Consider the following 135,320-nt stretch of genomic DNA (forward strand, 5'->3'; position numbering starts at 1 on the left):
AAATTTAATAGCTCATAAAACAATGGTTTTTAAAAACTTTAAATATTTTTTATTTTATTTTGACCAACAGTCAGTATTCCCCCTGGTTAAACATAATATATAGTCTATATTATTCTAGAACTAATTTAATCTTACAAGTTGTAAAATAAATTTCCAAATAAATGCCCCAGTTCCTGGCCTCTTATATTCACTCTTAATTACTCTCTCTCTTAAGTACTGGTAAGTAATAAAAACAATAAAAACAATTACGAGCACAATAGATCTATGTAGGTCGCAGTGCTACAGGTGCTACAAACATCTGACAATAGCCCAAACAACCCAATTAAAAAATAAAAAAAGTAATAAAAAAACATTTTAGGTTAAAATATTTTCTGGATCATTTGGTGGCACAACACTGTGGGAAAATCCGAAGTATGTAAGCCCAGCAAAGCTCAGACAGGCATATTCTAAGAAAGCTGCCAATAAGTATGAGTTGCGAGTAGAGAAAAAGGCAGTCTATGCAGCAACAAAGCCTGAAACAGGTTATCCAGATATTGAAGGTGCTGATTTCTTCAAAGGCGACCCAATGAAAAAAGCAGAAGTCTTAGTTCAAGGTAATCAATTTGATAAATATATCAAATTGATAGAAGGTAATAACCTTCTATCAAATTCAATGTTAACTTCCATACCATTCAAATTGTATAAAAAAACTTGCTGAAAGCTTAACTTAGATAATAAATTTTAATATAATATTATTGGAAATTGTTTTCAGAAGAAATAAAAGAAGAAATAGAGGATGAAGAACTAGATGAGTATAAAGTAAATAAACCAACATTTACTATAAAAAAATCAAAGAGCAGACCAGATATGGCTATACGTCGTAAACAACTCAAGGCCAAAAGCAAAGCAATCTCTGATCAAATAAAAAAGAGAAAACAATTCAAAAAGAGAAAGCCCTGATATAAAATTCAGGTTTATGTTTAAGTTAAATAAAATACATTTTTACTTATCTCAAAAAAAGTTTTATTTTGCAATACAATCATTTTGGTTTACATAAAAGTAATCGAAGCTTACTGTGAAAATATTTAAGCGATAGGTAATCTGTCCGGTATATTGTAACTATAAAACACACTTTAAATAGCAAGATATAATTAATCAGAATTCTGATTAATTATATTTTTATAAGTAATAGATGTGACAACTGACATTTTATTATATAAAAATGTTGTAGTAATTAAATAAAAATACGTACAACGTAATATCTTAATCTTATAATTACACTAAATAAAAAATATTCGAGAACTAATACAAGGATTTGTTATGTAATTACATATAGAGTAATAAAGTATACGACAAACATGTCTTTTATCTTAACATCTAAAATATAATATGTTGATGAGTGGAAGAGTTTGAACAAAAAGAGGTAGAAACGTTACGAATTCAACTCATACAACTACTTGACAATTAAAATATTCGAAAATAAACTAATAGCTATATATAATAAAAGTAATAGCTGTGAAATTTATTGAAGAAAGTCTGGTATGGTCAGTGACCTAAATTGGATATATGGTTTCTATTCTTGTATAAAAATATTTCTTAATATGTTCTCTTATATTCCTTCGTGTCAGCTTAATAGAATTATATATATTTTTGTAATGTTACATTCTTACTTTCTACTTTGACTGATTCAAGAAAATAATATCGTTTAACTGTTCATTTCATAATACTAGTTAAAAATTAAATTAAATTTTGTTTGGCAACTTATGTCACAGGTATACCCTGGAAAGGTACTGCAAATTTGGTACGATACGAAGCCATAGCTGTAGTAGTATACCCAACTTCTTAAATATTTTTACTGACACATTCTATTGTATATTATAAAATGTAGCCTTTATACACCAAAGATGAAGTAAGTTTTAATCTATACATATAAATAAAATTGTAGTGTCTGTTTATAATATGGAAATAACAATTTTTTATTACATATGATGAAAATAAATACGGTACATACACCAATTAATATTAAAAAAAATGGCTGCCTGTCTATTTGTTCTGGCTAATCTTTGAAATGGCTGGACCAATTTTGACGGGACTATTTTTGGCAGATAGCTGATGTAATGAGTAACTTAGGCTACTTTTATTTTAGAAAAATAAAGTTAAAAATACGCGGACGAAGTCGCGGGAACAGCTAGTGTATTTAAAAAAGTATACGTGAATCAGTCGCTATTTATAATTTTTTACATGGGACACATTCAAAAAAGCCAAAATTTTTTTTTGTCTTTTTAAATTCTATAATATCTCTAGAATATTGTCCTAAATTTTCAAGTTGATCCGACTAATAGTTTCGGAGATACATGAAAAGGTGGACGGTCGAGGTCAGGTATAGGCTGAGGGCGCAGATAAAACGCAGCTGCAGCTCATCTATTGTTAGCTGTAATTCTTGTCCCTTTTTTTCTTTATATAAGGTAAACTACTGGAAAATATTTCATTTGGTGATTTCTCGTTAAACTACGAAGTTCATTTTGAGGTTATAAGTGTTTGTTGTGAATTTTATTCGATAAAAAATGCCGTATAAAGTGTCTAGAACCCAGATAACGGAAGGTGTTCGTATCAGCATTATTATAATTATACGGTATGGACTAAAACTTGGCCCAAATTGCCATGAATATGCCCGAAATATGGATTGACCGCAGCCGAAAAGAAATCTAAAAATAGACTGCCCTGGACAATGCAGGTGCAGCAGGTTCTCTACTTTATGGCCCAGGAATCGACGAATCAATGTAAGTTAAAAAAAAAAAAAAATACTATCTTTTATTGTCTCTTAAAACTTTAAACGCGTTTTTCTCAAAACTATGTTTTCAAAGACGGTTGTCAAGATTTCTCGCGAACTACACAACCGCTCTTGATGAAAGTTTACACAGGACTTCGAGATATCATTTACAAGGTCTTGAACGAAGGGCTTTTTTTTTATTTTAATTACAACTATTTAAAAAAAAAAAAATGTCGAGAAATTTTCATCGAAATTTGCATTTTTTTTTTATAAAAACGTCTGCCAAAAATCCAATTTTCATTTATTTTTTTTTTCCTTCGTCCAATACCTAGTTTATTGTATTTACTAAAACACGTATTTTTTATTTTTATTTCAGATGATCCTGAAAGAAGTTCTGCTGACAACGCGGAGGCACCTTTTTTCCGAGGGACTGCCGGAAATGGCGTCGTAATGACCGCCATTTTGATATTTTTTTTTGACAATTTTGCAAAATGTTTATTAAATATGTATCTTTTAAATAAAAAAAAATTCATGAAAATATTTCATTTTTTAGATGTAAAAAAAATTATTGAAAAAAGGCCGTTTTTTGCCCGAGGAAACCCATGTTTAAACTCTTCTTTTGCGATAGCAGTTCATAGCCCAACATCCTTTAATGTATGTTCCAGAGCTTGCGTAGCAGTAAATTGATTTGAAAAGTGGACGATATATGTTAATGAAGTACAAATAAAAATGAATCATCTATGAATAATGTAACTCTGTGCTTTAAAAATTTGAATTATGCGAAATTGTCAAATATCGCACAAGTTAATTTCACCGCAATGGCAGTAGATAGCAAATAACAACAATATAACAGATTAGACCAATCGTCTTCGTGAAATTGTGAATTTTATATCATTTAATTTATTTTTCAATACAATAGGTATATTTAAAACACATGTAAAATACTATAAAACACAACGTTATATTACTTAGCATATCTAAGTGTATAATCATGCGAAATTACACTATCCTAATATAGACATATAAAAATTAGACTTGTACTTTTCAAGTAAAAATTAATAAAGTACTTATAAAAATTAATAAAACTAAATATTATGGCGCACAGAGTACGAACTCTTAATGTATAAAAATATCAAAAATTCACAATTATGGACAGATTATTACAAAAAGTACCAGTATTTATAATAATACTTTAAAGTAAAAATTGTTATTTTAATTAAGCGTATTTCTTATAAGCACTGAAGATTACAGCTTATCTCTTGATTTATCTGTAAAACGAATATCATTCCTTACAAAATTTATAAATAATGTGCGTAAGTATTAAAATTTAGAAAATATTCCTTAAAGATTAATAATACAATAGAATGCAGTTCACAACGATACAATAGCAGATCATCAGGCAATAATATATGCAACCAAATAATTAAAAAAAAATTGCATGCGACTTCTAGTACTTACATAATACATAACTAATTATAATAATAAAATAAATTTCTATTGCCATAGAGTCTTAAACCACATCAAAGCCACTGGAATAAATTATGTCTAATAATTAAAAAATAATAAGCCGATCTTATGAAAAAATATTATGAGTATTTCTGGATATCAATTATCCCATTAAAATTAATATATGAACACAGATTTCTTAACTATGAAATTTCAATTTTTTTTTTCAAGGTTCACTGAGAAATGTGTATATCGTATTCATTTCAGATTTAATATCTTAAATTTCCATTTAAAATAAACAATAATCACATCGTACGATATGATAGTTTCTAATATAATAATTATATAAAATCTTGTGTAAAAATAGATCCTTATGACAGATCATGTTTTATATAAATTATAATTCAATTCATTAACAAAATCACGATGCATAAAAAGGTACACGACTCACAGTTACATAAAATTGCTTTCGGCCAATGTCTGAGCAACAAGCACTAAAAATATATTAGTACTTCTCCTGTAAATCCTGCATTTCGGCGCCATCTTGCTCATCGCGCTGCTTGTGACCTCCAAGTTCGGCAAGTCGGGAATGTTTCCACTTTCCATCAGCGCCATTCATATTACGATCTTCGCATACGCATAAGAATAAAGAGTCGACTACCATCTGAAATCATATTAAAGTAATGCTTAGTTATATTATGTTATATCACAATTGCTTGTATTTGACAAATTAATTGATTAACGCTTTTTAACAAGAATCAATATTTAAAAGATTATACGAGAATTATTTACTCATCTTATTTAACTTAGTTATCCTACCACCAGACAATATGCAAATAATGGTTTCTAAACCATTAATACTAATAATTTAGATTTACATTAAAGAAACTAAACAGTAAATAAATCATAATTACATATATGTACGAGTATAAATAATAAGAGAATAACATAACAAACTTGTTATAGAACAATGTTCAATCCAATACCTAACCTAAATAATCTTAGGACGCTTGCCACCTCACATAATCATTGTTTTATGTAACATTTTCTTTTATTTATGTTCTATGTTAAATAATTTATTAACTTAGATATAGGTCTCATTGGATATGAGCAAGTCCAAGAGTTTCTCATACGCACAGTTGTCTCTTTATACTCTTAATTCTCAAATAAATCTAATTTTTAAATATTCAATCAAAAAACAAACCTCGTAAAGGGAGAGGATGCAGTGAGCGATAAAGAAAGCGAATATGCAGATAACAAGAGTGGGGGCTGCGAAGAAGTGCAGATCCGAGTTGCGTTTGAGAAGTAGTAAGCCGATGATACCAGTCACTGCGGTCACAATGCACTTGCCCAGGAATAGTATGAAGTCTCCCACGCTGTTTATGGTAGCTACTTGTAACGCGTTGTTCACTATCGTACTGAACGCCTACATATTAATTTAAATATATTTCATATTATTAAAAATACATAGTAAAAATATTACTGCTTTAGGAAAAGTTACAAGCGAGATTTCGCACAAATTTCAAAGTCACATAATAATTTGTTGATGATGATGCCGCTACGGATGTATGCTACATCAGCACTTTACTAGCTTAGACCGAATTGTTTCGTTTACTATGAAAAATTTTGCTATGGTTTTACTAATTGTTTAATGTTATGTACATTACGATACGATAAACAATTATTATAATATTAGAAATTTAAAAATTAACCAAATACCATGAAAAATAATGTCTAGATTAAGCGGAGTATTGCTTATATGCCTCTTTTCATTTAGAAACTAGAGGCTACTTGTAAGTCTCACATTTAGACCGTTGTGCAAGGTAGAAATTATATATCTATGAATCTTTCTAGAAATGAATGATTCTCAGGTCTACAAATATTATTAGATCAGTAGTTATAATCAATGATTAAAGCATTACCTTAGCAGCAGCCTTGCAAAAGTGACACCTCTCTATCGTAATAATAGTATAGGCATTGTGATTTAAATAGCGTATGAACTTTTCCAGACAGTAAAAACAACATATTCCACATTTCAATCCACATTTTGCACATTCCGATCCTTTTTCTGCTCTAGCTGATAACCTAAAATTGAATAATTTTAATGAGTTTACATACCTCTAATATTAGGGCTATAAAAGGACTTCGTAAGTAATAATACATAGAGTAACAAGAAGACACTATATTGCTCACTAATCATTAACACAAATAAAACACCCACAACAAACAATTTAATTCGTCGAAACACGGCCCTAAAATTTGTAGATTTGGTTCATGAAGGTAACTTTTTTTTATTACTATATCACCCTGATCATCATACATTATCTAATGATAGTCTTTAAGTATAAATATTTAATTGAAGTTTTTCTTCAAAATTGATCAATGACATCTACAAAATATTTCAAAATTAAATCTATAGTATTCTACATCTTCACTGCCTGATCGATCTTCACGCGGTTCTCCCTAGTAACGATAGTGATTGATCTCTAACGTCATCCAATATACAAACATGGGCAAGTAACTTAAATTCAGCATCATCCTTTCATGGGGGTGGTATATCGGGACTACCGATTGCTGTTGTCAGTGCTGTGACCACAGAGACAATTTTAATGCATTAGTATTAATTCATATGTATGTTAGTCTATACTTAATTCAATTAATATCCCGCTAACGCGTAGGTACTTCTAACACGAGTACACTATTTCAATAACATCCATAAATAAAACATTTTTATACTTACTTAGCATGTAGATAAGTAAGAATTAGTCTTGGTATTTTAAAAAGTGTTATCAGGAAAGATCCCTTAGCTACGGAGCCCAAATGGTACTTTACAAGCTTTCCTACCGAATATAATACTGGTGAATGTGCATTTGGTCCCCTGAAACAAAAATTGCATTGTAATGGAAATAATAAATAGAACATAGTAACTCATTAATTTATGACTAGCTATTGACAAATTGAAATTAATATTGTCTGTGTTCCAAGTAGAGTGTAGTTTTCGAGTAGTAACTATATAAATAGATAGTAAGCAGTTAGTGCCATTCACATCCTGTTTGTCTTCTATAGTGTAGAATATATATAATAATAAGAAGTGTAAATATTGTTGTGATTAAATTGTTTGGTATTTATTTGTGGTTTATATATGAAGATTAACTAAGAATGTAAATAATTAAACACATTTTAAGCCGCGTTATTCCACGACATAATAATTATGTTGTTTTGTATGTTTCTATACAGTATAAGTAAACACTACACACACAAACTATACAGTGTAAGTAAAGTAATTATAAATAGGTTGGTATAGGTTTCAGAAACTGGATGAATAGGCGTTGACCTCGTAACATATGACACAATTACTACTTCGGAGAGTACCTGAGTCATGTGGCAAAGAAAGGACAGACGACCGGCTGCCAGGAATTTGGAGGTGATAAGGACACGACACAAGATACCCTATAAGAATGCCTAGAGTTAGCACATGAGAACCGAGTATGGAATAATGGAGGACGGATATCTCGCTGCTAAAGTTTGTCAAACATGTTCCTTCTGCAAGGCAGTTATCTCGCGGAAGGAAACGGCGGTATTAGAGCAGGATTCAACTCGTCCTGCTTCTGAAATCCGCTGCAAAGGAGTCAGGCCCAAAGGCAAAGGCGTATCCAGCTCCGCCCACTCTATCCCTCAGTGAGGCCTGGCTGGATATCTTTAGGGAGGCAACCCTCCAATCTAAATAATTAATAATAGCCACAGAGGTGTACGCGTATACCCACATATGCGCAATGGAGTAGGGCAAAATAGGACGCCCTAACCACAGCAAGATGGCGACTGCCCTACAACATCTACAGGGCGGGCCATCGCCGTCGAAGTAAGTAGAGGTAGAATGCGTATGCGAACCTCTCCATCCTTCCGGCGGGGTGCCACACTTTGGAATATTTTTCCCATTCGAATTACCAAAATGAGTCGGTCCTTGTCTAATGTATGTCTCGTATCCTTGTATGATCTCGTCAAATTTCATTAAAGCCCATTCAAGATTTTCGTCGCGAAAAGGTAATAAAGAGACAAACAAATTTACGTGTTTCTAAAGTGAGTACTGTAATATAAGTATGTAACATACCTAAAATACCAGTGAGATACAGCGCCCGCAATAGTCATCTGCTGACATCCCAATATAAACTCGCTGGCCCACACTAAACAAATGAGACACATCCACCACATGCTTTTCACCCACATTGGATCAAATTCAACCGGTTCCAGAGGATACGCTAAAATAAAAAAAATATATACCATGGTACATTGATCTTGAATAAATATTCAAAGAGAATAATTTTCTTTAAATAATACATTATTCAAATTTGTACGATGTAAGATATTTACAAACAAATATTTAAGTGACTAGAATTTCTTTTGTTCCAATTCTAGCGGACTTTTTGATGCATTTATATAATATTTAGAAATTTTGTTTCTATTTTGTTGATAATTATTTTAATTCTATTCTATCATATATATCTGTTGTATCAGAGCCATTAATTCTTTCTATATTTTTCCATAAAATTGTCAAAACCTCATTAATCAGGTACATTAGATAGGGATCTGTTGTATAAATATGTAATAAAACTATTAATGACTGAAAATTGTATTTTAATGTTATGGTAGATAGAGAGAGTGACACAATATAATAATTTGTTTTTATATTTTTGATTATAGAATCTTTAAATATATTAATATCAAAATAGTTTTCTCAATATATCCTCCCGTAATCAAAACATATATATATAACAAAATACAACGTAACAAAAACAACAGTATCAAAAATACAACATAGTAAAATATATACACGGTTCCTTTTCAACCTCCGTGTACTCCACTCAAACGGCTAGACCTTTTCTGAGTAAGTCCATACCGAATCGACAATATTTCTTCAGCCATTCACCATGTGTGAAGTCATATATACTGATGTTCCATAAATAAATTATCCATTTGTCACAATTTCTGTTTTCCAATCTAGATACAACTACAGGACAAAGGTAATCCGTTGTATCTTTAATATCCTGTTCTATTTTGGATACATTTCCTTCTTGTCCCTTTTAAGTGGACATTCAGGACTATGTCCATACATTTAAAACATATAATAGGCCTCTACTTTTTCTCTTTTAATTGCGAAGTATGAAATTCAGCACCGTCGTTCTGAGCAACTTTTGACATTTTGCTCAACAACTTGCTTTTCACCATTTCCAAAGTCACTTCAACACTAGAGTTTTCTAAAGCCATTACTAATGGTACAAAACGTGATGTCAAACCTCCCAACAGTATCGCAGCTAGAGAACTGTTATTGATCTTATTGCCTATATTAGCCAAATCTTGAGCATGTCAAGACTGCATTAATGTACGACTCGATATGAGAAAAATCAGATAGAGTACCCCTGTACAGCCGTCTCTCCATTACCAATTTTCAACCTAGACTCAGATCTTCATATGCCTTATTCAAAGGCATACCAGGCCTCTTTTGCTGACGTTGCTGTTCTCACATGCATCATTGCGGTACCGTCCACACAAAGACAAACTTTTGATAATGCCTTCTTACGTTTCCGCACATGCATAGGTGTAACATCACTGGATTCATAACCATCTACTACATTTCACAGCTCTTCGTATTCCAACAAACTCTTCATTTTGAGTTTCCATGCTGTATAATCTTCACGACTCATCAATATTTTAATTCCATTAAAATTATTTCCAGCCATTATAAATGAGCTAAATCGTCTTTTAAATTGATTTATTCTTCGTGCTGATAACGAATGTTGTATAAATATGTAATAAAACTATTAATGACTGAAAATTGTATTTTAATGTTATGGTAGATAGAGAGAGTGACACAATATAATAATTTGTTTTTATATTTTTGATTATAGAATAGAAAAAACCTTTAAATATATTAATATCAAAAGAGTTTTCTCAATAGGATCTTTATGGCTTTACTTTATTAAGTGGTGTATCAAAAATCATCCAAAAACGCTAATTATCTAATTAAATACATACTCTTATAATTAGCACTCTTGTTAACATCCTGGCCATGAACTGCTGCATTATCAATTTGGTACGGCGTTGAGGTGCCATTAATGAAAAAGTTTGTTTTGTAAGGTATTCCAGGATAATTGGCTGTTGCTAAACAAACCTGAAACAAGAAAATTTATTTTAAGACAATATATACAATTCTATTCAAAAGCAGGCAATTAATTGTGTCAAGTATGATTGTAGTAAACGTAACTAACTTTAAATTTGCACATATCTGATTATCTAGGACGGTTGTGAAGAACAATATCACAGCGCATATCGTCGTTAACAGCGTTCATTATAAAAGAATGACAATAAAAAAAAACTTCAGAAAGTTTTAGCTCGCTACAAGAACATTTAAATAGTTCAAGCAGACAGATAAATCTTAATAATAATATTATAAATGCGAAAGTTTGTGAGTATGAATGTTTGTTACTCTTACACTACACGCAAAAATTACTGAACGGATTTTAATGAAACTTTACAATAATATAGCTTATGCATAAGAATAAAACATAGGCTACATTTCATATTAAAATTTAACGCGGATGAAAACGTGGGCACAGCTAGTATATTATAAGACTAAAACATTTACAAAGATGTACTTCACATTAAATTAAAAGACATTCTTCCGTTGTCCGGCCATAACATCAATATTGATATTCTTTTTAATTGGGTCATAGCAACGTCTCACCGTGTCAGCTAGTTACGAAGGTAGATAATTGTTAGAAAAGTTTTCTCCTTACTGGAGACCTATTTGAAATTTATCGATACATACTTTATAAATAATTAAACTGACACAAATTTTAGTATGTATTAAACACACAAATTTTAGTAGGTATGTATTAAACATACTTAAATTTGTGTCGGTTTAATTATTATTATTATTATTTATTAGCACTTATTTAAAATCTATCAGACCCATTGTCAATTTCGATTTGTTTTATTAAAAAATAATTTGTTTACAATAACGACAGTGTGGTTGACACATTACAACCGTCTATTTCTATCTTTGACTAACTAACGATTTATGTGTTTTGTTGAAAATTATCTTTCACATTGCTATTATAGTAAAAATATCGAGTTACCAATTACATTTTATTTTATTGAATAACAGCGGAAATACGTTTTAATATTTTCAATACAATAAAATTTACTTACCACAACAAGAGACCAAAAAGTAAAGAATAATACTAGGAAGAAGAATGTAATAATTGGCTGTAGGAAGAGAGACGGGATTGAGCCGAGGCAATGCGCGGTCTCCTTGAACAAGGCCGCCAGGAAAGATACACGTGAACGCATTACAAATACGAGTAATAACAAAATAATCTGAAAGAAAAGTAGAATTTAATTAATTATAACAACACCATCTAATCCCAAGCTAAACAGAACTATTTAAATCAATAAAAATAGGTATATATTATGAATTATCAATTGCATACGAATTTCTTATATGGAGTGATATAGAGAAAATCACATACAACACATGACTGCTATAATGCTGTTCAATAATACAGAAAACGGTAACCACTTTCGATAGCAATGGTATCGAAAAACGTAGATAAATACTTACGGTTATTATTGTCGCAATTATGGAGTACCACAAAAATGCCTTTTCGTTTTTCAGTGATTCCTAAAATATTTTAAATGGTATTAGACAATATAGCAGAAATATTAGCTGAAAAAACATGGGTTTGCTTCCTTATAATACATACATATCCCGTATGAAACCTATGACAATTAAGTTTTGTTTTTCGTATTCGCTGTCTGAATCCCTAGTAATCTGAGAAATTATAATGTAATGACCGTTGTTATATTAGTAAGTAACTGGGGATTCAATTAAATCGGTACTCTTCTGTTTAAACTATGTTGACAAACATATCTTGGCGATAGAGTTAGGTTCAATAAATATTATACATTCGTTAGCTAAAATTTCACTTTTAAAGCTATCTTTATCTACTCTAATGCTGGCTGCTTGGCCGCAGCTGGCCTTTATAGCTTCACCGGACGATAGGGGGGCGGGTACAGATGGCACTCCAAATCGGCGGAAGGACTTATGGAGCGGCTGAAGGCCTACTCCCGCCTGACGGATACCAAAATTTATTTGACTGATTAAAAAATATTAAATCTGGGTTTCTTTTCAAGTAAAGTAGTTAGCCAAACTGGACAGTACAGATAGCGATAAAAATATTCTAGATGGATTAAACACTTTTATTTTTACTTATTGTTAGCCATAACGCGACAACATAGTATACACTCTTGCTTTGCTTGCTCCATTTGTTGCGTTTCACTACTCATCCCTGCTTACAACCCAAATAAAATGTTAAATATTCGCTATTTTAAGTCGACTGGTCTGACTGTAGGAACAGCGTTTTAACTTTATTTTGTATTGTCAAATACTTTAACTAACTACTCGCCACGGCTTCGTACGGGTGTACATATATTATATATATAAACTTTCCTCTTGAATCACTCTCTATTAAAAAAACCGCTTCAAAATTGCGTAGTTTTAAAGATTTAAGCATACATAGGAACAGACAGCGACAGCGACTTTATTTTATACTATGTAATATAATATATCATTTTCAAGTTTCTTTATATTTCGTTCGAAATATGTATTTATATATATTGCTAATAGTTAAACAAATGTATAGTAAATTATGTAAAACAACTTACAGATAAAAAACTCGTCGCGAATTCCTTTTGTTTGGTTCTTAGCTCATAGTATGTGTACCATAACAAGGCAGTACCGGCCACACTCACAATTGACACTACAATCATGAAAATCCATGATACGAAAGTCGCTAACAGGTGAAGGATTGACACCATAATTAGAGAGCAGACTGTAACAAAAATTACATTAAGTATTCGAGAATATTATAAAAGATTAATTTCGCATATATTACTGGTAGTTATAATTTATTTATATTTATGTCAATGTTCCCAAAACAAGTAAATAAAGTTCTCAACCTAAATTCGAAATGGTAAATAGAAATATATTTGTTTGGCATACATATTTCTATTGTGAAGATCTAACAAGTTCATGCATAATTGTCATGTATTTCGTTGCACATTCAACAAGGATTGTGGGATGGCGGACGTCGTTTTACAATCTCAAAACATATAATTTCAATATTCAGTATAACGCTGAATATTAAAATAAGCTAAATTATATGTTTTTATATAAGTTGAATTAAAAAAAAACACATTTGTTTTTTACGTTAACATAATTAACATATTCGCTTCAGAATCTTCCGTCGACCACGGATCACCTTGGGAATCACTGGTATAGCCTTTACACATGAATACCACCACGTCTATTATTTTCGTTGCTTTTATCGAACTATTCTAATGCTGTATTTACAAGAGTGGGCGAGTGCTGATGACACTCCAAATACGCGGAAGGACTTATAAGCAGCTTAAGAGCAACTTCTGTCTGACGGTTACGACTTTGTTTGGTCTGAGGATAGCCCTTGGGGTTGGAACTTCGGGTCAGGCAGTCGTAATTTCGATCACATTTTGAATTGGACGGGGGTTCAACCTTCACCCGCTCCATAAGTCCTTTCGCGAGTTTGGAGTGCCATCTGCACTCGGCCCTTATCATCCGGTGAAGTTGTAAAAAAAGGGAGGATTTGATTGCATTCCAACTCAGCCTGCTCTATTTAAAAATAGAAAGTATCGGAAATAGTTATAAAATCGAAAATTTTATAGTTATTTTATAATCGTCTACGATATCAAAATTAGGTGACACAGAGGGTCATATACCCTCTGTGTCAATCAATAGATACCTACATACGCATTAGACCCACCCTAGGTCACAAGAGGGAGGCGTACCCATTCCGTGGTGGCATCACATACTCGTACATAATGTGTAGTCAGTGTTACAATATTTACAATGAAAAATGACTCAGTACGACTATAATTACGTCACCTACCTACCCACGTAATTATTATATTGTTGTTACTCGTCGTAACCTCGTACCTGGTATAGATCAAAATTATGGTATAATTATCTGATCATTTTTTTATGTCCGACATGGTCGCTAGAGGGCAAAAAATATCGGAACTGTGGGAATGTTATATTTTTACTTGCCATATCAAGGAGTACATTTATATTTATTAATAAACATAAATATATAAACAGGGTCATTTGTGCTTTGACTTTAGTAACATTTCGTATTTTATTCAATAAAAATGTTGAGTAGGTAGATAAAATAAATTGAACAGATACTTACTGAAAGCTACGATGACGCATATAATCATTTCCTTCCAAGAGGAATAAAGATCCGACAGCATTTGTTCAACAGTATCCCAAGTATTGAGAAGGTCATAAAAATCATTAAATACTCGTGCTGCTAGGTCATGTGCTGACTTGGGGAAACATCTATTTAATAGAGGAAATGAGTCATAAACTGGCAATGTGGGACATGGACCGATAAAATTATGCAAATCCTTAGTAGTAGTAACATTGTTTGGATTAATATCATATCTACAAAGATTGGAACCTGTCTCTTGGTAAAAATTGCGTATATCATTCAGAGAGTCCATATTTCGATTTGGACACTGTTTAACACATATTTTAAGGGACCTTCTCAATTCTTTTATATCCATAAAAAATAGATACTTTTGGTCGATAGTATTTAGTCCAGCTAATGGAAAATTGATAAGTTTCTGGTTGCTCTTTACACCACATGTATTTCCAAAGGAATCATACCCATTGATGAGTCTTTGTGGGTTGCCATATACAAAAGATATTGCAGCAACTATTATCTAAAACAAATATAAAACAATCACAACATACATTGTTCTATTTATTATGTAATGGTAGCTACAGGTGTCATTTTCTAAGTTTCACATAATTTTTGAAAATATTAAGAGTTTATTAGAATTTGAATTTGTGAGTTTAAAGGAAATACAGCTATTCACTAACACTGATATAGCCAGAGCAAAAGCAAGAGCATTGTGAATTTCATCAAAAACAAAAAGGAATATCAACAATTACAATGCAATTACATACATAAATATACACATAAAATACTGTCACGAAAATATCCTCGACAGAGTTACTATGAGGCTTTGTCGACTATAAATGTTGTGGTGAATGCCCATTTCACTCTGTATATTTGAATTTTACATTACATTGCAGTCTACATTCAGATTTTTTTTTGGATCGATATTGGTGCTTCCTTTACCAGAGTCAGTCAGAAATGTGTATAAATTCACACATTTATTTTTATGCCTAAAACTTCAGCCTCATGGGTGTAATTCAGGATAGTAAACTACAAAGCTGTGACACTCTAATATAAATAAATTGGAATTAAATTTTATTCAATCTCTTCTGTCACAAGTATTCAATAATTCTGCAAGTTAAAAAGATTCCATCTCAAGGATTCGCTTATAACTGACTGACAAAAGTCTATCTCCCTCCAGCATATACCCATATGAAGCACCATTCTATATACATTCATTAAAAAATAAACCATAAATACAAGATTTTATTGTTAACTATATTATTATTTTTATTACTATTGTGATGCACAGGAGGTATACCCTCCCAGTGCTATGACTACACTACAACAATAAGTTATCTACCGTTCTAATAGGTTTACCAATGTGTTATTATTCCACAGTAAAAAGCAGAATTATTAAACATCTTAAAACTTACCATTAAAATCCAAAAAATTACATATATAATCAACCATATAACATCGGTACATCCTTTTCTAGGGGTTTCATTTTGCGGCGAAATTTCGCTTTGTGTACAGCCCATGTTAAAATAATATGTAAAAACACTTTTCAGGCAAATAGTGCAACATATATAGAAATTATAAGACGAGATATAACTTTAATTTTACTAATAACTAAAGAAACCGACTTATTACTGTTAAAGGTAAACTCCACAAAACACCAAACACAACAATAAACACTAAACAGAAGATTACAGAGTAGGCTTGTTGAGTTCAGGAATGAACTAGAGCTCGCGCTCTAGAGAGCTCTTTTGTTCGTTTCGATAAATCGGATGAAATCGTATTGATCACGAACGATCAGTTCAGACCAGTCACGAATTATTATGAACAAGACTATAAAGGAGTTAAGCAAGGGCCTTGCATATCTCTGAACTAAGAACCCCACCTTACTCGGAGGCCTTCCGATTTCAATATTTGTAGAAATTATTTATTATTGATTTTTTTCTCAGAACCATTTATAACAGTCGTTGTTTAAAAAAAAAAAGATCAAGTAGCCAAAATTAGGATTGTGGAATAATATAATAAATCGATTTTTATTTAATCGATAATAATGCTAACAAAAAGGATTAATTTATTAATCATAAGGTCAACTAAAGGAAGTTCATTAATTAGTGTACATGTATGTATGAAAGCGAGTCTATTTGGCAAGATAATTTTTGAGAATCATCGGCAATCATCGGTGTATTAACAATTTAACACTGAAGTTTCGGTTTCGATATTATCAATAGATTTGACGTCACTCCTTTGGTATACTTACTTTACCACAGAACACCAATATACTTTACTCTTTGCTAGATATGTTTTGGACTGAACGTCAATATATATTACATACATGACAGAATGTCACATTAAAAATAAAAAGACGATTATATTCATTACGAATTAAGGCATTTTCTGTTCATTATTATTAATTTTTAATTAACGGTGTGTTATTGAGTGTTCTTTGGAAGTTTTATTTATAAATACTATGTATTCCAACTTATTAAATACCTTAAAAACATCGGTTGTAAATTTAAATACGTATAACAGATATTTAAGCAATAATGTTGCGTGTATAACCAAAATGCATCGAGAAGTTTATTCAAGAATGTATCCAACTCGAGTTGTATTACCTGATGGGGCTTCAATTATTGTTAGATATCACGAACCACGCAATATTATTAAGGTATGTAACGAATCCAACAGTAAAATTCAGTCGATGCCACCTAGCTTTAAACTAAGCACAATTTGTATTCATAGGCACCAAATAACCGATAATACTTAGATACAGTTCTTCAATGAATACTTATGTAATATATACATAAAACAACTGAAGCAGTATTTTTATATTTTACCTAATATAATGTTGATAAATATTTAAAGTTAAGTTGATAAGGCATTGATAACAGATAAAAATAAAATTACGTTATAATAATTTTAGGGCAAATCAAGGTTCTTAAGCCGGGGTTACAAGCTGCAGTCAGCTTGTGACCGTGGCTTAGTGTAACCTAGTCGAAACATCAAGATAGGTAAATACCTTTATTACAAGGAATTATTTTTTTAGATATATTTATTTACCTTCTTACATTGTAATCAAAAAGTTCTTATAAATCAAATACAAAATGTTATTTGTATTGTATAATAACATGTATGTATGTATAATAACCTGTAATCATTAAAAGTAAGACTATGTGTTAAACACAGAGATGAGTATTATTTATACCACATGGAATAATTTAATATGAACAGGCTAAGTTTTTGTATTACTGCATTTGCATAAATGTACCTTTTATTTCATTACAGTTGCCACTTAATTTATCACTGTTATCTGAAGAAGACAGACGTATTAGACTAGAAAGAAGAAAACCAAAGAAAAAAGTGAAAATTACAGATGATGTTGAAGACAATTTTAATGCTAATAAATATTTGAAATTCATGAAAAAACAAAAATAGTAATATTAGTAATACTTTTATTTATTCAATTAGTTCAATAGAATGCGGCATAGTTATACAAATAGTTTTAATTAATATCATGTTAGTGGTTGATGACATTGATATATACTTATTTCATTATTCTTTGTGCATTATTTTTTTATGTTATCCTAAAATAATTAAAAAAAGAAGAAAGATGATTTGTCCTGAATTGTTAACAATAGGATAATAGTAGGAAGTATAGTAATAATAGTAGGAGCCTATAAAACATAATAGTAGAGTTATTAGAGGTTAGAGTTCATCTGAATATATCTGGTTCCTTCAGAGTGGCTCCTATTGTGGAGAAAGTAAGAGAAAGTCGCTTATGCTGGTATGGCCATATTCAAAGATGCAAAGATGACTATGTGGTTAAAAGAGTGCTCAAGATATCAAACTCGACCAGAGGTAGGGGCAGGCCACATGTTACTTGGTAGAATAATATTAAGAAGCAGATGGATCAGGACAACCTTAATATACAGACAACCCAGAACAGAGTTCTCTGGTGCGGATTTACAGGGAGACCCGACCCCAGATAAACTGGGAACATGGGTTGGACAAAGAAGAGAGTACATCTGATGATTTCGACTTCAATTCTAAAAACCTTTATTTGCCACCCTACCATTTTAAATGCCAGCCACCAATTTTTATTGGTGTTTGCCAACATCATGGTTTGAGAGACACAGTGTTATTTTGTAGCTCTGGTCTAAAGACTACTTATTTTAGCTAAATAAAACTAATAGTATTTGCATTACTAGGTAAATTCACACCAGAGTTGGCAAACTTAGAAAATTTTGTCTTCATTTTGGTATATTGAGTCTCTAACTGAGAACAACAATTACAGCAATTCAATTTTATTTTTGGTAGGCTTCTACTTTAATAATCTTATCAATATATCTTTTTGTAGTATAATATTACTGAACAAGTAATCACTATGTTACCTCTTATTTAAAATATTAAACCCTTCCCAGCGAACTTCGAGTAGGTAATCTATGATCACAAACAATACCGAGATCCTCTGTGCTTAAAATGGTAAGAACTATATAGAAATGATCGATATCAGAATAACATCGATGTTGATATATATTATGTTATCTGTGATATGAATCAATAAGCTTAGACGTATACGGCGATGTTTCGGCGGTAGTTTTAAATGGATAAACCTATACGTACGTGCTACTACACAATTTCCTGTGCGCAGTCTACATATATGTAGATAACATTAAAGTTTTAATATGGAGGCCGTAACAGAAAGAGTTCGTGATCATGGAATTTTTGCAATACCAGTCGTACAGACTGCAGGAAAAAGCTTTACGATGCTTATTGTTTTTAAATTATGCCACAACTTTATCTTTCTAAAAGTTTGTTGTAATTTATATATGAATTATAGACTTTCTATTTCAAAGCCAGATTTGGACGAGCTCAATGTTATAAAAATAATTCCGAAAACCTGCTATTAATAAATGACATAGCCTGTCTGTCATATATGATGCACAAAAATTTTACTACTTTGCGTAAGTATTTGCCAAAATTCCCTGCTTGTATCTGCTACGGTTGTCTGTGTCCTCGTATATGTGTTCTGTAGATTAAAGTATCGACTATCGAAATACGATAAATATCAAAATAGAAACATGAATGTTGTAGTACTCGTTCGATTTTATTTCGTATTACCTTTTACCAATCGATGTTACCGGTTATTTAACATCGATTTTTCTTTACGATATTATTAAAGACTTGACATTAGACTAATATGTAGTCTGTGTTCCGCCGAAAAAAAAATCATTTTCTGATATTTCCGAATTTTACTTAAAAATTCAAAAACATTAAATTCGTGAACTTTTTGTACGTATCATAATTTAAACTATGTATAAAGAATTAGATTGAACTCTAAAATATGTATTGATCACTTATATTTTATAGTTTGCAGCAAAGTATGAAGTAATATTTGTGTAATTTTAACCTATCCTCTTACGTAAGTAAAAACAGAATGGGGAATACCGTATCTGCAGATGCTAATGTTAACATAAAAACAGCTACAAATGACTCAAATATACCACCGGAGTGTCCTATGCATAATAAGGGAATAAAACAACCACAGGAAACTAAGAAAGCATCGGAATGTCCTGTCCAACATGGATCTGGCAGCGACATTAATCCATATAATATGGTAATTTGCACTTTTATAAACCCATACGTAGAGCTTGTCACTGCATGCTGGACCTGATTGATAAATAACCAAGTGAATTTATTAATGAAGCATTGTGAAACATAACCTTGAAATTTATTAATAAAATCTTGAATATGATATTTTCGTCAATAACCTAGTGTTTAAAATGAGTACTAGTACTACAAGTATAATAGTAAAATTTATTGCCATAACTTATACGCATAAGACCAGTCTGAATCAAGCTGACATTAGAAACTGTGTCAATTTAAATTTCTAACATACAAATACTAATATTTTTGGACACAGGGTCATCAAGTCCCAAGCTAACCAGAGATTGTGTTCTTTTGTTATTATGAGTGATATAAATAAATACTTAGATTTTTTCCGTATATATAATAATATGCATTATATACATTGAAAACATCTGGACGTTTGTATCACTGGAGTGATACAAACAATTATACTCATGAATTCAATAGTTTCTATGCAAGCATTTAATTCTTATGAAATAATGTTATTACTAGTGTTGCAGTCAATAAAATGTTGACCATTGATGTTATATTACTATTATAATTTTAAATTTCTTTCAGATGCCTCCAGCAAACCAACAACCTTCTCCAGACCAACCATTTGCTCTACCAACACAACGGCAAGTGTCTACTATTCCACGAGCAATGCCCGATGGATCTACAGAGTTCTGGGTATATCCGAGTCAGCAAATGTTCTGGAATGCCATGCTTCGCAAGGGATGGCGTTGGAAGGATGAAGATATAAAGCAAAAGGATATGGATGATATAATTAAAATTCATAATGCCAATAATGAACAGGTATTCATAATAATGCCACTATTGATATGATGGGTTAGTCCTAATATTACCAGTGTAGAATTCTTTAAATATTTGGAATATATGTATATTTACTAAGTCTAATATCAGTAGTAGTACTTTATTATTCAAATTTCTTGATTGGAACTGTTCTAATAAAAATCATTTAAAGGTATCTATGTAATATATGACTTGTTTATTTATGTTTACATCATGCCTTATAAAATTAATAATAAACAATAATATAATTTTTAAAATAAAAATATAAACAATTGTGCAACTAATAATAACAATAAAATATATATAATTATTTATGTATGTAAATATATGTAAATTTGTGAATTATATACTAGTTCTTAATTACTTTAAACCCATATCTGTATACATTTGCTGATATCTATTTTATTTACATAAGCATATATAATTTTATATTTCCACTAATACCCTGCCTACTCTATATTTTGAAAATACTCTCTTACAAAAGGTTGTCTGGAAAAAGGCGGCGGTCTTATTGCATTAGCAAGAAGACCGCCTTTTATACACAATTAGTTTTATTTTTTATGTGTATAAAGTGTTATGAAATAAAATCAAATATCAGATAATGATGCATAAGAATAATAATAGAAATAAATGTACTGTATAGTATAACTGGAGTATATAACTCCAACAACCAAAATATTTAACTAAAAAAAACAAGAAATTATTTAAAAACACAGAATAAAGGCTTCCTTATCTTTTATTTACAGGCATGGCAGGAAGTTCTGAAATGGGAAGCTCTTCATGCTAAAGAATGTGGACATCCAAGATTGAAGAGCTTCGGTGGGAAAGCAACACAATACAGCCCTAGAGCTCGTTTGCGCTCTTGGCTAGGGTAGGTTATTAAATTTACCACATGTGATTGAGGTTAAGGTGAAGATTTAGGATAAATACATATAAAGTGAACATAAATTACTTTTTGCAGGTACGAACTTCCGTTTGATCGCCACGATTGGATTGTAGACAGATGTGGTAAAGAAGTACGGTATATTATCGATTATTATGATGGTGGTGAACTTGATAAACAGTATCAATTTGCATTATTGGATGTAAGACCAGCCTTTGATTCTTTCGAGAATGTTTGGGATAGAATGAAAGTTGTGTATATGAGATATCGCTATGAGCTGATTGGAAACAAAGAAGACACCAAATTAACTAATTAATATTTGTATTTAAAAATGATCATTTTTGTTTTCTTAATATTTCTTGTATCAATTCAGAGTTAATTGACACTTTAAATATATTTTTGTGGAGTTCTTGTGTCGGCAATGTTTGTCACTTCATAAACTCTTTGTGATTGTATGTTTTCTAACCTATTTATTAGATATTCATAATAAGCTAACCACGCAAGTATATAATTTTAAAATCTCATTAAATTATAGAGGTTTGTACCCACTTTGCTTCCGACTAGACTTCACTAAACTATTATTATCAGTAGTACTTAATACAAAAACATATAATTATATCATAGAAAAAATGTATAGATAATTTTAATGTTGAAAAGAAATTTCTTTTTGAGTTTGTATTTTATTTAATCCTGTTAACAATTTCAGAGTAAGTTTAATTAAAATATTACCTAATTAAAACACTTAATATGTACAATTATATATGTATTTAAATTCTTAAGGCTTATATAATAATTTTATTCTAAATTTACTAGTTGGTTACTAAAGTTTTGGCCCTTGCATTCATTCTTGAAAATTTCAACCTGCTGCTCTATATAGCCCTCAAAATTATTGTAGGGACAAGAAGGGAGTATTTTAAATTTAGGCTTTCCCTTGATGGAGTGGTATACAGATCTTAAAATCAATATTGGATGCTTTTCTGGGAATTTAATACCTGCAAAGAAAATTATTTTCTTTATTAGATTTAACAATATAAATTGAGTCTACTCCTATTAATTACGTAAAAAGATTTGGCTAGCCTCCCTCGCTTCTCCCTTAATCTCATGTGAGATTTGTCTGTGTATATTTAGTATAAAACAAATAACACCCCCCGTGTTACTAAAGTGCGCATAACTGCAATAAATATTATTGTGTAGGAATCTATGAAAAAAAAGAACCGAGAAACATGGGATTTAGAATAAATAAGTCAAAGTGTTTTACATTTAAAAGGTATCTTCAACGTCGTAGTAAAAGTAGTAGAAATAAATTACTGTCTAAATCACAGAGCTAATTTATATTTATTATACTACATATTAAAGTATCACCTAATATAAAACTCGTATAATTTACCTATGTCGATTTGTAGTATCCAATGAAAATCATTCATTTCGAAAAGAAATGATGCATTGTTTGAATCATGCTCTAAAACGGCACCTTCATATTTAACAATAAGCTGCGCCAACAGTTCTCTTTTCAACCTTTCATTATTCAATACATCTTGGATCTGAAATAATACTTCATCATTATTAAAATATTGCCTTTATATGTATGAATAGGGAGCACTATATGTGCTCCCTATTCAGTTTGTGATCCTGTAGGATAAAAGAATATGCCACCTCTCCGTCTATTGTATTACCATTCATATATATAATAAGTAATGACTAAGTGAAAACAGTCTATTTGTATGTTAAGGATTTACGAAAAAACCGCTAAGGCATTATTAGGATGAAATATTCATCGCTAATATTAAAAAAAAAATGGGACCTCTAAAAAGCAATATAGCAAAATGAAGACACTGTCTATGGTCCATTTTGAGCCAGTTACATTGAATAACATGAACACGGGAAGCATTCTGCATCTGCTGTATTTTATTTTGTACGACGTAATAGACAGTCTCCACAGACTGCGTCAGCATAATTAAGCTTGGATTTAACTAAATAATCACATAGGGCGATACTTTGTAGAGTCGACGTCTATAAACAATTACTTATAAATAATAATCTCTGGACAATTTACACAACGCCATCGAGACCCAAGTTAAACGAGCTAAAGCTTGTGTTAGGGTTACTAGATCACTGATACAAATACATTTTTCGTAAATACATACATCTTATACATAGAAAATACCCAGACCGATGACCGATCTAACAATCGTACGCAGGAATACAAATGTTTATGCCGTGCGAGGAATTAGTACATAGCATTTACATTTTATAGATATATATTGCTACAATAGCTGATATAGAGCCATTTAAGCTGTTAACAAAAATAGAAATACCTACATATGATCGAACTTGCGCAATTTGTTAAAAAGCAAGAGTTGTTAAAAATACGATCCCATTTGTTTAAAAGGTTTACGTTCATGTCAGAACAGCACACGTACATAATCGAGTGTAGGGAGCACAAGGAGAATTTTTGTGCACAGGATTTTCAATCTACATAAGTTCGGTGTAAGTGTAATTTTCCAGTGAACATCTTTAATATGCTTATTCCAACTGACTATACTGTCTATCAATAATTTGAGATTTTTCACTTAAGAACTATAAGCAATATGTTGTTTATTGAAAAGAACTGGAAGTAAAGTCTGCCGGATAATTTTTATTTTTAACTACATATGCTTAGAATAAAAATTAGGTACTTCAAGTGGCCATAGGTAATGTGTAATATGTATTACTTTATGCACATGATACTGTAATTGAATACGGTTACACACAACTATGTGATGTGGTTAGGTGACTGTCGGTCCCCATAATCATCACTTAAAAATCACACTCAAATGTTTGATATATCTATGATCTTACCTTTTTATTTAAAAGTTCTGTAACCATAGGGACATAATCCATTAGAACTCCAGATTGATGCATCCTGCAAATCATGCGAAATATAATATTAAAAGATATATAAGACCCATTCCTGATATACCTAAAGATGATGCAGTGCCCTTTACTACCACCAATATTCCAAGGGCTTATTTTCATTAGTGAATTCTAGAAATGCATTAAATGTTAACTAAAGAGAATTGGCTTCACATTATATTTATTTTAAAGCATGAACAAATGTGTTTTATTACAATTATTTTATGTGATAAATATTTTTTATAAGGTGCTTAAATGAAACCAATGTTAGTGTATTACTTACAAAGGCAAAGTTATGTTTCCCAAAGATTTTGTAAGCAGTGGTGACAATATTAATTCTGCATTTGTCGAGTTTGGATACCTCACGAGAAGTAGTGCTGTGTCAATTCCAGGATTTTCTTCGGTACTGAAAAGGTAAAAAGCATACCAGCTTCACATTTTTAGTACTATGGTCTTCCTTTAAATTGTATAGATTATTACTTTTATTGTACAAAATAGTTATTGTACCAACCCATCATTGTATAATTCAGGAAGTCTAGACGTATCCACATTAAGTTTAATAAGAAATTCAACAACATGGTTTCCGACCCAAACTTCAATATCATTTTCAGTTGTTAAAGCATCACCAAGTAATGCAGTATATTCAAAGTATGCACGAGAACTTTCATCTTCATTAAGTTTTTTTATCTGTAATATAAAAGATGTCAATATATTAATATTACATATATATGTATTAACAAACTGCTGACCAAGCACAAATAGGTAAATTTTTTATTAAAATAAAAAAAAGGTCTTAATGTAAGCCTTAAAGCATAGCATGCCTTAAGCTTTTTGCATTTTCTCACTTTACTTAAAATGTTTGTTGGGTCATTCTTTTTTTTAACCTACATGATGTTAAAATTTTTACTCAAATTTCCAAAAATAAATATAAAGCATTCTAGTCAAATCTTGTATGTTTTGTGATAGCTGAATGTCTATTCTATCTGAAAAAGTTGTTGGCCGCGAAGTTTACAAATTTTTGTACGATTTTCGAGGCCTTAAAGCAGGATTGGGCGAATAATTGTACACCTCCGTCACAATTTCTTTTATTTTTTTGTATCAAATAGTTTAACTAAGATAGCTTGCAAATTACTTTTTACAATAATAATCAAATGGTCCTTTTAGAAAACTTACAAGGCAAGACTTCTGTATATAACAATAAATATATATTTTTAATCTTATACCACTCTTTTAATATATTTTTTCCGAAATTGTACTATTCATAAGAAAATATTAAAATGGCTATATAAATTTTAAAACCAGGAGACATCGTGACAAAGTGGTAGAGTATGTGACAGAGTTGTTATTCTATATAATATCCGGTTATATTTTGGAATAAAACTAGTTTTAAATGAATATTTTATTTAGAATCATTCATTACTTCTTTAGAATAATTAAATATTTGACAGTCTTACATTCTTACAACTGAAATACTCTCATACTAATAAAATCACATTGCAGAACCTTTGGAAGGAGATCCGTATTAGTATAATTAAATTATAAGACTACTGTCTCGAATAAAAAAAATGTCTAACTTGACTGAAAAATTAAAATAAAATAATAATCATCATCAACAAATTACTTTTTTCAGTCATACGTGTCCTAATCAGTCTTACTTTTTGAACACTGGCAAAAGCTCATCAAATTCAAAGAACCTTCTCTTTCCTTTTTTAACTACTTTTGGATTTGATAGAATTTTAATCAAATCCTCATACGGAACATCTGATAAGTCATTCTCCACTAATAAATAATCTTCCACAATCATCGACTGTTTTCAATAACATCGCCTATGTGACGTATGTATATTGATCATTTAATTCACTTTTTACTTTAACGAGTACATGTACACCGTCTTCTATATTCCTATGATGAAAGGCCTTGAGGTGAAGTGTTTCTTAAGAAGTATTAGAAAAGGCCGTTGGATTAGAGGAATCTTTGCTTGCATATATGTGTGCAATGGCTGATCTTCCTCAGATGATTCATACATAATATCATAAAATCTTTTTCGGGGCATCCCAATTTTGTTCGTAATATCGTGAGCGACAAATCCTCCACTTCATGAATTGCAACATCTTTTTTTTCGTTAGGAAACAACTAGTCAGAAACAAAATATTGTCAACATTGGATTCTGTTTCAGGCAGAGGCCAATAAGTTTTAGAAACGACGAACAGAATTGTTCACAAAAATAACTCAGAACCCTAAAGTTTAAGATTCCACGAGTTTCTGAGAACAGTTGGTGGATTTGCAAGGTTCCTTTCAGGGGTAAAATACTGCTTGGAATAGTCGATACTCCATTGTCTATGTCTTCGTCTGCCACCAAAAACCATTTAATTTTGCTGGTATCTTGAATGGAGAAAAAGAATTCTAACACGTCTCCGAAATATTTTCCTATTGCTACAATAGCATCAGTTTGGCGTTTCAAAGTTCCACCAAAACCATTAGCACCCTTTCCATGTCCTGATTAAAAAAAATGCAAGTTTGGTATCGTTCTTTAATGACATTGGAAAGGACACTATATTTAACATTCTTACTGTTCTTTTCATCTTTGCTATTGCTATCTTTTTTGGATTTTTGTGCAAGCTTTTCTTGTATTTTTGAACTTTCCTCTCTAATTCTTCTATTTTATCTTTTAAACTAATATTCTCTCTTTATAACTTCTCTGTGTTCTATCTCTTTTCAATCTCTTCCTCCCTCTTGAGCTAGACACTTCTGAATTAGTTGGTGTTGCAGAATGAGGACGTATTTCTGGATGGCGATGGAGCCAGCGTGTTCAACAGTATGTTTTCAAGCGTCTGTTTTTTTTCTTTTCTTGTCGCTATTTTCTCTTCATCATACGATGTTCTCTCACAGTCATGTCAGCCACAAGCTTCTTACGAGTATGATATCTCTCTAGATGTTTGCGTTTTACTTCAGCTACCTTTTCTGTATAACTTTTTCGTATCTTACGGCAACGCCTCTGTTTTTCTGCTGTTAATGACTTCTTTTTCGTCATAATAATATCTTGAGAAAGAAAATATGTAAATAAATCCGTAAACATTGTTTTATATGATATTTTAAAATAATATGCAGTCTATATTTTATATTTAATATTTATTAGGAAGCTTATAAACTTACACAATGACAGATAATTAACAAGAGAGAAAGTAACATTAATAGATTAATCAACATCACACATTGACATTGACATTGACTTTGACATACTTCACCTTCCCCTTTAGCTTACAATCTAACACCCTTCTAGGCTTAGTAGTTCTACCATATCTAGTAGTTACACTTAGTGGTACTTGATTCCTACAGGTTATTACAGGTCTAGGTGAAATGGGAACATTTAGATTTATATCAGTTCCTGATCAAAATCTTCATTATAATTAGATAAAAAAGGATTGAGTTTATTTGCACTTTTACAATCTGAAAAAGATTTCTTTATATGTTTAATATTCCTTCTTATTTTCCTATCTTCTCCCTCCTTTTGTATCCAATAAGATCTAGGTTCTTTACATTTTCCCACAATAATACCTTTTCTCCAAAATTTGTCTTTATCAGTCTTATGAACTACCTTATCTCATATTTTATATTCCATTTCCTTTTTCTTAACAAAGTTTTCTTTTGACATAGGCAAGTGTACAGTAACAGAGTGTACTATTTGTGACATTTGATTATCATTTTCTGTAATACTTAGACAATTTCTTGATAACATGTCAGCGAAATGTAATAACTTTCCTGGTACATAATATACATTCAAATTATATGTAAATAATTTTAATCTTAACCGTTTCAAACGAGGAGATCCTATTTTACAAACTGGTTTTGACATAATTGATACAATTGGTTTGTGGTCTGTTTGAACATCAACATTACAACCATAAACATATCTATGAAACTTTTTTATACCAAAACATATTGATAATAATTCTTTTTCTGTCTGACTATAATTAAGCTCTGAATCATTCATAGATCTAGATGCACATGCTACTAACTTTAATATATTTTGATCATTATTCTGAAATAGACAACAACCTAATCCACTTTTACTTGCATCACATTGTAAAATAATTTTCTTTTTGGGGTCAAAAGGTGTCAAAGATGGTGCTGAACATATTTTTCTTTTCAGCTCAGTAAAAGTAAGACTATGAGCAGGTAACCATGTAAACTCAGAATTTTTCTTTAATAATTTGAAAAGTGGTGCCATTATATTTGCCATGTCAGGCACATACCTTCGTACATAATTGAAAGATCCTAATATTTGTCTCAACTCATCTCTATTACTTGGTTCTTTTAAATTAACTAATGACTCAACTCTATCCTGATCAAGTGACATTCCATATTCATTAAAAACTTGGCCATCCCATTTGTTTAAAAGGTTTACGTACATATTTAACCTCTCTTTGTTTATATTGAAATTTATTTTTATTGAAAACAATACCTAATTTCTTTGCTTTCTGGATTACACTCTGCAATGCTAAATCATGCTCTTTTTCAGTGTTTCCCATTACTAAAATATCATCAGCCCAAATAATAACATTTGACAACTCTGAAAAATGACTTTCAAGTACATCCTGAAATAATTCTGGTGCATTCATTAAACCATATGGTAAAACAAGATATCTATAAACTCCATAAGGTGTAGCAAAACAACACTTCCAAGATGACTCCTCAGACAAACTTAGATGATGAAAGCCTTCAGTTAAGTCTAAAACAGAGAAAAACTTCTTACCCTGTAATTTAAAACTTAAATCCTCCAATGTGGGTAAACATTTAGGATAATTTTTTTTTTACAATAATTTTATTTAAGTCTAATGGATCGAGACATAACCTAACTTTACGATTTGGCTTCTCTACTATTACCATTCTGTTTATATATGCATTTTCACTAATATTATTAACTTTAACAATTGATTTTCTCTCTACTAATCTATTTAGTTCTGCTTTTAAAGGTTCAAGCAAACAAGATGGTAATCTCGGAGAAGGATGACAAATATATTCTTCTGTAGGTCTGGTAGGAATTTCAACTTTTCCTGGCAACCTTCCTATTCCTTCAAAAACTACTATATTATTATTTACAAATTTATCTTTATCATTATTTGTCACCTGAACACTATGAATTCGTTTCACCAAATTTAATGAGACACATGCCGGCAAACCTAAAAGTATGTTACTTGCTTCAGCTATGACAAAATTCTCATTACATATTTTATTTTTATACTTGCATTTAAGATTTACAATGCCTATTGGCTTAATATTTTCTCCAGTAAAAGATTGTACTGTTAACTCTGTCTTCTGAATTTTACAATTTAACTTATAATTTAATTTATCAAATACACTCTTTGGCAGAATACTCACATCCGCTCCTGTGTCTAGCTTGCACTTAAAAATTTTGTCCTCTATTTGTATATTTTCTTCCCACTCACTTCTAATCTTTTTTATATTTGACAACACTACTCCACTAAATAACTCTTCATTTGATGAATTTGATTTATTACACACAGCTTCACTTATTTTCTTCACTTTACAGCTCACTGCGAAGTGATTTAATATACCACATTTTGCACATTTTTTCCCATATGCAGGACACTCTCTCGGACCATGCTGACTTTTACAACGACGACAATCAAATTTATTATTTATATTTCTTTGAAACTTCTTCTCAGTTCTTTTATTTCCATAACTCTTTACTCTATCTACTTCAATACAGGTTGGATTCATTTCCATTACTTGAGAACGACTAGCTTCTGCTGCTCTGCATCTACTTGTAGCTTTGTCCAACGTCAAGTTCTCGACTCGGAGCAAACTTTCTTGTAATTGTTTATCGAAAATGCCTTGAACGATACGATCTCTTAGTAAATCATCCTCTATAGACTCTATATAATTACAATTTACAATCAGTAACCTTAAATTAGTGTAAAAACTTTCAAAATTTTCACCTTCCAATTGTTTTCTTTCATTAAACTTGTACCTTTCAAAAACGTCGTTAGATTTAGGCTTGACATAATTCTCAATTTCTTGTAACACTTTATTGTAGTTTTCACTATCTTCCTTTGATAACTTAAACGATAATATGATTTTCGTCGACTCAGGACCCATCATGTTCCTCAGCAGAGATAATTTAATTTGGTCTGTAGCCTTGTCACTACCGACAGCCACTAGATAATCTATAAACATGCTTTTCCAAGCTCTCCATTCAGTTGCTGCAGATTGAGCTCGAATGTCGAAGTTTGGGGGCAATTTCACCCAGCTACGCTCCATGTTGTTTGAAATTTTAATCCGTAGTAAGCTTCAGATTTGATATCGTTATAGCCGAAATACACTGTTTAGACTTACAGTAAATACCACTGCGCCATGTTTTATATGATATTTTAAAATAATATGCAGTCTATATTTTATATTTAATATTTATTAGGAAGCTTATAAACTTACACAATGACAGATAATTAACAAGAGAGAAAGTAACATTAATAGATTAATCAACATCACACATTGACATTGACATTGACTTTGACATACTTCAAACATTAGAAAAACACTAGATAAACTTTATATCGAAATAGTTGCCATAATAAGTACTGGCCCTGTTTCAACAGATTCTTATATTTTATGACATAAAATAAATATTATATTCTTTGCAAGTATTTTTTACCCATCCGTCACGTACTTTAACACTCCGTCACAATTTTATTGTGACGAAGTAGTAGCGTGACGGAGGGGTAAATCTTACTTACAAAATTATTAATATTTAAACGTTACGACAAAATACAAACGTAACAGGTTGGCATGAAAGTGTTTCTTATTACGCAAAAGTTAAATAATAAGAAGTAACTGTAATTGATATATTATTGTCCAATACTTACGTGACGAAGTTGTCGCCGAATAAACACACGCACCTCCATACACAGATTCCGGGCGACTTACGCGCAATCTCTAAGTCCTAGAGAGCTTATCTCAGCAAGGGATAGGAAGGACTAAATATCGAATCGACGGCAACAAAAGTGACCCTCGTATACGCGTCGCTCGAATTAAAAAACATGTGACCGAATATATCTATTAAAACAGTCTGTAGTGAAAGACAAGACTTAAAGATTTTTCTATTTTTTTTACTAAAAATGTCAAAAAAATTTAGTCAGTACAACAAAATGAATTAACTATATCTTGTAGAATAAAAAAAATACTTTTATATTTTTTCGTACCATTATGAATTAAACACAGGCTCAGGTAGCGAGAGACAACTATGATTTGTATGAAATACACCTCTGTCACGCGGATTGATGACTCTGTAACGTATTTTTTAATATAAAAATATAAATGTTTATTTATTGTGAATGTGTATAGCCGTTACATTTTTAGTACAGTACATATTGAAACATTTTTTTTTTTTTTTTCTCTCTCTCTCTATCTGCGATCAGCCCTTCCGGCTATAATCAGATTTTTTGAAGTTATTGGCTTTTTGAGATGAGGCCCCTCCAGTAAGGTGCCATCTCATTTACTTTCTTTCTTTAGATGTTGGCAAGGCGAGCTCTTTTTAATCTAGATGGACAGTTATTTATATCCAGTAGGTTTGAAGCTAACTGGTTCGGGGCGGCTAATCTGTGTTTATATCTTCCACAGGCTTTCTGTATCTCTTCTTTTACAGTTGGAATTTCTAGATGTGTATGTAGTTCAATGTTTTTTATGAACCAAGGAGCTCTGGCTATGGTTTTTAATGCCTTGTTTTGGAAGTGCTGAAGAATTTCTATGTTAGAGTGTGAAGCTGATCCCCATAGTTCCATTGCATATGTCCACACTGGTTTTATGATGCTCTTATAGATGAGGAGTTTGTTTTCAGGGGACTTAATTTAGACTGTCTACCTATCAGCCAGTACATGTCTTTAAGTTTTCCACCAAAAACCATTTAATTTTGCTGGTATCTTGAATGGAGAAAAAGAATTCTAACACGTCTCCGAAATATTTTCCTATTATCAGCTTGGTTTTTTTTTGCTTTTATGTGGTCTCTCCAAGTAAGTCTTCTGTCCAGATGCATTCCGAGATATTTTACCACCGTTTGTTGTGGCAAAATAGTTCCATCTAAGGATACTGGTGTGCAATTTCCTCTTTTCAATGAGAATGTGATATGGACCGACTTTGTGGTGCTTTTGAATTCTCCACTTATTCAACCATTCTTTAATTCCATTCAGATGCTTCTCTCTGTAGATGCAATATGTGGGTCTCTATTACATGACAGCACTGCTGTGTCGTCTGCATATGTTGCTGTAACTATACCATTAGTAGTGGGAAGGTCAGCAGTATATATTGTGTACAATACTGGGCCAAGGACAGAACCCTGTGGCACTCCGGCTTTTATTTCAAAATAATCTGATAGGTGATCTTCATACTTAACATGAAATATCCTATGTTGTATATAGGACTTTAAGAGCATATAAATGGTGTTCGGTAATGAGGTTTTTAATTTATAGAACAAGCCTTTGTGCCACACGCGGTCGAATGCCTGTTGTACATCCAAAAATACTCCTGAGCAGTATTCTTTTTTCTCTAGTGCTTGTCTAATTGTATGTGCGACTCGGTGTATCTGTTCCGAAGTTCCATGATGTGCCCGGAAGCCAAATTGGTGTTCTGGTACTATATTTTTCTCCTCAAGCACTGGCAATAATCTTTTCAATAGTATTTTTTCAAATAATTTGGATATTGCTGGTAGTAGGCTTATTGGTCTATATGACGATACTTCAGTGGATGGTTTTCCCAGTTTAAGAACCATATTTATTATAGATACTTTCCACAATTGTGGAAAATAAAAGTCTCAACTGCATTAAAGAGAATTGTTAGTAAAGCTATTCCTGTTTTGGGCAACTGTTTTAGTACTTCAGCTGTTATTAAATCGAAGCCCGGTGCCTTATTATATTTTAGCTGATTTATAGTCATTCTTACTTTTAAACGTAACTGATTTTAGAGGTAAGGACATTTGTTGGTCACTGTCAAGTATTTTATCAATTTCTGCTTCTGTATGCATATCATCTGATTCATTTGGTATAAATACTTCTTTACTTTGCAAATAAATCAGCTTTATCTCTAGGTTTTAGCCCAGCTTCCATTTGTTTTTTTAAGTGGGGGTATATGTTCTTTCGGTCTCTTTATAAATTTAGTTATTTTCCAAAGACTATAGTCATCTGCTTTATGTGGGGATAATGTCATCAATTTATCTTGGATTGTGTTGTTTTCGTTTTCTCTTAACATTATTTTTAATAGTTTTTGAGCTTTATTAAGTGCTCTTTTATCTTGAGGGTTTCTGCTTATATGCCACTGTCTCCTCAGTTTTCTTTTTTCTGATATCATATTTCTTATTTCTAGTGTCGTATCTTGGCTCTTTATTTTAGACTCGGTATAAGGTGTTGATGACCATGCTGCTTTTTGGATCAGGTTTGTGACATACCAGGCTGTTTCTTCTACATCTTCTTCTGTTTTTAGCGGTATATGCAGGTTTGTATTTTCATGGATATAGTCTTTAAAGGATTCCCAATCGGTTTTATAATTATACAACGTTTCTTTCGGTTCCTGCCTGATATATTGAAACATTAATAATAAAATAATATGGATAATTTTCGATTATATTTTTTTAACTGATGAAGACACCTTTTTGTAGGTTAAAAAGAAGAACGACCCTGTTTCAAATGAATAAGCTAAGAGTATTTTCAGTGCTCAAAGGCAAACTAGTATTTGCCTTATGTTAAATATGAGTATAATTATCTTATAATTAGTTGCTAGACATTAACATGGCTAGCTTTTATTTGGTGGAGTTCTTAACAAAGTTTGCTTTTCCACAACTGTATGAAATGGTTTAGTAAAAATTATGTTTGCCAGAATTATAAGTAAAAATTTGTAGCATGAACCACATATAATACTCATGGAGAGCATGTAATTTTATATAAATAAAAAAATATGTGTATTGGTTAGCTAAATATTAGTTAGGAACTCTTGGGATTGTAATATTAAATTGAATTAAAATACAAGAATGCCACTTTCCATACCTGATAGTTTTTATATAAAGAAACTAATTCTGAGAGAACATAACTGAGTGCCTTAGGATTATTTTCATTCCAAGCACATAAACTCGGCAATTTTTCTTCTAAAAATTCCTCATCGACATTGCTTAAAAAACTGTCATCATCAAATCTGAAGTCAGGTGCAAACCAAGGAGTAGTTGGGTCAAATATAATTTCCCATTTTATTTTTTTAGAGCAATAGGGCAATACTAATCGTAATTGGCTGTCTGTTAAATCAGAACCAGCTATTTTTTCCAGATCAACTCTAGTCTTACATAAACCTAGAAACAAATATAACATTATTATTGATTATTATTATGTTTAATTCTGGTTCTAGAATCTATCATAAATTACTTTTTATTACTTAAAATACTAGGATCATGTAATAAAAATGATTTATGGATTTAAAATTTAGGAGCTGCTCCTGTGGAATTGAGATCACTATTTGAAATGGTAAACAAATGGATTAATCATTCACTGAAAACAGTAACCATGTGGCATCAAATGAATTGCCTTTTCAGAGGACCATGGTCTTATCCATTTAACTATACTTATGTTTTAAACCAACAGATTGGCAGTATGGACCCAAGCTAATAAATTTATATAATTATTGCCTTTGGCTTAAAACTAAATTTATGGTGTCCTAATGCTGTAAAACAGCTAAAAGCCTTCAATAAAGGTTATGCATATACTTTATAATTTCACACTTAATTTTTTTGACCACATCTCCATATATGTGGTACAACTACTGGTTGGTATATATCTTTAACCTGAAGAAGCACCAATTCGATTCTACATAGTTATTCATTATTATTATATATTATCAGGCAAATTTCTGAATACTTATATATATAATAATATAATAAATGGTACTTTTATTATTTTAACCATTCTGTCTGAAATTCAAACCTTTAGCAGAAATTTTAATATGTAAAAATACTTACGGTTCTCAATATATTTGTTATAATGTTACTTACCAAGTTTCAATTCTTCATAGACATTTTGTATGTAAGGACGAAAAATAGGAGATACGTCATTTAAAACTCCAATACATTCCGAAGCCATTAGAGATTGGTAAAATGTATTGAATAAATAAAATTACTAAAATTATAGATTAAAGGTATTCAAATTTGTTACTCAAGTTTTATAGTAATTTTGGCTTTGATTTGACTCATTTTGTTTACAAATTACTCTATGCTTTTCGCCCCTATAGTATCTATAGAAAAGTCTCTCTGTGTGAGCCACTGAGCAAGTAACCACTACGAGCCGACACCTTAATGAAACGAACGCTATGAAAAATTATATAGACAATAAAAACAGCTGTTTTATTAGAAGAGTAAGAAAAACCGTAGATACACAGGTTCATACAATTTATTTAAATTTTATTTGTTTTTCTAAAATATCGATTAGTAATAAATCGACTTTTGGAATATTAAAATCAATCAAATAAGTCGAATATTTGTACGATAGTAATCGAATTTTCTATTATCGAATACATTTACACATCCTTACCTGAGTGAGAAACTGCTTGCGGCATAGGTGTTATCAGTTTTCATTCTATTATTAAACAAACAATTACTATTTTTATAAAGGAATCTTAAACCTTTATCATTATTTTACATATTGTTCAATTTGTGCATTGTTATTTAATTTAAAGTTAAATAATTTCGCTACGCGTTGACTTCAGTGTATTCAAAATTAAAATGTTAGAGTAACAAATAAAAAGCAAAGGTAGCTTGCTAAAAGGCGTCTATATTTTGCTAGACACTTATTATTTTATAATACACCTACATATGTGGAACAAAATATGAAAGATATGAATTCGTCTATACAAAACACCGCTTCTGACTTAATAAAATTAGCAAGAAAATTCAACTGTTTCTATTTAGGAGGTATGTTGAGTAAAAGAATATATGTTTCGGAAAATAGTAATAAAGTTAATATAGTATTTATAAAAGTGTTTATGTTGTAGGTTTGCATCGAGGAACATGTAAACCATTTCTAGTGGCTGGTCACCAAGTGGGTCTAATTAGACCAAACGTGATGAAATATCTACAGAGATTTCCTGAGGTAAATAATTAAATATGATAATAATTAAGATCTAATTAACATTATGCTTTGTTTTACATAATAATGTAAACAAGCCTTTATCTAGATAAAGTTCAAAGTGCTACTTAAAAAACAACAAATAGGTATAAATAAAGAAGTAATTATTTTGTCTACACTGTCCATATTTAACTTTAGATCTATATTAATTTGTTTTAGTTAAATATCTCAGTTATTATATGTCTTGTATTGTCTATATTACTGTAGATATCTAAATATTTAAATGTGGGGGGATTGTTATAATGTGCACTAATGACCCCATTGAACGCCTGATCTTGTCAGGTTGACCTCCATGTGCTTCTCGATTTTCTTCTACTGTAACTTACCTCATGCCTATCTTATCATCTTTAACTGAAATTGGTTATCAATTTAAAAAATATGTGTATTTATTGATAACCATAATGATGAATGAATTTCAGGTATTTAATATAACTGATAAACATGTGGAATTGAATCCAGCCTTCCGAGACTATAAACAAAGGACAATGAGAGTTGCAGAGGTATTGCAAAATTTAAGAGTGGAAAATGAAATTTGTGCCCTCAAAGGTTGGCGTGATGAGGTTTGTAGATTAATAAATTTAATGTATTTTATATCAGAAGTTCATATGATACATATGTCTTAATGAAAGTGCTTTTAAAACAGAATATTAATAATAATAATAATCTAAAGCTTGTGTTATGAGTACTAGACAACTGATACAGATACATAGATATTTATTTTATGTGAATACATACATATCATACATAGAAAACACCCAGACTAATACAAACAATCATACTCATATATTGACTGTAATGTTACATTAAATATTACATCTTTGCACTATATGTTTTTAAAACATTTGTTTTTATATAACAATTTCCTCTTTTGTTGAGTAAAGTATTAGTTATAGATTATTATTTTATTTGTGGAAAGATGTTTCATCTATACATCTATACATATAAATAAAATTAGAGTGTCTGTTTGTAATATAAATATGGTACAAAAACCAATAGTTTTTTTTACAATTTTTGTTGGGACTTGATGGGACTTGACGGGACTGTTTGACGGGATTTTCATTGGCAGGTAGCTGATGTAAAAAGGAGAAACTTAGGCTACTTTTATTGTAGAAAATAAAGTTAAATTCCACGCACACGAAGTTGCGTGTAGAGGTAGTTGGATAATATATTTAAATCAAAGTATCCAAAAGAAACTATATTTTAAAACTATATATACATTGAGCTTTTCTATTTGAATACTAATATCTACTGAAATATTACATCATAAAATCCAGTACATATTAGGGCCCCTGCCTCTCCAAACTCTTTGTTAATATATATCATTGTCACTCTTTGTCGACCCTCCACTTCTCTTGGAATGGATGCATGGATGGTTTGTCTCTATCAGCATTGTGTTTAGAAATTTAGGCCTGTTCCAGAATAAGCACTTATATTTTCAAATATTTTTTGGTTAACAGGAATGCCGTGGTTTGATGGCACTCGCGCATGATAAGTCTCGGGATGTTAAATGATAACCGTCTCTTATATACATGAACAGTACTATGGTCATCATGTTGTCATGTGATACCAATGAGGCGTTGCCACTTACAATGCCAGATTGTTACGTATTTTTTCAATTAGATGTATTTAAAATATGAAAATATAAAAATGTAGAAGCGCATATATGTATAGTGTATAGTACTTATGGAAAATAATTTATTTATTAAATAAATAATGGTATTAAATTAAAATCTTTTTTACCTATACTGCAGTGTTTCGAAGTAAGTACGCCATTCTATCACGAAAGCTTATTGGAAATGGACCGGAGTGCTATTTGTTTATTTGGAATTAGAAATTATGGCGTTAGTGTTACTGGCTATCTATATCATCCTACCAAAGGTTTATGCATTTGGTTGCAACAACGAAGCTTCACAAAACAAACTTGGCCTGGTGAGTATACTCATATATTCTATTTAGTGTAATTCTTTTATTTTTGGCAGTAATTGGAATAATGGATGATCAAATATGAGATGATGTCTTACTTTCCCCGTTTATACATAATTTATCATTGTAGATCCGCTCCTATTACCGGAGTCAATTTATCCATTTTTTAATTTTCCTAAGTCTCATCTATAGTTATAACAAAATTAATCAAAATTGGTTCTATGGTATAATCGTGAAGACGTAACACAGATACACAGTTAAATAACTCGTTCTATATGGTGTAATGTGTATTGATTGATTGAAACTAAGCATTTTTGATGATGATTCCACTAATATATATAATAAACGCTATAGTTTGTAAGGATAGTATTTTAGTATCTCGCACTCGGTTTGTCGTCGTCATAGTTATTATATTTGTCAAAATGATATAGTGTGAAAGACAAAGTTTTATCAATCTTAGACACCTTTTATCTGCTTTAGATACCAGAAGCGTTAAAAGTAATTATTTTGATAAGGATCAATATGTTACGACCAAATGTGCATTAGAAATAATGTATAAATTTTTATTGTATTTATGATTCACGATTTTGGCGATAATGGCTTACACATAAAAGATAGATAGATGTTGTCGCGTATCTATTCGTAGATCTATTTAACAGATACATTTTCGCCATACATCATATTTCTGTGTTACGGTTTTTGTAGCCTGAATGCCGCGCAGATGAAAGTTTTTTTTTCCAACTCACTTCACATTTCATAATTACATTTCGCCCAAATTATATAGTATCTTTCTAAATTCTAGTCTATGTCCCTTCTCACTTCCGAGACTACCTCTGTACTAAATTTCATTTAAATCGGTTCAATACATAGTTGTAGTGAAATAGTAATAGACCGACAAATAGACAGAGTTACTATCGCATTTATAATATTAGTAGGGATATCACTACATAGTATAAAACAAAGTTGCTGTCGTTGTCTGTCCGCGTATGTATGCTTGAAGCTTTAATACTACCCAACGGATTTGAAACGGTTTTTTTAATAGATAGAGTGATTCAGGAGGAAGGTTTATATATATAATACAAGCATAAAATTGTTAGAGAAACACTGATAAATTTAGGGGTTTCTAATGTCAGGTCGTAAATAAACATATTTTTTGCGTTTACATTGCAAACGCTGGCCGAACCCTAAGAGATAGATCAAAATAATATAACGAACGTAAATTTACTTTCATCATCATTACCTATATTAATTACAAGATCTGTTTCCATTGAAGGGAATTGAAGGGAAACAGTTCTTACAAAGCTAGCTGCAGCTGCTTGGCGGCTGAAATAAGTAAAATAAGAGTTCCACCCACATTGACGCAATTGAAAATTCTTATTATTCTCTGTGATGATTTAGTATCAGTATACATACATTATACATATATATATATGTATCTATTTTTACTGTAATAGGCAAATGGGATTGTTTTGTGAGTGGAGGACTTGCTGTAGGCTATGGAATACTGGAAACCACAATCAAAGAAGCTGCAGAGGAAGCGTCTGTAGAAGGAGAATTAGTAAAAAAATTGGTTCCAGCTGGATGTGTTAGGTAAGAAACTATGACACGTTATGTTATAAAGAGATGGATTATGATTTAGATTTATTTAATTAGAGCCTTTTTTAGTAGATGATAATGAAATGTTGCATACGCCTGTACGACCCGTCTTTGCTCGCGTGGTATCAATATAAGATGATAGCCTAAAATCAGATAACAGCTCATTGTGGGAAATTCATAGGGGATTAATCACTAGTCTTTGTAGAGGGGAACGTGTAAACGCGCGATCTGACTATCAATGATAGCCATAACGGCAATAGTCTCCATTATTAATAATCCGGTACATTAATGTTATAACCACGGATATTTATAACTAACCCTATCATAACATCCAATTGAATTGACCATTGTGTTACGAAATAGAAATGATTAATTGACGTGCATATTGTTAAAAATATCCCATGAATAAATTAGTTCAATGTCCTGTGAATTATTGCAAAAATATAACTTTGTTGAAAAATTAAACGTAGCTCACTACTATACAGATAACTATTTTAACAGTGTGTAAGCGACTGTACAATAGTTCTCTGTAGTTTATTATAATTTTAAAATTGGATAAATTTTAATTTATCCATTACAAAGAAAACAAATCAAATCTTTTCTATATGTAATTATATTAATTAGTAGCTATTTTATGATAACAATAATTGTGTTGGTTGATTCATTGCAGTACAGAAAAAAAACGAATGTGTTTACGACAGCGATAATAATTATGAGAACATGAATAAATAATAAACTAGCACACGATTCCAACCGTTATAAGTTATATAAATTGAATAGTTATTATCTTTATAGATAATATAATATTCCGCAATAAGGGCGTTAATATATCCAATATGTACTTGTTACAATATTACTTTTCAGTTGAAATGAAATTAATTTAATAAAATTGTACAAATATTAAAAAGATGGTATCATTACTAAAATACTAGTATTTCGATATTTTTTTTTATATAATTTTACCTGTTTTAGGTATTAGAAAGTATACATACAATTTTGTATAAAAATATCAAATCGTTACCTGAAACAGAAATTCTATGTTACTTATTTCCTAACCGCCTGAGTCATTCTCAACTCAACTTAATTTATATGTATAGTATCTGCGATTTTTTTTTTGGTATAGACATTAAATGTCGGGCTTATGTTGTTTCCGAATTTCAAGCATATCTTTAGTATTACCACAGATAATATAATATTACATACAGATACCCCATCCCATACAAGAAAATGGTTCCTTCCTAACTCGGGCTATTCTTCGGGCTATTTTATTTCGCCGCCGTAGGCGCTAGATGTCGCTATATCTGAAGCAGTTCGGATTACTAGTGGGTGATTAGTAATAAAGCATGAAAATAGATGGCAGAGAATTCGGTCTACATGACATCTGTTTTGCAAAGATACGTACATAATAGATATATAACTGTATCGAACTCCTGATTGGGTACAATCGAAAATTCAATGTAGGTATAATATTGTTCGCTGACAGTCTACAGACACGGCTAATGTACCTATGTATCTATGTACTATGTTACAGTTACTTTTTTACATGCCTACTTTTTTCTCCCGACGAAGATATGTCGTAACGCGTCTGCACTAAAATCGGGCTATCGGTTAAGGAGCAATAGCTCCTTAACGAATAGCCCGATTTTAATACGGTTTTTTTTATTTAAATTGTTATGTGATAGTGATAGATTTTAGCTATAATCAATTGATGTGCATATGGGTACCTCATATAATTTTCAGTATATAATTATTTCTCAATATGTAGTTAATTATGGTAAACTGGCAATTTGTAAAACTGAAAATAATACCTGCACACCATCAATCTGTTATATGTAGGTTCTTTCAGGGATACTACATCGGTGCTAATGACATGTAGGTACTTATTTTGATGTTATACCTATTTGTAGAACCTTCGATATCTACAAACTACGCCTTTACTGCTAGTTTTTTGGTATTTATGTAAGTTGTTATTCAGTTGAAATTAAGCTGCGAGATTACAGGATATTTGGACATAACATCTATGTTCTCCGGAATGATAACGTATGCGGGATATAGCGGGCACGACATAATGACGTAATGCTGTTTAATAATATATGTGTATGTATGTACGTCGGATAGCGTCGTGGTTGGATGGATCGTCAGCTTATTTACCATTTCAGTTCATAATAGTAGGTAGTAACTTTTGACAATATGGATGAAGGAGGGTAACGGTGATGACGATGAGATCAATAATGACTGTTGACGAGTGACGGTGGTATTTATTTATGACCACCATAAAATTCATCATTGGCAGTATTCTCAACATTATCATCATGATGATTGAGATCAAATTAATTAATTGATTAAAAAAGTAGCAAGTATTAGGTAGGTACTAAGTCCTTACATGACTTAAATACAAGGTTCTGGGATGCTGTGATATACTAGAGTCTCTAGATTTTGTTTCTTATTAGTATTCCACAAACAAAGTCTATAGACAGAGAAATATAGATTGACACAAAGTTTTTTGATGTAAATGGGAATTATTATACACATTGCATTAAAAAATATATATGATTACTATCTAATACAAAATCATTATGTAGTAAATAATTCCTGACATTTTAAATCGAATGAGGTGAAACTAACATTGCATGAACACAACACTTGAAGATCATAATTTTTATTTCAGGTAATAAAACACTTTTAAATAATTTATTAATCACAGAATAAACAATTGTTAATAATTTACAATAATATTTCTTTCACTGCTTGACTGTTATACCACTAAAACTTCAAACACTTCTGTTATTTTTATATTATATTCCAAATAAATCAATATCAAGACATAATATTTCATCAAAATCATTTCATAATTAATTCCTGGTACACAAAATATTCCTGGATTTGTTGATGAAGCAATATAATAATAATCATGAGCTTAAATCATAAACTTATTTGCAGTCGGTTACACATAATATAATTACTTGGAATTTCTTCTCATCACTAGTCCGTTGCTTTCTTACTTATTTAATTATATAATTAATTGCATTGTGATTAATAATTTACAGATTTTTCTTCTGCTTTTTTCTCTTATTTTTACTTGCATTATTATTTTATACAGTAAAATGTTCATATATATATATATATTTCTTATTCTTTTGAACTCCTGTTCTTTACAGTAAAAATGTTATTTTTCTTCATCTGAATGACTAGGAGATTTAGAATATCATCTCTTATTTGTTTAAACTTTGTTCAGTATTAAGTTGTTGATGTCAGGAAAATCTGAAAACAATATCATATACCATGTTACATTTTCATGAACTTACATGAATGAATTTACATGAAAGTAACTAAACTGTAACCTTATTAGCACAATAAACATATTATTCATACATCATATTCATTCAGTTCTAATAAAATATAAAAATAATACTACTGTTTAGTACTTTATTTTGATTAATAATTTTCAGTATTTTCTCAATCAATCAAAAATTATAAAATCAGTGTTAGTTTTTTGAAGTTACATTCATAACAATAATAAAAACATAATAATACCACATTAAAGCGGTCACCAAGTACCTATGTTTATTATATTTTAATATGAAAGATACACACGCATACATATGCAAGTTTTTAACAACTTATAGTTATACCTGGTATGAGATAATCCTCAAAGACACGATAGTTTACTAAATATTTGTAGTAGTCCTTAGACACATTTAAATTATTGAGTTTGACAAAAAAAATAAGAAGTTCAATGAACTCTGAACAGGAACAATTCAAAAGTTGAAGTACCTACTTAACTTAAATGATGAAAAAAGTGAAAAAATCCAATGCTAGTGAAAATGTGTTTTAAGCATTTGACTTAAAGTCCTATTCTTTTATTCCTATATTTTATATTTTTAACATTTCATTTATGTTGCCAGTACTCGTTGTCATTTCGATATAATAAAAAAATATGGACCAACCTACGATTTTAAATCGATATTTTTATTTGTGATGAAATCTAATAATATAAATTATGAATAACCTACCCTCGAATGGAGATATTAAAAAACTAATTATCATGAATAGTAGGTACTAGGATCAGTAATATATCATAGTATTATGAATGATTATCGTTTCAAAACCTTGTACAATTTAGTAAGGTTGAAAATATCCTTCTACAAAAATTCGAGTATTTGTAAAGTTTCTTATGAGTATTTTTAAAAATTCTAGGATCCTCATATTTAGCTATCAATGTCAGTAATTTAGATACCATATAACACTTGTTTATTGAGGTTTCATAAAGGTATAGCTGACCTTATATACTCTATACCACATTCAATTCTCATTCATTAAATTACAATAAGTAGGTATTTATTTTTTTTAATAGAAGAACTATGTCACTAATGTCATTAATTGCTATAATTACCAGGGTGACCGCGTGGAGGTTGATATAATAGAGTACACTTGTATCAGATCAATCTAATTAATATTTCCCTCTTCAAGTTTCGAAGTTATGAGCGAACAGATAAATATATAGTACTTGCATACCTGTCAAAATCTCTCTATTTTGCCGTCGTCGAGTAAAAATTATGCATTGCAATTCGTTCCAAATAAGAGTATAATACAAAATGATGAAATTTTACTGTTTGCAAAGACTAATTAAAAGCACCATCGAATAATGCGTTGTAATATCTTGTTATCGATTATTCGAAAAAATCGATAAATCTATGCATTTATTTTTAATATGGCAACACTTTCTAAATAAGTATTACTGGAATAATATGGTTTTCTTGTTTAGCTGTTTTATATTTATTTAAACTTTTTTTATGTTTAATTTATCATAATAATATAGTAAGTACTTATTATTTGAAAATATAAAATAAACATTTAAAATACGGTGATACAAATGAAAACAGCGCCATCTATGAAAGTATTTTGGAAACAATAAGCCCCAATTAGCAATGATTAAATTGTAAACAAATACAGGGCAACAACAAAATGAGTAAATATATGAAAATTACTTTTCAAAACGCATTATTTCATTTTAACATCTATATATGACTTTTTAAAAATAGATTAAACCTTTTTAAAAACATAGTTTTGGGTTTTAAACGATTACAAAACAATGTTGAATTCCATTCGATACCAATGACGCCATCTAAATCCGTTTTTCGAACTAAAAATGGCTACTATGCCATTGATCCCCACTGGTATTACCATTCCATTTTTTTTTCAGCTTTTATTTTGAAAGTGAAAGGGGATTATTTCCAAATACCGAATATGTGTACGACCTTGAATTGCCATTGGATTTTGCACCTCGCAATGCTGACGGGGAAGTGGAATGTTTTGAATTGCTAACTGCAGAAGAATGTATACAACGGGCACTGTCACCTCAATTTAAAACTACTAGCGCTCCAGTATTACTTGACTTCTTGATACGAAGGGGATACATAAATCCTGAGAATGGTAAGATTAACTATAATTAAAGCAAAATTTTATTTATCTTAAATTTAAATTTATTCTGTCTACACTCGGCACCCTTCCAATAGTTTACGTATCCACATAACATAGATTTAAGGTCAGTATAAAGTCAGTAAAGCAATACGACTCAGCGTTGGGTGTACGGCTGTACGCTTTACTAATGAGCCATGTATCGCACTATCAAAAAACTTGCTAATGTAGTACAATCATTCCACCTGTATAATCACTACCTAGATATACAACAGGAAATAAATAAATTAAGTAGCGACACCTTATCACATCCTATATAATGCTTGCTATAGTGGTGATGTGATAACTATCGCGTTACAGTACAAAGTTTAATTTCAATAAAATATGTAGAGGTTAAATAATTAAAATAAAAAACCAAGACATAGTCTAGAAAAAGTCGACTGTCGACCTTAGTCTCACTTATTACAGACGCCAAGTAGTTTGTTTTGAAAGCTGTTTTCAATGAAGGGTCACTTAGGATAGGACTTAGGATAATGCAGTGAAATTACAGGATAAGAAGCATGACATTTTAGTCTTCCAGAATGGCAACACACGAGTGAGTGGTGTCACGAGCGTTACATGATCATGTGTTGTAATGCTGCTCATGTATACTGTGTGACGGTTACCACTTACCATCCGGTGGGCCGTTTGCCCGTTTACAGCAGCAACGTCTAATTGTATAAATTTATAATCAGGAGTATCACTGTTTGAATTCTATTCTATTTGTTTGAGTTAAATTGAAAATATATGTATTTATAGTTGCTGAAACTAGGGAGCGTTGTGTGAAACGTCTAGGAATGGTATTCTTAAATTTAAATTCATAGATAATGCAATGATATAAGTATAAAGAAGTACAATGATTGTATTATTAGTAATCTAATAACAATTAATGTTAGTTTCATTGCAATTTGTTAACAAACAAAAAAATTATGACCTTTGTACTTCCTAATACGTAGTATGTCGCGAACATAGCTTGTTAAAAATAACTATACACAATATATATGCCAATGCACCAAACTGTTTGCCGACGTAATAATAGTATGTTAATTTCTCTTATAAGGAGACATCCGTGCCCAGGAGTGGCAGTTGCCGTGATGCAATGCTTTTATTTATGATTAAAATAATATATTTTAATCATAAATAAAAGTTGGTTGTTATTTTAATCCTCAGAGCCGAACTACCGCTACCTGGTGGAGTTGCTTCATGTTCCCCTGCAGTCCATCTATAATTGGCCATATACAGCAGTAGCGACATTAAATGGGGAAGCCGACGATATACGTACAGTGAATTAGTCCCTTCTGTTGTATGTTATTTAAAATATTATATACTCCATAAATACAACGAATTTTTGACAAAAAAAATGACAAAATAATCCAGTCGGTTTAGATTACTCATTACTATAAGCAATGAATTCAAAATATATATTTGTAATAGTACTAATTGTATGATTTCGAATTATTTATTAATATGGTCTTATTTCCAGCGTGATCACATAGGTAATGTAAGTTACCAAATCTAGTTTTTTCGAGGTCGTACTCACTGTCAACACTGACCAAAACCTAATATTTGAAAAGTTCATGATAGTTTTAGGTAGGTACGGTTAATTTCTGTGATACTTTACCAGTGTGGTATAAGACATTGTATAATATTATTTAATTGAAGAATGTCACGATGAATACTTAACTTCCTGAAGGAATCTTTATTGTATTTTTTAATTTTTAAATAGAATATATAATGGAATTATGTACTCATTTTATGTTAATTTCACACAAGCCTTCAGGATAATTGTGTACCAGTTCGTATTACAAATATGTTTATGTCTAAGTTCTACTTTCATACAGATTATGTAGTACCCTGTATTTTTATATTATGGCAATACTTAATGAAACTTATAAGGTTAACCCAAATTTAATATTGCTTCATTTGTTGGTAGCATCATATTTAGCGATTTAATGTATTTTACTTACATCCTAATATATACTTTGACACTTAAACTTCCCGTTTGGATAAAAATATTCAATATTATTAATATTAATGAATCACTCAATAAATTATTCATAAATCACATGTGTGTATATGGTATGTTGATATTTATAAATATACTGTAATCTGTTTTAGGTTAAATGCTTAAACTGTTGTTTATGGATCTTATAATTTAATACTAAAATAATTATACGTATGCACTCATTCAAAAGTGTGAGGGAAAGTGTCACCGTAATAGTCATAAATTCAGTAATGGTATTTCTGAAACTGAGCTGAACAATTTTATACGACGTATAATATTTTATATTTAGACACATATCTGATATAGTCTAATTATAACAATTATTCTGAACCTTCCATCTGTGCAAATGTCAAAATATAAAAAATTAATTTGGGAGAAGTTAAAATCCTCGCTTTATATAAAATGACCTCCTTTTGCATGTAGATTAACAATACATTGTTATATATATATATCCATACTTATCTCTATTATACGTCTCTTGTGCTGAGGGAGTGATGTTCATCATGGGTTGTACAATATGAGTCCTGAGATAAAATGTAAAAAGCACGTTACTAGTAAAGCATTATATATTCTATTACAAGTGTATTCCTAATCTTAAATAGCAATAACGATACTAAACACTGTAGGTTGACTTACGATGGGATCAAAATTAAATCGAAATAATTACTATATTTAAAAATACTCGAAACGTTTTGGGATGATTTATTATTTATTTGAAACACTTATGCTTAGTATCAATAAAAATCTGTTTGTTTATTCATTGAGACAAGTAATATTACATTGTTACATTGTTGTTGTCAGCAGATACACCCACAAAACAACATGTATACATTATATGTTGTTTTGTAGGTCCTGGAATAACTCAACTAGACTAATTTATACTAAATAGTTGATGAGGCTTGTTTATTACAAGTTTCCTAACTATTGAATACCTTCAAAATCAAATGTTTGTAAATGAAAATAGTGTTTATTTCGATTTAATCTTGATTCGGTTGTTAAACATTCATTTTCCTGTTTTAAAAACAAGGGAATAAGCACAAAATTTATTGCCACAATAAATGAATGGCAAATCAAGTCTAGTCATTCTATACAAATTTCAGTTTAAATTAATATATAATCAAACAACAGTGTTTAATTTCTATTATGTAATGTTTTTAAAGCATAATTATTATTGTCAATATCTTTATATAAGTATATATTTTAGACCGAAGTTCAAATAAATATTCATTAAAATGTTAGACTGTCGGGAGGCCTATTTCATGTTAAATAGTTATTTCTCTTTTTAAAATAAAAACAATGTATTAATCCAAGAATAGGTACTTAAAAATATTACACAATTTTCAAGTAAGTAGTTAGTATTAGTAGTCGTAATTGGTAGGGCATATAAATACAAGTTATATGAATTATGTAACGCTAGCTGCATAGTATTGTGTTATATTATTCCTAGCTTAAAGTTATTTGGCAACTGGAAAAACGTGTGGCTTATAAGATACCAAGTATAAACCAAACGACGACGACATACTGTGTTAACAGCAGGACGTGTTCCAATTTGGGATAAGAAATAATTTAAAATCCATGTTATAAACGTAGACATTTCTATTGCACAGAATTTAAAAACCTTTGCACTAAAAGCCATATTCATGCTTCAAAGTTTGTTAAATCGAAATCAAATATTTTTTACGCAAATATGTTAACAGAAATAATTTTTGAAAAATCATCTAATCATGAAATAGATGTCTCAGAAAAAAGAACAATGAACTAATTGAAACATTATAAGTCCTTATTTTTAATTGCATCTCAATATTTGATTTCATAATATTGCTATCCCATTATCATGTAATGGGAAATGTACATGTAAAAGTACTGTCTCCTGATAAAAATATGAAGATAAAGTCCATCAGTCAGTAAGGATAGTTACTCTATGCTGACTTCCACGAGGATTTGATTTTAATTGGGTCCGCACGGAGACTGACTATCATGGTACAAAGCTCGTAATAAATTTATTATTATTATGAGTCATCATGAAATGTATCCACATGTAGTATATAGTAATAAACATAATAATAATAATAATATAATAATAACCGTACCATATAACAATTAATTATCGTTGTAAGTAGTGTTCCGTTTTGTAGTTAGTTAATCTGGATATTTTTAAAGTTTTACATAACCTAACGCGAATATGTTTTTGTTTCCAACTCTACTTTGCATTATTCATTCTAAAATACAGATATATAATATACGATTAATTCCACAAAGCAAGCATGCCCCATAACATAGTTTGGTAACGTGTAGTTTAGTTTAAAAACAGTATGTTTGAAAGGATTACCTTGTTATGCTTTTGCATCGTTTGGTGTCTGCCAATTACACGTAAACTATTGAACATCGGGTGTTAATATAACAAAACTAATGATTTTTTCAGGTTGCTAAATAATAGGTTTAAGCCCAAGAATGTTGGCTGTTTTATACATTTTTATGAGCCCATGTTATTGGTAAGAATTTTTGTACCGATATTATTAGTGTAATAAACATGAATGTACTCGTTTATAATGTACTATTTGCGATAGAAATAATTATAGAGTATTTTACTGAAAATTAAAGGTTAAAGTTTAAAATCTAAAATTCTTTTCTTTTTCAATAATGATTACTATTATATTTTGTCATTTTATAAACAGTCATGCTCTATAGCCGCCAGAAATGTTATAGTACGGCTATAAACTTCTAGGCCACGAGTGGTTTTTTTCATTGCTCATCGGAAGGTTAACCATTATTACCGAAGTCTCCCGGGCGACCCGGGAGGATTGGGAACCCTAGATACTATAGTTAGCTGAAGGTATTTTATTACAGTAGTGACAATTTGGTCTTTGATAATAATAGATCTTATACACCATAGGTAATTAAATTATTAGACTTTATCACTTAATTATCAGATGATATACACAATCCATATTTGCGGTTTTCTTTATTTGACTACAATTATTCTATCTGAATCGAGTAAAAACTAAAATATTCATTCCTTATGATGAAAATAATTATACCAGATTATAGTTTAAATTTCAATTTTATTTTTAAAGCGTTAGTAATTGTTTTTATAAAATTATTGACATTAATTAAAGAAAAAAAACTAAATACAAGTTCGAGTTGAATTTATAATTGCTTAATATCAAAACAAGTGAATTAGGTACACATATACGATAATCTATTTTTTAATCTCGGAGACTAAATTGACAGATGTTAATGTCAAATTTACGAATAATGTTAACAGCTGTAGTGCGATACCGATTTGTGAAACACATTTTTTTATTTTAGGCGATTACTTTCGAACTTTTCTACATAGGTTCGGCAACATATTTTTAAATTTATGCATACACTAGTATACTAGTTATTGTCTTTTGTATTAAACATTCCAAAAGTAAATTTTTGTGGGAGTGGCCCCACACAGAAATGGTGTAAGGGACAGGTTGGCAAAAACTAAAACTGTGAATTCAATTATTCTGAAGTGAAAACCAGGGGTGATTCTTTCTGAACTTTTTTTTCCTTTTAAAATCATGTGAACTATGATATTATGTCATAATATAAAGAAATAATATTATTTTATTGCTAAATATTATAAAATACCAAAAAGCATCAATGTAATTCGTTTTAAAATCCTTCCCCTACACCGCGCCGATTACCTGTCTTCAATGACACGAAAGCGTACGAAAACGCCGTCGCTTGTAAAACTATTCTCACATTTATGTATACTTTTTCAGTTCAGTGGCTTTCATGATTTCTTAGATTGTATACATTCATCAGTATAGCTCATACCGGATAAAATACACATAATCATTATGAGTAGGGATTACTGATGAGTTATACTGTGTTAATGCTTGTTTGTTAACCCTTTCGATCACAAACAAAAGGTTTTACAAATCGAAATTTAGAAAAGGCGGAGGTTTAACAGACATTAATAAAATAAAAACCAACATTGACCTCCTTAATTTTATTTTGAAGTAGGTTAAAAAAGAATTTTTAAAATCGGTCAAAACCTACGTAATTAATTTCTAATCACCCCCTAACGCCGCGCCGCGCCGCTCGCCTAATCCTGCGGCTTCTTATGAGTTTATTTCGTTATATCAGTTACTTATATGCATTTCCATTATTTAAAAATGTTTGTTTGTTAATTTCAGCATATGTTTTAATTTAGTAGATTGTTATTTTTTGTTATGATTTTATGAGTATTTATGACACAAACACGCCTCTCGTGTTAGTACTGTAATTTATTTTATATTACGTTTCTATCCGTGAAAACCTATAAGTGGCCGTTCTCATTTAATTATGTTTATTACTATGTTTGTAAATAGCCTTGGTTTTCCGAAAATAAATAAATATCTGTTGTAAAACGCTCGCGATACCCCGCGTCGTAAACCATATTGCGCGCAATACATTGCGTGGCGTCGAAACTAAGAATAGTTAATTATATGACTGTAAAAATTGTTATCTGATTCAGCCGTTTTGGCCAACCTGTCCCTTACAGCCTGTATATAGTAATTTTTACGGTATTTTATTTTTCAAACTGTTAAATATTTTAAATAGGTATATCATATGACATCATGAAGAAGCAGTTGGTCTTTGGTTCTATGGAAATGTCAATTAAAAAAATAGATACAATGACCTTATATTTATTAATAATTTATTTTGTGTTAATGCGTTTCAAACACCGACGTATTAATATTAATTTCCGATAGTACGACTATTTAAGAATTGCAAAAAGCTGGCAAATTAGGTAACGTTATACTTGTCTCTGAGATAAAAAAACAGTTAAATACCATTTTAAATATATACAATGGTATGAATATACACAACTGCACAGTTGATAATGTTGAAAGTATATAATAAATTTTGTGATATTTCCCAATAAGTAAAAAATACCTATTATATTCGAAACAATTTATTTACACGTCTAAAAACTTGCAGGAGAGTATATTTTGACATTATTGAATATAAGTGTTCAACACAATTATAAAGAAATGTAGCAACGCTATCGACGTTGCTCATTGTACGCTAGTAGTCATCACCGCGAGATATCACCTCCTTACAAGTAGGTCTCAGAAGGATAGTGTGTTCGAACTGAGCTGTATAGCACCCTTTGATGTCGCACAAAGGTGGGTATGGGTCGACCACTCCTTTATCGCATAGATCTTTAAGTGCCATGGCATATCTTGAGGCGCCAGCGCGCTCTAACCATCGCTTGCAAAATGCGAGTGTACCGAAATTTTTGTTAATTAAATTTAATAACTGTTTAGATGATTGCAGTCTGTAAAAGAAAAAAAGTGATATAAATTCAGCCTTATATATCTCTATTAATCTTTGAATACATTATTTAATCTTCTATTACCTCAATGGAACAAACTGTTGGTCGAAATTTTTCATGTAATGTGAACAATCCATGTCATCATGAACTTGTCCGCGTCCTGTAGACCCAAATGTTTCAATAGCATAGAATTCATTTTCTTCCATGCGTGTTGTTTCGCCGCCTTTTACAATTGGTACCGTTTTGCCAGCATGAATTCCTATAAACATTAATAAAATTACTAACATGTTTTAGTGTAATAATATAAATATTAAAATAATATTACTTACTATAAGGCCCAATAGAATGCCCGTTCAGATTTCGGATAGGTTTCACTTGATAAATTTGGCCATCCAATTCAACTTCATGGGATTCCATTACCTACAATTATAGTGTTTCATATAAATATTATATTAGTATTGTGTCTATAAATATATCTTGCGTTTTATTCAATGAACATCATTGTCCAATAATACTTACAGTATGGACACCAAGGAGTTATGTGTAGCCTGGTTGATAAGCTGATATTAAGATATGAAATATATTTGGTACAGTTAATAGGCGAAGACTTACTTCTTGCACCGCAGCACCGACGTCACACAACCTCACATCGACACCAGATGCTTTGATGCCAGCTTCGGTAGCCTCTTGCACACCTTTAACGAGGGGGTCGTATCGGTTGTTGAAGTGCAGCGTGAATGCACAGTCTATAATACGGCCGTTGATGTGTGTGCCAAAATCTATCTTCACTACGTCATCATATTCAAGAACGGTTGTGTCACCTATGGTTTTGAAGTTAATGTCAGTAATAAAGGCAACGCGTAAAGTCTATTCACATAAATAAATTTAGAATTAATAGGAGTACTTTCATCAGAAAATTTTAATGTATCTTTATCGGAACATTAAAGTAATTTTAACAATAAAGATTTTTTTATGTAAACATTTTGTTGTCAGTCCAAACAAAGTATTTTTTTAGTTAATTGTAATCTATGGTGGTAAATACTTTTGGCCAAGAATGTATCCTTGGCCAAAAGTATTTATATATTATGAAATACAAAAGTATGTGTATATATTATGAAAACTGGTGGAGGTGAATACCTCCGAGATAAAATAATTGATAAAAGTTTACATTAATTTTTTATAGTAAATACCAATGCGAGGTGCATTGGTATTTACTTTAATTATTGTACATAAAAAAACTAGAAGGTATAGGAACATCATACAAATCCTAATTATATATTGAAAGGAGCCTGTTAGGTTCACAAACAAAGACCTCATTAACATAAGACACAATTATCCATAACTCTCCTGAATTTAAGCTGACAGATTTATAACTGGCATTAATCTAAAAATATACACAATTAATTAAGTTAATTAAGTGCAATAAATACCAATAAAGGGGACCATATCACTGGAATTTTATTTTTCCTCAAAAGGACTTATTAGGTTGTACACAAATGACATAAAATAGATGACGACTATTAAGTGAATCATTTATGGGAAAACTTATAGGAAAGCATTTTCCTATAAGTTTTATATAATATATCTATAGGTTCTTTCATTAAATGTACCTGTATTTGGAGTGTAGTGAGCAGCACAATGGTTACGACTGCACCCCGTAGGGAAAGCTAATCCAGCCTTGAGCCCATCTTCACCAATGAGGCGTCGTGCAGTTGACTCCAGTTCCTCACAAATTTGGATCATGGTCATGCCAGGTTTAATCCATTTACGAATATGGTCACGGGTCTTTAACAATAATTGTTATTATGGAAAAATGTATTTAAGATAAGTTCACATTTCAAGACTTTCCAGAGGTTCAGGCATGGTGAGCCAGGTCTTGGTTCTTCCTAGAATATGGTTGAACATAATGATTTACGGTTTAGGTCATATTTGTAAACTTAAGTTACTGTAACTGTAAACTAAAGTTTACTTAAATATAGAGATTGACATAAGGTACATATTAGGTTTATATAGACTGCTAGACTACTGATGTCATCTAAAAATATTTTTATTGACTATCTGTAGTCTTTCAGGTTAGTACACCACTATACGTCCAATGGTTGCAGGGTCCATTCCTTGCACAATTTCAAACATTAGTAGTCATGAGTATGATTCTTTGTATTAGTTGTTTTGTTTGTACAGTGGACCCCCGGTTATTCGACAAACGTTTTGCAGGGCAGTGTCGGAGCTCGATGCTCTGATACGTTTTCCCGGGGTCCACTGTGTTTTTTTGAATTATCGGAGTGCCTAAGTCCCGATTATTTTATAAAAGAGTAATCTTGTAATCCGACAAATTACAGATCCAGTGATAAGATTCTATGTTATATATGTATGTATGTATATGCACTTTGAAGTATAAATCATACTTCATTATATATGTCAACTACTAAAAGATTCGTTATGATTTATGCAGTCTAAAATATCACATTTTTCTTTAATTGTCAGTGTTTTGTGCTTTCCCGTCTGAGCTGATAGGTATACGTGTGAATAAACAGTAAACAATGAACACATGCTATACTGCAGCGCTATCTTCATCACATGTAAGTAGTCAAATTCAAACTAAGCAATCATAATCAAAACAATAGCCTAGCATTGAGTACAACATTGGTGATGCAATGTTGTACTCAACGCATAGTGAAGTTCAAACTTGTTCAATCATGTATTAGCTAAGATTGTAAAAAAACTATTCAATAATAAATAATGAACCATGTCGGATTACAAGGGGGGCCGGATTAGACAGAGGCCGGATTACCGCAGGTCCACTGTATATATTTAGGTATTTCTATATGTAGTCTAGCACAACACACCAGTTATGCTTAGGTTGGGACTTGGTAACATGATGCTGTGTTATTTTAATACATTAAGTTTAGATTTTCATTCCATAGTATCATGAAAAAATATACATTTATAATTTCTTTATTACAATGTGTTTTTTAATTAAGTTATCTGAATTTTAGTCTAGTATTTATGAAGCTAAAAGATGAGATAGAGGATATCTTCCCAAAGTTCTTGACTTATGAATCTCCTCATTTTTTTAAATCAAATCAAATGAGTTGTTGATTATACACGGAAAATAGCAATTATTATATTTGTATCAGTTTTACAAGTAATTATATATTGATACCTGTCTATGAGCTTCTGCTGCATGCCTAATTTCTTGATAGATGTCTTGTTGCATTCTATCCAAAGCTCTTTTTTCTTCACTTGTAAAACGATCTTTGGCAGTTTGTTCACTAATGCCTTCAGCTGGGCCATGCTCCATGATTTGGCCCTCTGGGAAATTACCTGAAGATATTTTGCACTTTAACATTTATTCCTATTTAATTACAATCTGATGACAAAACAAATTATTTGATATTTTGACCACATACTATATATAGGACAATAATACTAATAAGGTAATTCATGAAATTATGAGTATTTTTACCATCTGGATATAGTTCAGCAATAGGTATAGTAGGTGGATTAGTTTGTTCCTTGCTTGGTCCTTTTCCAGATTTATTTTTGTTCTTTTTTTTCTTCTTCTTTTTTTCATCATCTCCAGCAGTTTCCTCTACAGATAAAGACTGTACTTCTTGTAACACATTATTAACCTCAGGTTTATTTTCAGACCCGGCATCAGCATCAACTGAAATCATAACATATTAACTGAATATGTAGGTATTGCTAATAATATTGCTTTTTTGTTTGTGTATGAATTGCAGAATAAGTTAATTAAAAGAGTACTTCATCTGTGCAACGTGAAAATTGTCACACAATTCTGAAGTGGTATTATCATCATACCATATATTATATTATTTGCTCTTTACATCTACTTCACAGAGATATAAAAGGTATTATATATATGTTAATAACATAGGGAGCGCTGACATCTACAATAAAAAAGTTCTTGTATTAATGCATAATCATCATCATCATCTTAGCCCAAAAAACAAACACTCCTGAAGAAAGGCCTCCCCCAAAGATCTCCATGAGTATCAGTCATGCGCTGCTCACAATGCATAATGAATAGCAGTAATATAGAATTATTTGTCACAGTTTTACATGATGAAAAAAGTAGTTAGTATTAAGTGTACTGAAGGTACTGAAAAACAGATTATACAAAATCTCTAATTCAGTATTGTCATCATAAAACAACATAGTGATCAACAATTAGTGACCATCATCTTTAGGTGAGAAATCTTATAAGTCATGTTAGCCATTTCAGTGCCAAATTTATATTATCAGCTCATCTATGTATCTTGTTATAACATTTTTATATTGTGATAGAAATAGCTATTATTAAGTTTAGTATGCATACTTTTGTGGAATACAATATACAAAAGAAGTATATTAAGCATGAATTAGAAATTGCGGGAATGGAATTTCACTATACCGCGAAATGCTGGAAGGCGAAAGTTCTATTTTGAAACTAACCTGTCTTCTTCTTCTTTTTTTTCTTTTTCTTCTTCTTAGCAGGATCTTTTGTTCCATTCTCTTCCGCTGCCTCTAGATCGTCTTCCTCTTCACCATTTTCAACAATTTCCTCCTTATTTAATTCATCAGTTTTAACTGCAGCCATTTTACTTGAATTAGTAAAATAAAATTAAAACATGTGTCTTCAATTCCTTTACATCAATTGATCATTTCAATCTATGTCAGTCATGTATATTCCTCTAGGAATGACAGTAATAGACTGACTAACTTCTTTGACAGGTCAAGGCCTGAAACCTATATCGACTATAGAAACCACAGAATATCAATCTATACATCTATACATATAAATAAAATTGGAGTGTCTGTTTGTAATATTGACATAACCGTTTTTTACTACATGCATATGAATATAAAACGGTACATACACCAGAATAACATTTTTTAAAATTTTGGCTGTCTGTCTGTCTGTTCCGGCTAATCTCTGAAATGGCTGGACCTATTTTGACGGGACTTTTTTTGGCAGGTAGCTGATGTAATAAGGAGTAACTTAGGCCACTTTAATTTTAGAAAAAAATATTTATTTTAGAAAAATAAAGTTAAATTCCACGTGGACTAAGTCGCGGGAACAGATAGTATTAAATATAAACTAAACAGAACCTGATAGAACCTAACAACGGATTTACGGAGTCGGAGTTTCTTTAATCAATACAATATGTATCTAATAAAATAATCAATTATTAAATTAGAACGAAACATGTATTAAATTTACACTACCTAATGGTAGTGTAAATTTAATACATTAGTGAGGTCGATAAGTACACAGTTATTGCTTAATGATGAAATAGTAAATTTTGTCATTAATACATTTTTTTATGTACCTATCACAGAGGACTCTAAATTACATGGGACCCCATTTTTAAAAATTAGTTAGTAGATTAGCAAACGTAACGACGACTAGACTATAAGTTTATTATATTTTAGTTATTTTCATAGCATTATATTATAGAATAAAGCAGGTATAATCAGAAGCGTAGGGTGTCTTGGCGGGGCTTCGTTTAAAAAATTGTGTGGATGCCCATACGAAGGGTAAAGAATTCTTACAAATGAAAATTTGCATACAAATTAAGAGATAATTATGCTGAATAAATATTTATTCATCAGAATTATATGTCACTTTTTCCAAAATTTTATATTCAATACAAATGAAATATGAGTGTATATTTCCTTTGCATTGCCTTTTTTTCGGCAAACTGGTTTATTAAATCATTTATAGCTGATACAGAAAGAAAATAAATAGCTTTTTTTTACTTTTATCATTTGTTAAATAAAAGAAAAATTGGGAAGTTAATTTTTGCTTACGCACGTTGGGGGCCCCCGTGACCCGGAGGACCCAATAAATGATATGGTAGATACTGCGGTAGCTATAGCTATATATATATATATATATATATATATATAGCCCCTGGGTATAATAAAAAAATCTTTATTCAAATTTCCATTTAAGTTCTTTTGAATACTCATGCTTATTTTTTTAATCTATCGCTCATTGGAAAGCTGTCTCATCACAAGAAGAATGAGTAATAAACTGGCGTTGCTCTATTAAATAATTTAGTTGAAATATGTGAATACAAACTACCAACTAGCACTAATTCAGTAGAGTCATAATATCAAATAAACAAATAACTGGTTTAGTAACAAGCAAGAGAAAATCAGTCGTAGTGATTACAGCAGATCAGTTTATACAAGCAGTACTTGTTCAGAGTATAACGCACGAGGCAGGCATCATTGCGCTCGTCCTTATTTTAGGGAGCTCTGCTTACCACGCCGCGCCGTTGAGTATGGACATTTTAGTGAACATGACTACTCAATCGACCAAGTCATGTTTATTAGAATTACCACGTGGTTGTTATAGTATTCGCACTTTATATTCATATGTATGTATGCATCCCGATACTAAAACAAATATCACTACGGTTTCATATTTTACAATGTTTTAAATAAAAGAAGTAATATGAGAAAAAATATGGCGTTATTATATTATTTTGTCCGCAAATATGTAAACTTATTTTACCTACTTAGGTTGGTGCTACTTACTACTTAATAGATATTGTTGTTTTATGAATTCGTCTAGGCAAAATTTGAATTGCCTTTCTGTCAAATTCTAGTTTATTATAAAATCTAAGGCATATATCATACAATGAATGAAAACTGAAATAAAAACCAACTTCGTTTAGACGGCATTAAATAAAATTTGCTTATTTTGATTATGTAAGTTTTGACTTATCTTAATGTCTAGTATATGTACATATATACTATATGAAATTTCAAACACGAGTTTATACGAGTATAGACAAGGAGTACAGAATAGTAATATATTTTTTAAATTAGTAGGCATAAAATACATTAATCAATAAAAAAATACACATAATGTATTTGACACATATACAATATATATAGGATATGTATATATAATATACCTAATGTTCAAACTTATGGTTGAAAATAATTAGGTATATTCGAATTTCGACCATTGGGCGATCACTATGCGTTTATAAATATATAGGTATAACGTAATACATAACACATGTAAGCTTTCCCCAAAAGGGGACCTCGCAGAAGGATCCCCAGTTTTATTACGGAAAGATCGCGGTATTTATGTGTTGTTTAATCGCAACCCAAAGGGACGCCCACGTCCCACAGGGAAGGCGAAAGGAAATTGCTAACAGCCCACATATTAGCAATGTATCAGAGCCAACATTGTCCAGGTCAACTTACATCATGTAAATGGCAGTTAACAGCGGTCATAAGAAAACCTCTTCCGCAAAACGACCTGGACCTTGCTCTGATACAAGAGCCATGGCTCAACAAAGCCACGCCTTTAGGCCTCAATGCCTCAGGTAATATTCTTTTTAATACCACTGGCACTAAACCTAGAGCATGCATTCTTTTTAAAAGAAACTAGATTTTCTGACTGTTCCAGAACTATGTACAGATGACCTAGTGACAGCCTTCGTCAATTTCCCTGGATGCACAGGGTCAAAAGTACTGTTTGTCTGCATACCTACCTGGAGAATGATGAAAACAACAAAATCATCAAAGACCCGACAACCGGCCTACAGCCTGTGGTGGAATACGCCCGTAAGCACAAGGCCGAACTCCTCGTGGGCTGCGATGATATCACACAAACTAGATAAGCTCTGACATCAACACCAGAGGTAAGTCACTTGATGATTTTATACTAACCAACTGTCTTCAAATCCTAAATACAGGGTGCACACCGACGTTCGTCACTGCCACAAGACAAGAGGTACTAGATATAACATCGCGACCGACAAACTTTAAATATATCACTCATTGGCATGTCAGCAATGAGAACTCCATGTCTGATCACAAGCACATCAGATTACAATTAAACACGAAAGTTTTTTAAAACCCCATTTCTACAATAAAGAAAGGCTACAGATTGGCCTACAATACAGAGACAATCTTACAAGCCTAATTGCGGACCTTCCGAGAGAGTATCAAATCTCCTCTAGAACTGTTAGAAACGCTTGGACATACTTCTAAGTGGCATAATAAGTGCCTACCAGAACAACTGTCCCATCAAAACCAAAACCGCCAAATGTAAAACACCCTGGTGGAATAAGAGTCTAGAAAAGCTGAGGAAGAAAACTCGCAAATTATCCAACAGGGCTACGTTGTTAGTTTCGAATACATTATACTGAACACAACGGAATACTACTGCGAAATTAGGAAAGCCAAAAGAGCATCATGGCGTGCTTTTTGCGAGGAATAACTCAGACTCCCCAAGGATCCAGATTACACAAAATGCTTGCCAAGGCGCCAAATAACCAAATTGGACTTATGAAAAAAATCAATGGTACCTATACGACATCAGAGGAAGAAACTCTAAGCTGCTATCTACAACCCACTTCCCTGGCTCGGTTCATATCTCAAGAGATAAGGAGAACCCTCCAAGCTCACATCTACAAAAGCCCAACCATGAGGCGTGGAACAGAAACAGTTTTTCGACCAAAACAAATTAATGGGCTATAAAATCTTTCAAGCCATATAAATCATCGGGAGAAGATGGAATTTTCCCGGCCCTGTTACAACAAGGGTTTGACATCCTATCTCCCTATCTGGTAAGAATATTTGAGCCAGCTTTGCCTGGGGTTTTATACCAGAACCATTAACGAAGGTCAAAGTTACCTACGTACCGAAAACCGGTCGAAGAGACTACTCGCAGCCAAAGTCTCACAGACCTATAAGCCTAACCTCTTTCATAATAAAAACCATGGAAAAGGTTCTGGACCAACACATTAGAGCTACAATCCTCGAAAATGCTCCCCTGCACAGGAATCAACATACCGCAAGGGACATTTCTTCAGAGACCGTTTTGCTCGAACTCACCGACAAGGTCGAGAAGGCCTTTGAGGACAAACTTTTTTAAATAGCTCTATGTGCATTTCTCGATATTGAGGGTGCTTTTGATAACACGCCCATAGAGACCATCTCACAGGGACTCATCCGCAAGAAAGTGGATGAAACCACCACTCAATGGATCAAAGCAATGCTCTCAAATCGAACCATTAAAACTACTCTGCAGAACAGTACGTTAGAAATCCGACCTACCCAAGGATGCCCTCAAGGAGGCGATTTATTTATTCTGCTGTGGCTACTAACGGTAGACCAGCTCTTAGATGTTATGACCAAAAACCAATTTGAGGTACAAGGCTACGCAGACGATTTAGTAGTCATGGTCAGAGGGTTCTGTGCAACAACAATATCAGACCGCATCCAAAGAGCATAAACATCATAGTTAAATGGTGTAAGGAAAATGAATTATCAGTAAATCCTGATAAAACAGTAATTGTTCCGTTTACAAAAAGGAAGAAACTTGACAAACTTGTCATGCCTAAAGTAAATGGAAGAATATTAGAGTGCTCCAAAGAAGTCAAGTACCTGGGCGTAACCTTCGACCAAAAACTGACATGGAACACACACATAGACAACATAACTCAAAAGGCGAAAACATCCCTAGGTATAAGCCGACGGGTAGCGGGGCCCAGATGGGTAATACCCCAAAATTGCCCTATGGCTTTATACAGCAGTGGTGAGACCACTTACCACCTATGCCTGCGCAATCTAAATGTGGAGGAAAACCCTCCAATCCACAGCTGCCACCAAGCTAAACAGCCTACAGAGAATTGTATTGTCTGATTATTACAGGTTTATGAGCACCACGCCCATGCTCTAGACGCATTATTGGACTTGACGCCCCTTCCTCTATTCATACAGGAAAAGGCGAAAGCCATTATGCTCAGAATAAGTTCCCAAAGGAGGATATCTTGGCATTCCCTGACCATAAAAACTATACAAGACTCGATTATGAGTGATCCTATTCTGGGAATGCCTGAAGACAATATGGCACCAGAGTGTAACTTTGTACAATATTACAAAATCGCTATATCTGGATATAGACGAATGGCAAAATAACCATACACCGTCTCACTCAGAGCATGACCTAGTCTGGTTTACAGACGGGTCCAAAATAGGAGATGATGTAGGATGTGGAATATGTGGTGTAAAACCCAAAATCTGCAACTATATAGGCTTAGGAAAATAATAATTTTTCAGGCAGAGACTTACGCCTTAATAGATGTCTTGAAGTAATAAGCCTCAACTACATCAATCAGAACATATACATTTTCGGACAGTCAAGCTGCTCTACTAGCACTTAACTCGTACGAAATCCGTTCTAAACTTATTAGAAACTGTATCCTGCTACTAAATGAAGTAGGAAGCAGAAATAATATTATACTGAGATGGGTCCCCGGGCATTCAAATATTGAACAATGAGAATGCCGACCATCTGGCAAAGTTAAGGGGCGAAAAAACCGTCCAACTGGGCCCCGAACCCTTCTGTGGTGTGCCTCGTTTTAAAACTGGGACATCTCAAATTAATAACCAAACGAGAAGCACTGAATCACTGGCAAGAAATGCCAGGATTAATACATTCAAAAGACCTTATATCGGGCTTCTCGACCAAATACTCCAATAGATGCAATTGAGTAAAAACAACATATGCATGATGACTAGGGCCCTCACAGGACACTGCAAATTGAACAAGCATATGGCTAAGCTAGGCCTATGCACGACAAGTATCTGCAGATTCTGCCAAACTGAAGAGGAAACCGCTTCACATCCTATGTGGTTGTAGCGCACTCATGCATAAACGAAATATCTCCTTTGGAAAGTTTACACTCTTTCCCGAGGAGATAAAAACGATCGCTCCTAAGAATATCCTTCAATTCTTGTCCCTGACGGGTCTAGGTAGCGAACTCTGAAAAGGGCGAGCACAATAGATCTAGATAGATCGCAGTGCTACAGGTGATACACATCTGACAATAGCCCAAACAACCCAATAAAAAAAAAAAAAAAAAACGTAATACATATTAATGTAAGTACAAAGAAGTAGGCAGAAATGTACTGTATTTATTATCTATGTGTATTTATGTGTTGTTTATATTATCATAAAAAAATATTATTTCGGGTAAATTATTTTAGTCATCATATTATATTTTTTTTTTTAAGCTTTTTATTTTAGTTCTTAGTTGTACAATTAGGTTATGTAAATACTAGTTATATAATAATAATTATAATGTCTCTTTGCACCTTGAACAGTTATTGTAAAATGCATGAAGTACGTATAATTGAGGCACTGAAACTGATTGGATATACCTAGTATTACATACCTACTAAAAGCCTTAGTTTACTTAGATACTTCAGTCTCACCAATTACAGCCGCCAAGCGGCCTACTATGCAAGATGTTTGTTTCGGTTGAAATGAGAGATAAGCTAGTGAAATGACAGAATGCCTCCTAGCACGATATCCTTCTCCTCCGATGTATTTTCACGGACGCATGACAATGTACTGTTTATCATGATATATAAAACTAGATAAGCCAAGGTTTTATCACTTACCATCACTTGTTATTTTTCCAATTATATAAAGACATTAATTTAGCAATAAGGCCGCATTTTGTTTTTGTAAAGGATTTTTAAATAACTACATTATTTAAATTATTTATTATTATTCGTGTTAAGACCTGGTATAACAACAATAATGTATATTAAACACGAAAGTTTTTTAAAAACTCTTTGCACAATAAAGAGTAGGTATTACTATTACCACAGATAACATAATATTACATACTATTACTATAAGACGAAATTGTGCCGTGGAGGTATAATTTTGCTTGGCCCTGTTTGTAAACATTGATGCAGCACAAGTAGATATTGATAGTTTGAGTAATAATGAAGTCAGTTTGCTGTTAGTTATCGTGATAAATTCACCGGGAATAAATTACAATAATTTCCAAGTCGTTTAGGCTGAACTGACATGTAGGTACGTACCTACGTTGTTAGTTTAATACATTATTACTGAACACAACTGACACAACTCAATAGGTAAGACATACTATAACGAGTATATTTTTTTAAAAAAAAAAGATCTATGCAATTGTAATAAAATTAGTATGGTAACAAAACGAGAACAGACCCTATGTAATAAAAAAATCATGATTCTGTTTAGAATAGGAAAAGCTTTGTTTCTAGACATTTAATACATTACAATAAATATTTATTAGACAATAATGTAATGAAAACTTCCGTTCTTTCTGACAGTACAAAATACAAAGATAGCCCGAATTTGAGAAACAGTTTCTTACACTTGAATGAGTAGGTATTTGCGAAGTCGTCGACAAACTTCGTTAAGTCTCAGGAACACATTTGGCCTCGGCAGCCTTAAAGTATTTTATGGTTTATGTACCTACTCATTCTACATGAATGTTGTGGTTATTACAGTCAACCAGATGCGATTGTATAAAGTCTGCATTTCAGTCGAATAAAAAATTATGCATCAAATAGTCTGTCATATGGAAGAATATTTTCCTTATCATCTGTGATATATTAGGTCCCATCAAGAACAAGCTAAGTCCCGTCACTTTTTTAGTGAAAATGATTTTTATTTCTTCAGTTACCTGTTTATATTCGTTATCTTTTTCCATTTAATATAATGTACCTACCTGTATGTCAACTTTTTTATATAGGTATTGACCATGAAGAAATCGTAATTTACGCTTCTAAAAACACTACGCTGTGGTCTATAGGGATCATTTCGGCAGCTAGTTTATTCCGCTCTCTAAGTGTCTAATCTATCTTCTTTTGTAATCTATTTTGAAAAAATATACTTTGTGATAAGTGGTCAGATTTATTTGATTCTTCAGAAATAAGCATATTTACTTATGTGCATACAATTTAAAATTTTTATGCAAAATTATGTAAAAAGATTAAAATATGTAAATACTTACCTGGTATTAGTCCCTTAGGGTACTCATAAGCACAAAAATATTATTCACATACATCCAATAAAAGTACATATACTCTTATTGAATGTTTGTGAATAATATTTTAATTTTCTGATGTTCATAATCGATAGACAAGCTTTCGTAACTATGGATTTATGTTTAATTTAGACCGTCCTGGCCCAGTGATTGTTACCTCGAATAACACCGAACAGACGTGAGTTCAAATCTGGGCGATGCTAAAAAACTTTAGATTTTCAACTGCTTTTCGGTAATGGTGTAATCATTAATATTGGCCACCATTGTACCATTGGTATAAAAACGAAAGAGAATGTGTGGCAGCGCGAAGTCTAGACTATCTGTGTATTAAATTTCATTTAAATCGGTTCAGTAGAATAACTTTTAAATAATTATTTAAATATTTTACAATTGTGTTCAGTTATACATATAACTGGAGTAGTCGTAATATAATATTTTTATATCTCCTTATCTCCTATCTATCTACTTGTCAAATTTTATTAACATCTGTTTAGCCGTATAGTAGTGAAAAAAGGAGAAACATAAAGCGAACAAACAAACATACTTTTGTATTTATATTCCTATTTTACATATATGAGTGATGCCCATCACTATTATTAAAATGTGATTACTAAAATGTACATCGTTATCAGTAAGCAATTATATTATCAGAAAATTACTATCATGATATTAGTGCATTAGGAGGAGAGCATGGCACGAGCTACGACATGGCTATACGGCGCTACGCCAGGCGGTTGTGTTTACAAACCGAGTCTATAGGTAGCTATGTCATTATGGGCTTTCTGGAAAGCAAGCAATATTCAGTGAAGCCGCCACGCCACGAACGAACCGTAGATTCAGTTCAGTAGCGTTCTGCAAGTCTCTTTGTTGACACGCATTGCTCCCCGTTGGTGTGAACTGGATGCGAATTTCGATACCATAATATTGCTACCCGTAATATCTTAACTTTGATAATAGTTACACAAAATTATCGCTCTTTTATTTTATAAGTTTATAATTAGTGGTGAAACATACTGTACAGATTTCCAAAGATTTTCAGAATGTGTTTCAAGTTTGTGTAAACTGTGAACCTTATGTTTTGACGACGTAATGTGTTATTGTTTAAGTAAATAATAACATTAAGCATATATTTAAGTATATGTGATCCTTGTGAAAAGTACATATTATGCTATATTTACGCGTGGATAGGAACTTAACTGTTTCGTTTCGGTGAGTACCTACAGAACTTGATTAAGTAAATGAACTAATTACAACCTCAGTTGTGTCTGTATATGAAATTGTTAACCATAACCCTTGTCACTTGTTATCCTTCTCCAAAGTATAAATTACCAAAAGTTAGAGGAAGCGTTTTCTGCTTCGTAAAAAACAATATCTACTCCACGTGTACGTGTTTTACGAGATATATATGTATATATTACGCTATATTCAAATAAGAATTTGTAGTTCTAGTAAGTATACCTATTACTGTTTATATCTTTTAATAAACGTTAGCAATGATTGAAATATTAGTAAGTATAAGATAAACCTTATTAAAAACAACACACAACATAACATATTGTTAAAAATAAAGTAAACTACTGTCTATCACCACAGCTGCTATTATTATTATCCATTAAATCTTGTATTTATTAAGTCGGGATCAAATAAGAAATTTATCGACTACGTATCAGTATTGAAACAATTTTTCACCTAGTCTGTATGGCTAGAAACTTTATGAAACAATCTCAATATTATCATCATTGCCATGACTCTATCTTACAGGTTGTTATAATTCTAAAAATTTGATTTAAAGACTACCTACCTAATTGAAATGTCCACAATTATAATCAAATATTCAGTGCCTACGTACATTTTATAAGTTACTATAACAGATTATTTTTTTAGTCATACTTACGAACTTTTTTGGAATATTGTAGGTACCTATTTCATAAATATATTATCTATCAAATAGGTATCTGTCATTTAGACGTTACTCAGAGACGATTCGGTAGAGCGTACCATGCAACTAAACCTGGGACAAAAAATAGCAGAACTTGAGGACAATTTGCATAAATTTGAAATAAAATATCTAAATATTGGTGATGTACAAAAGTTATAATATAATTACTTAAAATGGGAATCTTCGAGGCATTGGATAAAGTAAATGGATATAAAATGACCTAGGTCTTATGAATAAAAACCATCTATATAGAAAAAAATATAGATACAGTAATAGTAGGTAATGATGATAAACAATATATACATAATAATTTATTTCAAATTTACTAACGGACTAATGTCAAGTTGTAAAATTTCATCTGTGTTTAATAAATGAGGGGAAAACTGTTGTAGGTGCAGGAAATTTCTAAAGAAAACACAGTTATAATTTAGAATATGATTACTGAAGAACGAAAGAACTGTGGTATTAAAAATTGCATTTAGTGAACATCAACAAAATAACTGAAATAGGTAGAGTCCTGTTTTAAAAATGAAGAAGTATTGAAGGAATTACATGTTAATAGAATTTCTATTGACTTGTAGTTAACGTTATTATGACTGTCGGGACCATTTTATTCCTACAAATAGTGTGTTACGAAAACTATTTCGTCGTAAAAGCTGCCACTTTATAAAGATACAGTCATAGACATATATTGATATCTTTTTTAGTCCTGTCACGACATAGAAAAACCTTTCCCAGCGAGAGAGGGATAGACACGGATTTACTTTGCTGGATGGTATGTAAGTCCCTGTTGACAAAATATTTCTATATGACGTATTGAATGAGTTAATAAGCGCTCTACGTTTCTTAGGTTTACAATAAATTCGAATGGAAAACAATGTAATTAATTGGAAGTTTTGTGGCTTCACTATTATCTTAATATTATTACACTATTATGTTAATTAAACAATAAGAAAATACATTAAAATTAATATAGATTAAAAACTAATGAGACAGCAAATTCGGGGGCACAAATTTTTGATGAGCTTTCATATCTCATCAAAACTTTTAGACAGTGTCTATTTCTGGGATTCAAATCAGTTTTTCGTTAATCGGAATGAAATATTATATATGAAAACCCACTTGTAACTACTCACTAATAGCCAACCTCGTCTAACATACTGTTATAAAAATACATAATGCTATGATTTTATTACATGTCATATGATTAAGTAACTAGTTATTTGTTTCTGATTAATTTAAATCTACAATATGTGAAATGTAGAGTAAATATTCAATACTTTTATGTTCAACTAATATGTTTCCATATAATTCGTCATGAAATGTATTTCTAAGTGACAGAGAGATATACTTATATATTTATCAAATTACTCCTGTGCATATATCTGTGAACATGCACATTTACGTATAAATTGCGTCATGAAATAACGTCATCCATCACAGATATTTTACTAACGGATTATTCTCGTGATCAGGTATATTGATGGGCATACTTGCACCAAAATCGACTCTGTATAGGTATTCGTTCATAAATTATAAAAATTGCGCGTGAAGGTGACGTTTATTGGATCGATGATTATTTAGTAGTCAAAGAAGTCATATTATACATCTGAATTTTTAATACATACATGTATAAATATCTGTATATGCAGCTAGATTTCGAATTCTTAATATATAGTAGATCTACCGCATCTACAGCACTTAATTTACTATTTCTTCCTTCTGATGAATATGATCGATTTCATAGGAAAATGTGTTAGGAAAAAGAAGCCTCGAGATGAAATCTATGGAGTATATTCTTTACGAATGTGTAGATAATTATTACTTTACACGTATGATGCTTAACACTTCAAAAATACCTTTACGCAAAAGGAAATGACGCTTGAAGGTGATTTGTTTAGATATTGTCTGTATATAATTGGGAAGATTTTGAAAGTCTACTTGAAAAGTTAATGGATTTAGAAAATATTATACATGAGCAGTTTTGCTTCAGCAACAACAACATATATATATATATATATATATACATCGTAGGGTCAGGACTGTTATCTCGAATGGAGTATACTGAGGATAATAATAAATGCCTGCATTGCATACTGCTAGGAATTTCCTGACGCCGTCTCTCGAATTTGTTTTTGGTTTCTTATCGGGTATCCATTTACCGTTTTACCGGAGAGTCAGTCAGTAATATAATCTGACACATAAAGTTTTATTTTTGATATCGGCCAGATTCGAATTCGCCACCTTTCAGGTGTAAGTTAGGGCCCTGCACAACGCTCTCAGTTTCTGTTCAGACATATTACATTTGTATTTGAAACTAAAAAAGTATGAGGTAAATTGCACAAAGTGGACTATAATACAAACTGTAATGCAAATCGTTTTCTGCAAATATAAGTCAGTTGGTACCTGTGCACTTAATCGCACCTTAAAGTCTAAATTATACGCTTAAAATTTGCTTAGATTGCAAATTAATGTACTGATTAATAATTATTAATTTAAAAAAGGTCTATTATAATTTGTGCGGAAGACATTCCGATTGTTAATGTACTTTTTATTAATATTTTTTGTTATGAAATAGGTACCTATTGCTGATTATATACTCGTAAAATATTATACGTCATGCTCTGAAGTTCATGACTAAAATAAAACTACTTTTAACTTGCAAAAACTTATAAACTCTGTTTATGGCTAGACCAGAGCATATTAAAATTATTTTGATATATATTTTTTATGTATATAACGATAAACTTCAAATTTAGCTGTTTGTCAATATACATTTGTATATATAAATTGAAAAATCTGAAAATAATTAAACGATATGAAATAACAACATTGCTAATAACATTTCCATTAACAATGTTTTTTAAAAATAAGCGATTCAGTAAACCAGTATCGAGTCCTGAAATAGAAATAGAAATAGAAATAATCTTTATTCAAATAAACTCATTACAAGTACTTTTGAATAGTCATATTTTGATTCTACCACTCATTCGGAATGCAGATTCATCACAAGAAGAATGAGCAAGAAACTTGTGTGTTGCTCTTTTTAATAGATGTTTTTTTTATATAAATAATTACAGTGTAAAATCCGGGAAAACGATAGACAAATAAATGGATTGAAAAATATGCATATGATAAAGAAAGGTTTTAAAAATAAACTGAAACAAATAAATAGCATGACTTATGTGATTGGAGTAGGTATACATACTTATTATTTCCCAATTGTTTTACCATTTCCGTTACAGCACATAGTGATTGTTGGATAATAATTGACAGAGTGATGATTGTTGTGGTTGAGATTTGTCCTTCATTCTTGGAAGATATAAATAGTATACATATATTTAATTATAAGACTAATTTTTATGTAATTGCAATGAGAAATTTCAATTTGGAATCACACTTACCAATAGGTGGGCCGATAAGCTATCGGTATGATGATAGCACCAGATGGTAAGTGGTAACCACCGCCTATACACATAAATAGCACTACAACATTAAGTTATCCTGAACACCCATGACGTAGACGTAGTACTCATGCGTCGCATGCCATTTTGTAGGACTACTTGGTTAAACCTGTAATTTCACTGCCTTTTGAAATCCTTCACTCAAAAAACAGCTTGGAAGGTGAAATAGACAGACAGGGCTACCCACGAAGACTTTTACAAAGTCTACCTCAGTGTAATTATTATTCAACTCCACTGTCGTAAATACAAGTAGTAGGTATATTATGGTTTAAATCTTTTATCATATTAATAATAAAATACATTAATCACGCGGTTCTCTCTTTATGTAAAGTCATTCAAGTTCTTTTTAAGATTAGCCGAAACAAGCGTACAAAAATAAAGTCTTCTCTTTATAATATTATATATACATGGATTTAGATTATTATATAGTAGTTTCATTTGATATTATATGGTGTTAAATTGTATACATTGACTGGAGATTAATACCTACTTAGGTAATGCTTTTTTCTTTTCAATAGATGGAATTCTTTTTATATCACAGGATATGGTTTCACGGATTTTCAATACAAGCGTAATTGTTCCCGTTTTCAATAAGACGCACCTGTAGAATAATACCTGTAAGTGAATTACAAAAGGTCTAAACGTGATGAAAGGGAATTCGATAAAAGTCTTTGAATAAAAGTATTGTTATCATAAAAGCAACATTTTATCAACAAAATTAAACCTTTTTTGTTTGCTTTTTAAATGAGGAATACCTATTTTGAATTTTATATTTAGGAAAAATACAGCAGTAGGTATACGTATGTCTTACACTAGCTTTTGCCCGCGGCTTCGCTCGCGTTAATTTATCCCCTTAGGGGGGGAATTTATCAAAATCCTTTCTTAGAGGATGCCTACGTCATAGCTTTATGCATGCAAAGTCTCAGCCCGATCGGTTTAAAATCGACAAAGTTTCATACAAATTTTCATCCCGTATTTTATCCCCTTGGGGGTAGATTTAATCAAAATCCTTCCTTAGCGAATGCCTACGGCATAACATCTACCTGCATGCCAAATTTCAGCCCGATCCGTCCAGTGGTTTGAGCTGTGCTATAGATCACTACGTCAGTCAATTTTGAGTTATATATATTTAGATAACATACATTTTAAATAAATATATACACATTTATATTGTTTTCGCATATATAAAACTAGAAACGCTTGCTTGATTTTATTGTATACGACACTATTAAAGAAAAAGCATATACACATTAAAAATAGTACTAAATTATAAATCGCACCCATTCTCTAAGAATGGGTACGATTAATGCTTGTTTTTAATGTTTAAGTTGGAATGAAAAAGATACATTTCATTGTTAATAACAATTTTATTAAAATTGTCTGCGATTAATAAAAAATGATATAAAATAGCGCAATTTTTATATAACGACCTCTCTTTTGCAGACTACTTCATCTTTAATTTAATTTAATGTATTCGCAGGTCATTTGTTGTATAATATTTTTTCTGTTATTCTTTATTAGTACGAGATATAATATTATTACAATAGGTCAATGATACAGTGTACTAATTCACTGATATTTTTTAATGACGTTTCTGGCTGGTATTGGTTAAAAATAAAAAAATTGATGACTTAAACATTGTTTCTATATTGATTATCTGTTCTGTGCTCACTCACCTATAAATAGCCGCAATCGTTTTATTATCTAATGGGTTTTTAATCTGTATTCATAAACTATAATATTATATGTAGCGATATTTGTAGTAAGATATATTGATAACATTGCCTATTTTAATGGTAAGTGATGTATTATGAACACGCGAAACGCACAGGATTTTAAATTTATCAATCGATTTGTTATTATCATCGTTGTAGGTTCTAAACAGTTTCATGGACGATAATGGAAAGGTGCACCCACCTTTATCGTTGATATGCGCCATTCCATTATCGTCCATGAAACTGCCCAGCGCTACCAATAAATGTATACTGGCAATGCACAATTTGAGGATTATAAGATGAGTATGCGCTTAGGCCAGTTTGTCCTCAGTGACATATTCGTTAGGAATTACTTATGATGACTTCCAGAGGAATCTCGATCTCCATGTCGACCTTTTTAGTAATATGCCATACATTGCTAGCAACAGAGTTATACATGCCATTCTTCCCCATTAGCAGGTAGTGTGACCTACATGTGTAGATTGTCTATTTACAGCCGTTCGGATATAAATATGATTTATAATCTCTATTTAGTGTATAGTAAAAATAAATTTTAAGAACCTTTAGCTACCTATGACTACAAATCAAATCTTTGTAATGAAATTATAGGTAGCTGAAGCTTGGAATACGACAACACGACACACTGTTCTGCTAACAAAGGTGACGATCCAGAAAGCCAGCCTGGCTATTGTCAACTGTCACCCATGGGGTTAACGTACCATTTAATATTCCTACATTTTGACGACATATTATATCCAATGTGACAGGGGGTGCGTGGTACCGTATTTCGGATTAATCTTGTTTATGTGTATTATAAAATATATTTACTTTAAAATCCTAACCGTCACACAACTTGCTCTGATGGAATACTAAAAATCCATCTCTCACAAATCCGGATTGCATTTGTTCCCAATTACACTACAGAAGCAATACTCATTTTTTGGGGGAAATCATTGGGACAAGTTGCCTAGTACCTAATATTTTCAACTCAATAATCTATACTTTCAAATTCGAATTCAAAATATCTTTATTCATGTAGGTCTATTACAGACTCTTATCATATGTCAAATCTACCGTCAGTTCGGAATAATTTCGAGATGAGAAGAACTGACAAAAACTCAGCTCGTATTCGTGGTCTTTTAAAAAAAATTTACATGTTAACAATAATACATAGTCATTTAAATTCAGATTTGGGAGAATAGAGTAACCACCAGCATGTGCTATTGCAAAAAACAAAAAATCTAATCAGTATTCGCAACCTGAACAGACCAGTCCTCACAAGAAGCTACATACTAAATCACACACAAACATACTTAGGATGTAGTTGTATCATTTATATATAGTTAGTTGTATGTTTAATAGGAAATTGTAATTAACGCACATAGTTTATGATGTCGGCCAGTTAGGAACTTAAAAATTTTAGTGTCTATATACTCGTATTAAGGTAGTAAACTGGTGCCGTACTAAACTGAATGAGCAGTGCGCACATACAGCTTTTTACTTTCCTCATTATTCAATAGATGTCTAGTGGACACAAATTTCTTGGCATACCATGGATTGGACAACTTTGTGGGTGTCAGATCCAGAGTTCAAGGTGTCACTTACTTTTGCATATCAACACTCACCTTCGTTACTCGTATTGTTTCCCATGTCAAACTAAATCTGATGAACCCACTTGAAGTATGTAATGATCTTCTGTGGTAAAAGCGGAAAACGATTAGCTCTATCAAAGGTCTTTTGCTATTGAAACACTACGAGCCTATAATGTACCTACGACACGGACTCGGATTTATTTGTTTGTTCAAATTAAATAATAAGAAATTTTCTTCTTTCGGCGAATAATTTCCTGATTCAATTGTAGCTTTCTCCAACATCGTATAAAAGTTAAATATTAGTAGGTATCAACTTGCGTAGTAGTAGTGTAGGTAAAAAATAGTACATGTTGAAAATATTTATTCTGGGAAGTATTAATTAAATTAGAATGTAAATGTGGTTAACTATATTCTCAACTCGTAGTTGGCAAACTCTCGTGTAAACACTTTTGTACCTTGTCGCTTTAACCGTTCATTAGATTAATTGATGGACAAAATGTTTGCAGTTCTCATTAAAAGCACTGCACTGATATTGACTATTAATATGTTTACATACTTTAATTAAATTAACAGGACAGTTTAGGTACCATAGTTGCAGTTTAAAATTAATTTTAAGGTATTTCAAATAGACGAACTTATCGATTGGATGCGATGTATGTATATTAAAATATTTATTTATATATATTATATATTTATGCTAAAAATAAAAATACTAACATAATCTAAGGTTGCTAATTACATTTTTTATACTATGTAGGCGGCAAACAGGCATACGGCCTATCGGATGGTAAACGGTTACCGTAGCCTATGAACGCTTGAAATACCAGGGGTGTCATGTCCACGTTGCCGACCCAAAAGAAACCTTAAAATACCTTTCTTGAAAAACCTCATGCTGTAATCTCTCGAGAAAACCTCGGCAGGTAGCTCATTCTTCAATCTAAGTGTATGCGGGAGAAAGGTCCTCTGAAATCGAAGGGTCCGAGACCATTTATGTGGAACATAGCGCGTGGGAATAAATCCACATATTATATACTAGTTGATCCGTGCAACTTCGTCTGCATTACACTTACCTACTTAACATTTATCATTTTATTTTGCCTACATTAAAACTGTGCCCGCGGTTACACTCGCGTGAAATTTATAGCCTATATTTTATTCTGATGTATAAGCTAAGCTATATTGATGTAAAGTTTCATCAAAATCCGTTCTGTAGTTTTTTAATGTCTTTCATAACAACAAACAAACATAACGTAACAAACATCCTTCCATTTATTAATTTTCACAATTTTTGTTTATATTAGTAAGATAATAGGTTCCAGATAAAAAATATTCATGATGCAGAACTCGAGGAACTACAACTATGTTTAATACTGATAGTGTACATGTACGTACATATGTTATGGGAAGGGTTTGCGAAACAGACTCAGGTCTGTATCAAATATCCTCATTAGATAATAATTAATGACCAGGGATGTATTATGTAGATATAAATCTATCATATTTTGGTGCATACCATACCTACGTATATACTTACATATATAGGTGTAATATAAGAATAAATTCCTATATCCCTTGGTTACGCAATAACTTGAGAATGTCTTAATTGAATTCAGTCATCTTTTTATTGTTTTCTAATATTAACTTTGTAGAAGTTTCTTACGTAACAAAAAAAAAAAACAATTGCCTACAAATTTAATGGTTATTTTAATATAGCTCTTTTGAATTTCGCACCTTTGGTAACAGTGCGCACATGCACTAAGAAATATATATGTATCTAGATATAAATACAAATCCTACAGACATTTTCTAGTAGTCGTTTTCTACTGTTTTTATTTTCTAGTTTCTAATAGTCTGTAGGACTATTAGAAATACACTAGATGACGTGTATCTAACCATTGAATACTTAATTTATGGTATTAACTTAAATTAAACGATTTACATTGAAATCTCAAATCACAAACTTTTCAAAGTAATTACTTTAAAATATGCACAAATGATCTCCATAAGTCAAACTTAAATCCGTTTCCCCTGAAATCTTTCACAGACACTCTTGTACATTACTACTGTTCTAAATGTAAAAGTTTGGAAACATATTTGGTTGTTTCAGTTTCTTAATCTATTACCCCGACGTCTGTACGGAATTTAAATAAATGTTGGTATATATGTATGTAGTTGGATATCCTAAATACATAGATATAAGATTTTTTTTATTTATTCCAAATTGATGATACGTAACGAATCTGTTTTGATGATAGTAACTATGTACATTGTAACTGTTTTATGTATAACGTGTGAAAATACTCGTCATTTCACTATCGAGCACCTTAGTTCTTAGGATTGGAAGATACCACGCATAAGAGGTAACACGACCATCACATGCTTTTATTAGCATGGTTATCTAATAATTGTAATAATATTTTATTTATTTTAGGAAGATTAACGGTGTAATTTTATATGTTACTTGTCATATTAAATTGTCCTATGCCAATTAATAAATCTTCGCCAATAGTATTACTAGATAAAATTTTTAATTATCCAATTTTAACAAATCAAAGTAATCACGTTGTTTTAGTTGTAGTTATGCAGTACAAGTAAACAGACTAACATACCCCATAAGTAGCGATGTATTCACAGAACACACAAATAAAGTAAAGTAAAGTAAATATAAATATGATAAAAAAAAGTGTTTTAATAATAAAGTGAACATTTTCTGTCTATTTATGATATGAATAAAGTGTCTGGTTTCAGCTAAGCGTTAAATAATAAACAGACAATATAGAATTACGTTAATAAATTATTTAATTTATATCACATTGACACTAAATAAATCTTAATTTCAACATGAAACAAGAAACATAAAAATGTCATGTTTATTATTTATTTTTCTTTTTTTTATTATGGCTTTATAGAAACACGGATATGTCGTATTGTAAACAATTTTGTACTTTAGTGCTATTTGGTTACTGCTCAGTTGTATAACAGCCTTTTCAAATTTTAATTTTCTAAGATCTTGTAGGTGTAGTTGATTAGGTCATTATTAAAAATATATATTTTTTTCTCATTATGTGAAACTCATTCAAATGATGATAGGGATAATAGTATTAAGTTATACATACACAAAATTATATTACTTATGCCATATATCGGGTAGCGATTTTTGACAAATAGCTTGAACAATACCTTTTTCGGCTGAACTGGAACACGCCTAATGTAATTACGAAGTAACGCAATTAATGTGCCCAATTACATTACCGCATAAATAAACCATGGAGTGTTCCATTTTCGTTACGACATGATAAAAATATTATTTTCAGTTTAAACGTAGGATTACTTTGTTAAGTTATAATTTTATTAAGAACCTTAATATTTTGGAATACATAAGTAAGTTTTTTTTACAATTATAAACTCATGTAGTGAACATGTATTTCTTATGTTGTTATAATGGAAACAGTATTGAAATACAGTATTGGAATGGTAATACATCGGTTATAAAACCTGAATCTTACCCCTCAAGAAGGTTGAGCAGTTTCATTTAGCGTAGCAGTTCAAGCAATAACAATATGAAACTTTGGTTTAATTTATATAATACAATAAACCAAAGGTTCATCTAACAGTAAGGCTGATCGACATTTGGGTATTGTTTTTAAAATGTATCCTAAATATATGTAATATATCTACTGCTCATATATCATTGCGATTTTACTCTGATTCCGTTTCTTGGATATTGAGTAGTATTTGAAAACTAGTTAAAAGAATATTTGACGCTTGACCAGAGTAACGAGTAGAAAAAAGCAAAAAAATATTCCTTCACGGAATTTCGAATCAAATAAACATAAAGGTTCCTTATATATATATATATATATATATATATATATAATAAGGAAAGAATTAGATAATAATGAACAATATACGGCATAAAGTAAATTTTGCCAACAGTACAAATAACGTACTCGAATATAACTTCGCTTTCCCAAGCTGTTAAAACATCGCGTATAACTTTAGAAAGTACAATTTAAGATTTCGTGGAGCGAACGTTAAGTTAATGCTAAATTAAACAACACTAAGAGGTCCCTTAGTCGATACTTGCCTTGCAGTTTTAAATTCTGCTATATCCATGATGTAATTGTAGTTCAAATATTTTCGTGATTGCCTTGTCAGTATAGACGAGTTACTAGCACAGTATATTAGGTACGTCATGACCGAACTGTTTAGACATAGAATACTAATCATATTGTGTTACACTTGAACTTTGTATGAGAAAATAATTAGGTAGAGGATGATAAAACAATTTCTAGACATTTGTAAATTTTACATCATGGATATAAAATTTTAACAAAGAAACCTGAATATAATATAAAAATACACCTTAATCTGAATAAAAACAACAAAGGGATAAAGATAAAATATAGAGAATTATAAACATAAGTATGAGATAATAAAATATTTATTTTCGAACTGATTTATAGATAACTGAAATAAATATTGCTTGTAGGTGGGTGGTAAGGTTAATATTCTGTTTATTATAAATGTGCGGGTTACTATTTTTAGTCTTACGTTTTCATTATCTTAATAACACTAGAGTATAGTGGCCAATAAGTAAAAGCTAAAAAGTCCAGTTATAGAACCATGACTATCATGCTGGCCAGACGGTTTGCTATATACAGATTATTCGTGTCATATTTAATATTTATTATTATCTCATTACACCTATATATTTTTATCTCACCGAAATAAGTACCTACCTGTATAAATTTGCTGTAAATTATTAGATAGGTTTGAAATAGAATTCTGTAAAAAACGATGAATTATTCAATGAATTTTAATGACGCTTTAAAATATATTAGGCACACTTTTCTCACTTCACTCTCTTGGAAATTTCTCTTTTAACGATAGGACGACTATCTAAACAAATGTAATAAACATAGGATTATTTGTTTATATAATAATAATGACAACTACAATTTCCGTGGCTCCGGGTTTATTAATTATTTTTTCGTCTGTATAATCCGTAAGCGAATACTTCACGAAGTAAACTAATAAGTAATAAATATACTAATAACTTTATAACAAAAGTAGTAAATGAAGCCTAGTTTTCTTTTTCTACTTTCTTCTATGCCAATAAGTCGTCATATATCAGAGGCACGCACTGGATATAGAAAGTACATCCAAAATAGAATAATTTTAATCTTTCTGGCGTAGAAACTGGAAAGGATATCACAAATTTGGTTAGTATAATTAATTAGTGAGTAATAATGTGTAAGTAATAACATTTTATTAGTAGACTGTGACACATGTTTAGAGCTTAATATTATTACTTTTACGAAACTTACAATTATCCATAAAATATTAGGATTGTCAAATAATGCGATTTTGAAAATATTAGTTGACAGACTGAGGACTTTTTCTTTTATGAGCTGTGGGTATACTGAAAATATGGTTTACTTCCCCTTGTTCACGTCCGTATTCACTAAGAGTTAGTTATCTCTGATTCTAAGTTTATGTAACAATGCTAGTGAGCAACAATGCTCTATTCGCAATCTAGAATTTATAATATAATTTCAAAGTTTAACTGAGATGTTTTGTTGAATAGAAGGTTAATCGACCCGTAATTTTTAAGGAGCCTCTCCCGCTATTTGTCCAAGTATCACAAAGATCTTTTAAAGGGTTGGCTGCAAGATCACTACAATACTGTACAAATCATGAATACATAACTACAAAATAATATGTTCAGGTGAAACATATCGTAGATTAGAAAGCGAAGCTAAAATAAATACATAATACAAACACGAAACGTTCCTACGTACTTCTGGTTAAAACGGTTTATTTAAAATAAACCTCTTTACACTCACATTATGAGAACATTTTTATAAATGAAAGGAAAAGGTTAATGGGAAATGTTATTCTTATGACTTGACTTATGACATTATGACTTGCAGAATTATTTTGAACTATTGATAAGTGCTAAAACTTATGATGACTGCTGAATTTTTTTCTTATAATGTTTTTCTACGCTACTTGTGTAATGACGTGTGAACTGCTATGAAATACTATTAATCGCAAATTCGACTGCATTATTCTATTTACTCTGAGATAAAATAAAGTATATTATGTATTATTGGTATTGTAATTACATTAATGCATAATATTATAATAAGTAAATGCTTTTACTGTCGATAAAATAGAGTACTTGTCGACATTTGCAATATTTGCAATTTGTATCTACTTAAGTTGGCAGCTGATTTTATATTCCAGAATAAGTTTTGTACGAAGTCACAAAGTAGGTGAAAGTATTTTTTTTTTACACAGTTGTTTTGTATACTCACTGAGAAATATTTTAGTATAGACTGAATCGGTATTTTATTCTAACAATTTCCATTACAGTGTATTATACATATGTGTTGTGATATTTAGAATGTAGATAACTTAATTGTGCACGTAATACTAAAGGAATATCAAGTATTGTTCATATAATTAAGTTCTCTATATTTCGGGGTTGTTGTAACTATCACGAATGAACACGAGTAAATAATGAGCGCGTTAAACTAAAAAGAAGTTTATAAGATTTTGGTTTCAATTTTTGAAGCAATTTTGTTTAAGTAGTAAAGATTATTATGGTTTGCATCAGAGTGTTTTACTGTATATTAAATTATTTGGTACGGCAAACAAGCTAATGCGCAACCGGATGGTGAATGGCAGTTGACGCCTATGTATATATGTATATATGAACAGCACCACGCATATTACAACAGCATGTAACGCCCTTGGTAAGTTGGTACTACACGTGCATTGCCACCTTTTTGAGGACTCAGATGTTACGCCTCCGTACCCTGTAATTTCATTGTGATGTGTTACTGGACTGCTGAATTAAGTGTGCTCTATTAAAGTCTGTGCCACTTGTGTTTGTAAATTTTACACTAGATGTTGCCCGCCGTTTCGTCCGCATGGAATTTCATTAATTTTAATCAAATAAATAAAATTTCTAATATAAATGTAGTCTAAGTAGTAGCAAGGGAAAGTCCCATCGAAACATTCCATATATATATATTTATGTTAGTACCAAATTTAATCCATATGCGTTTCATGAAAAGTTGTTAATTTGGAATTACAGACAAATACTTAAATTTTATTTATTTATGTAGATTATTTAAATTTGTGTTTTTATCAAAATAGGTGCGGAATAAATACCTACATATTACGAACTTGTTTCGCTGTGTGTTGGCTACAGAACCTTAAAAATATAGTGGAGCGGGTGCTAAGTGCCGGTGGGGCTATAAATCAGGAATACACGTCGGAAAATGTCCACGTAGAAGAGATATTAAATTAACTTTGTGGACAACAATGTCATAATGAGAATTTAATTTCTAGATTAATTATGAATAACTTTCCTGTGTGGCATCCGGATGCCCTGGAAAAGTTGTACAGAATTTTTTGAATGAAATAATTTTTTATTTGCATTATAATGATTGTAATGAGTATTGTATGTGTATGTACACACTGCATATGTATATATGTAGTACACATATACCTACATATATTTTGTTTTACATAAAATCTGTTAATGTATGTTATTATTGTCGTGATTTGTTTATCAACTTACGTAGTCTATATATTAATTTGTATTTATTTGATTTTTTTTCATTTTAATTTTCGAAGAAAAAGCCCGATTGTTAATTTGTCTATTTTTTGTGTGTATGTTCAGAATGTTTCTTCAAATTGAAACAGATAAGGCATTATTACGTCATTACGTCAAAACATTTTAAAAATAATTATATTAATTGGTTTCACTTCTAGTCAAATAAAGGTAAGTTAAATAAAATATTGTACACGCGTACAATATTTTATTTAACTTACCTTTATACGTACAATTGTAGTACACGTATAAATAGACCGATAGACAGAATTTTAAGTGTCTTTTATGTAAATTGAAAGATCTGTAAATATGCGTAGGTATCAGAGTTTTGTTTACGAACTTCTTAATTTATCTTTTTGAACATTAAATATTTTTGAATAAAAAATTATGGACCGATTTTCATTTCTTATTTACTGAATAGAATAAGGCAAATAAATATCTCGGTCTAAATAAATGTTTACTTGCAACAGTTTTTGGGCTTATGGTAGCTTGCTCTGAAATCGTCGTCTAAACAATTTTATGAGGCCATAGTAGGGCTGCCTTCTTCATTACTTCTATATTTTAATATTCATCTACAAATATTGTACAGGATTCTATTGATTTTGATGAAGACGACAAGGGACAATGGTAAATAATTTTAACAAATTATGTTGTATAATAAATTATTTATTCATCTAAACAAATACTTGTATTTTATGATATATTATTTTAGGTCGTTATGGAACTATTTTAAGATCTATACAATTTCAGTAATCCTATTGCCTAATTCAAAGAAAAACAAGTACCTACCTACAATTTGTAAGTTATACAACTTTACTTACATTCATTATTGTTTAAATAGTCTATAAATAACGTATTTATAATATTAGTTTACAAAATTCTATTCAGGATTCTTCAATAGATAACCCTATACGCACTTGCCGGCTCCTTATATCCAACATCAAATAATTACATACTGATATCCAGTTCACATTACCATAGATATATCTTATCAACCAAACTTTATAACTCAATGCTTCGAAATATATTTCCTGCGACGCGGAAAACGTCCGTTACTAAAATATTGGACATATTTTCTTAATGGTTTACGCAATTGCTCGATTGTACTATTACAAAACAAGGTTTTCAGATAGGATACTAATGAAATTGATTGTAATATATATTTATTTTGTTGCATTGTAATCGGGCAATAATAGGTGATTGCGTGATGGTAACCCTATTTAAGACAGATGAGAAAGGGTACGTACAATTCCTTCCATCCGAATAAGATTATTTTTAGTTTGTAACAGCGGCGCCGCTGCGCCCCGTGTTATTTGTGCCTATATTTGTGGAGTTATCCAACTGCGACACTTGAGTATTAGACTTTAAAATCTCTTTTTAAGTCTGAATAAAAATTCTTATGTCGAATTTGCGAATAATTTAAATTCCGAAAGGTAAAATATCTTTGCCTCAGACCTGACAACATGTATTTAGCATTTAATTCGAATCTACCGTTAGTTCGTACTTTCCAGCTAAGAAGAACTGACAATGTACTCGGGTCTTATTCTTGCTAACCATACACACCACAGTCCCTACTTACTTCCTATAGTGTAGGTATAGTGCTTTAATATGACAATAATCAGAGTTAAAATTTATGTACCTTACACTTGCAATACTTAATTAATAAATTTCCTGCGTAATAAAATAAAAAATGAAACTACTTACTCAGTTATATCCATATTACCTAAGTATCAAACATTAGAAAATTGTTCATTAATTAGTTTGACTTACGAGTATACTAAGCTCTTTAATCAGCCGCTTTCAGTACTGAAGTCTGCCTACAGTTTGTATCTACATAGAAAAGTTACATTTCTGGATCGATTGGGACGGGACGAGTTATTGACTAACTGAGATTTTGTAAGTAGCCTATGGCTTAGTCCGTTGCAAATTTTGCGAGTATTTTACATTTGATTAACGAATTCTTAAGCTCTTAATTTAAAACGGCAAATTAGTCACATATTTGTATACTAAAATTGAGCTCGTACCTAGAGTACATATTTATATCAGTGGAAGATATATATTTATACTTTTGTGATTGATCTGGAATTCCTGTAAATATCAAATAAAGTAAAATAAATGTATATATTGTCTTTGTAATTTTATTAAACGATGACATCATTTCCTATAATCAGATTGGAAGTCATCGCTTGCTCTAAAACAATCTGCGGTTATGCGGCCTACTTTCGTAAAAGCCTGATAGAATTATAAATATTACCTTAAATTGTATTTAGTGACATTGTTATATTAAATTAACAGTATTACCTAAAAGGAAAAAGATTTCCATCGCACAATTTCTCAAATTAGGTAACGACATCTAGAGTCATTGCATCGTATAGAATAGCTTACAGGAATACTACAATAGGCTCGTTTGGTTGATTGCACGAACCGATTTCATTGTACGCCTGTGACTCAATAGCTTTTACCATTTCGAAGGCTTGTAAATGTCTACTATACTTCAACGCGGTGGTAAATTATATTAAAATATAGCATAAAACGTTTTTAATTATATTTAGGTGCCTAGAATTAAGAAAAATTTTTATCTAGTAAATGTATTGATTCAAGTTAATTTTGCTTGTATAATATACTTTTTCACGTAGGCTATTTAATAATACGCTAGAATTTTTAAGTTGCCAAACTATTCATAAAGTTAAGGCTAGGAATTCAATACCTGCGATTGTATGCAATATTTACGAAAATTGTTTTAATTGTGTTATGCGTAAATTATGTTTTTAGATACTTCATGAACATATCATGTATCACAACATAAATTTATGTATGAAATACCGTAATACAGTGTTTGTAGCAAATAAAGCAAATAAATTATATTATCTGATTGTAGGTAGATACTATTTTTACATTGAAAACATTATGCTTGTAGGTTGTTGTTTGTTGTCTATTTGTTAAAACGAAATAACTCACAGGCAGCACTCAACCCACTCAGATGAAAAAGAGGTGAATTACTCCAAAACATATTGAAATTAAACAACAAAAAAAATTTGGAATAATGTTTTTAAACATGTAATGGGACCATTGAGACAATAACAACAATTTTTAAGGGTACAATTACTGCTTTTACTTGAGGTTAAGTCAAAATGCGTAAATAGCTCTTTCACTGAGAGTGTGGGGGGTACAGGTCGTGTTGGATATGACTTCAGGGACAACACTTCAGAGGTGAGACACCGCCATTAGCATTTATATTAACCCTTAAGAAAACAGGTTTGTGAAAATTAAGGCAAATTAGATTATAGCTCAATTTCCTACCATAATAGGTTTGATAACAACCTGTTTACCTTTTTGAATTTAGTTGTAGTTTTAGTAGTATTGCTAATTAGCTATATTATTAACTTTTATATCGTGTGAAACATTGATTGTATAGACTTAAATTTGATAGTATCTATAATTAATTATTTTTTTTAGTGGGGGACACAAATATATATGTGTTACTACTACTAAATATATTATTGTAATTAGACGTTTTTTGTAAATTCTGAAAGAGTCACTCATCTCCACAGGATTTTTTTTTGTTTTCCGTATATTACAAACATATGTAATGAATATTTGAACGTACATATGAACCCAGTTTGTTTTTATGTAGGTATTTATAAGTACATGTTTGTCCAATTACCCTTAATTTGGAAAAGTACTACGTTATACTTACGTACTTAATTTTCCTTACCTTAAATTATTAGGTACACATGTTACACGTACTCTTTCTAATCAAAAATTATGTAAAGATGTATCCAACGTTCTTCTCGTTATATTGTTTAAAATTAATTACAAATTCGACGTAAATAAAGTAATTTTAATTCGACATTTCTGATCCTCTTATAATTAATTTAAAGACTCTGTGTACGATAGTAGGCAGTTCTATCGATTGGAGGCAACTGACTTAAATTTGTAATTAAAGTACAATATCCTAACACGAACTGAAGTCAAATAAGTATCTATACATATAAAGATAAGTTTTGCACATTGCTATTGATACTGGAATAGATTTCAAATACTTAAGTATGTTCATTTTATTGATATTATTTTCAGCGTGAATATTTCTTTTGACAACATATATAGGTACTTACTATATATAATATATTCATAATATTGAATGCCATTTCAGAGGTTATCTACAAATAACTAACAGTGAACTTATCTAACATGTGTAATAATTTTAATAACAATTTAATTGCTTTTTGAGAGTCAGTTCCAAGTTCTCAGTTCTGCTCATTATAAAGTTTCTGTCTCTATCATTATGATAGACGGATACTTATGTATCTATGTAACATAAGGGGTCCATTTTTCCTTTTTGGTTCGGAACCCTAAAAACAATGTCATGCCGAAATATGATAGAATTTAATTTAAACTTAGTTCAAGTGCTAAGAAGAAAAAGACAAAATGGCATTTAAAACTTATTTGTGAATGGATCACTCAGTGTTTGAATTAATACTTTGGAAAGTTGCGTTTTTTATATTCTAAGGCAGAACATACAAGTACATAAAGATTACAATATTATTTAATTTTAATTAATTAATTAAATTATAGAATAATATAAATAATATAAAGATAAGTTTTGCACATTACTATTGATACTGGAATAGATTTCAAATACTTGGGAATGTTCAATTTTCTTGATGTTGTCTATAGCTGAATATTTATTTTAATGGCCTATATATGTATATATAGATAATAATAAATTGCCAAATATATAATAACAAATTCATTAAGTGTCAGTTTAGAGGTTTTTGGTCTCTTGGATCTTTCATTCCAGATTACAATTATCACAACAATATGCCGCAACAAGAATCATGACACCTCTGTATCGATTTCAATATTAGTAACGTTATTATAATTACTATAGTTTTATTGTCATAATATTTATATATTTATTTAAACACGCTTTCAGAGCGTATTGAAGTTCACGCAACTGCGAATACGGGAGGTGTGGTTCAATACTACATAGATTTGACACAAACTTAAGAAAAAGTTGGTTAAGTTCAGTAAGTTCACTTAGTAGTAAACAAGAGTGGAGATAAGCGTGTGATAACGAGTTTGCTCTTCTAATGTGATCTTGAATGTGACTGCCGGAATAATTATCATTTCCTAATTTTTATAAACAGGGAATTTCGTGTAAAGTATAATTGCTAGGCAACGTAGTTATGTAAACAAGTTACTTTAGTCAGATATTTATATTAGACGACCTTCGTAACGCATGTGGTTAAGAGTAGGTATAGCTTCGTATAGCTGGCCAGTGTGGATGTTCTGGAGCCAAATGCTCCAGAATATCCACACTGGCCAGTTAATTTCTCATTATTGTTAGTGCATCTTAGAAAGTAAGGAGAACGACTCCTGCAATCTTTATAAAGAGACATGTCACCACCATAATGTAATTGGGGAGGAGCGATTGTTAGTAGCATAAGACATTTGCCCATTATTCCAACACTAACATTTTTAAAATTTACTTAAAATTACTCGTTGTCTATCTTCTAATACATACATATTACATGTAACTATGTAATATTATGTTATCTGTGATGTAACCATATAGATGTACTGGCCTTTTTTTTGCTAAATATTAAAAAAATACTCTAATTTATTTTTTAATACGGAAACGGGACTATTGTAATTTTCTACTTAAAAATATCAGTTTCTTAAAGAATAATCAATAATTTAAACCTCTTTTACTTAACGATTTGACGTCCACCTTCATTGTAGTACTTTTAGTTCTTTAAATAAGACAAGGTTACAAATAGATACACTTTCCAGTTTTTAATATTAGTATGGATAAGGTATGTAATTTTTAATAAATGGATTACCTACTATTCTACTGTACTAGATATTTAACTTGAATCTTAAAGACAGTAGACAACATAGTATTAGATTAGAGTAAGTTATACCCGGTGCGGCATACTGCACGCAACCGTTCAAAATCGATAATTCATTGACCTCTGTAATATTATTATCGAAATGTAAGAAACATAAAAACAATACAATTATTTATACAGTTTATGTACATAGGGTAACTTTTGGAACAAGTTATTTGAAATTATTTTATTAATAGCTTTGAAACTTTTAATAATAACAGAAAAGAAATGAAGTAATACAGTTTATGTTCTAATTTTTGATAGAAATGGGTCGATATGTGTGATTGAGTGAATAAGAGATTAACAAAGAGCTAATAATATATTAAATAGATAGGACAAAATAAATTACAAATGTATGTCATACCTATGTTAGGGTTTTATCCAAAGATTTTTTCGTAATTTTTATGGGAGACTTGCGGGAGTGAAATGCCGAGTTTCGTTCATCCAGTCACACAAAACTCTACCTATTAAATGAATCCATTCATAGACACGTAGTTTTCATTAGTGTCTATCCTAATCCTCACTATTTGTAGACACGTGGGATACCGCTTTTTTTATGCAACATAGAGTACTCTTTACATTCCAATTCCACGGTTTTTTATGTGATCCGAGAGAACGAATATTTTATTTTTAATATATAGAATTTATTCTTATGTTGATATACATATGTATAAAGACTGTCCAGACTAGTACGTAGTGGTGTAATGTTTATGGATCAAAATAAACTTTTAAAAATAACGATCTTCTCCGTTGACATTTGAGATATAGATAAAGGTGGTACATAATTATAAATTAATAATGAATTATGTTACATAAATTCTTTTGCTAAACAGTTACATTGAAATATAACGAATCATCAGTGTGAATCTACATCATTTAGCATGAAGGTTTTAAACAAACAAACCTAATTTCTTTACATTCACTTTGTTAGCGTTGTTTTGTTAAATTAAATATTTGCCAAATTTAGTCTCAAGAATTTAGAATTTAATAATGGTAGTTGCTTGTTTGTTTAGGGCTCGATTTAGGGCGTTCTGTCAATTCAGTTACATTTTCGAATCAATTAGTTTGTTGATCAATCTCGGACCCAACTTAACTGTTTAAATTGCTCTGTTCGTAGAGTCCATATAGAAACTCTTGATATCTATAATAATAAATAATAATAGAAAGCGAAATAACTGCTTTCATTTGTCTTGATTCGAAACTACACAACGGATTTTTATACTGTTAATAAATTATTGCGCTCATTCGTAAGCATTGTGTTGTAATGGGAAATTATTGCAGAAATGAAACGCATTGTAACAGTCAATCCAAGATATGGTACTAAATAAGGTAACGCACACTACAATGAACTGCACTATGCAGACTGCTCTTTGACAGACTAATGACTACATCCTCATTCTATCATCCTCGACAGGGTCTTACCAGTTCAAAGTACATCATATATAAGATATATCCCTTAAATTAATACTATATTTTGTAGGTATTAATGAACTTACGAAATTTTTACAAAAGTATTTCTTAAAATATAGTTTAGCATATAGCTTTAAGATATAGTTTGCAACATAAATAATAAATAGTAACAATAATAATTAGTTTATTCTTAGTACCAGAAAAATAAATAGAGCACTACGTTTTAAAGATACACTATGTTTTAAAGATGGACATAAATACATAATTTAAAATATGACTTGATAATCGGTCTTGGTCGGTCGGTTCTAACTCGATTGTAAATATTACACGCCTTTAGTTAATCTGGTGTTCATCATTTCCTCTAGGGATAATTAACAATAAGCTTTCCCATCTATCTTAATTCCGTGATATACATATAAAATCGTTTTGATAGCGTACAATAAAAACGGAACAAATGGAATTACGAAAACCAGAACCAGGATACGATGCCAAGATAGATCGTTAATTTATCCAGCAGATTGATTAATATGTGAAAAATGGAAGTAATTACGTACATTAAGTACATATATAATCGGCTTATTTTGTTCAATAATAATGACAAAATCCAATTGACTATAGTTTGACTTCTAAATAAATGGGTTAATATAGTAATTTTAAAACGTTTCATCTATATTATTTACTTATCATTTATCTGCACAGGCAGTCGTCGGAAGGTAATTACAGTCCATTTTTCCCTTGAAGGTAAGAGAGCCACAACGTGATAAAAACATATAAGATATGCCCACTAATAAATTATGGCCATAAATGTCACATTTAAGGTAATTTGTATTAGTTATCACACTCAACATTTTCAAGAAGGTATTGGCATGTTTGTTTGTTTGAATTTTCTTGTATGAAAACGTAACGAAAAAATAAGTCACAGAAATATGAACACGCTAGAGTCAGCAGCAATTAATTTTCATCATTCCACATGCAGTCACATACATAATAGATATTTTGCTGTCCGCCAGGATGGGTTTGTAATCTTCTTGAGAGCTAGTTGATATCTGACTTAGCTTCCGGCCTGTTTAGTGGCATTGAATATAGTAAAAATTTATATTACGTGACGAACATCATTGAAAATAAATTATATTCTAGTATATACTGTATTCCCATGATGTTAGATGAATGTTTTTGTTTCCTAAATATTGAATGATGGCTGGGTATAATAAACAACATCCCGAACAAAATAAGTGAAAATAAAAGCTAAGAAGAAAGAAATAAAAGCGTAAGTGAATATGATTACCGATCTTTCGAATTTCTGCAGGTGATATGTAATCCAAAAATACAAGTATTTAATTATATCCCGAGAAATTGAATGCGTGTGGTGACTAATCCATAAAATATTATCCTGTCGTAGCCAAGAATACTAATTACTGCTTATGAACCTTGACTATCCATATTACATGTTGCGATAGTGCAATTTGATATCTAGTAGGTATATTAATATTGAATTGTTTATAGGATATTACGTTAATAAGTTTATATTAATAACTTTACATATATATATATATATATATATATATATATATATATATATATATATATATATATATATATATATATATATACCTACTGATATTTTATTGTTAAAATTAAATCGTAGTGAAATCTTTCGCAAATATTCGGGTCAAATGTAATTTCTTCTTGGAGCTGGTTAATATTTATACATTAATAATAATAATAATAATAATCTTAGGACAATTCACACAGCGCCATCTAGACCCAAGTTAAGCTAGCTAAAGCTTGTGTTATGGGTACTAGATAACTGATACAAACACATAGATATTTTTTTTTTGTAAATACATACATATTATATATAGAAAACACCCAGACCGATACAAACAATCATACTCATGAATACAAATGTTTGTGCCGTGCGAGGAATCGAACCCGCGACCATCGGTCGTAAAGCGGTGTACTAGACCGCTGGACCACCGAGGTCGTCATTATACATTATAAATATTGTTGTACTGTTTTTGCTTGTTATATTTATAACAAAAAAATTATGATCGCGTACATATACAAACGGCAATTTATACATAAGTTGCATTTATATATTTTTTAAGTAGTTAATATTATAACTTTTTTGGAGTTCATATTCAAAATACAAAAGTAATTTTTTTATAATGCACCTTTATAACTTATAACATTTAGATAATGTTTGATATTAATGTATAGCCTTACCCGTACATACTCAAAATTTCGTGTGATCTGTAAAAACAAAACAGAATAATACCAAATATCGACTATATATTATCGAGAAAACGTGTACCATAAGCAGGCATTTTCATACAATTATTGTATTGTATACAAATATAAAAGAATTGAATATTTAAATTTGACATGTTATTTCAGGTGGGTTATTTTCTTAATTGCTATATAATTATAGCGGTAGATTTTGCCGCACGCAACCATCGTACTCCATTCCAACGATTTGTGTCTAATCTATAAATGTGAATAAAATATATTTTTATATTTATGTTTTTATTTTTTGTGATACCCCGCCTGTATACATGCACAGCACAATAGACTACGTTATTATAAGACAGCCGCGACACTCATGGGTTACCATTTCATAAATTAAGCTGTCAGGCCTTTCCTTTAATTTCACTGCCTAATCTGTAGCCTACTACTGAAACAGCATACAAAGCAAGCTGCTTGGCACCTGAAATAGGTGAAAATGAGGTATCCACGCAGACGACTTTTAAATTCTACTATTAGAATATGATGGCCTCCGTAGTCTAGCGGTTTAATACACCGCTTTACTTCCGATGATCGGAGATTCGATTCCTCGCACAGTACAATCATTTGTATTCATGAGTATGAGTGTTTGTGTCGGTCTGGGTATTTAATATGTATATATTTAAAAAAAAATGTTAGTATTTATATCAGTTGTCTAGTACCCATAATACAAGTGTGCTTATCGTGGAACTACATGGCGCTTTGTTAATTATCCAGGGTTATTTATTTCTTAATAGTTATAGTTATAGAATAGGGACAACGTCTTCAATCACCAACCTGACGAATTGTTTAATCATAAGATTAGTTGTATTTTGAAGCACTGTCCACGTGGAAATATCCTTACGAATCTTGCTGGTATTGTTTTGTAGTTTTATATAGGTGAAAGAATTTTTAAAACTGTTGGTATTATCGGTATAAAGAAACATACATAAAATATAAACTCTCCTCTTTATAATATCAGTATATAGAAACAGGTTTAATCCATTAAACTCTAACTTTTCAACTCGATGTCTGGACTACATGCTGGGTTAGATAGTTTTAAAGTCAAGAGTAATAAGAGAAAACAGCAGAAATATAAAAAAGGCAACATATAAAGAAATTCCCTTGTATATTCCTAATTTGTTTACATTATTTGCAACAATCGGATTGCACAATAGATTAAATTAAAAATATATTATATAACTATAATTTTTGTCGGTGCTAAATCGGTCTCGGAAAATTCACTTAACTTTAATTTGTATTTTAATAATCAATGGCCGTAGTGGTGTAGCGATTTAGCACACCTCTGGTGTTCTCTCTCACTTACGATGATCGCGAATTCGATTTCTTGCGTGATGCTAACATTCGTTTTCATGAGTATTATTGTTTGTATCGGTTTGATATTTTATGTGTATTATTCATATATTTATATGTTGTAGCACACATAACATAAACTTTGCTTACTAGATGCCGATGTGGAGAATTGTCCAGTATTATTATTATTACAATGAAATTTCTACTAACCCTCAGAGAACTAACCTTCAAATAACTACGGTTTTTGAAGACTGGTAAACTGTAATGTCAATGTCGGAAAGTGTCTGTAGTATTCAACTACCGTTACTAAACTGTCAATCGAAAGTTCGAGATATGTACAATGTTCACAGTTTACCCCAGTTCGTAAACACGGTTAGTGTAAATAGTTAATTTCTGTATTCAAATTCATTATGATCAAAAATCTCACAAACTGTATATTAAGAATGATTAACTACACCTTATTCGTTACTAGATATTACCCGTCTTATATTATTACACACCCGCTTTTGTTTAGATAAAAGATGATACGATCTATCTTCTTATTAACTTTCATTAAGATCTGAGCAGTCGTGTAGCTGTAAAAAGGTAACAAACTGAGAGATTATACATTTTTTAAATTATTGTATTAATTTGGATTGTACTTTATGCAACAATTTTTATAATCGTCACCAATATCTACTGGAAATTCAATTATGAACTGAAAGTTAAGTAATGACTAAAATCGATCTCATAGACTGATAGTATTATAATTGAATGTGAATTGCCGTATATCATATGAAAATATAATACATGATCAATGGATTAGATTAAACCTTAAACCTTTCAATAACGTTCGGGAAAAGCACTTTGTAATATTCTCGACATGAAATCATTTCTTCGTAGTATGAAATCATTTCTTCGTAGTATGAGCGTTTCTTTTAGTAGGATTTTATTACAGTACATATCTATCTACTATCGGACACATAGTACATATCTATCTACACAGGACTAGTACAGTTCGACGATTTGTTTGATGAACTTTAAAGCATCGTACTAATTAATTTTATAAAGTGAATGAATAATAATGTCAGTATCAATAGTCAACATTTATCAATTATCTTAATTACACTTAATGGTTCTTCTTAAGTTTCAAAGTACCGATATGAAAATATTAATGAATTCAGTATTAGAGCTTAAAGGTATAGATAAGTGGGCATAAAAACTGTTCTAACGATTAGACCTGCATTTCGAATGTGTACGTGCTTTTGAAGGTCTAGTGATATAGACAGCAAATAATCCAAAATATCTTCGTCTGTCAATATCAAATTACTGACCTACACTCCGGTGGTGCAAACGTTGATAACAAAGTATTGTAATTTGACAGACGGCCAATGGTTTACCGCTTGCCATGTAGAATTCAAAATATACTCTGGTAGGTAGTCAGGTAATTGACAACATCTATCTGATTACCCTATTTGTCATTATAGTAGTAAAGGTATTTAAAACATCATTGCGAACTATAGGGACCTAGTTTGTAATTATAAGTTAAATGAGAGTAATTTAATATTCATAACATATTGTGGTTATAGAAATTGATTTGTATTGGAACTGTTTCAACTAGTACAATTAGATATACGGATTGCTATTGTTTTGTAAACTTAAAATGAAGTTCAGTTAGTGAATTTACGAACAACTAATAAGACATTCTAAACTGGTGTAAAACAATGTTAAAGACTAGGTCCTATTTTATTAGTCGGTATTAAGTTAGGTAAATATTCGTAGTTAAGGAACTGCAATTAAGGCACTTTATTTAGATGAGATTCTAAGGTTCAAGTTTACTAGAATTTATGTATGTATGGACAAATGTTTGTTTATGTGATAGTGTACCATAAATATTGGTAATATTTTACGTTCACCTAATTATTTCAATAGCTATACAGGTTCTGTTTAGATTAATAGAAAATCTTATTTACCTACATATGAAAATAATTTTATTATAATATTTTCAGTGTACTTCAATAGATATCCGTATCGAAATGATAATCACTATGGGTATCTGCATTGCGACGGACCACTCCGGGTTTTTTTTGTTGACCTGTGTGAAGATACCGCTTTAATACACTTATTATGATTAGATAAGTGGCAATTATTAATTATGAATAATAGCATGAAAAAATTGCCACAAAAACATTGGAAATATCTTTACAATTCGTCACTAGCTGCCTGGTCCATATTCTAGTGTATAATTTGTACACAAAATTTCGCATTTATTTGAATTTGTCTTAACAAAAAAAAATATTTTTTTCTCTTACGAACATGTCAACCTCCATGAGGTCTCCCCTGGTAGTTATCGTCATTGATTTCTCATGACGATAATTGACAATAAACTGTTAGTAATGTGAATTAATAATCCCATTGCTAGCAAGGTACCATGTAAGACTGACTTTCACGTAGTTCATCAAGAAAACATCATGTTAAATTCCTCATGAATTTGCCACTATGGTCTAACAGACCTGATTTCATACTCATATTGTCATCCTCCATTGGTACCCGCCAGCATATACCGTAAGACAGGCGCGTGCTCCATTCCATTATATCATTCATTATAAAAATAGGCCTCGATAGACTAACTGATCTGACTTCATTCTCATTTTATCATCTTCCATTGGTGGACCATCAGCGCAATAATCATCATTTATCCATTAAAAATGGTAGAGAGACGTACCCTAGAAAAAGATTTAGGAACGATTTTTTTTAAAATCTACCTGCTTATTTACTCAGTAGTATTATGTATAGGTAAGAAGCCAGATTAAATTATCATTTGTATTACAAGCTATTGCAAGTTACACATGTTTCGTACAGACTGTACGTCGTATTTCCATAATTCAATACACGAATACGATTTATATACGACGAAGTTATTGGAAATTGGAGACAAATATTTAAGTGATTAATTATAAACAAGTCAGTAAGCGTTTTGTTACAATGGATAGTTAGTTTGTATCAAGTGTTATTAACTTCAAGAAAGGTATATTAAGGTTTCTTAAGGGTCGGCAACGCGCACGTGATACCCCTGGTGCTTCAGGCGTCCACAGGCTACGGTAACCATTTTTACCATCAGATGGGCCGTATGCTTGCTTGCCACCATAGTAGTATAACAAAAAAAAAACTTCAGTTATAAATTCTATTAGCAAATTTATAACTATTACAACTAATATTGTATTTAGATGTTATTATATGAATGGTTTAACAGACTTCTATGAAATAACACATAAATCGATGGATATACTTATTGTCGTACCTTGGCCTATATCTTAGAAGAATAGATAGCTAAAGGCCGGGTAAGCTTTCCTTTGATTTATAATCGCAGTCTACGTACGTGTGGTTGCGAACACAACATACATATGTATTCGAAGTTTGTTTTGTCATTACATTTTTTGACGTTGAACGGGAATAATGGGTACCGCACAACTGATAGAAACACTTTAATACATTTTTTTAATGGTAATATCTACAATCATATTTATGAATATGATAAATTGTTTGTGCCGAGCGAAGAACGAACCTACAACTATCGGGAGTAAGTGAGTATGCTAAACCACTGTACCATTGAGGCCATATAAAAATAATATACATTCATGACATTCGTCACAGATAGGATAGTGTGGGGTATTGTTATTTGTTGTCGTCGTTGTTTTGACATGATTATTCACGTAGCAATGAGCGTTTGTTGTCGATGTTTCCATTGACGGAGGCTAGGACAGAATTTGAAAATAAACATATTTTATTTTTGCCAAATTACCTTACGAACTTAAACTTAACCTTACGAATTTTAGGGCCTCATTCGGGGTCATAACTAAAGCTAAAGCAAAGATACGATGCCCTGTATAAAAATAATAAATCTCAAGTAGTGTTGTAATATAACAACGCAGTAAAATTTATTTAAGAAATTAATTAAGTGTTCATTATTCGCGACGTTGTGCTGATATTATCGCAAGCTCCCATTATCCGTCTGACTTTCAAACGGCCTATTTGTCTTTGTTTAGGAATGGCTAACACGCTGGCGGTCTTCCTGATGGCACGTGATAGATATTAATGGCATCCAAAAATATTATTACCATACTAAATATCTATTATAGAATGTGTCCATAACATGCATGTCATCTCTTATGTAGTTATAATCACTGTAGACATTGAGTATGTATGAGTAAACCTTTTGTGTACTAAAATATGACATATAGGCTTTAATACTGATGCGTAAGTTATATTACTGTAAAAAAGATTATTGTAAAGTTTCATTAAAATACATGCAGTAGTTTTTGCGTCAAAGAGTGTCAAACTTTTATAATAATAGTAATAGTATTCGCGTTTATAATAATAGTAAAATTAATAAGAAACAAGAATTTTACTCACTGTTTGTTGACCCGAATGAAGAGAATATATATGTGTATATGCCTAACAGCTATTATTAAATTCTAACTAAACTCCAGTCCATATGGCTTCCAGCTATGGCATGAGTCAACTTATTATTAGAGAAGTTCTATGGATGCTGTTTTCATTATTTCTCATAACGGCATGATGGTCACGCTCCAAGTACAGAAAACAAACAAAGTTCTATTAGTGCTCCTATGTTGGCACTAATAAATAACTTTTAATTAGTTATACACCGTTATTTATTAAATCTGGTTCGTGAAATACTTTTAATATGTTTATGACACTTATTATAGCTGATTTCCTTTGAAAACGAACTTGACTTCGGTCCGCTTTTTAGTTAAGTTTGAAACTCTGATAATAAATCGGATCTTTTAGAAGTATTCGTATTAAGGCTCTTTTCAACTATAAAAGTCAATTTCGTCTTCTTTCGCAAAATGTCTATTTCTTAAATTGTCCTTTTTTACGAGTTCTAATCCGTTTGAATGTAGTTGTTTATAGAACCACATTGTAGATGTGCATACAGTGCAATGTTGTTATTCTCATAGGAATATAAGACAATTAATAATTATTTCCAATAATATTATTAATTAATGATAATTTTTCGGTCCGTATCTATATAGAGAAATCGGTTGATTGTAAAACTATATTGCATCACGCGAATAATAATATATTAAAAATAAATATATATGTATATATAAATAATATTATAATAATTTTATGTGAAATAAAATTTTGTATAGGTATTGAAATATCTTTCTAGTTAATCTCCAATTAAAAAGTTGAAAGCGAAGGTTAGCTTTGATCAGCGTATTAAAAATTCAATGAACGTTCTATTTACCTTTACGAATGCGAAAACAATGCTGTTTTATGTATAAAGAAGATAGATACACACGTAATCTTTCAATACTGTATAAGGAGAGAAGACATAGACAACTCGCTTCACAATTCAGATGGCAGTCCACAAATTAGGTTATAGATTTTTATTTATAATGATAATTATTAATATATGTATATTACATGACGAAGTGATACAATTAATATATACTACATATAGGCAATGGTTGTTGGCACCATCAAATGAGCGGCAAGATGACATTAAAAATGAACAATTTTCAATGTATATGTCGTCATCGTTCATTCCTTAATCACGTAATGTTTGAGCTTGGTATAAATTGTTGCATACATATATATGTAGGTTTATACAACCTATATATGTATAATCTATTGGTATAAAAACATAGATTTCATTATAATTTATATAAAACGTTAACAATTTAGGGATTGTTTTGTTTTGTTGGTAACACTTTATTCTACAGTAAATAAATTGTGATTTTTTCAGTCAACCTTTGAATTACTAAATTGAATTGTGAAGTTGTAGACAACTCTATTGCTGAATATAAAAATCGACATTTATTATTCCATTCTATGTTTGTTACATCCACACTAATATTATAAATCCATCCTATTTGAACATAGACTTGGCTCAACTTTTTAGATTAGGTATAATTAATTTTCATCAAGTTAATATGTTCACTGTGTTGTCACAACACAGTCATCACTGTTGTCTCCATACATGGATGGTCTGCGTGGAAGGATGATACATGCTTCCTATAGTATACATAGTTAAAAACTTGCTCATCTATACCATATCGTCGCTTAAATTCTAACAGCGTGAATGTAAAAAGTCATAACTTTTCAGAAAATTGAAATATATACAATTACAATAATGATTTATATTTCATTTTGACAACAAAATGTTTTAATCATATAAAATTATTTTTGTTGTATATATACATATATATAAATGTATCTCATTAAAGATACCTTTCTGGATAAAGAAAATTGCTATAGGCGGCCTACCTCTATCACCTACGGATTGAGGGTTGGCACTTACAATGACCGTATGTAGTCTGTACATGAATAAATTATTATTTAAATTTAGACTTTAATTCGTGCGTTTAGTGTATATTTTATACTAACGTACTCATTAATAGCGGACAATGTGGTTATAATGAGTGATGTATTAAATTAGGTTTTTCAATGGAATTTCATATCGCTAGCCATAAATTTAAATTAATACAACTAAATTTTGGTCATATCTGTTATAGGTACAATAAATTGACAACTGGTAATCACTTCATTAATACATTATTTGGAAAAGTGATAATAATACTCTTTGGTAACTTATGAATCAAATCCAATACTTAAGTAGGCTGAGATCCTGAATTCGATATCGAAATCAATGAAAACCGATACCCTTCAATTTAAGAATCTCTTAAGTGAGAAATCGATCTGGTAAATCGTCGCCAGCCCAAGCATTACAGCGTCATATTATTATATAATATAGTCTATATTTAGAAATCGTTATAACTGGAATATATAGCTTTGCCGGGATAAAACTAACCTTGGCTATTAACAAGTTATTACGTGTATGCAAAACTATAATGAATATTTGTTGAGTTAGAATGTACTAAAAAAAATTAAAATCATCTACACATACCATCACGGGTACAGTTACTATTGTAGAAATCATAATGTCTTTGTTTTCAAAATCGAATAAGTAAGATCTATTGTTAAACACTTTATAATATAACAGCTGTGCCCGCGACTTCGTCCGCGTGGAATTACCTTGACAAAATTACAGAAAACAAAAATTAATTATCTAACCCAAAAATCCAAAGAAAAAGTTTCATCGTTCTAGCATCAAAAATGACGAATATTCAAACAAACTATCATCCCCAAATATAATTTAACCCCTTTAAAGGACATAACATTTTTAATTAACATTTTTACAAACTTTGAATGTCATGTTTCTTTATATTAATAGTCATCAATAGTCCAAATCACAAGTTTCAAAGCTCTAGGTTTAAAAATCACGATATTTCCATATAATCACACCTTTCAACCCTTTTACGCTTTAAAAAGTAGCCTATGTCCTTTCTTAGGCTCTAGACTATCTATGTACCAAATTTCATTTAAATAGGTTCAGTATTTTTGGCGTGAAAGCGAGACAGACAGACAGATAGAGTTACTTTCGCATGTATAATATTAGTAAGGATGTAAGGATAAACGAAACAACATAGAAAAATATTAACATATATGTAAAAATATTACATATTAATCCTCTCTTTACGATCCTTTACAAAAGCAGTCAGCAAATTTGATTGAACATTAACATTCCGTTCAAGGTTGGAATAACACTGCTGTAAACTTTGACCTCCGTCGCTCTGCGCCATCTAAAAATGACGTCCTTCATTTTAGCGGTTACGTTTTGTCACTTTTTCCAAGTCCGTGAGAAATGCTTTAAGGCTTTTTATATCCTGCCACGAAACGCCCAAATTCTCAACCTATAAAGTTTAATATAGCGTTCATAGAACACCTATTACAATAAAACCTTTGAATGATTCCTTTGATAAAAGTTTACAAAAAAATAATCTCGTCGAGTAATTAGTTATATAAACATCTGTTGTCCTAAATTCCTTTATACTACTACTTGCTCGTATTATTGTTAAAACATATGTACCTGAGTATTTAACTCATCTTAATATTTACAAACATAAAATATGAAACTTTTTGTTACACGAAAAGGAGTTAGATTATTCGTATTTTATAAGTAAAAACAAAGTCTTTGAGTATATTATGACTTCTGTATTTACGAATTGATATCACCTTGCAATTAGTCTAATGAAGTTTTCATTTTGTTTGTTTGTTGGTATGATGTTAGTAAATATCCAATGAATTTGGCTTTACGTATTTCTCAGTAAATTATCTAAATATTAATATCCAGGCAAATCTAAAGTGGCAATAAAATAAGATTGGGGTGCACGAGATGACTCGAAGGAAGCCCGTAGTCCCTAAACCAGAGGGAGGCCTTAGTTGCTTATTTCGTCACGTAAAGTAGGTCGAGTATCGAGCGAAACCGCGGTCGCGTGCGAGTCAGTCGTCTTATGCGTCGTCGGACGGCACCCCTTGGCAGTACGTTCGACTTTTTCCAATGCAGTTTTACCTGCAATAAAATAGAAAAAAATAAATTTGTTAATTTTATAAACCGCTTTGGAAACACAATTAAGAATTTATTTAGGTAATATGACAACGGTTCATAGAAATTACTAAACACACTCGTGAGTGTGTTTAGTATATGTCTTCTGAGTTGAACAGAAAATTGGTAAACTAAAAGGAAATAGGTATTTACGAAACCTTCAAAATGAAAATACAGAAATAAATCTTGCGTCTAGGGTATAGGTATTTTACTACAATATATTCCATTTGTTAATATTGATGCAGTACTTATGTTTTGTGGGTACATTTATATATGACATATTTCTATAATAACCTTAATGTCTTTTGAAAGTTAAATCTAAAATATATGTTCATATAGTAATTTATTAGCACCTTTGTCCACCATCCATCACCCATACAGCACCCATCCTTTTAACAATTTTAATCTTTGTAAAACCATAATAAAATGATAAGATTATTTGAAGTCGGTTATAGGATTTTACCGTTTAGGATTTTAGTATCCTATACTATAGATATAGGATAACAATACTAAAATCCTATAACCGTTTAGTATAGTTTAATAAAATAATCGTTATATCTAGTTATATGCTGATAGATAGAATGGAAGCTTAATTGGTAATGACAGGATACAGACGAGATGTCCGAAAGTGTCATGCTTCCGGTTCGTAACTGGACTGATTTCTCTGCGTTATAATATACATAAATATATTTCCTCACATATCTTGACCTATCACGGATTATATATAATGTATCTGATATTATTGTAATGTGTAATTAGAATTAAAACTAACGGTGAGAAGTATGAGATAAAACTTGATTGTAAACTGTGTAGTCGTCGACTGCATACATGAACTATACATATATATTATACCCGACGAACTGTAACAGATTAATAAGCAAACTACTCAGTGGCTAAAATAAATGAGGCGGCAATAGAAATATTTATTATTCAAATAAACTTACCTAAATAGATATGCAGTATATGTATATACTTACATATATGAATTTGTACTGTCTAACTCTTAATATATAATCTTAATAAAGTATGACGACTAGCTATCTTTTTTATGTGTTTTATATGTCATTGGGCTTGGAATTTGAGAACTTGTCCGATCAAAGCAATAAACTTCAGTGCGTGTTGTTATAGCCGATCGATACGTACTCGATAGGGTCGGTTGGGGTTAGGTGTGAAAATATTTGACTTTATCCAGGTTAACCTACAACAATCTGCTTTCACTGAACAAATGTTTGCTTATCAGAGCGTCGTTCTGTTGCTGTATCATTTTAGTCTATTTAGAATTCGGATAACAATAATTGGTTACATTATCATAATAAATAATAGTTTATTTCCAATGTTGCCGAAGGCCTTTATGTTAGTTTTTTTATATAGTTTTGTTATATTTTGACATTCTATTAGTTATATTTATTTTTAAACAGCTTATGTGTCAATTTTATATTATTTAAATATACATAATTAAATTGAATTATTATATATATATTTAATTTTCAAAATATTTTATGCATGACTAGACTTTTTCTGTTGTTTATGTATTAAACCATTATCAAGTAATAAAATCTGATTTATTAAAGATTTAATAGAGTTGGTAATTAATAACAAAAAATGGCTACGAAGGATGGGAGATAAAATGAGATTTTAGATGAGGTGCCGAGTAAACGACGGAGCCAGAATAAGGAAATGTATACAGTGAATTATTAAATGATTTTAAGACGCTTGGCAGTGTCTAAGAGTTCCTCTAAGACTACAAGTCGTTAATGACCATTACTTTTCATTAGTTTAATTATTTTCATGATCAGTTGCCAAGTTTATAAGTTTAATTGGATTTACAATATATTATTATTTTACTTAGAGTTACTATCATTGTTGGTATAATAACATAAAATCTTATCAAGACAGGGTTTTATGTTAGTACGTACTTTATGACCTACTTAGTCTATGTAAGAACATCGTCATGAAGTGACCTTGCCGTTATACTGTAGAGGTCGCCGTATTATGTGGTTTGAAGATGTTATAAAGTGGTATGATAAAAAAGAATCCCAGAAATCTATATAAGTACGATGACGCGAGGAGTTTGACAAGCATAGTAGCGAATTTTCAGGTTTAAGCTCGATTGTCTTTTATTAAATACTGGCATACTCAACAGACGTTGTTATGACTGGTGTTTTCAAAATTGCCAGGTATTGATTGAAATGTTATCCACACCAAATTTTAACCAAATCGGTCCAGTTGTGTAGGAGGATTTATTTGTCAAATGCGTATGGTACCGTAGACCTATTTTTAATAAGATTTAGTATTTTTATTATTAGTCTTGGTAATTATTAATAGTTCTAATTATTGGTGACAAAACTCTCCGTGATGACATTTAATTTTGTTTGTTTCAGATTTAACGTTGCTGTTCTGAAATTTACGTACATACTCTAAGGATAATTATAGCTACGCACATAAAATAAGTATAATTGATATATACCAGACATGCTTTACGAGAGCAGTGTAAACATTTGGCAATGCAGTGAATAAACAAATATAAAGTGCTGTGAAGTTTTAAAAAAATGTACACATAATATATTTGAAATTGACGCACCACGGTGGAATATTTTAATACTTGCGTTTACGTAGTTACTGTTACGTTAGTCTTAGTTTAAAGTAGTGATGTCTGAGTGTTTTGTTGAAGAGGGTCGAGATGAAGGCAGTGCAGAAGTGCGTGATGTGGACGCCAGTGACATTGGTGACGGTGTTGTCGAGCGCGCCCGTCGGGACGTGCTTATAAGCGGCCGTGGCCGACGGGCTTGTTCTGAACAGGGACCACATCCTACTGTTCACTTACGTAAGTACAACAATACTTTATAACATTTTTTGTTTGTAAACCGATTGTAATAAAACAAGCACTAAATTTTAAATGAAGTTACTGAAATAATAGTTAATGAAAACTACAACTAAATCGGTTGTTGTTTCTAAGGTTTGCGTGCATAAAAGCTATTCTGGGTTCAGCTATATTCGTTAAGACATGTATAGATGTGTACATATAATAAAAATGAAACTGATCGAGTTTCATTTTTGCTATACACAATACACAGTTCATACGGTGTTGGAAAGAGTATCCAGAAATATATATGATTAATGTACAATATAAATTTAATAGGTCTATTAACATACCTACCGTACCGATTCCGGAAAAACAGACCCAATGGAGACTTCTTAGTACGCTGTACACCAATGGGGAGTAGATATTGAAAATTATGGTTGTATTTCTTGATGTTTCCAAAGCTTTTGATATGGTTTGGTGTGACGGGATTTATTAGTAAAGGAAAAAGGGTAATTTGTGCGATACATCCGCTCAATATCAACTTGATGCCCTAGACTTGATTGACAGTCGAGCTAGGAGACTCATTGGGGATGACTCACTTGTAGCTAAGAGCTTCAAAATATTAGCCACCGACGTAAAGTAAGTTGTCTAACGGTGTTCTATAGACTGCATTTCAGCGAATTTGCTCAGGAATTCAATAATCTCATTTCTCCAGTACTGTTCCACCACAGTACAACAAGACGTAGAGAGCGGCTCCACCCATATGAGAAAGTTGATGCTGCTGCGCGTACCAACTGATTTGCATCATTTTTCTTTATGAGCAGCTAAGGAGTGGATCTCAATCCCAGTGTCGGAAAAAAACCTGATGCTCAAAAAACTTTTAAGACGTTAGGTTATAGACATAAATTAGGTAAATGACATTTGTAAATTAAGGCTATACTTTAATATTTAGATCTATTACATTTGTTCTACACAAATCTTAAGAAACCGTTATACAAATTTTATAGAACAAACACGGCTGTAAACCTGATTAAATAAAGAATCGTTAAAAAGAATTGGTTCAGAATACTGACGATATCGCGTAACATATTTAAAAAAATAGAATCAATTTGAGAACTTTTTTAAGTCTCTAGAAAGTGACGTCTATTTTAATAATAGGTAATGTATGTGCATATTTTCTGTGTCGCAATGTTTATCAAACGTCTGTTGCTGTGGCGTTATGTACGTATAATTAATTGCTTTACTGGAAAATTTATGCGTACTGTGCTATATGGATCAAAAGTAGGTGTTGCTTTGTTCTGCGTTTACATGGTTCATTCTACATATTTATCTAGTAGGTTAAGAACTAACTAGATAAATATGTTTGACGTAGATGGACATAATTTATATCTATTACTACTGCCGGGCAGCTTGCTTTGAGGGAAAATTGTAGACAGTGAAATTGCAAGCTATGGAGGTATTGTCAGTAGAATTTCTACTGACAATACCTCCATAGCTTGCAACTCATGTGGGTAATATAGACATCACATGACGATGTGATGTCCATGTGATTGTTTATGTATGTAGGCAACGGTTACCGTTACGTAGGCCTTCAGTTCACTTGTCACTAAGTTAATTAAAAAAATTTAACAAGCAAGAATGAATATTTATTAGGTGTGTGTTGGTTAAACAATATACGACCAGACTCACATTAATTGTTTCAGTAATTGTATTTTAATTGAAGTGCCTACTTTTTGAATTTTATTATGAACAGAATAGAAAAACCTTTAGTAATTAAAAGCATTGAATACAAATAATTACCAAGTTTATTTAAAAGCACCAACGAAGAGAGAATCATAAGACATTTAAAAAGAACACAAAACTTTTATCAATGATTATTAAGAATTTACAGAGTAAATAAAATTACTAATATTTATATAAAATACTTGCTTTACATAGATAAACTTGTATAGTAACTTTAAATTTAGCTATTAATTAAGTATTCATTCATTAAAATATTATATTATTTCTATTTTTATGCTATAAGTAAATGTTTCTTAAACTCGTGGTAAACTAAAAACTTGTATCGATTGACTAACTCTTATGCTACACAGATAATAAGTTTACAATTTACAATTTTTAAAAAACACTAAACAAATATTATATGTATTTTCGTGTAATTAAAATTATATATAATTAATGATTAAAGATTATAATTATCATAATTATAATTCCTCTGAAACATCAGAGCATTCCAGTTTTGTGTAGTAGATGGTTAGTTCTCCTTAAAGTTATGAAGATGTCACTTTCTGCTTTTTATTGCAAGATTAAACTAAGAGCTGTAGGCCGCTCCCATGATAATCTGGCACGAACGGCGAAACAGAGCATATACTTTAAAAGGATAATGTTGTCTAAACCATTCATACCTAATATTTGCAAGGCCTTGTGTTTTATTACTCTGTCGGCCATTTACTTATTTTATGTTCTCAGTAATGAGATGGGGATAGGTTGACAGTGTATAGATAATCAAGTTGCGGTCTGTTAACGGCTTATTGATCTTTGTGCCGAGCTTTTTATCACCTTTTAACATGTAAATTAGCTTACGTTAACAATAAGACGGAGCAAGGATAAGGAAACTTCAATATCTTACATAATTTTTTGGCACAGTTCCCAGAAGAAACTGCGCCAGTTAAACCTCATTTATTTTATGAAGAATGATACCATAATTAAAAGCAGAACTTAACTATGCCAGAGTTTCTGTAGCAACAAACGATCAATGATCATTAAACGTTGTTCCATATTACCGGATTTATAATGAATTCGAGAATTTGCGCTGTACTACGTTTTGTTAATACGCGAAATAAATTACAATATCCGTTCGATATCGACCCACTAATAATTAAATTTAAAAAAATAATATGAACATAAAATACTCGTTCGTTGAGATACAATGTTACTGGTAGTTAGACGAATGTTACACCTAAACTCAAGTAATACTTATACAATGTTATCTAACTACTCTGTAAAAACTAAATACTTTGTAAAAAGTTTCTGTGCACAGTGTGTATGCCTGAGACGGTGACTGAAGTGACTGAGGTATCCACTTCATTCACCTATTGAAGCCGCCATGCTAGTTGCTTTTTAAGCTATGTTTCCTTTCAAGGATGAGATAAGGAAGTGAAATTACAGTTTAAGAGGAATGACATGGTAGTCCTCCTGAATGGTAACGCATGAATTAGGTGTATAGCATGATAACGTGACGTGGTATATATGTATATGTAATATATGAGTATATTATTAATTATTGGTATAATAATAATCATCATCTTTTTAGCGATTATTATACTAATTTTCATAGCGTAGTCCTCACTCATACATTGAGCTGAGGCATAATCCTGGCCCACCCGCTTCCACTGACACTCTCTAATATACTTAAGTATAGGATCACTCGTGAAATTTTTTTTCTCCATCAAATATTGAATCCTTGAACATTGTAATTCCTTTTTGTGAACCGGCCACTTTGGGTCTTCTGCAAATTTTCCAACAGATTCTATCTTGCATCGAAAGAGGCTAATTGCGGAGACTCGAGTCCAAGATACAATACAAATCTTGCATCGAACTCTTTTCCTTCTATAGAATTTGAACTTACTCCTATATCCAGATATATACAGTCATGTATAGTACATATACGGATCCACAGCCTATACGTAGTATTTTTATTATTGTATTGATAATTGGCAAGTATTGAATTCAACTTCATCAAAAAAATATAATATACAATATCCATACTTCTACTACATTCTCTACAACATATCTATAGTACTATGTACGAATATACTTATCTCCTAAGTGCTCTTGAGCGACGAAGTGTAGGTACCTGTTGAAGTGAAGAATGTGATTTTCGTATATATCTCCTTGCTGTCCCCATTTCACCTTGGCATAACTTTTTAAATAAACGATTCAATTATTTTAAAAACTTTGTCGCTTAGTTTGTGAAATAAAAATGGAGCTAACTTTGCCCTTTTCAGGTTGTGATTACGGGTTAGACTCAAATTAAGTAAGTTTTGGTATATTTTCCAATAGTTAGTTGCTCCCTGTGCCATGACAGAAAAATACTTAAGAAAAAAAGGATATTTAAGGAGTCAGCAAAATGGGAACGAAATGGATTTTGGGCTTAAATTTATTAGTAGGATTTGTGGCAGAAAGTACCTTTAATTAATGTATCTACTCTTATTTTTTGGATGTCTAATCAATGTGTCAAATATTATGGAATTTGATTTTCTCCTAAACCGCTACTGTCAAATCGTCAGGGCCGCCACTTAATTAAAACAATGTTTTGTAACGGATTAGAATAGCGTTATAGTTACTTTGTAATTACAGTGGAGAACCTTAAGTTATAAACTGTTATGGTTTCATTTGATGAGTTAGTGGTTGTGATAGAAGTAAGAGTAACTTTAAAATTAAAATATACATTGTAGATTTTAAGTTATATGAGCGACGGTTTCTAAACTACATGACATTTTGCCTGATGATGGTTAGTGTTTACTGGGAATAACTTACTTGAATGGTATTTTGCACATTTTATTTTTAAATGGAACGCAATAGAAAAATCGTTCAGGATTAAATTTATCAGGCAAGTACAAGTGTTAACGGTAATCAATTAATTAATTGCGTTTCAGCCTTGTTTGGCCTTTTGTAAATTCTGGTATGTTGCCTTCAAGAATAATTTAGTAACTGCCTTTGATGCGGTAAACTGTTCATTACCTTATTTCGTTAAATAAAATTTTACTGTAGATGATAGTAGTTAAAACCAGCCGAGGCACTGTGTTTTGTATTTAGTTTTAATAGTATTTGTAGAGAGAATAAGCTCTAAATGAAGACATTGATTGTACAGACAGGAAGGATTAGATGGTCAATCATGAAATGTAATTCTGTAGTTTCAGGTCCCTTTGTGTGTTACAAATTCATTCATATTGAATTCGGGCCCTTAAATGGAGAGTAAAATATAATCCTATTCTGAGTGGTGCACCATTTGGTTGCACCATTATATGACCGACCAACCTTAAAATCGAAATTATGGTACAGCACTACGAGATAATTTTTCTGCATTTCATGTTTAAATTTACTCCGACTTTCAGATATAATTTGATGGCAATATCATTTGCATTCGAATATACTGGGTGAAATGTGGCCTAGTCGACTGTTGCAGTTGTAGAGACTCAGTAAATATTGTACATATATTAAATTGTAGTTTTATGGTATCAATATGCAAATGCAATTAGTTCCATAACTATTATATAAAAAGACGTATCACACAGAATGTTCAGATTAGAAATTAATAGTTTAAATGTAATTGATTAAATTTTTTTCAAAATATTAACATTTCTAATTTATTAGACCACCCTTTTCTCAACTATTTGTTATTTTTTAAGAATATATTTGCAGTACCATATAAATTGTACGTTCTTCCGTGTCCGGTTGTCTGACAGTTAACATCATAGTTGTATAACTCCTAAATAAATAGTGTTTAAAAATATATATCACCTTTAAGATTGTGAAACCACACAAAGTGATAACTGAAGTGTCTGAAGTGCCCTGGAATATAGTTATCCCGTAAATTCTGGATAAAGAATACATACACATCTCAAATACAACGCTTGATGAAGGTAGATTTCGAAATACAGAAGCCGTTAAGTATTTCTGATCTGTGCACAGAATTCATTGTGACCATAGACAAAACAAGTGACAGTGATATTCAAGGTAGTGTTGCCAACCCAAGAAAATTAAAAATACTTTTTGTTGCGTTCCATATCAAGCATATTTAGTTTGTCAAAAACTGGAAGATCAATTTCAACTGTTATTTGACAGAATAAAAATAGAAATGACAAAACAATCCATGGAACTAAATGCATCAATAACCACCACAATTATGGAGAGAATGGATGAAAAATTAAAACCTATCGTACAAGAAAACGAGAATTTAAAAATAAAATTAGTCATTCTTAAGAAAGAGATAGAAAGCTTGAAAAGAGAAAGGAAACAAAACAATATTATAATTTATGGCATTAAAGAAGAAGAAAAATCTACTCTAGAATTAATGCAGAAAGTGAAGGATATTTTTAAAATAGACTTAGGCATGGACATTCAAGAACACGAGGTTAACAGAATTTACCGTATTGGAAGGGAAAAGTCGGACGGCAAACCAAGACATATCTTACTTTGCTTTGTGAATGTTTGGAAGAAAAACGAAGTTATGAAAGTGAAGAAAAATTTTAAAGCTGGTTATATTACAGACGACTATACTAAGGAGGTTCTAGAAAAAAGAAAAATTTTACAAGCTCAATTACTAGAAGAGAGAAAGAAAGGTAATATCGCATATTTAAAATTCGACAAATTAATAATAAAAGGAAAAGAGAAATGTCGACATCACCGAATAATGATACACAACCAAGGAAACAACAAAACTTAAAGCCAACGCTCAACAACAAGTTAAATAAATACGATATGACGAGGATTAGATCCAACTCTCTTTCATCTATCGCAACAGACAATAAACAATAACAATTAGCAATCGGTAAACGGAAAACACAACACCATTATAACATAGAAGAAAATGAAATAATAAATTACTACACTCCCCCAAGCCGACTGGTCCTCATGGGGGAAAATGACCACAACCCTCTAAAGAAAATAAAAAGAAATAGTACTTGCATGAAAGAAAAATTAAATGATTTTCAAATAGCAACTATCAACTGTCGGTCCCTCAGAACCCCAGAAAAGCTTCAAGAATTAGAACTGGAAATAGAAGAAATAAAATGGGATATTATTGGCATCAGTGAAATGAGAAGATTTGGAGAAAGTATAAAGGAATACAAAAAATATATATTATGCTATAAAGGGGAGACGCTGGACTGTATGGAGTGGGTTTCATGATCAAAAGAAATCTTATAAATTATATAGAAGAACTCAAAGGAATCTCGGAACGCATTACAATGCTTAACATAGAACTACCTGTAAATGGATTAAGGAAGAAGAGTGGTCCATTATACAGGCGTATGCACCAACGGAATCAGAAGACATAATAAAAATCGAGAAATTCTATGAAGACCTCCAAAATACTATTGAGGACCCACATAAAAACATCATTGTGATGGGTGATTTTAATGGACAAATTGGAACACAAAATAACGAAGAGGAATATACTGTAGGAAAGTATTGGTTTGGCACGAGAAGCCAAAATGGCACAAGATTAGTAAACTTCGCATTAGAAAACAGGTTAAGTATCCCTAATAGCTTTTATAAAAAGAAAACATCGAAAAACTGTGAGAACGACAGTGAACTCATAGAAAAAGAAGATATATCAACACAAGAAAAATATAACAAGTTAATAAATCAAATAAAATCTGTAACCAAAAAAACAAACACAAATCATAACGAAAAAGTCTCATTAATAATTAAGCAATTATTACAGCAACGTAAGGAGCTCTTATCAAAAACGAAAAGTAAAGATAATCGCCAAAGAATATCAGAAATAAGTAAAAAGATTAACGAACAGCTTAGGAATGACAGAAAAAAGAAACGTTTAAATTAGTTGAAAAATTGTATAGAAAAAACAGGAGGAATAAAAAAGGCATTGAAAGGACTAAATAATAGAAAAAAATGGATACCAAATTTGAAAAATAAAGACGGTAAAAATACAGGTAAAAGAGAGGAGATCATAAAAATAGCTACCGAGTACTACCGAAATTTATATCAAAGTCAAAAGGGTCTCACGCAATCTACAAATGAGTACAATACATTACCAGATTACGACCCAATCCCTGACATAGTAAAAGAAGAGACAGTAAAAGCTATTAGAACAAAAAAGTTTGATAAAGCACCGGGATCAGATCTTGTTACAAATAAATTACTAAAAATTACATCACCAGTCATTGCTCCAAAGCCTACAAATATATTTAACGAAATTATTAATACAGAATAGATACCTGCGGATTGGACGAAATCTACAATTATATTACTACATAAAAAAGGTGACATAGGAGATATAGCAAATTATAAACCTATTAGCTTAATGTCTAATATTTACAAGATATTTTCAAAAATTATATTATCTCGAATAACTAATACATTGGATGAAAATCAGCCTATTGAGCAAGCCGGATTTCGTAGAAATTTTTCAACTATAGACCACATTCATACCCTGTATTTCTGTAGTATTTGTGTGAATACTACAGAAATATAAAGAAAGTCTTATTATAGACTTACTACCTAGGGTTTGTTGATTTTAACAAGGCATTCGATACACTAGAACACGATTTTATCTGGGAAGCATTGAGAACACAAGCAAAAGCAAGTGTACAAGCAAAATATATACGAATTATTAAAAATATATACACAAAGAGCACTGCCCAAGTGAAATTAGAATCAACAGGTGAAGAATTTACTACTAAAAGGGGTGTACGACAAGGCTATCCTATCTCACCTAAATTATTTTCGGCCGTAATAGAAATGATATTCAGAAACTTAGAATGGACATGGACAAGGGACTAAAAATAAATGGGAAGTATCTCAGCCACCTGCGTTTTGCAAATGACTTAATTCTATTTTCAGACAATCCGGAAAGCTTACAAACAATGCTACAACAGCTAGCGGAGGAAAGTGATAAGGCGGGTCTATCAATGAATTTAACAAAAACAAAAATAATGTCAAATTCCCCACAAAGAAACATCATAAAAATAAATAACGAGAGGATTGAATATGTATCTGAATATGTGTACTTAGGACAGCTAATATCTACTGAAGAATGTATGCAAAAAGAAATTGAAAGAAGAATAGCAAATAGTTGGAAACGTTATTGGTCCCTGAGTGAAATCATGAAGAACAAAGAGATGCCTATGAAGGCAAAGAGAAAAGTATATAACATGTGTATTCTACCATGTTTACTATACGGATGTCAAACCTGGGCGTTGACAGAAAAATTATCAAATAAGATAAAAATTTGTCAAAATAATATGGAGAGAAGTATTGTAACGCTCCCCCCTACCTAATTTAATAAATAATGTAGAAAAGAGAGAAAGACTCTCTCTAATTAATAGAAGGAATTAACTAAGATGTTAACTAAATACATAGATCAAACATGCAGAGATACTTAATCGTTCATCATTTGGCCATATAAATAATTTGTGATCGTCTAGTATTGTGGGACCCGTTGTGTATGTGTAGTAACTATAGATTCTTTTATTGGTATATGATGGAGTAATAACTGCGAGATAGATATATATCTCAATAATTTAATTATGATATAGAGTATATGTTATGAATAATAATTATAAGGTATATAAACGAATCATTGAATCATTATGATTTTAATAAATAAGGTGGGATATGCAAAGTAGAATTGCAATATACACGATTTGAAGATGAGATGGGATGAGTATTCTCAGCACCAAAACAAAATTAGTTTATTTTATTAAATCAACATTACAAGTGGTTTCACCAAGCTTGCGATGCTTAAAGTAGGTAGATAAAGATATAGTTGCCATAGGCAGATCGAGACTGAATTCAGGATCACTCACGACACAGAATCTTACTTATGGATATTGACTCCTTCGGTTCTATGTGGCGATAGAGAGACTGCTCGATCTCGAAACTAAATCCCAGCATCACTCGGTCACGTAGCTTACTTAATGGGGAATACCCTTCGGCTACATATAATGTGACATTAGAGATCAGACTGAAGATACAGTACGAGTCGTAACAGAAACTAGGAGGTCACTCAAACACCAGAACTTACTAATGGATAATCCTTTCGGCCCTATAATGTGACATTGGAGATCACCGGTAATTGCAGTACGATAAGTAATAATAATAAAGTAGTGTGATAGCTCAATGCCATCAACACCTCAATATTGGTCAATCCAATATATAATGTTGATAATTGCTATATTACAAACATAGCATATAAAGTTTATAAATTTACTTAATACCAAGAATACTCGAGGAATTAAGAATTAGATTTTGTGAATAAGAGCTAGGCTCTAATATGATTGTTTATATGTTAATTAGAATTACTTACATGGCGAAGTAATCTTTATTTTAATGAGATATTATAAGTGAGGACTATAAGTCCCAAATCTATATAGATAGCTGGATGATCTACATAAAGAATCAACCAGAGGGTACTGTTTAAAATATATGAAGGACAGAATGTCCTGATATAGTAATCAGTAATATTTGATTAATCACATAGTGAAATAATCAGAATAATATAGATAATAATGTTAGAGGTCTGTGACCTGGATTATTGTGATGTATGGACAACCACTAGGTGGATAGTCAATATGATAGAGGACCGGAGTCCTAAATATAAAAGCCAAGGCTTGATAATTGATAAAATGAGTAACCATAAGATGGATAATCATAAATTATATTTTCATTGAGGACCGAAGCCCATAGATGTGATTATGTGTATGTATTTATATTTATATATGTATGTATATATATATAAATTACAGGACTAAGAGTCCTAATATTATTAATCTAAGCATTCACGCTCAAGTAATTAGTATTTGTTATTACGGCCAAGACCTTAAAATAACTTTATTTTGTTGAATTGACTGGAACTAGGAGAATAACAATATTAATTAATAAAGAACCGAAGTTCCATAAAAATTGATTGTAGAATAAAAATGTAATATTATTATTACCGATATATATATGGTTAGTCAGGTATTTAAATATATTCAAAATTATATATTAATATTGATAATGCATCGCCCACATGAGATTCCTGTTGCCCAATGGGTGACTGTTAGAAATGACTGGAGATATTAAGATCCCATGTCTTATTTATAGTTATTTATATATTATTACATTGAAGTTTTAGTAAATAAGAAAACAATATAATCTTATTATGATACCGGCTTAATTAGTAATTATACTTTTATATGTACATGTTTATTAAACCCACTAGTTATGATGACGATTTAGTCTTCATACCGACCGCTGATGATTCAGGGAGAGAACCACAAGTGGTGCCCGAGACTTGTGACTCGGGTGTAGGTTTAAAGAGCTCTTTTAGAATGCATTAACACTCACCTTCACTACTTCTGGTAAACTCCCAGAATTCATCTAATAAACCCCCCAATGCCTATAATATTCACAATTACATATATATTAATGTAATCCCTTACAACCCTAATTATTAATTTATACTATTCATATAAAATATATTCAACATAAAGGTGGTGATCTAATAAATGCATTCTTATACTTCAATATAATAATTCTATATTATAATTTAACAATTCCTTTATTTATGAAATGCAAGATATATCTATATATCTATAAGGGAGTCATACTGAACCGCATTGCTATTGCTTCTGCTGTTTAATATAATTATTCAGTACAGTTTAATTCATCTATTATATACATTTTTGTGTAGTGTAGTAATTTGTGTTATATAATAAATGTGGCATGCGTCCTAAACCTTTACCCACGTAACGCCATATGTCCAGGGTAGCAACATATCTCTATATTGATACACCACACATACAACGCACATATAGTAAAGTTCAGGGTGTTAGACCTAGATAACCACACAGTTATCAACTAAACAGAAGTCCCTATTGGTTGTAGAAATCTCCACAGGGATCGTGGTCTAAAACCTTCATTACGAGCTTTGACCCATCTCTCCTCAAATGATGGAACATGTGACTTCATCATAGATTCATCGATCAGAGCCTCTCTCTCCTCCTGATGAAAACTTCCACAATTATTACAGAAATTATACATCCTTACTAAAGCCTCCATAGAGATTTACGGATCATAATATATCATCAAAAACTATTGGAAAATGTTACTTCAATAGTTCAATCATCGATACAAGTATTTTCCTCCTTCTAGTGAAGCCTTCAGTAACCAGAACCCCCCAAGCGACATCTTTTGTGCAATGTATATAATCTTCGTATGGATTAATTCATCTATTATACATATTTGTGCAGTGTAATAATTTGTATTATGTAATAAATGTGACATGCGTCCTAAATCTTTACCCACGTAACGCCATATGTCCAGGGTAGCAATATATCTCTATATTGATACACCACACATACAACGCACATATAGTAAAGTTCAGGGTGTTATACCTAGATAACCACATAGTTATCAACTAAACAGAAGTCCCTATCGGTTGTAGAAATCTCCACAGGGATCGTGGTCTAAAACCTTCATTACGAGCTTTGACCCATCTCTCCTCAAATGATGGAACATGTGACTTCATCATAGATTCATCGATCAGAGCCTCTCTCTCCTCCTGATGAAAACTTCCACAATTATTACAGAAATTATACATCCTTACTAAAGCCTCCATAGAGATTTACGGATCATAATATATCATCAAAAACTATTGGAAAATGTTACTTCAATAGTTCAATCATCGATACAAGCATTTTCCTCCTTCTAGTGAAGCCTTCAGTAACCAAGAACCCCCCAAGCGACATCTTTTGTGAAATGCATGTTCGTGGTATGAGTAGGTACTAAACACCAACCAGGCAATATCCATCATTTGAAATAGCAATCTTACATTACTATCACAAACAAAGGAACACTACACAGCTAGTTATTCAGTGTGAGTAATAAAATATTTAAAATAAGTAATTAATAGATGAAGTAAGTAAGAGAAATATTTACCGTCGGCAAGTAAGTAGTTCAATTATCAATAGATACACATGTGCAATAAAGTTCTGTTATAACTCCATTAGATTACTTATATTTCTTTATAATAAGTTTGTTATTATCTGAATCCTCATATTAAGTATAAGAATATCTGTAATCGTTGAAGATTCTAAAATAAATAAAATACTTAACATCTAACAAGAAGTAGGTACTAAACGCTTGTATGAAAGTGTAAACGTATAACGCCTATGAAACAACAAATTAATATAATCCTATACACGAATTCCTGGAGATTATGACTTACGTAAAATGTTAAAAACACAATTTACCTAAATATATATTTTAGCCGTTGTATGGTGTACAATTACCTAATATCTAAGCACATAGTAAAACACACGATTTATAGAAAAAGGAAATAAACACATGTAAAACCTAAAGAAAATAATTTTATAATACTAACATGCACACAACACAATAATAGAAAATAATAAAATTACACAAATTAGAGAAAGGAAGAAAATACAACTAAAACCTAGAGAAAATAATTTTATAATACTAACATACACACAATAACACAATTATAGACGTTGTTGTATCTGCATAGTAACACGAACTTGAACGATTCACACAGCGTCACGTAGCCCATGGCAACCAAAGTCGCGTCCCGGGTGACGGACATTTGATATAAATACCTTTATACTTTTATTTATGTAACCACATACATAACATACATAGAAACCCCTACCTGTTACAAACATACATACTCGCGAACACAAATACATACACCACGCGAGGAATCGAACCCGCGAACACAGAAAAGAAAGCGTGCGCTAAGTCACCAAACCATCGAGGCTCTCAATTCTTATTAGAACTCCAATGTCTAACACTTAGTAATAATAATAAAACTGGACGAATCACATAGCATCACATAGCTCAAGGCAAATAAAGCTGCATTTCGGTTGTCAGGCAACTGATATGAATACCTATATACCTTTATCTATGTAACCACATACATAACATACATAGAAACAAAACATACACATCAATACATACGCCGTGCGAGGAATCGAACCCGCAATAACAGAAAACAAAGCGTGCACTAACCCACTAAACCATTGAGGCTCTAAATTCTTATTATAACTCCAATGCCTCACAATCAAACGAAGTTTGGATTATGGCCATAAGTCAAATTAACATACATGCACTGGGTTTAATAACCCTATATGTACAATTATATATATTTAGCTGAAACAAACACATCCTAAATATTATATTCTCAATATATATATTAGACCATTGCATTTAAAGTAAAAGAATTAAATCACTTACTGCAAAATTGGCGGGAATCACTAATAAAATAATTACATAATCACCTGCACCCTTTGACGAACACTCCGGAACTGAGTCCTGTTACATTTTTGATGTCTATTTATAGACATATTTTTACCAATGTACCTATTTGTGTTAATAAGGTTTACGTTGCTATGCGCATTCACAGCTATCGTTTTGAGGTGACGAATTTCGACTTCTTAAGATTTTATGTAATATTTATTTTGTACTGTTTTGCATAAAATTATATAATATATCTTATTCCTTAAATAATATGATTGTTCTATATATAATTATTATTTTTTCTCATATAATCTACTGTATAGTAATTTATTATATGTTTAGTTAATGAAATATAGTCTCAAAACGAATTGTTTTAAAATCAAATACCTACTACTTTTGAACTAAATATTTTTAATATACATATGGGTATAGGTGAACCGTCACAGTATAATAAGGGGTAAAAAGAAAAGACCGCGTAAAACTAAAAACAATTAAACATAAAACAAATTTCAAAAATGCATATAAAACTTATAAACGGGTAAAGTGGAGATGGATTGGTCACATGATAAGAGAAAAGGAAGAGAAATGGACAAGAATAACAACAGAATGGCATCCACGAGACGGTAAAAGAAATAGAGGTAGACAGAAAGTAAGATGGGAAGATGATATCAGGAAAATAGCCGGTCCAATATGGACTCGTAAAGCAAAGGACAGGACAGAATAGAAATCTTTAGAGGAGGCCTATGTCGGAAGACAAGCTGTACCGTTTATCGATAATAATATTAACCAAATGTAAAAATATTAGTATAGCAATAAAGACTTTTTATTTTTAATTTAATTTAATTTATTTTTATATATTGTACGAATGTGTAAAAGTTATTTTTAAACTTTCGTTTTTAATATACATTATTTATGACATTAACTGGGTCTTAACACGATTAATTTTATGGCAAATAAAGTTACTGACTGACTGACAGTCATCTCGTGACCGTGATCACGGCTAGTGCAACCTAGTCGAAACGTCGAGAGAGGTATAAATAATGAATGTGTAAAAGTTTTGAATTGTGTCCGTCTATCATATTTATCATTAATTAAACTCAATTTCCTTATGCAATCCCTGGAGGTGTAAATCCGTTATTATGAATTTGTAAGGTTTTAATTTACACGTAAGTGCTCGATGTTACGTATTAAGCAAGTACGTATAAATTATATGATTCTATAGTGGTTCCTAGTCTTTAATTTAATTGAATAAAAAAAATATTATACAGACTCTGTGCCCATAGATATAGACGTATATATCTGAGTCAGTTCCATACTGACCGTGTTCTCATTTTAACATCATTACTAAAAATAATACTATAGTATATACTTTAAAATAGTTTTACTTCTATTAATTAATTTATTATTTATAAATTTGTAAACAGAACACGGGACATCCCATTTATGGGGTTCGAACAGCGGACGGCGTGGTTGGAGTCGTAAGCGCACATCGGCACCGCAAATGGGCGGTAACTTGCATGGCTCCATGCCGAGGGTAGCACTCGTGTTGCGCTCCAGGCGTAGCTGGCCGGTCGCACCACAATCATACCGGAGGCAAGTATCTTATAACTTTTTAAATGTTAATGGAATAGCATAAAAGCTGACAGCCTACCTGATATAAAGTGGTTTATCGCTTATACATTAAACATAAACAGCACTATGGCCATATAACGTAATCGTGATACCACTTATGTGTTGCTATTCCGGAAGACTAGAAGGTCATGTCTCTTAATCTATAATTCCGAAACACTTGTTACAAAGCAAACTACTTGGTAGCGGAAGTAGGTGAGACTGTGGTGTGTACGCAAAAGACTTTTAACAAAATGTATGTCGATAACTGAGGTACCAGGGCCTGAGATGAATTATGATCATTTTTATTATGTAAATATAAAATTTTGGCTTCTATTCTATCTATACAACAAACAAAAAATTGTTAATATCTTTTTAAACCGTCCAGAGTTAAAAGCGCGGTAACTACGCAATATGTGTGTAGGGATAAATTCCAAAAAATACAGCTAAAGTAAGCCACATTTATAAAGTTCGTTTTGGTATAGTAGCCACGTAACGCATTCCTCGAATCACACCGTTCTAAATTTACAATGCGCAAACATATATCAGCGACAGATGATGTTAACAATAGCCAGAAATAGTGGAAAGCTTAATTGTTTAGTGTATTTTACATGTTTGTTATCATTAAAGTAGTTAATCTTTTCACGTGTATTCAGTGGATGATATGTAAAAACTAAAAATAGTACGATGATTTTCCTCAAAGTTTTTCATTTGTTGATATTCGTTGCTTCATTTGCTTAATATCACCTACATATGATACTATAATGTAATTATAATTGAATTAGTTACCACTAGAGACGTGAAATTACACATGACAGCAATTTGAAGGCAGTTTAACATCGTTGAGCTGTTGATATAATTAATTTACTTTGAGTACGTCACTCACGGTTCCATCGATCACCATCTAGGTGCGTACCAAATAAACGTGTAGCTAAGTATTTACCAATTATAGGCCTTTAGGGATTATTTTAATTATACTATAGTAGCAACTGTTAAAAAAGAGAAGGTCGTAGGAGTTTTATGTAAATTCTACTCTTTAATATAGTATAAGTTGTCAATAAGTAAGGAAAATGAAATATATCAGGGAATTGCAGGAAACGGGTAGAACTTTACATAAAGGTCTCACCAGCTAATTACAATCAAGTTTCAGAGATTAATAGTATGTATGAATGAATATACTTTTAAGTGTAATTCAATTAAAATTGTACATATAATATAGTGCTACTAATAGCACTGAAATTTATATAATAATAATAATAATAGTAGTAATAAAAGAAAAAAATTAGGTACTTTACACTATATGTATTGGTACGTGATGATGCGGCTCGAATGCTCAGATGGTCGGTGAGGTTGTCTTCAGCAGATTACAGGGTTGTAGAAATGATAGATTTCGCTTGATAGTCTCGAATTTAATGGCAAATATACTATTTATTACAAATTTGGTGGAGTGAACAAAATGTACGTTAGATCGGTCGGTTGATATTTTAAGTCTGTTGCATTACGGTGCGTATTTGAATTGGATGGGTGTGCGCTCCAATCAGAACGCTCCTTTTGTGTTGCGTTTTGTTGCTGCTTGTACGCGACATGTATACTTTTTTGTTTTGAATGCAAATTGTTCTTTTTTCGTGGATGACATAGAAATAGTGCACTAACGGTGTAGGTTGTGGGGGTTACCAGTGATGTAAGATAAGAAGAGCATGAAGTCAAGTCCATTAGTCAATTGAAATTAATGATAATTGACCACAATGTTCTTCAGTTGGAGTTCGCCCTGACGTGATAATTACGTTCATAGCAATGAGTCACTATACCATATTACTAACAATCCTACTCGACCACTTGTAACATGATACTTTACTTTAAGGATTTTAATGATATATATAACACCCTTTTTTTCATAAGCCGCGTGTGGTATTTCAGAGGAAAAATATGGATTAGTTTATTTTTTCTGCTAACAGTCCGGTGGCGGAAAAAAAACAAAGTAATCCTAGACGGTGGTAGATCCTCTCTTCAATGGTCTATTTTGTTATTCAAATAATAATATTCCACAAAATGTGAGTCATTCATATTAATCATAGTGGAAAAACGTGACTAAAAGAGCTATTATTACCTGAATAAAAAACTAACCATAACTACTAATAATTCAGAAATCCAAAGTTACAGTAGTTTATTTGTACATCAAAGAAATTATGTTTTAATTACTTTGTACTATATTGGCAATGAAACGGCATAATTATAAGTGTAATTGCGTTAGATACTATCTATACTACCACGTTATTATCCGTTTAATAAAACGATCTAAGCACGTTCCGGTATGAATTTAAATGCTCCATTCTTATATTTTTCATCATTATAGCGGCATTTAGGAACGGAATAATGCTTACGGAGACAATACAATTTCGGAATCTGGAGAAATTAAGTTTTATGATTGATATCGATTATCAGATTCTACTTTAGAAATACCATATTTTTTCACTATAGCTTGGTTTGGAGAAAAATCTACATTTCAATTGTAAAAGATTTCTTTGAGTGCTAGGAATGAAATAGACCATTTCGGCAAATCGCCCAAAGGTTTTATTATGGGCAATAATGATTGATTGCCAACTGAATAAGTATTTCCATTTGTCCGATATTAAGAATGCAATTATATAGGTAAAAAGAACTCTCCTTTATGTTGATAGGAAAGTAATTGTGTAGCATATATATCTGCTTTCTCAGATACAAGATTTAGATGCTGGGGTCAGATTAAGGAGAAATAAGTGAGTGATAAATACTATTCGATAGTGATGGTTCGCTGATTGTTAATGTATATGATAATGAGAGATACTGATTACTTATCTATTTTTACTTAATAGTAATTATTATTTCAAGTGTTGTAAAGTGCGTTTTTATTGTGTTGAAAATATTCCTAATTAAAAGTTTCTTTTCTCGAAGACTTTCGAGACTTATTTTTAAATTAGTCGACTGACTGTTACTCACCCTCAGTGTCTGCGTGTGATTTATTGTTACGTCACTGGTCGTTATACAAGTCTTGTTCATTTTGGAGTTTCAAATTAATCAAAAAAATACTATTATAAATGCTTTATTTTTTAAATGAAGATTTTGTAATTTTCTAATTTATTGCTTAGTTCTTGATAGTTGAATACATCCCCTTAGTAAAGCTCATCGTAGTAATGATGGCTATTTTTAATTAATGAGACTCGTTGAAAGTGACTTACGTATATCAGGAAATTAGGTTAAAAAAACCTTATTGGGTAGAAGAGGCTATCTTTTTACACATCATTAGAGGGATAATGATGTGTAGTCTTTTAAACATTTTGAAGTGACCTTCCTAACGATTACGAAGTGTCTGACTCTTGGTTGCTGGTCTCTATGATCAAATTTGTATCGACTTTTCGAACTGTTTGTTATCGACACATCAAAATTCTTCCTCTATTTGATCCAAAAGTATAGTTGGGAATTTACTATCATATATCAAATGATGCAATTGCTACCAGATGCATACTTATAGTCAAAACTAATAGTAAGACCTCATAGATCCTGTTTTGTTGAGAATATGTCGTTCGCATCAATTACCGGTTCCTCAAGCTACACCGGTCCATTATTTTCACTTCAGCTAGGTGTATATTTTACATATTTTACATTAAGTATTATCCAGAGAAATGAGAATGAGCGACCGACTTTAAACGTGACTACGGAATCCTATTAATGTACACCCGATGTGCTCTTGTCAGGTTTTTTGAGACTTGAGAAGGTTCACGAATATAAAAGGGTTTTATAATCTCACTATCTGAAAACCCGGCTTCGCTCGGGTAGATATTTTTGTAGTCATCGGTTCTCAAAGAATATTAAAGGTAAGCAAGGCATAGCTACGTAAAGCTTCGTTCATTGTGTTTAATAAATACTATAGTAAATAATAAGTACAAAAGTATTTATACAAATAATTTTTAATTTAAATTAACAAAACATATAACTTTTAAGGTTTATTCTCTGTTAACCTCTTTGTTTTAAGCACTCTCTACTTTGCCAGATATTTAAAACCAATTGATTCATCCAAACATCTTTCCCATTCTTGATCGTCATTTTCATTCTTATTTTTTTATTTAGTCCGCGCATCTCTCCAGGATTTGCCGTGTTCCTAGTTTTGTCGCTCTTTCAGTACGACGACGTGATCCACCACCGTCCTTTTCCCCTTCTTCCTCTTTTTCCTATCCATCTCCTCTTCCTTTCAACCTTCCCTCTCGCCCCGCGTTAGCTATTTGCTATGCTCCCACTATGGGGTCGAGCCCCCATAAACTTGCGGGGTACGGGGCTACAGGGACACCAAGTAGCTTAGTAATTAATTTGTAAGTGCCAGCCATACTTGGTTATAGTATGTTTTTTAATCCGGGAGACTAAATTGGCAGGTTTAAATGTCAAATTTTCTAATAATGTTACCACCTCGACTGTATGGGCGCAGTTCCCTTTGCCTTTACGATTAAGGAAACAGAACCAAAAAAAAATGTTACCACATGTAGCGGAGTAGCCATACTGATTTGTTTAAACGGAAACTTTTATTCTAACAAATTAGTTTAAAGCTTAATATGACGTTTCCATAACAGAATTTTATAATTTACGTACATATACTAATGTTTCCACTATTGTCGTAGTGTTATACAGAATAAAAATATATTTTTGTCGTTTCCGTACAAATAGTAATTTTTACAGTAAGTATTAATCTACAAACCAACGTTTTTTTTCTTACAATCAGCTAAATAATATGACACTATGAAAGGGTCATTTGTTTTATAAACAGTTAGTTTTTATTTTAGTGAAAAATAAGAAAATCTATTTTGATACAATAACCATATATTTATCTATTTATTATTACCTTTAATACCTTTTATTAATTTTATGTTAATGCTTTCTAAATAAGCACCCACACATTATTTCCGTATCACCTATAAAAATGGGTAAATAACATTAATTTCCAATAGTGCCACAACCTTATTTAAAAAATGCAAATACCTGGCATTATGTGTGTAATAATAAAATGTGAAGAAATTATGATTGTTATTAAGTTTTTTTTAATAAGTTCATCAGAACAGAGACACAACATTTGACATTTATTATTGATTTAACTTTAATTTTTGTAATTTATATTGTAAAACTAAAGTTGGGCTAAAAGGGACATGTGTCCAGAGCCGTGAAACAAATTAATAAAAAAAAATATTGTCAAATTTGTTTCGCATTGGCCAATTTAAAGAAAAAACACTTATCATACTCTTTAATCATAAAAAAGTGTCAAAAACTATATTTTCGTGAAACGTCAACGACACATGTTACAGTTCTTTGTGATGGATCTTTGGCGCGAACGTACGCGTAGTGGTGATGGGTTGTTAGCTAATGACATGAAAAGATGACGACTGCAGTTTGTTTGTCAGTGTCATTAGAATTTAACGATATACTCCATAATCAGAATTTTGCAGATATATGTTGTCGACTCGAAATAAATATTTTTTTTATGTTTTGTTATTCACATAAGGTTTCGTTCGAGTCTACCGTACGCCTTGACGAAATTATTAATATAGAAGAAGATAGATATATATAATAGACCTTTCATTTTTATATCTCTGTACAAAATTGATTTTAATTAAATGTTTACATTTTGATAGTAATAATTATATAATTACACAAATAGATTGTCCTATCAACAAAACAACGAGTAGGGCGTACCTGTGCCCCACAGATAGGCTCCATTGTTGTTTAAATGAATTATTTCTGCGTTTAGGGTTACTACATCTTTTTTTAATATTATCTACCAAGATCTTCTGATTACTTGATTATGTTCATGACCACAGCAAAGTGTTAGTGAGACAATGTTAAAGAATTAAAACTTACCTGTGAACCGCCAATGCCTGTTTATGTGGTCGCGGTTTAATTCAAGAGTTTTTTGTTTACCAGACTTTCGCTCATCGAAGTTACTTCATATCTATATTCTCGTTTAAATACTTAATTTTCTTGTTGCTCATGTAAACTTTGAAATGAAATTATAATTATATTAGGACTAAAGTTTAGAACTCATCCTTGTAGTTATAATAGGAGATGCAAATTATATAATGGAAGACTAAAATATTAACTTAAAACTTATTTGCTCCGGAAATCGCGTTACACGTATATAAGGAGCTTTATTAAAAAAGTGGCATAGTCTGGCTTTTAGGATAAAATGTACGCCTATAAATACAGTTTTCTATTTTTGGATCTGACAACCCTAACCTCGATGCCTGAATCAGGTCGGGTAGGAGTAACGTGTTAACGCGTCATAACACTTCCATTATATTTCCAAATTGTTTGCCTCTATTATATTCGGAATGGATGCGAGATTTCTATCTCAATTACTTCAAATGCAATGTGTTTATCTGAGTTACATTTAAATGTAACCCGACGTGAACCGGTAAGAAAATTTACTATTGCCCATTGTTCGAACAAAAACGTTTTACAATAGGCGTCGTTTATAAAGGAGTTAATACATTTTGGGATATCGGAAGTATCATTCATTTGCTAATTTATGATTTACGATATTGGTGGAGCATAGTTCATAATATTATTTAAAAATGGTATTATATACTATGGTAATTAGTTAATGTAACATTAGATTATTTTTTGTCATAAATATAAGTATTATATATAGAAGTGACTTTTCTTGATTATTATATTTCTATATGTGTCGGTTCCGTGAGGTATCTAAAAGAAACAATAGTATCTGATTATTATATTTTCCTCAGCGATGTATTAAGATTCAAAGAAATGGTTTCTAAAGAAGTATGATTACATGTCACATCACAATCAAAGAATAAATCTTATAGAGTATTGGTACCACTCTATAAGACTTTTTCTTCCTAAAAGGTTAAATTTAACTTGTTTATGATTCTTCTTTCCTGTCAATGGTAAACCTAAGTATGTTTATACCAGAACTTGGAAACTTAATGGCACAATCGGTCGCCTTGTTAAGATCTTACTTCGTGCTTGCTTCCTCAGTACTAATATGTGATATCAATATTACTATATAAGCTATTTTCGACAACAACTATAAGTGTGATTGTCATATTACACTTGCATTTAACAGAAATTGGCATTTTCTGTTAAATATAAATTAGTTAAAGTCTTTGTATAATTTACGTTTAATAAATTAGTTGACGTGACATTTAAGCCAGGAAACCATAATGTGCTTTTTATTTCAGGAATAAATAAAGAGATAAATAAACAGTTGATTGGTCACCATTTCACAAATATGATAAAAGTCAATGTTAAATGTAGTAGGTAGTTAATACTAGTGGTGGGAGTTTTCTGTAAAGTTCTTGATTCTTGACTCTATAGGTTAACCTGTATTAATAAAAAATCCGTTTCGCTATTATTTTACGATTTTTTATATGTCTCTCCATTTTCCGACAATATAAATAATTATGAAATATTGGTATAAGTATGTAAACTGGTATTCGTGTAATATTAATTATTACTATATTTGTTTATACTCGTACATACAATAGACCAATCAATAGAAGTAGTCCCACATGTAGTTACTGAAGTAAAAGACATAATATAAATTAATTTATATATAAAAATATACTCAATACTATCGTTTAGAAGGACAAGTATTTATGAAAATATTCATGAAAACAAGAAATAAATGCTGCTCGCGGAGTTTATCCTTACTGTAGAATAAAAGTACGTTATAATTATCAACATTTAGATAATCCCATTAAGTGGAACAAAGATCTCAATAGAATTAATTGGCACAGAGCCTTTTGGTCAGTTTATGCCGCAGGTTTAAGTTCAGCAGATACCTATAAATGACAGAAGTATTGACTATAGCGAATTATTATTAATACGAATATATTATTTCAATAAATAATTTCAAGCATCATATATTGCATAGGGACGGTTATTGGTTATTTTATGATGTCTGTGGCGATACTCATGTATCACACACACTTTCCATCAGTTGGGCTATCAAGTTATTTACCATTCCTGTCATATAAAACATATAATATTCTACGTAAATATGCCACAATAACATGATATCAGACACAGTGGGTTACGCAGCGGGACTTTGATGGACAATGAAATGTTATTACTTATTACTGATATATGAACGATCCTATTACTTTATTTTAGCTTTCATTAACAATATATAATAGCAAGAAGATTTCGTGTTAGCCGTGTATTACGTTGCAATTTATAATATACCGTATTAAGGTCGACAAAGGATAATTTGTGGTGATTAAGTTGATGACAACAACAAAAATAGGATCTACGGCCGGGTTACTTCTTTTAATCATGTGTGTATGTATCCCCTGTAAGACTGGCCCCAGTTTTGTGAACGAAAAATGTTTTATTTTTAGTTTCCCGTCCAAAATTATGTTGATCATCTGTTAGTTAACATTACAATTACTATTACAGACAAACATTAGCATACCTTTTACTTTAGTGAAGACAATTAGGCTTTATTTTTGAGATAATGTTTAGAAAAAATATTAGATAGGATTTTGATAATTTTTTTGAAGATTATCTTTACGTGGGCGCCATATATCGGATGTATCATACGAGTATTTAAACAACGTTCAGTGTGGGTGTAAAATATTTTCACTGTTTTCGTGTCTTGAAGAGATAGCAATATCTACAGAGGTCAACTAAAATATTTTCACTTTATGGGATCATATCTCTACAAAGGTTTATCTGTACCCTTTTAGACTATTTTCCACTGAAATATAATGGCAAAGATTCAATGAAGAGTTTTCCTGTCCGTGTAAAATCGATAGAATTTACCTATACATTTAGTTTATCTTCAGGGTAGGACTACAATTTGAAAGGAATTTATATTTGGAATCCATTTGATGTTGAACACAGTTGGGGCCAAGTGGCAGTTTTAGACGCAACCCTAGTCCCTGGGCGCAAAATGACTTATTTCACAGTTATTTCGTTACAAAATATATGGTATTTCAATTTTTCTATTATTTGTGTGATATAGATACATCGGGGAGTCAGGTGAGCTTGATAGTATGATAATGTAGTCGGTCAGTTTGTTTATCGTGGCGAATTACCTACGAAGATTTTGGAGGGGATCGCGCGGAGATATGACGTGATTCATTGCTAACTATGGAACATCAATTGCTAACAGTCTTCCCTGAATGAACTATATTCCTCAAGATATTCTACTATATTTTGGTCTTCAAGGTCTTACTAGCCTATAACACAATACTTGTCACCAGGTAAGTTGAAATCATAAGCATGAGTAATTGTGTTACACTACACCCGTATTTCTCGTTAAATTAAATTTTCCTTTACGTACGTGACATTGAAAATCCTTCATATCCAATAACTTCAAGAAATATAATAAATAATACGAACACTGCACATTTGCTGAAAGAGTACAGCTTAGCATAGATAACATAATATTACATAGTATTAGGTACAGCCTAAAACTGCGCATCACGACGTTTAACACACCAGACATATAACTAAAATATTATCAATTTTATCACGACTTAGGTTTTATTTTATATTTTTTTATTGACTTTATTAATTATTGCGAAGATCGTGGTCAGTATAGATAATAGAAAATTAGTATTCATGCAGTAAGTTTAATTATGGCCAATCAATGCATCCTGGCCTCGTGGACTAAGTAAGTAAGAATCTACGAGTAAATGTGTCGGGTAACGTGCGAGTATCATCTTCCGAACTCAAATGGAAAAGTTTCGCGCAACTGTTTATCTTGAGAAGACAAATATTTGCCAGTTCTCAAGTGAAAGCTCGCACTATTAGCCTAAATAGTTGTAACACGATTTTATCACTTTAATAAGATTTATTATGAATGCACTATTATGCGCTCTAGATACATGTTTTTAATAATACACATAAAAAAATTAAAAACATGTGAAGTTTTTATGGTCAATGTATATATGCGAGTGGTGAACTACTGGATCGAAATGTGGACGTACCTTGCTGGCTCTATGGAGAGCTTGAAATTATTAAAAAGGTTATGGAGAGAAATATTAGGACCTAGGTACCAAGATTGAACAGCTCAAAACATTTCGAAACTGAATTGACAGTAGACCTACCACATAATTTGAAGTACAAAGTTTTGTTACAAAGGTTACTTTATAGTTTAGTTTAGTACTTATTACGGATATAAAATTATTTATTGAAATGTAATATATTTCGATGTTATTGAATACATTGATTAGTGTTAAAAATACTTTAAAGAAATTATTAATGTCAATACTAAACTATTAACAATTAGCAGATGTATTTAGTGTATTATTAATATATAGTTTACATTTTTTTTTCTACTTCTACTAATACATATATTGAATTGAATTAAAGTAATGCAGTTTCTGCTTAATCATAAGTATATGTTGTGGCTTTACGGGCAAATAAAAATAAACTCAAATACTTCATTATACTTACAAAGAAGCCAAAGCTATAATACCTACTATGTTATAAAAAAAAACTACCATGTAAATAATAATATATGTGAAAGATTTCTATTATTATATAAAAGATTATGTCCTTTATTGTCTCAAATTATTTATAAATCTATAAATGGCGCTATAGATACTGCAAGCATTTTATCTGTGAATGAAGTAATTTAGATAACGAGCTACCGCTAAAACCTTCCACATCATATTCTGGGTCTTTTTATCTCCAATCATCTTCAGTAGATCAAATAAGGCGAAGGGAATAAGTGATCAGCACAATGCTCCACAGCATCGTGTTGTTAATGTAATTTTACTTAATCTTCTTTCTCGAGTTCATCACATTTTGTGCCTTTAAATTACAAGAAACTTGATGGATTCAGTTATGTGAACCAAGGAAAAGTAGTCTATGTTTGGCTAAACCTATAATTGTTTCTTTTTATTATTATTAATGGGTTTGCGCTTGGTCTTACCTCATCTGATGGGAAATGATGGCTAGACCTAGGACGTAGCACGCTTACCCAGAAGATATCTATTCACCATAGACTTGAAGAATCCAGGATTGTGTATTTCTCCGGAAACACGAAATTTGGACGACGCGAACTTATAAGAGTGTTACTTATAAGAGTGCTTTATAATTTATTTTTGGGTCTTGGGTTATACTATTCTCTCTCTTCCTACCTATATATGGTGGTTGTGGGTTAATTTTTCTTATTTTGCATCGCCACTTTAGTACTCTAACTCGGAAATTCTCACACATTCTTGTGTTATATTATTATTGCTATTAATTTAATTAAAATAATAAATATATAAATAAGTATTACAGTAATAAACTTTTCTTTTATTTCTACGATGGTGGCAAACAAGCATATGTTCCATCTGTTGGTAAATGGTTACCATAGCATATGGACGACTGAGACACCAAGGGTGTCACCTGTGCTTTGTCAACCCTTAAGAAACCTAAGATACCCTCTTGAAAAACCCCATGCTCTAGGTTCATAAAAAAACCTCGACTGGTAGTTCATTCCACAATCTAAGTGAACGCAGGAGAAAAATTATATTTACTAATTTACATTTACAAAACAATTAATTATTATTGAAGATGTATCATGTATATGTATATATATATATATATGTATAAATTCTAATGTAATCTATGTAAAATTACTTTACAAAAGAGGGCCATTCGCTCCATTTATGGTATGGGTTCCAGGGAGTCATTGCGAGTGTTTTAAGGAATCAAATATCCTACCCGTTGCTTCTCAATACATTTATGAAAATATCATCAATGCCAGAAGGAATATAGACAGTTTCAAAAGAGTTAGTGATTGCACTAATAAAAGCTTACGTAACAATAACAAACTGATTTTACCTAAATGTCGTTTGGCTAAAGTTAGTAATTCCTTTTATGGCAATTGCGTAAGGTTTTACAATAAAATACCAGAGTCTGTTATAAATCTGCCAGAAAAAAGATTTAAATGTCAAATAAAACAGTTCCTTTGCAAAAAAGCTTACTATAAAATTGAAGAATTCGTTAACGATAATAATGCTTTTATAGAAAAACTTTAAATCCATAGCACTGACAATATTATCTGATTGCACTCATAATGAGTGCATAGCGATTTTTATGTTGATTATCGCATGCCTCATACTTGTTATACTGTAATTATTTATATAAAAATACATCTATTAAAAAGAACAACACACAAGTTTCTTGCTCATTCTTCTTGCGATGAATCTGCATTCCGAATGAGTGGTAGCATCAAAATATGACTATTCAAAAGTGCTTGTAATGAGTTTATTTGAATAAAGATTATTTCTATTTCTGTCCAATATTTGTTACTGTACTCTTGTTAATTAATTTCATATTCTCTGTTAACTTTATGCCTTTATATGTAGTGATGTAATTTTTTAGATTTAGTCTGTTGTTATTAGGGAAGCCTGTCATGACTTAGTATGATGTCTATATTGATTTTATTTAAGATATACTTAAAAAGTTTTGGTTTTCCTTTAATAAATAAATATAATACATATAAACTACCTAACCTAAACAAAATGTAATGTGATTTTAAGAATAGTATCTATAAGATAATCAAATGTATGGTCCACGTAGCACATCCTATTTTGGGACCTGATTATTTCTACATCATGAACACTAAAGCAATTCAACAGAAAATACAGCTTGCTTTGTATACATATTTATTCCTGTAAAATCTATTTGGTAGGCATCAAAGTTACAGTTCTCTTAAAGTCACTACTCTATCTTGTATAAACGCCATCTGACGTTTTGTTCTGAATTTTACAAGATTTTCATTAAAGTAGCGGCGATTTTCTTGTTATTGGAAAATGTCAAAAGATGGCGCTAGTTGCGCTGTACGTTTAATGCTAGCAACTTGTTAAATCGTATATTTGTAACCAGTGTTTATGGAACAGATGGCGTTCGGCTATTCGACTAGTAGAATGATTAAAACGGAATAATTCTGAGTATTATGTATATATGATGACTATTAAACGATCTAGGACATACCGATAATAAAATATTTTTATATATCTCTTATAATATTTTGATAATTTATAATAACTATTATTACTACTGAACTGAAAACTGTTACTAAAGAGGTCGTGTATACTATCGACACATTGAATATTAATGTTAATTGATAAGTATACGAGCGCAAACTCGGGTATGAGACGTATATCAATTTAATGATTCACACAGTATTCTGCGTTTCGTCACAAGAATTCTGATCAGGTAATACTTGTTATATAGTTATATACTACAGCTAATAACAAATTTATTGAAAAGTTGGTTAAAACGTATACAGGCAGCAATTGTATGTTAAAAATTGTATTATATTATTAATTAATAGACCGTCTAATGGGTTCCGTTTTTTAATATTATCTCAAATTTAACTATTAACTTTTGTTAAATATCCAGGTCATGACCAGCTATACCCGTAGAAAACGACCTAAGCTTACTAAATTTAATTAAATATTAAAATTTTTTGAAAATTGTGGTAAGATATGATCTGCTAATGAAGGGCTTGAAAGAAAGAAATCAGGTCATCGTAGTGAACAGTCAGAATTAATCACTATAGTTTTCCGGCGATTGCCTATGACATAACTTTTTAATTATCATTTCTCTATATTTGTGTATTGGTTGGATTTAGCGTTGAATATTTATGTTTTTTTTGTAATAAAAACCTGAACAAAATAATAATTATATTTTCAACCTTTTGGGATGAAATGATGAAGAGATTTTAATGATTTGGTTAAGTAATTTTTGAGTTATTTCGACAAGGGACTTGATTTGGGTTAACAAATATTTAATAGTTGGCCCCAGCTTAAGCAAATCCATTAATCATCGTCAAATCCATTTTCAACTATTCTGGTAGATTTTGTTTTGTGCCTAGTACTAGAAGCCTTATGACTTTGCAGTTTTTGATTTAATTTGCAAAACGAAACACGATGGGAGTACTGATTTGTATTATTTTCTGTATAACTTAGAGGTAACCCATTCCTTTTCCCATGCAAGTCTATAATAAAAGGGAAATAATGCCAAATACTCCATTATGCTTTAATTAATATATATTGGCATTTTGGTCTATGTGAAATTTTAATAAAAGTTGCGATAAAATTATACCTAAGTATATTATTGTGGTGTGGTTTGTTTCCTTCTTCACAGACCGTGATAGCTACGGCTAAAGTTTGAAATGGTTACTTAACGTTTTCTGATTTTAAAGTCTTTAGATAAAGTAGATATTAACGGAATTTGATTAAAATTTATATTGAAAATAGTTAATTAGTTTCGATATGAGAAATTCAACTTTATCCATTAGAAATCTACCAATTAATAATGCTAAAGTTTTTGGTCTGTAAACTATGTACATTATTTATACAGATACTGCTCCAAGAGCAAACTAAATATCGAATAATGTTTATCACGTTTAATGTGTTTCCGGAGTAGTATAGAATTAATTAACAATATAAGTATAGGTTAGACTACCAGAGCCTCTTGTGTTTATTATAAATATATTTATATGTTTGAAAAATATGTTTGCTTATTTTTCTTTATAACTTACTGCTCGACTAAGCAATACAGTTTTACACTCCTTTTTTTTTTAGATAAACACACAGTAAAACGCTACAAAGTATAAATCCTTAGAGCTGATTCCATAAATTAAATATAGAGTAACATTTTTAAAGGTCCTAAAAGGTTGGCACTTACCACCCTTTTCATACTACGATGGTGTCATACAAGCATATAGCCCATCTAATACTAAACGGTTGCCGTTGCCTGGTGGATCGTCAGCTCGTTTGTTATTTTTATACTTTGTAAAAACTAATACTTGCAAGTTGATGTGACAGTGGGTTGGTCATATCTGTCGCAGAACCGATGCTCGCTGGAGTAGGCGTGTTCTAGAGTGGAGACCGGGAATTGGCAAACGTAGTGTAGGACGCCCCGCAGCTAGGTGGGGCGACAACATACGTAGGATTGCGGGTAAAAACTGGAAGGGAAGGACTGAAAATCGTGCCCAGTGGCGTGCCTTAGGAGAGGCCTATGTCCAGTCCACTGACTGCAGTGAGCTGATGACAAGGATGATGACGAAAAAATTGTACTTAAAATAACAATTCAATTTAAATTTCTCGCTAGTTAGTATGTTTTTACAAATAAACATATAGCGAACATTATAGAAGCAGTCTGTTTGATCGAATATATGTGTGCAGAATTGGGTAAATGGATTAAAATCTATGAACACGAGATGCGGTACGTCCTGAAAACGTTTCAAACT

At 31.2% G+C, this 135,320-nt stretch overlaps 7 protein-coding genes across 9 annotated transcripts; 4 read left to right on the forward strand and 3 right to left on the reverse strand.

Moving 5' to 3' along the window:
* Positions 1 to 358: 358 nt before the first annotated feature.
* LOC131854963 (ribosome biogenesis protein BRX1 homolog) lies at positions 359 to 988 on the forward strand (the record flags this gene model as incomplete). The annotated part of the gene is made up of 2 exons (XM_059206152.1): positions 359 to 593; positions 752 to 988. Coding segments are annotated over 2 exons (423 nt in total), but the record flags the coding sequence as incomplete, so codon positions are not given.
* Positions 989 to 3,606: 2,618 nt separating this feature from the next.
* On the reverse strand, positions 3,607 to 16,203 carry LOC131854962 (choline transporter-like 1). 2 transcript variants are annotated; one of them, XR_009358084.1, is made up of 12 exons: positions 15,906 to 16,203; positions 14,476 to 15,010; positions 12,917 to 13,083; positions 11,814 to 11,873; positions 11,402 to 11,569; positions 10,226 to 10,361; positions 8,304 to 8,451; positions 6,936 to 7,073; positions 6,118 to 6,280; positions 5,400 to 5,621; positions 4,647 to 4,859; positions 3,607 to 4,017 (listed from the first exon to the last, which is right to left on the reverse strand). XR_009358084.1 is itself a non-coding variant. In XM_059206151.1 (11 exons), exons 1-11 carry the CDS (start codon positions 16,008 to 16,010, stop codon positions 4,701 to 4,703), a joined length of 2,001 nt encoding a protein of 666 aa, XP_059062134.1. In that variant the 5' UTR covers positions 16,011 to 16,203; the 3' UTR covers positions 3,607 to 4,700. The 2 variants fall into 2 exon arrangements, 1 of the variants encoding a protein (XP_059062134.1); XM_059206151.1 differs by having other exon boundaries at positions 3,607 to 4,859.
* Positions 16,204 to 16,774: 571 nt separating this feature from the next.
* On the forward strand, positions 16,775 to 18,540 carry LOC131854986 (large ribosomal subunit protein mL55). Its single transcript, XM_059206183.1, has 2 exons — positions 16,775 to 17,152; positions 17,770 to 18,540. Exons 1-2 carry the CDS (start codon positions 16,955 to 16,957, stop codon positions 17,917 to 17,919), a joined length of 348 nt encoding a protein of 115 aa, XP_059062166.1. The 5' UTR covers positions 16,775 to 16,954; the 3' UTR covers positions 17,920 to 18,540.
* Positions 18,541 to 19,048: 508 nt separating this feature from the next.
* On the forward strand, positions 19,049 to 22,479 carry LOC131854968 (holocytochrome c-type synthase). 2 transcript variants are annotated; one of them, XM_059206157.1, is made up of 5 exons: positions 19,049 to 19,776; positions 19,855 to 20,101; positions 20,692 to 20,928; positions 21,672 to 21,796; positions 21,887 to 22,479. In XM_059206157.1, the coding sequence occupies exons 2-5, from the start codon at positions 19,922 to 19,924 to the stop codon at positions 22,122 to 22,124; spliced, it is 780 nt and encodes a 259-aa protein (XP_059062140.1). In that variant the 5' UTR covers positions 19,049 to 19,776; positions 19,855 to 19,921; the 3' UTR covers positions 22,125 to 22,479. The 2 variants fall into 2 exon arrangements, with proteins under 2 accessions (XP_059062140.1, XP_059062142.1); XM_059206159.1 differs by having other exon boundaries at positions 19,049 to 20,101.
* Positions 22,480 to 22,501: 22 nt separating this feature from the next.
* LOC131854967 (BRISC and BRCA1-A complex member 2-like) lies at positions 22,502 to 35,951 on the reverse strand. The gene is made up of 7 exons (XM_059206156.1): positions 35,742 to 35,951; positions 34,750 to 35,045; positions 25,212 to 25,387; positions 24,984 to 25,106; positions 24,647 to 24,710; positions 23,196 to 23,349; positions 22,502 to 22,800 (listed from the first exon to the last, which is right to left on the reverse strand). Exons 1-7 carry the CDS (start codon positions 35,827 to 35,829, stop codon positions 22,604 to 22,606), a joined length of 1,098 nt encoding a protein of 365 aa, XP_059062139.1. The 5' UTR covers positions 35,830 to 35,951; the 3' UTR covers positions 22,502 to 22,603.
* Positions 35,952 to 36,287: 336 nt separating this feature from the next.
* On the forward strand, positions 36,288 to 47,982 carry LOC131854955 (uncharacterized). The gene is made up of 7 exons (XM_059206142.1): positions 36,288 to 36,656; positions 36,737 to 36,834; positions 37,290 to 37,430; positions 38,622 to 38,799; positions 40,248 to 40,383; positions 45,593 to 45,822; positions 47,017 to 47,982. Exons 1-7 carry the CDS (start codon positions 36,572 to 36,574, stop codon positions 47,136 to 47,138), a joined length of 990 nt encoding a protein of 329 aa, XP_059062125.1. The 5' UTR covers positions 36,288 to 36,571; the 3' UTR covers positions 47,139 to 47,982.
* A 4,403-nt stretch (positions 47,983 to 52,385) lies between these two features.
* On the reverse strand, positions 52,386 to 57,817 carry LOC131854966 (methionine aminopeptidase 2). The gene is made up of 8 exons (XM_059206155.1): positions 57,600 to 57,817; positions 56,611 to 56,811; positions 56,308 to 56,468; positions 54,755 to 54,929; positions 53,757 to 53,965; positions 53,474 to 53,564; positions 53,229 to 53,403; positions 52,386 to 53,147 (listed from the first exon to the last, which is right to left on the reverse strand). The coding sequence occupies exons 1-8, from the start codon at positions 57,742 to 57,744 to the stop codon at positions 52,895 to 52,897; spliced, it is 1,410 nt and encodes a 469-aa protein (XP_059062138.1). The 5' UTR covers positions 57,745 to 57,817; the 3' UTR covers positions 52,386 to 52,894.
* Between the last annotated feature and the right edge of the window lie 77,503 nt (positions 57,818 to 135,320).

This window comes from Achroia grisella, unplaced genomic scaffold (genome assembly GCF_030625045.1).
Source record: "Achroia grisella isolate CSIRO2021 unplaced genomic scaffold, CSIRO_AGI_Agris_v1 utg126, whole genome shotgun sequence".
Taxonomy (NCBI): Eukaryota; Metazoa; Arthropoda; class Insecta; order Lepidoptera; family Pyralidae; genus Achroia; species Achroia grisella.

Bases quoted from the DNA above. Each gene is read 5' to 3' on its own strand.
- LOC131854967 (XM_059206156.1), bottom strand. From the start codon at position 35,829: ATGGCTTCGGAATGTATTGGAGTTTTAAATGACGTATCTCCTATTTTT. The intron at 25,388-34,749 runs GTATGGAAAGTG...TTTATATTACAG, and splicing joins CTTTATATAAAAACTATCAG to ATAAAAAAACTTAATGAAGA. The intron at 24,711-24,983 runs GTAAGTAATACA...CATGATTTGCAG, and splicing joins GGAAACATAACTTTGCCTTT to GATGCATCAATCTGGAGTTC.
- LOC131854966 (XM_059206155.1), bottom strand. From the start codon at position 57,744: ATGGCTGCAGTTAAAACTGATGAATTAAATAAGGAGGAAATTGTTGAA. The intron at 56,469-56,610 runs GTAAAAATACTC...AAATATCTTCAG, and splicing joins TGCTGAACTATATCCAGATG to GTAATTTCCCAGAGGGCCAA. The intron at 53,565-53,756 runs GTAAGTCTTCGC...CTATAATTGTAG, and splicing joins TCGGTGCTGCGGTGCAAGAA to GTAATGGAATCCCATGAAGT.
- LOC131854955 (XM_059206142.1), top strand. From the start codon at position 36,572: ATGAAAGATATGAATTCGTCTATACAAAACACCGCTTCTGACTTAATA. The intron at 40,384-45,592 runs GTAAGAAACTAT...TTTTTTTTTCAG, and splicing joins GTTCCAGCTGGATGTGTTAG to CTTTTATTTTGAAAGTGAAA. The intron at 45,823-47,016 runs GTAAGATTAACT...TTTAATCCTCAG, and splicing joins ATACATAAATCCTGAGAATG to AGCCGAACTACCGCTACCTG.
- LOC131854968 (XM_059206159.1), top strand. From the start codon at position 19,922: ATGGGGAATACCGTATCTGCAGATGCTAATGTTAACATAAAAACAGCT. The intron at 20,102-20,691 runs GTAATTTGCACT...AATTTCTTTCAG, and splicing joins ACATTAATCCATATAATATG to ATGCCTCCAGCAAACCAACA. The intron at 21,797-21,886 runs GTAGGTTATTAA...TACTTTTTGCAG, and splicing joins CGTTTGCGCTCTTGGCTAGG to GTACGAACTTCCGTTTGATC.
- LOC131854986 (XM_059206183.1), top strand. From the start codon at position 16,955: ATGTATTCCAACTTATTAAATACCTTAAAAACATCGGTTGTAAATTTA. The intron at 17,153-17,769 runs GTATGTAACGAA...ATTTCATTACAG, and splicing joins AACCACGCAATATTATTAAG to TTGCCACTTAATTTATCACT.
- LOC131854962 (XM_059206151.1), bottom strand. From the start codon at position 16,010: ATGGGCTGTACACAAAGCGAAATTTCGCCGCAAAATGAAACCCCTAGA. The intron at 11,570-11,813 runs GTAAGTATTTAT...CTTTTCTTTCAG, and splicing joins TAATTGCGACAATAATAACC to ATTATTTTGTTATTACTCGT. The intron at 4,860-5,399 runs GTTTGTTTTTTG...ATATGATTTCAG, and splicing joins GCATCCTCTCCCTTTACGAG to ATGGTAGTCGACTCTTTATT.